This window comes from Vanellus vanellus (genome assembly GCF_965231255.1).
Source record: "Vanellus vanellus genome assembly, chromosome: 14".
Lineage (NCBI taxonomy): Eukaryota > Metazoa > Chordata > Aves > Charadriiformes > Charadriidae > Vanellus > Vanellus vanellus.
Genome location: NC_138919.1, coordinates 6,176,369 through 6,320,547, shown reverse-complemented (window position 1 = coordinate 6,320,547; position 144,179 = coordinate 6,176,369). Strand labels below are relative to the sequence as shown.

Below are 144,179 nucleotides of genomic sequence, written 5' to 3'. Positions count from 1 at the left end.
ACAGATTGCAAAAGTGTTTCTTAAGTTAACCCTGTGCTCAGAGATGGTAGTTTTAGTTTCAAGGCAGAAAGTCCCATTCCAATAGCTCTATTTTTGAGTTATCAGCTTACCTCCGTACAGCTGGTAATGTCACGTAACCCACCACTTCTGAAATGCAGAAAAGGGGTCGTAGGTAGAGCATTAGTTCACTTCACAGCCTCATTGGGTACAGTCACGAGAGCACTCGTTTTACACTGCTGGAGTTAGCTCTGAAGAGCGGGGATCCCACAATCTTTTTATACCCAATATTGTTGCACTATGAGAATAACTGTCCTCCTTTTATGTTGTAGCACACATCAATCCTAGAGCTGAGCCTGTCGCAGCCTCACTGACAGCGCTCACAACTGGACCAGATGCACATGAACAGGAGTGCGGAAGGATCTGATTCAGTTGTGCCTACAGAGCTCTGTAGGACTGTTTTTAGCAGGATTAGATGCCTGAATAAGCCATGAAAAGCAAGCTCCGTGACCAAACCTTGGAGGCTCAGCAGAACCCCCTCTGAAACTGCTGAATATTTTCCTCGCTCAAGGACAACTGAATTTGAACTTTTCTTTAAAAGAGCAAGTGGGCATATCGTGCACAGCTGTGCGTAGAGGTAAGCAGTAATACGAACAGAGGATGGGCATCAGACCTCGGATTCCAGCTTCAATAGCAATATCCTTTCAGTTCCTGACCAAATTATTTATTTCAAAAAGTACATCTCTCCCCACGCTCTTCTAATCAGTTGAGTAGAAAAAAAAATCAAACCACCTACTCCCATATTGTAAGGACTGACTGTTCGAGTTTAAAGCATTTCGAGTGCTAAATATAATATTTGCAGTTCTGCGGCTCAGCTATTGGAGGATTCAGTAGCTGTTTGAATACCAGTAATCTCTTGGGACCCTGGCCAGGGAAGACTTCATTTAGTTTGTGTGGGAGCAGGACGCACAGCACTCCCCAAAATGGGTCCGGTAGCTTCTCTGCTTAATTCTCCACCTATATAAAGGAGATAATGCACTTCTATTCCATAAGAAGTATGGAATTAGTACCTGCCCTTCAGGCATCCCGGTAGTGTCAGTTCTTTAAAATCTTCTTAACAATTTGTCCTGAGCAAACAGGACATGTAGTAAACTGGGCACGGTAGTAGAGTCATTGGGTCTCAGTGGATAATGTATGCGGTTTCTCTTCTGGAATGCCTGGTTGTCTACTTCAAGGAAAATAAGGGTGATGTCCTATCAACTCTGTAAGTTGATATACCTGAAATACCTTCTTTCACCAGGAAGTTTGCATAAGAACGGGTTTTTGACACGAAGTGTTAATAAAATATTTAAAGTGAAACATGATGAAAATGCTAAAGAATACGAGGTTTAACAGACAGGTTCTGGATTAGCAGATGTAACCTGACGTTATCGCCTCTGGCTGCCTGGCTGGCGTGTGCCCGAAGCCACAGCCACGGCAGCAGGGGTCGCAGGGCTGAGCCCCGACGTCGGCTCCCGCACTGTGGCCCAGTGACTTGGTCTAAAATCACTTTCATCAGGGCTCAGGCTGTGAACTGAGCCCCCTTCGTCATGGTGGGGGCTAGTCATAGAGCAGAGGAGGGTAATGTTGTGAAGAACACAACTCAAACTTCATCTCAGATCATTAAATCTGATACGCGCCATAAAGAGCAAGCGCCGGGCCCCAAAAGGTTGGTGTGTATTGAAGGAATTGAAAAGGCTCTTTCCCAGGTTTGACCCCATTTTTCAATAACTCTTTGCAGCATAAGAGAGATGCTACTAATGTTTCCTGTTGCTGCTGTTCGATGGAGTACAGGAGACTTCAAGTGGCACTGGAGCCGGGGCTTGGGCTTCGAGTGCTACTTCAGGACCTGAATATATCAATTTCCTTTGAGAAGCAAGGACAGGCAAAGATCGGTGTTGCAGGGAGTGGAAACGTACTCTGATGGGGCAGTTTTCTGGGTTGCTATGGTGAGAGTGTGTCCTGCTGTGCTCTGTTGTAACAGCCTTAGAAATACAATGGCTAGAGTCTATTCCAGTGCAGATTTATGAGGATGCTGGAGCACTTACTACAGAGCATATTTTTCTCCTCCCATCGCTATAGTCAGTTGTTGTCAACAAATGTTCTGTAACTCTTCCTGTATTTTACTCCTGGGAATAGAACAGAAACAGACCCTTAAATCCAATAAACAGGGAAATGGGATAAGCTTCCTTTCGTCAAAAAAACTTTTTTTTTTTCTGTATTTTCTTTGCCTTTTACTCCAGATCTGAAGTTCTGGTTCTGGCCTTGCAGCTCAAGGCAGTTTGGATCATCTCTGCTTACCTTTCCTGCTCCAGCTCAGCCCCATTTCATTTGCCAGGAGTTGAGGGCAGTGTCCACAAAAACAAGGTTTAGGCAAAATAGAGGTACTCACCAAAAGTCCCTCCACAGCCAGATTTTTCCCTTAATTTCTTTTATGTCAGCATTCATAGTTGTGTACCACATACCAAACTAGATTAGATTGAAAACATTTTTTTTAATCTTGCTGTGTGAGAAAAAATACTAGTTTTCAGTTAAATCAGTTCCCTGAGCTGGCTCATTGGCCTCATGCAATGTGGAGATGGTGAGACACATTCTGGTGACGGGGCAGACTTGAATCAATATTAAGTCATTGAGTGAAAACAGCTGAATGTTGTGGTTTAAGTCGTTCTTCTCTTCGGTAGGTGAAATATTAGCTGTCTAACTCCTTCACCTTTAAATTGTCTTTTGGGAAGGAAACAAGAGAGAAGAAGATAAGGGAAGAAGGGTTTTTTAGACATTGGCCTTCCCTAAGGAGAAAATACCTGCTCAGACGATGAGGAAAAATCATAAATAATTCCAGTACAACCTGTAGAACAAATATGGCATGCTAAAAACTCAGTTCCAATTTATTTTTAATTCCCTGTGCCCCCAGTAGGTGCACAGCTGTACTAGGCTGTCTCAGCGTGCACTCTGCCAGCCCCATGGATTATTGCCATTGCCATCCAGGCAGCATCCAATCTTTATTAAAATCCCCTTGTGCAATATGGAAAGCGAGGTGTCTGGTCAGCAGGTGGGTGCTGGATGCCTGGCAGCCTGTGGGACCTGGAGGGGCTACTCACGCTGGGAATTTCTGGGCTTTATCACAGTTTGGAGGGTTGGTTTGATTTTCTTTGCTGGCTTAGCTCCATCTCCGAGGTTTGAAGTGACTGTACTTGACCACTTCTAGCAGGACAAGTTTGGTAGCTTACTGTTTACAATGAGTAAAACCTGACCAGAAGGTACCTGTGACGTGTTTTCAGGGGCACTAGTTTGGTCTTGTTAGAGATTTTGTAAACTACTTTTAGATTTGGGGGTTTCCTATACCCTATACCTCTAGATTCATCACAGAGAGGCAGCAATGCGATCAGCTATTTGAAACGTTTCCCTGCTTCTCATGAATTCTTACTATTCTTTTTCCGAAGTCATACTTCGCTGCCGTCACCTCTATTTTTCTTTTTTTTTTTTTTCAAAACTGAATTGTTCTAGGCTACATGGCACATAATGCTTTCTACGTAATGTTTTCTTCATTTGGGGGAGAGTTATCATCATGTATCTCTTTAAAAAGGTGTGTTTGTATTTATTTCTGTCGACTAAAGATCACTGTGCCAGGTCCTTATCTGTGAATCAGCGGAAATGGGTCGTAAAAATACATACAGACTAAGAAATGTCTGAATTTCCTCGTCTGGAGCAGGCTTAGTGTCTTGGCTCATGGTGTGCCACAGCTGGCAGCTCTAGGGACGTTGGGAGTGAGGATGGCAGAGGAGAAGATATGTCTCAGTATACAGATATTGAAATACTTGGGGGAAAAAAAAGATAGTTAGTCTGTTCTAAATAACAATATGTTTCTGTAAATAGCCTAGAAGCATCACATTGAGTTAGAGTTGGGAAGGGAAGAGATATATGCTGGGGTTTGTTTTGAGGGCTTAATACTGCACATACAATTTTTTATAGCTGTTTTATTTGATTTCACGACAGTTAGATTATCCCTTGGCTTTATATTAGTGTATAATATTTTTCATAGTCAAAGGTCTGTAGTTCAGCAACTGTAATCAAATAATTAGAGATGCCATTAGCTGAGTTCTTGCACCGATCTGGGTCCATTTCAATGGATAGTAATTTAATAAAATTAGCACTTAACATCTGGAGTCCACTTCTCAGCACAGAAATGAAAATGAAATGAAAGTACTACTCTTAACTTCCTTCAAGAAACTCCAGCCTTGATTAACAAGATCTGAACACCCAAACATTTAGAACTTACTTTCCTAAATTTCTACCCCCAGTGGCATTCATGGGAGAACATCGAATTGAAAAATAGAACAGAAACTCTACGTTTACACAAACCACGTGTGGGAGGGGAGATGGGAGCAGCGCTGCCTCCGCCTCTGGCTGTGCTCCTGGAGCAGAGCACACGCTGAGCAGTCATCTGCATCAGACCTTTGGATGGCGGGCACGGCATAGGGGCAGCCAGGGCACGGGGAGACGTCTGTTTGTGAGCAGTTCCTCTCCACCCTTACAGCCTGTCTGTGAAAGAGGTTCCTCATCAGAAAGGTCAGAAAGATAATGTACCGAAATCCTTGGGAAAGAACAACAAAGGGAAAGAAGGAAATGGGAGCCAGAGTGCCTGTTAGTGTTCCCCTCCAGTGTCCCGGGCATGGACAGAAGGCTCAAGTCTAGAGATGATGATGGTTACCCTTCGCAATGACCTTTGTTCCTTACAGGTCCGTGTCTTTGCTTGACAGGGTGTAAGTCATATAGTTTACAGTAAATGACTCCTTAATGCGTAGCCACTGACAGCAGGGATTTGTGCTGCACTGTGTCTGAACCAGCTTTAAACTCGTATTTCTCAAATAGATTTGGGACCAATGATATAAACTAGACACAGCCCTGCAGCTCGGAGCAGTTGGAATCTCTTTAGGTGTTCCCTCCAGAAACTGCTGAGGCAGCCTGAGATGCTGTTTCCCACCTTACCCCGTCCCCCCATCCTCTGGGTGTTCCTATCCTCACCATAAAAAGGCAGAGTGTTGAATTTACGTGGCATCCACAGGAGACAAAAGCTTGGACGGTGAAACCTGGTGCTGGAGCGCATCAGGAGCATCCACTCCATCCATTCCTGTGAGCCTGCTGCGGGGCTGCCCTTCTCTGGCTGGAGCCTGCTTGCAGCCCTTCGGGCCCTGAGCGCTTGCATGTGAGGAAAAATGCACCATTCAAAGGAGACTGAAACAGCAGAGCATCTCATTGTAAATACAAGAGAACCAAGATAAAAGGATTAAAGAAACTAATGGATTCCTTACCAGCATTACAGTGGTCTGGACGCTTCTGACTTAGGAATTCCCCAAGCTCCCACTAGAAAGCCCGCAGGAGCAGGGCGCAGGAGGCTGACACCCATCCCAAGCAGCCAGGAAAGAACAGAGCAGCTCTTCCCCAGTGCACGCTCACAAAGCAGCAGCTTACGGACTTTCTGAGGCCAAGGTTTCACCCATTACCAATAATAATTGGCTGTTAATTAATACTGCTGATCTGTCCCTTTATAAATAAAACCAAAATTGTTGGGAGGTTATATACTATGGGATCGTTTTCAGCAAACCAGATTGTAAGTAGCTTTTTTCCTTCTGTCTGACCCAGGAGTCAGCGACACTTTGGTGACCCAGAAGAATACTGTCGTACCGAAGTCTAAGCGTGGGGACTCTGCCCTTTGGGACACTTGACACTCCCCGGTATACAACTTTGCGGCTGAAATTCTCTGCTCTGTGATAAGCAGCAATTCAGGCAAATTTTCGTAATAGTGTTTCAGGTAAACAGGGAACAAGAAATTGGAATTCTAGATCGAGCCTTTTGTTGAAGCACTACCCTATTTCTGGGTTTAAATCCCTTCTCATTCTTGGCCCCATCCTTGGATATGGTTCCTCACTTTCTATGCTGTGTATTGCTGCATGCTATTAAGGGAATGTTAAGTTCCATTTGAGAGGTGGTAAAGTGAAAATCACGTAAATACTTGGGGGAAGAGCTCTTTGAGATGCTTCAGGACTTAAAGGGCTACGAATTTGCAAGCTCTACTAGCATAATCTCCTTTTATGGCACATATTTGTATCAAAATGTGGTATTTTCACACTCGGATTTGACACATGGATTTCTTCCAACGGGAATAGAAAGATGGCATCAGTCATCTGTATTTAAAATCCACATAGAGGAAGTTGCACATAGGAACTGGCACTAGGTAATGACAGGGAAGATGCCAGTGATTCCTATAGATCCTCAAAGCGTCACCCTGAGCCAGTCCCTGAACCTTTCTGAGCCTCAGCCCGTGATGCTGAGACATGATTAGCATGTGCACTTTATCAGCAAGGATGTTGTGCAAGTTATTTAATGAATACTTACAAAATGATTTGCGGCATTTGAATGAAAGAGGCTGTGTAATTGCAAAGCAGTGCTGCATTGTATAATTGCGTGTGTTGCAGGAAGCATACGGCAAGCCGCTTGCTTGCTCCTTGCGGAGTAGCCCATGAACAAATGATCTTTCTAGTGCTGGAAGGAAAATCCTGTTACACTGAAGCACAGGCGTGGATCCTCTGCGTTTCTGGGCAGTTTATGCTGCCTTCTGTTAAACGCGGTGGTAGAAGTTCGCTGCTGTGCGCTAAGCAGATTTTCATAGTGATGTCTTCTGCCTTGAAATTATTTAAGCAGAGAAAAATCTGTCCAAGTCAGTAACTTCCATCTCAACAGCAGAGAGAAAATACCACTCTTCAAGCATGTTTCCATCAGGATTGAGACCTTGCTGATGGAGGTATACTTGTCCCGGAAAAGGAGTGCAATCCTTGCGTGTATATTGTTAGCGCCCTGTACTCCTCACATCCAGCTGCAAGGTCAAATCCACAGATGTCTCTTATCTCTCACACAGTACTGAGCCCTTCCGAACCAAAGTGTACTGTAACGAGGAAACTGCTGGCTGGATCTCACTCCAGAGCCAGCATCCCATGGCGCTAATCTCTCCCTCTGCCACCTCTGACTCCAGGGCCGATGCCTTCTCTGATTCCCTGACCCCTGAAGTACACCATGCGCAGCTCCAGCCAGCGCTTTGGCCTTCTGCCTAGGTAAAGAAAACTTTTTTGTGATGTTTGCACTAGAATTCATGAACTGCAGCAGTGCAGAGAAGAACCAGTTCAGCTGTCACTTTTTCCTCCAGTTTTTCTCCTAAGCAGGTGCCTTTATGCAGGGCGCTTCTGTTTTAAAACTTTCCTGTGTGCCTCAGGCAGCTTCAGCGTGTAACTCAAAGCACAGAAGTATTCACTGTTAACAAAAGTCTGTAGGAAGCGATCCGAGGACCAGCCCATCTTGAGGAGATGAACTCTTACTGATTTGGCCTTTTCCCCTCGTGACACACCAGTTTTAATAAAACTTCTGTTCATCTTTTGAACGCTGCTCTTGCACTTGGAGGGAAGAGGCGGTGTGTGTCTCGCCCCGTGCATGCTCGGCGGGCACAGGAGGGCCGTCACGGCAGTGTCCCCGTGGGGGCGGTGGCTCTGGGAGCCTACGGCAGGTTCACTGCCATGCTTTGTTCCCCCCGTGAATGGGAAATCCTCAGTGGGGGCTTTATGTAGCTGCTTTCCCTCTGAAAGTGCCGCAGGATCCGTGCGGGTGTGTCATGTGTCTATGCTGGAGGACGACAGTGGTGGTGTCAAGCGTGTGTCGGTCAGGCTTGGAGAAGGGCTTGAGCCTGGCAGGGACAGAAGGGAGCTGGTGCATGTGTGGAATAGGTATGGCTGCTCCTACGTGATGGGAGCCCACAAGGGCTGCGTTTGTGGGTGCACGCTGAATGAATACCTGGAGAAGGCAAGCATTTAAAATCCCTAGAGTTCCGCCACAGTTTCTGTGTATATATGTCTTGGTTTGAGTGACACAGGACTAATTTATCTTCTAATGCTTGGGGAAACTGCACTTTTAGAAGACTCTCGTGTCTGAATTTGTAAAAATACTTACTTTAGGCCAGCTATGGTATGGGGGTTTCAAGGTCTCAGTGTTTTCAAGATAACCAGGTGCAGGGATGATGAGTGAGACCTGGGCACTTGACCCAAGCTGGCCAAGAGGATTATTTCATACCATGAACATCCCATTCAATATATATTAGAAAGTTTGCTGAGAAGTTCTCTCTCTCCCTTGATGGCTGTGATCCTGAGAACTTCTTGCCCCCGTGTGGGACCCCTGAGCCCTTCCCTTCCTCCCGAAGCCATAGTGCTCACAGTGTCCGACATTTGCTGTCCACTGCTGGGAGTGCACAGCTTCATATTGATAGAATGGGCTGAGTATAATCCTTCTATATTTTATATTGGTATCAGGATCAATATTGGTTCTTTAGTGTTATTAATGTTAATTATCTAGTCTTATTCTATTAAATCTGTTTATATTCCAGCCTTCAGGTTTCCTTGTTTTTTCCCCGATTCCCCTTCCTGGGTGGGGAGGGGTCATTGGGTGATAGAATAATTGTTTAAACAACAATAAATTGTTGTGGATCCCCCAAACCATAACAATATACAACTTAGTCTGCTCTAAAAAAGTGTATTGAACTCTCTTTTGACCACTAGATAAACAATATTGTATAAGAACTGCCCCTGGATCCAGCAAAGGCTCCTGGGGCTCGGCACAGCGGTCAGTAGGTGTTGGGTGGGCAAGGTGGGAGAAGAGGATGAGCAGGTGGTGGTCTCCCAGCCCAGAGGGCAGCAGCGGGCAGGAGCCCACCGCTCCGTGATACCCGAGCGCTTGTGCTCTGGCCCCTGGATGCGGGGTCAGTGCCCACGGCCGCAGCCCCGACACGCCGCTTAGCACCTACCTATTTCAGCTCTTCTTCTTGTTAAAGAACAGCAGGAAATCTTCCCAGCAGAGACCCACAGAAATAGAAAGTGGACAGAAAGTCACTTGTTGGTGCTGGAATATTCGCTGCCACCTGAGCAGGCTCGACACAGGAAAATACAAATTTAAGGAGCTGGACCCCGAGGCTTCTTCCACAAGCATTTCTGTCTTCACACAGACATTGGTGCGCTGGAGTGTTGGGTGCGTATTTTTTTAGTTTCTTCATATTTTACTTTCCTTTCTCGCTGTAGCAGCTGAGAAATGCTATACAGCTGAATTCTGCCTTTTCAGGACAGTGACTACTATACAAACACCCCTCCACTTAGGCTTTAAAAACACTTTTAAAAATTTAGTGTGCTGTCTTGTTCCACATGGAGGTATATGTTCATTAATTCTGAATGTGAATATAAAGTCCGTGGATTCAACATAACCTGCCTCATTACTCAGTAGGGATTTCACTGGGATGGAAGGAATAAAGCTGCTGCACACCCCTGGACACGAGCTGATTTTGAAGAGGATTTGCTAACTTTTAAGCTTTAAGGTAGCGCAAAGACAAGAAGTTTGAATTGCTGTGGCTATCTTACCTAAATTTAATTTGAGTCTATTTTCTTTAAGGGACTACTCATGAGCTTAATTTGAATAAGCGGCTGTTAATAATAAGCCCAGATGTGCTTACAATTATATGTGATCTTTCTGTAATGGATGCTGAATTATTCTATATGATTTGGGAAAAAACTCCCAAAAGAGATTTTTAAACAAATAAGCCAGTTTCTTAGGCAGAGGCCAATTTAGGCAGCAATCTATAAATAATTATTCTTTGTACCACTACAGTTTAAAACAACCGTGACTCCAGCATGACATTTTAAGCTGGGCTTTAGACAGTATGTTATCAAAAATCAAGTCTTTGACATTTTCTGTGAGTAAATGTGTGCCTTGGGCGGTTTGCAATCCACATGGTGGGCTCAGGGATGGGTCCCAGGGAAGTGCTGACTTCCCACTGCTCATTCTGATGCTCGGGCGAATTTAATAGGCTTTACAGCCAGCGGAGCCAAGACGTGGAGGAAAACTTGGCAAACATGAAAAGACTCCAAACTACACAAAGCCTGGGGCTAACCTGAGCCCTGGCAGCTCAGGTTAGCGGTTCCCTGCTCGTGCTGGGTCCAGCACCCGGGTTCAAACGCGTGCTCTGAAATGACCCAGCTGAAACCCGCTCTCTGTGCTGTCAGGCATCTCCAGGAGTGTACGGGATCTGCAGGACACGAGCTCCTGTGGGTTTTATGCACATGCATGCATGACTGAGAAGCCCCAGAGCCAGGTGGGACAGCCCCGGGAACGGGACACACTGAGCGTCCCCAGTCGCACGGGCTCTAAGATCACCGTGTTGTACTGCACAAGGCAAACCCGGAGTCACTAAAGGCCAGAAAGTTAGTTAGCTGGGGAAAATCATGAACTTAACTGGGCAAAAATCGTAATTTCTTCCAAGAGGAACTAAATCTGGGAAAGCATTTCAGGTTTGTTCTTTCTGAATGTGGATCTAATTTTTTAGGCCAACTGAACAAAATGTCTGTCTAGAGAGCTCCAGAAAGAGGAACAAAAGTAAACTATAAATATTCAGCTCTTGATTTCAGGTTTTAATAAATGATGAGCTCTGGGAGAAGCGTTTTTTCTTTCAAATATCAAATGACTTGATTCATTTTATAGTTTGCTTATACAGTGCTTGTCACCTTCTATCTGGATACAATACAGCAGTCTCTGGCAATGCTTTAGGACGACACATCCCAAAGGAAATTGGATCCAAGGGTTTAATGAGAAAGAACCACTCCCCCATGAAGGCTGAAGTTTGTATCTCTGCATATGTATCTGTGTCTATGTCTATAAATAAAATCTCCTGCGCAGGAAGGTCTGATGCGAGACGCGATGTTCAAAGATTACTTGACCTATATAAAAATCATGCAGCGCTCTGGTGACAGCCCCTGGGGCAGGGTGATGGGTCGAGGCTCGCTCTGCTGCTGGTTGCCTGCAGCCCTCTCGCGTGGGCTCTGCTGGCAGCCCTGCGCTGAGCAGGGCTCTGTGGCTCCGCTGCCTGCCCACCAGCCTGGCACTGGCGGGGACCTGCCGCCTGGCTTCCAGAAGCACACCGGGATGCTCGCGGGAAGCCAGGCTTCTGGAAGGTGGGTCTCGTGGCCCACCCCATATCACTGGCTTTGAAAATCTCGAGATACAGACACTTTCTGCTCCAAGGGATGTTGTTGTGAAGCCGAAGTAGACTTAGGCCTCTGTAAGTTTTTAATGTTATACGTTACTGATGTTTACCAAGAAACACACGTGGCTACATGGTGTAGTCCATTGGCACCACCTAAGCATGCCTGATTCGATTAGTGAGAGAATAGCCGTGATGGGTGGCAGTCTCAGACCATGCTCCTGAGCACACTGATAGAATAAACAACAAAGAATTATTCCACCAGCTTAAAAACTGCTGATTGTTTTTCAATCTTCAGAGGCAGTTTTCTGGATGGATAAAAATATGCGAGAGCTGAGCTCTCTCTGGGTCCCCAAGCACTCAGGCTACTTGGTGGCAACTGAAGAAAGGAAGGAAACAATGCGAATTCCAACTGTTGCACACACAACCGATGGAAAGAATACATATTCGTATATGTGCTTGAGGCTGAATTACAGAGGACGGTGAACATGCAATGCACTGTACATTCCTTTAGCTGTTAGTGAAGTTGTGTCGCTCACAGTGTGCCAGCTGGTGGCTGTGGTGGTGGCAGGGGGTGCTGGTTGGCTCCGGAAGCTCTGTGGGGTGTTAAGTCCATTATAAACTCTGCCTTTCTTGGTACGGTCATAAAAAGTGCAATTTCCCAGGCTAGGTGTGAAATACATGATGTGGCTGGGCAAAACCCCTAGATACCAGCGCATAGTTATTATTTTAAGTGTTCTGAAATGGGAAGAGCTGTGCTTAGTGATTCACACCCGAAGCAAGACACCCTTAAGCAAAGTGACCATTCAAACAACTGCCCAAGTGCCTGAATTAAAATAGATGTGCAATATCAGGGTAGCAACGTGTCGCTCCACCTCACCAGCTGGGATCTGCAGAAGGGCAGCTGGGGCTGCTTTGGCTGAATAAACTCTGGTTTGAGTGTGAGCCGTCGGTGGGTACTGCCTCTCTGCCAGGTCCCCAAAGTCTGGAGCAAGTGGTTCCCCTGGGAAGGAGCATTAGGAATTTTTGCTAAAATTGATGATTGATACATTCTTTGCTCTGGATAATGTCTTCCCTGGTGTTTGCTAGGAACTTCACAAACTTGCTGGTAGTGTGGGGAGGGCTGCCTGTTGCCCGCTGTCTGCCAGACCCGCCTTGCAGGTGTCCCCTTCCCCAGGACAGGGCATCCTGGCTATTACGGTGGCAGGAAGAGCCCACTCACCTGGCGTGACCGACCTGGGGTTAGGTATCCAGAACAAGTGCTGGTTTGCTTTGGGCTGCTGGGCTGCGAGTGGTGACAGCTGTTCTGCAAACACCGGAGTCACCTCTGCCACCTAACAACATATATAATCACCAGATGCCTCAAATTGGTTTCAGCATAAGTAATTTGAATTAAATTGTCTATTTGTAGAATTTAAGAGGTCATGTATTTTCTGAAGTAACTATACCTTAAATCCCTTTCCAAACTTCCAGACTCAATAAAGGGATAAGACCATGGTCTTCCATTGGAGGGTCTCAAAGCGTATTTCCAGGAGTAACATGTTCATTTTACAGATGTCACCTGTGGCACGGACAGTTTACATGAGCTTCCCCTGCTCGCACAGTCGGTGCAGTCCTGGAAAGAGACACAGTGTGTTATACCATGAAGAAATGGTTTCACACAATAACCTTGGTTTAATAATGGATAACTGAGTCCAGCCTTAAAACAAACTGTCTCCCAAGTCATTTCCTGGGAAGAGCGGATCCTTTCGGAAAAAATCCACAAAGTAAAATAAAAAGATATTACTCCTGCAGCATGTCACAACGTGAGAGACCTTTCATGGGGAAGATGAAATACTGGTGGGGCGATGAACGGAGCCATAGCTGCTGCGCTTCCTCCAGAGCCACACTCACAGCTCACAGTCCTACAACTTACAGCAAGCTGCTTCTCTTACTTTGAGAAAATTGTTTCAATTCCCCATTTTCCAGAATGTTCACAATCCCAGGCTGGGAATATTTAACAGCACAAGGCACAAAGCTCTATAACCAAGTTATTTTTCCGTTTTGCTCCAAAGGCACGTGGTGGGCACACGTGTAAGCAATCAGGCTGCGTGCCCACCATTCTTCACCAGCCTGCTGCTGCGCTGCCTGCCGGCCCACCGGAGGAGAGGACACCAGCTGAACCCTTCCTGCGCCGCTCACACGCAGCTCGCTTTGCCTTTCCTCCTCCAGACAGCCACACCAGCAGAAGACTTGAGTGAGCCAATATCTTGTGACCTTTACCTTGTACTTCTGTCAGCAAATCTTCACCTCTGTAGCAAAGGTGCTTCCTGCTCGCTCAGGCATAGGTGTGCTGCCCACCTTAAGGAATCCATGTGTCACCGACCACCGTAGCTGTGACACAGCAGTTTGCTCAGCGTATCCCAAAGTGATGCGATCTCAACCTGTGCTTTGAGGAACTTTGTTTAGCGGCTGTGGAAAAGTGATCCGCAAACGCAATGAGATGGCATGAGTGGGTTCCACACTGCTGGTTCCTGATTTCAAGAAGCTGGCTTAATGCTCTGATGTTCTTCACTGACAGGGGAAATCTTGCTCCCAAGGCTGCTGTTTTCTTTGTATGTAATGTACAAAACATCTTCCTAATTCATGCATGTCATAACACATACATTTTCCTATTTTCCCCAATTATCTTTATAAAAGGTTTGAAACACTGTATTTCTTAAGTGTTGTATGTTATTAAGATTTTTCACTGCAAGACTTAAAATTTTATATTGAAAAAAACACCCAGTTGATGAACATAATTTTCATAGCCTGTGCATCTGTAAGGGTTTTGTTAAAGCCCCTGAACACAGGATCAAATATGAAATCTGTGTTGCAATAGTTTACAGGGCTTTCCCTTTTTGTTTGATTCAAAATCTTACTGGAAACTTCACAAAGATCTTCAGAGACCTGTGGCCACAGCCCTGGATAAGAAGGTGGTTCCTAAAACACAGAATTAGCTTAAGCCCAAGAATGACAAACCTAAAGATGGGATATATTTGCTGCCACTCGTGGTCACAGCTGGATTCTCTTAGCTCCATCTGGGCTTGAAGAAGCCTTTGGATGAGCGCCCCCAGGGGTTTGCAGGAGACCTGGAACTAACGATACTGCAAGGAAAAAATGTGGAACATCTAAGCTTCAGAAGAAAGTTTAGATCTGCTTGTTGTCCTTGTGGTTACTAGTGGAGCTAAACGGTGGGAAGAGATGCATTTCGACTTTATGCCAGCTACGTATATACTGTAACGCAGACAGGATTCAACTCTCAGGATCCCGGAGGGAAACCTCACCCGGGGCTCACCCAGCCCTGCGCGCCTGGGTAAGGGAAAGGAGTAGAGTACCGGGGGACCCTTGGGGCTCATACCTGGGCAGGAGCCTGCTGCCCACTCCTGCCTGTTCCTGTCCGCCCCTGCCCTCTGCTGTCCCCTGCTGCCCGCTCCTGCCTGCTCCTGCCCACTCCTGCCCTCTGCTGTCCCCTGCTGCCCGCTCCTGCCCTCTGTTGTCCCCTGCTGTCTGCTCCTGCCCACTGCTGCCCTCTGTTCTCCCCTGCTGCCTGCTTATGCCTGCTGCTGCCCAATCCTGCCTGCTGCTGGCCTCCACTGTCCCCTGCTGCCTGCTCATGCCTGCTGCTGCCCAATCCTGCCCGCTGCTGCCCTCCGCTGTCCCCTGCTGCCTGCTCATGCCTGCTGTTGCCCAATCCTGCCCGCTGCTGCCCTCCGCTGTCCCCTGCTGCCCGCTGCCGCCCGCTCCTGCCCGCTGCTGCAGCCGCCTCGGTGTCGCTGCCCGGCACCCAGTGTGGGTACCCAGGGCGGGTACCCAGGGCCTCCCCGGCTTGCATAGAATATTTGCAGGTAGCGTGTATCCCTCGAGTCAAACTGCGTTTGAAAATAGTGTTTCTCTGGTGACTTTGAAATGATTTCTTGGAACTTTAAGCTGAGACAGATTTGCTCATTTCTTTAGCTTAACACCCACCCCTAGGGAAGGAGAAGGGCGGTCACGCTTCCCTACAGGCTTCCACATATTCACCTTTCAGGGTTTTTTTTTTTAATTACTGTAAAATCGATCAAAAATATATTCAGAAATTCCAACAAATAACTTTTCCTCCAAAATAAATCCTGCCTAGCTCTGCATGGGTTATTATACCATCACCCCAGGCACTTCAAAGTAAGAAAATGTATAATTAACCATAAATGTGACTTGAGCACTAACTACACTGTACACATTGGCAAAACTTCATAGGGAATGTTTTCCTCTAGTAGAAACCATCGATTTAAATTCTACCTGCTGTTTTAAGTGGGAAATTTCAATTTACCCTTAAAGATTATTAAACACTAAAGTAACTCTGACTTTGGGAATCTGTTTAAGAGTGTGTGTTTCCATGAAGGAAAAGCCTTTTTTTGAGTTAAAGATAATATGAGTTATGTAAGGAGTGAATTAGAGAAATAGTATAGAGAGAAATCCTGAAATATGGATCAGTTTCTGCACCCTTGCTCCAGGTCCCTTGAAAGGCCACCCAGCCTCCTGCTTACTAGTTGTCAGCGAGAAAAGGTCATGGGCTTTGGTGGGGCATAAGGAAAGGGATGGTCTGCGCATTAATGCTTGATGAGCATCATTAGTACTTGTGTCCTGTGAGGCGGAGGGAAATGTCCCTTCAGGATACTGATACCGCATTTAATGCAGAAGAGCGGAGCTCACTCACTGCCTGACACTTGCAACTGTGAACAGATCCTTAGCACAAGTTGTAGCCCACGTTTATTCTGCTCCTTATTTCAAACTGCTCACGTCTTCATTTCTAATTCCGTGTTCATCCATCCTCTAACTCGTTTGGGTCCTCGCACTAAAAGATGTGCTGGCAGTGCCATTTCTACGAGATTGTGCCAAAACACAAAAGTTTTTCCAAACACCTTTCTCCAAGTGTTGCGATGCTACTGTAAGGAAATTTAAAATTACACCATCACCATCGTACTTGCTCTGAACAGGGATAAGATACAGAGGCCTCCAGCTGCCGTGCTTTCGGGAGCAGCATGTTCTGCTCAGGAGGGCTCTGCCTGGCCCCATCCTGCTTCCCAGTCCTCGTGTATGTCCCCTTCATCCCCCAGGTTCCCAGGGAGTATTTTGGGGGCTGGTGGGGCTCATCCCCAGAACAACTACCCTCTCAGTCGGTGGTGAGGAGTGCTTTCGGCCGAGCACTGCCTCTAAAGTCACAGACCTTCCCAAACCATTTCCCCGCCTCTGAAAGTGCAAGCTGCAGGTTAGAAAAATAAAATAAAAACTAAAATTTAAAAAAAATATATGTGAAATCTGGGCTGAAATTCTCACATATTGACAAGATGTGGAACTAAAAAAAAAAAAAAAAAAAAAACAGGCACACAAAACAGGCACACAAAATATTGTGAAATGTCTCAGATAGTAATTCAGAATTGGCAGCACTGCAGGAGCTTGTCCACCTGAAAGGCGTTTCTCGCCTGCCAGCCCGCTTCAGGTACAAATGGTTGGTTGTTGTTATCATCAAGATCGACAGATAAGGGGGAGCCGGGGGAGCCCAGGAATGCGGGCTGTTAAGGAGACATCTCCCACCCATTTCGGCTGCGGCGCTGGGGCAAGCAGCTGCCCTTCCCCGGCCAGCGGCCCCCTCGGGGGCACGCAAAAAGTCCCCTCTTCGTTACACGAGCTCCCCTTCGGACTCCAAGCTTTTATTTACTGCTTTAGCTCTGCAAATCCCAACACGCACTATTTTTAGCTTCTGCAAAGATGGACCACGGTTTGCTTTGCTCCTGAGACTGCTGTCCTTGTGCCTGTGCTGTGCCGTGCAGCATCCTGCTGCCTTCTGCTCTGACCGACAACACGCACTCTCTTGACACAACGCGATGTTTTTTTGGCTAGAATCCTCTTGCAGCAAAGGGGACTTGCATACAATACCTGGTGCTGGGCCCCTTGCAGGCTGACTCCTTTAATTGTCAGCAATTCTTAAGGCAAGACCGCAAAGGTTTAACCACAATCTTCTGTCCTTCCCAGTTCCTGCTGAGCACTCAGACGGGTTTAAATCCCTCTTGGTGACTCTCGAAGTATGAATGTGCTAAGATACAGAGTATTTGTCATTGTGCACACTAAATGTTTGTATCGGTGCCATCGCCTGTGGCCATAACAATGAAACTTTCCTCTCTCCAGAAGCGGGAGCAGAGATGGCCCTTACAGAGCTTGGCTCTGTTTAACATCAAAGCAGATTTTGCAAACTTAAGATGAATTCAGCAGCTCTGAGGAGGTCCCCCTTCCTGCATCACTGATCTCACCTTTGAAAAACCTTTTGCAGAGTTACAGCCTTTCGGATAGGGATCCAGCTAGGGGGGATCCGGGAAGCGCAGCCGTGGCAGCCCCTGGGCCAGGGTGAGGCTCTGGACAGTGTTTGGCAGCTCAGCACCAACAGGGCTTTGGGGGGAAGGAGGGAGCTGGTCCTATCCCAGACCCATCAAACGCAGGGGAAGAGAACAGCAGACTGGCATCAGGGACCCAACTGTGTCAGGGTGGCTGTATCCCACATGCTGGGTGCTTTAATGGTGGAGCACAGAGACTATCCATCGTTATACCCTGATGCTGCTGACTAGCATTAATTAACAGTAGGTTCAAGCAAGATACCGAGTTATTGTAACATTTTGATGAAAGCCACTCCCTCGTGGTCACCTCTTCCTGGGGTGCTACCCCAGAAAATCCCTTTACACCATCAATGCTGCGTGTCAGTGAGGTACGTCTATTGCAGAGCGCGACAAGCAGTGGAGGAGCAGGTCTGTCCCAGGGCCAGCTGCTGGGTGGGCTGCTCAGCTCCGGGTCCTGGTGAGGCTGAGCAGAGGGCTGGTTTCTTACAACAGATGGTAGGATATCCCTTTTGCTTTAAAGAAGTGTGAAAGGTCTCAGCAGTGGGCACTTCCTCACCAGAAATGTTTCTCTGCAGCGTGTTTGTCTCGACGTGCTGTGTGATCCTTGGCCCAGGGTCTTAGTGCATCAGTCCCTACACAGCGTTACATTCAAAACCCAAGTGGAGCAGCTTATGTCCTTGAATTAGGTTTGATTTTTTTTTTCGTTGTGCATCTTTACAACTATGTCTTTCTAACGAAATAAGAAAAACAAACTATGATCCTGAATGACTAATGCCATTGAAAAGGCTTCTAAATCAGTTGTTTCCAGGATAACCAGTGGATGAGTTATGCTTTCTGGGAAGAAATAATTTTCACAGACCTTAATGCTGATCTTTCACATAAAAACCCACTCTACTTACCTGTTAGAGGAAACAGAATCTTAGTTACATGTAATTCTTCTCAATCACATCCATTTCGATTACACTTAACCCCCTGACTGCCAATACCTTTACAAAGTCTTGTCACATGTTAAGATTTTGCATTGCATCTGAAAATACCCATTCAAGTTCAAATAACATCATCTAGTTTCATGGCTAAAGCTGCTTCGCAGGCTCACCTAAGACAAATATTACCGTCAGTTCCAAAACCCGAGGCAGGGAGGAGATAAGGGCTGTGTGGGGAGGGTGGTGGCAGGGCTGAGCCCAGCCCTCCCTGGGTTTGTCTTCTTGTCCTTGCAGTGACTCAGCCAAGCCTCCTCCTTAAACACCACCCGCTCCCCCGGGGCCCCTCCAGGGACGGCCTGATTAGCCGGGGGAACAAATGTAAAACGCTGCATGTGTATTTAAGGAAGAGAGAAGGTTGCAAAGGTGGGCACAATAACGCTGAGTGCTTCGACAATCACGGCCATTAGGTCAGATTGTCATTAAATCGCCGCCTGGAGCGGAGCCCGGGGTGCCCAGCCCACCCCAGTGCCTGGGCCCGGCGGCTTCAGCCAGCCCCGAGACGATGGCTCTGTGCTGGGAACCCTCAAAACTGTCCTCAGCTTCCCACTCCAGTACTAACCTCCCGTGAAATGAGTAAATAAACGTCTGTTGGCCACCCAGAGCTGAGACATGAAGCGTGGAATTAAGCAATTCGCAATGTACATTTATCTTTTGGCATTTTTAGAAAATTAAGGCTGCCGAAGGAGAGTAGTGATCTCTCATAAATTTCCTAATTCATTGAAGTCAGTGCCATGCTGAACTCTTGGGTTGTCAAGGCAAGAAGCCAGCTTACAGACGAGAATTACGTCACTGTCCCTCACGTCATGCCATCATGAGTCTTAAAATACAATATGTAAATGGCAGTAAACCAAAAGTACCCCAAGTAATTTACTCGCACCTGCTATATCTCATGGACCTATGGGGGTCCTGTACTCTAGGTTTTCAGGTATTTCAGATGTCGTATTGGATGCATTGAACTTATTGCAGAATCCTACTGCCTTGATGGGCCTGGGGGCGGCGTCAGCACAGTGTCCCCTCCCCTGGGGTGGCTGCAGGGGGGCGAGCACCCTCTCTGTGAGCTTCTCCCTGGGACGCACACCCGGTGAAAGCGGAGGGAGCTTCCCGGGAGCTGCCCTGTGCACTCCAGAAAGGGGGTGCTGCTGGGGGAGGCAGCAGGCTGTGCCCGAGCCTTTGGGGAGTGGGCTGGGAGCAGAGAGATGTATGGACCCAGCTAGCCAGCTGTGCATTTAGGGGCTCGTTTGGACCATTAAGCAAGTGTGCTTAGCCTGGGTATCAGCTCTCACACGGCCCTTTCAGAGATGCTGGATGAGGGGTCCTGGAGGGGGACTCTGCCGCTGGTCTCAGGAATCACCTAGTGCCCCTGCGCTGGCTGGGAGCAGTGGCACACAGACCATTTAGTTCCAGCTGTTTAGAAGTCAGTTCTCCAGATTCAGAGTAACTACCCTCTACAGGGAGGGAAACAGCAAAAAAAAAATTAATCTCCATGGCAAGAAAATGTTCCAATAATATTAGTCATTTAGTCAAATAACTGCCATAAAAGCAATACTTCCTGAACTTCTTGAAAGGGGTTTTGCTTTAATCACAGACCTGACTGACAATTAGGAGACCTGTGATGGATATAATGGAGACCCCAAGGGGTAACAGAGACCCCAAGGAATTCAAACTCACACAAGGACAGAAATACCAGGATCGGGTTCCCCATGAAACTGAGACAATGATATTAGACATTTTTTCAGTAAATCCATGGTAGTCCTACTACATTAACACTCTCAGTGCGGGAAGTAAGAATCTCTTAGTAGCTCCAGCCAAACTGCATGAGATTTTTTTTTTTCTGTGGGACTAGAGGATATCAGAAATCTTCAGTGTTGCCATGTGTCAAAATGTTTTTGCACTGAAACTTGAGTGGTGACCATCTGAGTCCTCTGTTCACACAGGCAGGACCAGCCGGGCTTCGTACTTCTCACATGTGATTTATACACCAAAGGCGACTGAGGGTGAGGATGGAGTGCATCTCCCTACTTCATACCGAAGGTCTATATGCTGGTACAAGTTGCAGAAAAACTTTTAACTTTATAATATAGCTGCAGTTAGAACAAGGTTTAGGACACACAAGTAGCTTGACTTTAGAAAATTGGAAAAGTGCCTCCTTGGGAATAGGGCTGTGTTAGCAGGGTATTTGGCTGCCTAAGTGAGTTTGCATGCAGATTTCGCTGCTTTAACAAAGCAAAAGAAAAGATTTTTCATCCTTTTCATCCTGTTAATTTTTCCAGAATTTGCCTGCCAGGGTAATTGTCTAGGATGGCAAGCGATTAATATCTGTTTTGCAAACAGAAGTATAATGAGGTTTTAATATCTGGCATTTCCACAGCAATACCCTAGAATCCCCATAAGATAAAATACGCAGTCAGGAAGAACAACAGACATCTCCTGGGTTGTCACCAAGGAGTCTCTGGCTTCAGTGCCTTTGTGTGGTTTTAAAAAAAAAACACATATTGAGATGTAAGATCATAATTACCCGTGATGGCAACACAATGCTCATAATGAGAAAACAATGCTCTTTGGACTTCAACCCAGGGCAGCACTTGCCTCTTCCTCTCTCCGTGCCTCTGACTATCTGAAATAAAAATAAAATACGACCCGGAAGAGGAGGCATGGTGCCCATCAGCAGAGGGAGCACTCCCGGCCCTGCCGTGCCAACCCCACGCCCCGCTCTGGCGTGAGCTGTCCAAAGGGCCCTGCGCCGTAATAAAGTGCATTTTGGGCCCATGCCAGTACCCACGCGGGACAATATTGGATTATTTTTCGCTTTGACAACAGGAAGTCTGAGACAAGGCATTTCCCATTCTTGCTCCAGCATTATATGAATGGCCTTTAAAAGTGCTGTGGAGAAGTAAACACAAAGGAATGTCCCACACAAGAATGGTTTTTAACAATGCCCCTGTTTTCTCCGCGTTCGGCTGCGCAGCTGAGCATGCTCCCTCACAAGTCAGTGTGCAGTTCTGCTTGCATCATGGCATGGTGACCTTCTTCCTCTGTCCCCTCCTCTTGATGTCACTAACCAAGAGACCACTTGCCCTTTTAAAAAGGGCCCTTCATCTGAGGCTCTAAGACTAATGATCCTCACCTGGCATTTGGGGGCACATTTCCAATAGTATGGGGGGTTTAGATCCAGACCCGGTTTTCCAGGCGCTGCCCAGATCAAATGTGTAATGCTCACTTCAGTCATGGAGGGAGCATCCCGGCCATGGTCAGGTCTCACTGCTGAGGTCTCATCACCTCCTAGGCATGGTTGAACAGGTCTCCATTGTCCTTGTCTCCCTTGATGGGAGAGCCTCTCGCAACTCTGACCCTGCTGTCTGACCCTTCCTGCCTTCTTTCCTGCAATCCCTCTTTCCCCACCTTCTCCTCTTCTGAAAATCCCCTTTTTTCCCCATATCTCTCTCCCACATGAACCCTTTCTTCCACTGCGCCTCTAAAATAATATCTTGTGTTCAGCATCACAATTTACAGCACAGTTTAGACTCATCACTATCACTGTGTGATGCCTTCACCACTGCCTATTCCCTCCTCTTCCTCATCCACCAGCTGCTGAGTGGGTGAGATGTTGGCTTTGCATCTCAGGAGAAGAGGATCTGTTGTGAGACCAGCCCAAGGAGGGGGAAGGACAGGGTTAGCTGGGGTTAGCCCTGGACTGTCTTATTGATAGAAAGCTGCCCTTGAAGCAGCTGCTGAGGCTATTTTCAGATGGAGTCCTCTCCTGAGCAGGTCTCAGGTCTCCCAAGTCCTGTCCTGAGCAGACAGGTGAGTCTCATCTTTCTGAATATTCTTAAAATAAGAACAAATGCAAGTCAGAAACAGTAAGCTGTAATTTCTTTGGGTTTTTTTTATGATGACAAATGATAAAGCCCAAAGTTTTCAGTTACTCATTCTTGATTACAGTCCTGATTATGGCTCATGGTCTATGTTAGATCCCACTGTTCACACTTGTGACTACAAACCCATTGCTGACTGACTGTGTATTAAAAACGGAATTCAAAGTGATGGATCGTGAGATGGAAAACAAGTTCTCTTTCCTACAGATATTGAGACTCCAGATTGCACGGCTCTCAGCTTAGCAGCCACTGCCAGGTTCTAAGAAGCGTAGCTCTAAAATGTTGTGTCAAAGACTGATGCAGGGGAACAGCAAGCTCTGGGATGGCTGGTGGAGCTGCTAAATGACCTCCTGATAGTTTCTTTCTTTTTATTATTTTGATTATTGTTCATGATGTTTCTGAACTTTTACACTATGAAATAGTAGACACGCCTCCTGGCTGCCTCTGTACACTGTCCAATCAATGCTTAGCTAATTCATAAATAATCCCTTTAAATTCTTTTTGTAAGTCTTCCAGCCTTTAGGCTTCTCTGTAAACTTTGCTGCAGTGCATTTTGGAAAGAACCTTTAAATGATTCAAATATTGCCCGAATTTTTCATAGGTCCTCTGCAGAGAGGTGATGTTAATCTGAACAATCATCTTTAATTTGCACCACATGGGAAATGGGACAAAGAAAAGTTAAACACTCTCCTCCAGGGTCATGGAACGGTCCAGGGAGAGAAGTAGTCTCTTGACCCTAGTCCCAGACCTGGCCTCAAACCATGTGGCAAGTAGATGTCTATCTCTTTAGAAGGATCGCCATACTGATCTCATCACTGGCATCCACTCACCACTTTTTTATCTCTAATTATGTACTGACATAATTAACCTTCATTACACAGAGTGCACACTGTGCACACACAGACAGGAATATAAGCAGAAATATAATATAGTGCAGTGGGGACATGCTTTATTCCATCTAGAGGTAAAATTTACCCACCATCATCAGTTTTTAACTATTGAGAGTAATAGAAAGCAGTTAGGGGGTTGGGTTTTCTTTTTCAGGACTGAGCTGCCCTGGTGTCATGGTTTACCATTCATCCATAAAGATACAAATTGTTTTCATTTCTTCTCACTGCTACCATTTTCTCCAACATTAAAGCAACTTATGCAATACATATGATAAAACTGCTATTGTTAAAGCTTTCTGCTTGGTTCAGGACACTTTCCCATGTCATCTACCTGTATTTATTTCTCCTTTGTGTGGCTATAAATAGACAAAATATACTGCCTGAGGCAATCTGAGTCTAGTAAACTACTCCTTAAGTCACCAGATGGAAATCAATCAGTTCTTTACTGAGTAAGAGGTGAATAAGGATAAGGATCCCTGGCCTGAAGACTACCATCCACTGGGTCACCCATGAGTGAGCTTTCGGAGAGAAGACTGCAAGTGTGACTTTGGTGTTGCAGAAGTTTAGCCACAGATCTGCCATTAAGGGCAGTAGTGACTGACAGTGCTGTTCAGACAAGCTCACCCCAACAATGTGGCAGTTGGTGGTGGCCGCATGCCAGGTCTATGTTTTACACTTACTGCCCACAGGCTGCTGCAGAGACTTCACTGCGCTATTGTATACTTCTACCCCTACCTTTCCTGATAGACTACCTGCAATTAGTGTTATTTGATGTAAATGAGCCTTACATTTGATCAGAAGAGCGCTCACCTGGTGGTCTGAAGGAGAAGGCAGCCATGGTTTATGGGTGCTCAGGGGTTTTGGGGTGGCATGCTGTGCATCCCGGTTACAAACAACTCCAATGTCCGATGCCAGCAGCCTTTCCTTGGCACACGGGCCCTCCAGAAAACAAAGCCATTTGATGGCAGGAGTTGATTTGTCCAAATCGGTCATAGGTCAGTGCTATATATATATTAACCTTTTTCATATCTTCATTCTTCCTTAACATTTTCTCCTTTCATCTTCCCTATCAGAGTCAACCTGAGAAAGAAAGAGATGGTTCCTGGTGCAGTATAAACCTCCCTTTTAAGAGCTGAGGATGTGAACCTATGTGTCTGATACCACCTAGGAAAGGAACTTCTCTGCTGTTAAGAGCTGGCTTTCCCATTTAATTCAGCCCTCCATCCTGCTGCCAAGGCAATGAGCATCAGATTCCTCTGAATTTTCTTGGATGAATAGTTAGACTATGCTGGTTTGCAAACTTACTAAAAAAAGGAGGCAGGGCTGTGTATTGTTTGTATTTGTTTGTTTGTATTGTTTTAAGTGAGTTGATATGTTCCACAAATAAAAATATTCTTTGTTTTCTGCATAACAGTAAAAGAGCCTGGGAGGCTGAGGTTCTGCAGAAAATCCATCAGGAATTCCCCAGTCCGGTCCTTAACCTGTGTCACCTCAACAGGACTGAGGTGCTTTGTGACTGATTCGTGTTTTGATAGTGGTGTAGTTTATGTGCTATATATCAGGGTTTGGTACCGTCAGAGTTCTAGTGAAACATTTTTGTGGGAGGCAGAATGGGAGGCGGACAGGAAGACGGCTCTCCCCTGTCTTGGTAAAAGGAATGAAAAATATCTCCCATAAAAAAGAGAAACTGCCAGTTCACAGGAATATAATGCAGTCTGCCTGTGGATCTGCCATGTACTGTGTTCAGAATCACTAAAAACTCTTCATTTTTTTCCTTTTAGAATCAAGACAAGCTGTATAATATTTACACCCTTCTTTAACAGATCACTGAGTGAGTCATCAGGCTTATCTCACACTGTGGTCCCTGACAGCATCATCTGAGGCATTGTGCAGTGTCACATTATTCAGAGTAGGACAGGAGATTTAGCACCAGGGCTGGCACTGGAGGACCAGGTCCACGTTTGGCTGCTGAGCAGCGGTGACACACACTTACAGAAGAAAGCCTGCCATAGTGGAGCCTGAATCTGAGTTATACTCTTTCTTTAATTGGGGCGTATTGTTAAAGATTTGGGGACTCTTGGTGCAGTTTTTGTTTTTAAAGAAGTTTTGGACAAAACCCAAACAGCTTCAATTAATGAATCAATGTTTCTTTCAAGCTTTTCACCCCACTTGTAACTTGATTGGTAGCAAATTGTACTTGAAAGACTATTTTAATCTGAAACTTTAAGCTATTCCACTGGATCAATGTAATATTAGTCACAATTCAGAGCAGAAAGAGCTGAAATACAGCACTGAAACTGCGCGTTGCTCTTGTCTGGGGTGCTCCTCAGACACAGCTCAGCACCCAGCTCTGTCAGTGCACCTTAAATTGATCTTTTGTTCCTATGCCTGCCTTCTCTGAGATAATACCCAGTGAAATTACTGTAACTTTATTTGGAGAGGTCTAATGTTGATCAAGGAACAGGATAATTTCACATACAGAACATTATGAGATAAATACCAATCTTAGAACCAGAGAGGATGTAGAACATGCCATGTCCTTTCATAATGAGCTGTGACAGGGAAATAAAATTACTCGTCTGATACTTACAAATTTGGGAGGATTGAAGAGACATTTCAGATAGGTCCTTGTGTTATTTTGCTCAACAACAATTACATTATTTTCATACAATGTTCATACTAATAGAATCTATTATATCCTTTCATATACTAATAGTGACATTTCTGTATCAAGACTCGTGACCTTTCATCTTTCCTACCAATGTACTCCAAATATCCATTTCTCCACTGAGAGCCTTCCAATGCTAAGCCACATTATCACTGTCAAAAAAACACCTTAGTATCTAAGTATTGTATCATAGCTGCCTGTAATATGAACTATAAGCTTCTTGGGACAGAGACTGCAATATACATCTAGAGAGCAATATGGCTAAAACAACGAGAGGAGATGAGAGTTGGTCTCTTTGCTATAGAGTCTTCTTGTGACCTCCTGCAAGCCCTTCAGCCCTCCTGCCCTGCTGGGCTTTGCCTCTTTGTCACTAGGGCACTGTAGATCCTTACAGTCTCTTAATAAAGCAGGGCAGGACATGTCTTATGCCTTGAGACTTAGGAGTTGAGGCAAGAGGTAAGCAAGCTGTTTTCGAAGGGCCTCACACTATGACACTATGCCAGAACTAACAGAGGTTTAAATCAAAATGAAAAGCAAATGACATTGAGCAAACCGGAGGTGAAAATGGGAGAGGGAAATTAACATTTTGGGAACTTCCAAATATTTTTTGAGCCACTGTCAACCTACAGGCTTTGCTTTCCATTGACTTATGACTTTATTGCTTTTAGTATCAGGATGACACAGATTCTCTCACACATCTAATAACCAGGGAGAATCCTTCTCTTACATGGTCTCACATGCACTGCATGCCTCACATTGGTGGTCTTGCAAGCTGCGATAATGTCCTTCCTGCAATATATCTCAAGACAGAAATAACAACTGAATGTCGCACAGAAACTTTGGCTACCTCTACATGCATTGCTTAGAAGTTTGTGACATTTAGCATGTTAGGGGCTTGCCACTGCAATACTCTGGGCTTTGCACCGGGCTCTAATTCTGGATCTATGACAAGTTCTTTTTTCCTGGGCAGCACATCTCAAAGTTTGCCTTTATATCCACCACCTTACTTGTGATCAACACCACATTTGGAGTGTAGTGCACTTAACAATGGAGACCACATGGGAGACCTTATCTTGGGAAACTTGCTGCAACAAGACACTGAGACATGCTTGTATCTTCAAAGACAAGTTAAAATCTTCAAATTCTGACATGAGAATTCCTCAATATATGCTCACCCTTGCTGCCCTGTCTGGCCTTTGCAAGCCAATCCTAAGAGTAGCCTAGAACAACTCCTGCGGGAAACATTCACCAACATCCCCTCACTTTGATATGCATCTTTAAAAAAGTACAAATTTTATTTTGGAAGCAGAATAGAGGCTGCCTTCTTAAGGAACAAGGTCATGCATTTGAGACTCTGGTTCTCAGGTTTGGTGTGTACCTGGCATCCACATTGGCTCTGGCATTCCAGAGTTTCTGAGTGTGTTCGTCTCACATGAAGGGTCATATGTTAAGAAATATGCCCCCAGAATCATTAATTAACCAAATTCAAACCATAAAATACAGCGGCTGTTCCATGAATGATCATTTATGTTTGCCCAAGGGCAGAACCATGGATGCCTGGAAGCTGGCTGTTGAGAAGGTTCTCACCCTCACTCTGGAAAGAGTTCAAGTAGGCAGTTAATATAAAATTTCCTTTTATCTCATATTTGCTTTTTGCCTATCTCTTTTCAGCCCATTAGGACGTAAGGTCAGCATCATCCCAGAGAATACCTTCCACGCTGTTTTGCTGTTCTCTATTTCTTAGTTGTGTTCACCAAAAGCAATTCTGACCTAGTCAGGTCAGGATTCAGTCCTCACACCTGGAGGGTCCATGTAGTGAGAAGGCAGGAAGACTGCATAAACTAAAAGGCACATTCATGAAACAGTAAAGGTTATTCTCCTTAAAATTCTCACTGTTATTTTCTTTTCAGTGAAGATTTGAAAATTCTCCTTGCAATAAAGACCCAGAGCTTTTCCTGGCTGTGAGTATTTTTACACATCTCGTAAGGATGCCAAGCTCTCATAGGATGCAGAGTGCTTAAGACCTTCTGCTGTAATGGCTCCGTTTTCTGGGATGCAATCAGTGAGCCTTCCAGGTATGTTATCAATTTGATACCCCCAAATTCTCATTGCTCCCTAAGCCCTACAAGCTTGGTAATAATGTCCAGTGAAAAGGCTTCTAGCCTACCGGGCCCACTCTCCAGTGGGAACTTAGTCACTCCTGCTGCCTCTCTAGTATCATGTCCAGACTTGTCAGCAAATGACTCTTCTTTCAGGAGTCCTACAGTCTGGAAAGCAGATTTAGTTTCATTATCATCTCCTATGAAAGCAGGATGACTCTCAGTCCTGGGAAGAAGTAGGTCGTATTAGGGAGACTAACAGGATTATGACCAGTTCAGTAGGACGCTGGGAAGGCCACAGATGTCTCCCCTGCTGCAGCTGACATGCAGCGTGCAGCACATCTGAGAGTGCTGAATGTCCCTGACAAAGGAAAGGCTTAAATTCTTGTTCTTCAGGTACCCACCTACTTCTACCCTGAATAAAGAAAAGAATGGACAATCTCATAATAGGGGCTAGGGAGCCATGGGAAAGATGATGCAAAATGATTCCCATTTACTATTGACTCATCTCTTTATTCATTACCCCTTGAAATTCCCACTGTCCAAGTGGGAGCTGAGTATGTGCGGGATGCACGGCTGGGCACAGACCGCTATCCCTACCCTAAAGCTCCATCAGTTGTCATAACAGCAGCAATTATATCCTCTCCACTGCCTCTAGAGGGTAGAGCAATCATGAGTAACAGGGCAGGCAGGTTGAACAGTGCCATTTCAGCCTCCTAAAAGCTTTAAAATTTCCTTTGCAGCCCTGCACAAAAATTGCCAGTCAGTGCAGCCAGCCGGCAGACCTGAGACTGGTGAGACAGCAGTTTCGCAGCAGTCTGCCAGATTCATCCCGCTCCAAACATATTCATAGCAGTCTCATGGAAGTCCCAGGACTGCTTTGGCAGCAATTGTGCAGGATAAATAAAGCTCCCATTGTTGCAGATGACTCTGCTTTCAATTGCATGGGAATCCAGGACAGCAGGGACTTCTGACTGAGAAAGGTTAGCATATTTGTACTACTTTTCTAGTAACGCGGGGCTTCAACTGCGGCACTAAATAGCACCTTTTGGAGTTTATTTTGGGGCAGCTATTTCCATTTGCAGTATTTTTCTAAGCAGCTAAACCTCCACTACAATGTTTAATTCTTGTGTCCCCAGCCTCACTCACTGTCATTTGAACAGGCATGAGTCAATATATTCTCAGCCATAGGTACTCCTGCCTCCTCACATAAATACAGAGGGAGACTTTGCCTCAAAAATCTTTGGGGGAGAGGGGGTTTATGTCATGGGAGCAGAAGAGAAGTCTATAATCAAGGGCTTGTGTTATTTCTGAAATGTTGAGTGGAAGAAATAGTGCTTTTTTTATTATATGCTTTGATAGTCTTTTTATACTTAAGTATGAACCATGCAGGTTCATTTAAAGTAGCCCTGATAACAACCTTGGAAAATATTCCTGAAAACTCTTTGGATTTCACTAGCTGTAAATATTCCTTCCATGACATAAATTAAAAAGACCTGATGCAGCTCCTTGCACACTACTTTAACATTACAATACATTTACTTGTCCCTCCAGTAATCTACAAAACTGAAGTTACTGCTCCTGAATATACACCATGTAGACAATAGAGATACAACCTCTTCAAAGACAAAAAACAGTCCATCTTCATTTGCTTAACTACATTCCTCCTAATCACTTCAGAAATGTCATGCAACTTTCCTGAACCAGAAATTTCCCACTAGTAGCCACCTGAATACTTACAAGTGTTACTGAGAATATTATTCCAGCAATCTGCTCTGCTTATACGGCACGTGTTTTTTTGAGCCTAATCAGAGCTCAGAAGGCAGTTTATATAAATCAGCCTCAGGATGGTAATATGATAGCAGCCGCACTTGTTTATAATGCAGCCTTCTACATGGTGCAAAGTCTGAGTTTGATTGTTTATAGCAGGCAATGAAAAGGCATGCCTCTACCTTGCCCTTTGATTGCTCGCCTGATCTGAACCATTGAAAGCTGCAAAAAACGTCGGCAGCCTTTTTTTTCTAGATGTTCAATTCACTATGTTGCAGCCTGTATAATAGGAAAAAAAAAAATAGATGTGTAATAAAGTTAAGGTAGACAGTTTTTCAGAAGGCTAAGCTGCCTCACACGGGCCAGAATGAGAGTGTAAAAGCATGTGTCTCTTCACAGCAGCGGAGGGACAAAATTCACAGTGGCACACTGAAGTGATGGCCCTGTACGTCCAAGCCCAGCAGTGCAACAGCTAACTGCCTGCCTACTTGCAGCCAGCATGCTTACCAAGCTGGGCTCAAAGAGGAGGCAAAAAGTGGAATTGGGACTGTGAGCGAGTTGTTTGTTTTCCCACTTCTCTGGATGCCAGACATCTCAATCTGCCTGCAATTTGGGGAGGGAGAGATCCCCAGGGGAGAAGGAGGGAAGGGAACGGAGGAGACTGCTTCCTTTGCTCTCAGCATGGCAACCCATTGAGAAGTAAGGGAAGACAGACAAGAATCTTGTTAAAATATAGTCAGTTAGGGCTAAGGACCCTACAAAAGCAAGAAATGTTGCTTATAAACAATGCTCTACAAACAGCAGAAATTATGAGACTCAGTTTCTGCACGTTCTCCCGTGCAGATTCTCTGATGTCTGATAGTACAGTTGTGCTCTTCTTGCAGCTTTTATACTTGGGGAGACATGGTGGGTTTCTCCTTTGTGCAGCACTCTATTAGAGTGACAAGTGGAGCACTCTGGATTTATTCATTTGGGAGCTGATCTCCTTTCTCCTTTTGTGAAAATGTGTAGGGCACAGCCTGACCCCGACACAGACATGCCGGGTACCAACACAGAGGGCACTTCCTCACCCTTGGAAGAGGGTTGGCACGCTTGAGCTTTGTCCCAGACAATCACAAGTAGGGCCACGTGTCTAACCTGGGGATCCTCTTTGCTTTTATAAGCTAAACAGCAATCTTTTTCCTAACAGGTTTCCCATGGCCCTTCTCCAGCCATGCCGAGCATGCGTGGTTGGCCAGAGACGGCAGACGGCTCTTCCTGGCACTCCTGGGTCATCCCAAGCACTGCACGTGCGGGGAGCCCCTGTCCTCAAATTACCAAAATAATATCCCCAGTGGCTGGGTCTCCATCAGTCCCAGCATAACCTACCCTTTTAAAGCTCTCAGTGAAGAGATCATTTGTGAGTATGTAAAATATAATGAAAACATGAGTGGCCAGTACATGCTTTGCAGTAAAGATGTCTGTATTTCTTCTGAGCACATGGCACAGGTGGGCAATGCTGGCCTGGTTTATGGCCATCATAAAGGCTATGTGGAAAGTCACCTGACGCTGCTGGCTTGACACGACCACCATGGTTTATGGCACATTGTTTTGCCTCTATTGTGCCTCTCCAGGAACACACTGTCCCCTGAGATTTGCAAGGTGCACACCCTGCGGTGCCTGATAGCCTGGACCTCCAGTGGCCTGAACTGACTGCATTGAACTGTTCAGTTTTACAGCAGTTGAGGATTTAGCTTGCAAAGCCTATAGCATGTTAACTATGTTATTTTTGTGATTTTGTTATTGGACTATCCTGTAGCTCCCTGGGGAGGCACTGCCTTCGCCCATTGCTGTCCTGTGTTCTCCCCACAGGATGAGCTGCTGCTGGCGAACAAGCTGATGTGTGCTCCTCTTTGGGGAGTTGCTCCAGACTGCTCTCTGTGAAAGACGAGGATATTCAGAGGATATGCTCAAGTAATTTTTGGTTCCCTTTATCAGTTTTCAGTATCTTCCTTTAACCTTAATTTCATATTTATACTTTTGGTGACCATAACAACTGCCTTTCCTTCTCTGTCTTAACATTGCTGTCAGTAATAGTGTAGCTATACAGATGTATTGTCCTGGTTGCTGTACAACAATGGTTTTAAATCTATAAAGAAAAATTAGACTTAGAATCGTTACCTTGGTGCCAACCTTTTCTATTAGGATGGGACACAATTGCAGAACTCTTCATTTACTTTACCTTACTGCCCAGTCCCCTCTGTTCTTGAATTAGCTGGCATTTCTTCCAGCTCATCATCAATGTGCTAAGATGGTGATAAACCTTACAGCAAATTATTCTGGGAGTGGGAGTGGGTAGTCTGAATTTGTGAATTTTGAATTCCAGATATATTGCAGAACCATTTTGCCTTTCTGTTACAAAATTCCTCTGAGACAAACTGAGATTGCCTACAGGTTACTTTTATCCTTTTGTGCTTCTTTCACTTACTTAACCTATTTTTCTGCTGCTCGGATTCAACCATTAAGGCTACGTGGTCCTTCAAGGAAAGATTCAAATTTCTTAACAGGGAAGCCATTGATATTTGAAGCCTCCTATCTCTTGGGAGCAGTTCCTACAGGACATCTGCAATAGCTAAACATATTTTTTTTCCTAGCATAAAAGTTAAGGAGTTGTCCCAAGCAGCAGAGGCAACACCAGGCTGCTGGCTGCAAAACATCACACAAATGCCTTCCGTTTCTAACATCCCTATTCAAGTGTCTTTTGCATAGTAAAAGCATTTAGCAACAATTACAGGCCACAAGGAGTTCATTTGTGTCATTGTTTGATATAAGAAATGCCATAACAGAGCATCTAGAAAAATCTACAGATTTTTTAAAAACGTCACCAAATGTATTTTTTGAAAAAGAATCTCTGCATCTGCTAACGCAAAGCAAGATAACAGATCTATATGGGAAGGCATGGTCTATACTTTTCCTGCTCTAATAGCAGGTCTTCCTCTGTCTTCCTCTGTTTCACTGAGTTGAACCTATTTCATATAATTTCTACGGTAATTTTTCTGTACACAAACTCCCAATTACTACAATATGCATGTAATTGGTTGCTGTGTTAGTTAATCATGTGGCCAAATAATCTCTCCATTAAGAAAGCAGGAAGAATCACACACTATCAATCTAGGAAAACAAACAAAAAGAAGATTTTCTACATAAAGATTTGTAAAGAGACTTAATTCCCTTACTCTCAAGAAAAGAGAGGGGACTGCTGCTGAACCTGGTGTTTCCTGCTCCCCTCCAGTGCAGGTTGGTCTTCCCAGGGCCATCCTGGGGATTGTCAGACGGGCTCTGGGAGCATTTGCTGGGCATTAGGAAACATATGATTTGTTATTTCATTGACCGACCCACTTCACGTTCTGTCTTTTGGAAATGGAAAGAGGTGGATTCAAACATACCAGGGAAAGAATGAGGAAGCTCCTCTGGGCAGGGTCTGGCAGAGAGCTGATGGAGCCAGAAGAACAGGAAGAACAACAACATGAGGACCAATATACCTTTCTCCTTCATGAAGCTTACTGCTATGTCTCTTCCTCAGATTCTCATATCCCCATAAATGATTCCTGAACCAGCTCCGTCTCCCTCTGCTTTCCTCACGTGATGTTTTCTGGTGGGAATTTTCAAAGTGCTCTGAAGAATTAAGCTTTGAACAGTTCTGGCCTCCCTGACAATTATAAAATTGCTTTTTTCCCCTTTTTTTCCCCAAAGCAGTGATTTTTTTTCCAAAATAATGGGGAAGGAAAAGTAAGGAACCTGAGTTGTGTGTGACAGAGAAAGAAGAGAGGGTGAGTGTGGGAGCGTAAGCATTGCACAAGGAGCATCTGTTTACACATGTCTCTCTGTGAAACACGTGAAGCACTTGCAGTGCTTCAGCCCACACCATCAACCGGGCAGAAACCCACCAGCTAGGTACACGCTGTCGTACTGCAAAGTGACGTACACGTCAAACAACTGTATCTCCCTTCAGAGCTGCACCCTGCCAGAGGATCCGGGTACGTGTCTGGGCTTCCCCACTCCCAGGAGCCCCTGTCTGTGCTATTTCACCCCTCCTTGCCAAGGCTTCCACCTACCCTTGGAAATTCCCTTCCCTTCAGGCAGTGGGTAAGCCCAGGCTTCCACTCCTGCCTCCTCCCACCACCACACTCAGCTGTAGCTCCCTCCACTCAGCCACCCATTCACAAAATCAGTGGCCATTCTTGCAACCCCTAAAAGTCAACTGGGTCCTTCCAGCTCTGGCTCCTCCACACATTTCCCCTGCTGTTCTACTGCTGTGTACATAACTACTTCACTTTCCTGTCTCCTCCATCGGGGCAGAGGAAGACTGAGGATGTTCCCTGAATTTCTAGATAGCCAGTCCTCAAGCTTTTGCCTGGCAGGGTTCAAAAATAGCTTATCAGTCTGGCCAAACTCTCCGCAGCCAGCAAAATCAGACCAACAATCTACTTGGCCTGTAGTACCTGTCACGTAGCCCAGCACCTCTCCAACACTGCCACGATCTGATGCTTAACCAAGCTCCAGTACACTTCGGACTGTAGATTAAAATCAGTAGTCTGATGTTACACTGCTTTCAGCCTTACTCCTCTCCACAGCAGAGACATCTGCTCCTCTGGGGGATCAGGTCCTAGATTGCCACTGTCGTCAGCCCAATATACCAAAGGAAAAATAACTCCGGTCTGGGTTGGCCTTAATACAGAACTGCAGCCGTCCCAGGGCTAATTCACAAAAACTGTTCTTGCTTTTGAGGGCAGTGACACCCGGCAAGAGGATGGGAAAGGTGACTAACAGTAGTGACATCTTTAGGCATACTGAGCTTTGCAATGTAGCATTTCTGGGACTGTGTGATATTGCTATAAATTATTGTTCACGAACATAGGAAATGAGGACATCGGACCAGAAAAAGTTTCCTACTTCCTTGAAACTAGTGCCTAGCTGTTGTATTGAGAGATGATCAGTAACAAGTTGGAATTATCCTTAAAAAACAACCTTTTTAAATATCAAGTTACCCTCATGCTTAAACAACACTCCCTCTGCTATGAGTAATTGTCAGCTCTCAAATTATAGGATATAGAGAGGAAGAAATAAATTGCATTAGATTTGCAGGTCTGCAAATGTGCATGTGTAAATCTATGTATAGGAATATCCCCACTAAAAAGCTGTGCATGAGCCTGAGGGTTTCAGACTCTTCCTCTTCCAGTTGTAGCTGTGCTGGCTAAAGCAATTACTGCTTTCATCAAGTCTGTGTAACCAGTACTTCAGTCCATCCTATCTCCTAATGCAGGATTGCTTCCTGCTATTTTAAACCGCTTAAGGGACAGGCTTCCACCTTTTCCCTTGAAAGATATGTCCATGATTTAGTAAGTTGCACTAATAAGACATTTTTCACATACTCAGCCTAAAGTTTTTGAAAAATAGTCTCTCTCCTCTCCTACCTTTACTCAAATTCCCAGAACAAATAATCACAGAATCACAGAATGAATGGCTCACAGAATAATGGCTCTTTTTTCTTTGTACCTGTGTAAATCCAAAATATTTCATAGAAGAATCCACTTCTGCATTAATGTATGCATGGTTTTGCCTAGTTATGTGCCAGCAGGTCAAAGGAGGTGATTCTGCCCCTCTGCTCCACTCTCGTGAGACCCCACCTGGAGTACTGCATCCAGCTCTGGAGTCCCCAACATAAGAAGGACATGGACCTGCTGGAGCGTGTCCAGAGTAGAGCCATGAGGATGATCCGAGGGCTAGAGCACCTCTCCTATGAGGAGAGGCTGAAAGAGGTGGGGCTGTTCAGCCTGGAGAAGAGAAGGCTCTGGGGAGATCTTATTGAGGTCTTCCAGTACTTAAAGGGGGCCTACAGGAGAGCTGGGAAAGGACTTTTTACTAGGGCATGTAGCGATAGGATGAGGGGGAATGGCTTTAAACTAGAAGAGGGCAGGTTCAGATTGAACATTAGGAAGAAGTTTTTCACTTTAAGGGTGTGGTAAGGCACTGGAACAGGTTGCCCAGGGAGGTTGTTGAGGCCCCATCCCTGGAGGTGTTCAAGGCCAGGCTGGACGTGGCCTTGGGCAACCTGGTCTAGTGGGAGGTGTCCCTGCCTGTGGCAGGGGGATTGGAACTCGATGATCTTCAAGGTCCTTTCCAACCTAAACCATTCTATGATTCTATGATAGTTGTGGTTAAGCTTTAATGCTGTGAACGCCTAATGAGATTCTATACTGTACTAGCAACATCCCAAACAGTATTGATTGTGAAATATCAACTGCCTAAAAAAAGAAAGTTACTGATCTATAATTTTTGCATTTGAAGAGAATATTCAGATTCTCATTCCAGTGAAGATTCTCAGTCCTGCATCTTGACTACTCAGAATGAGATAAATGCAAGCCTTTATAACCCTGAGAGGTTTGGGTGGCTTGGTACTAGTTCCAAACACAAACTGGTGGTCTCCACAACTGGATCAGCAGCTCCATGCAGCTCCCAGTTTGAGCAGGAGTTAATGTTTTACCAGAGAAATAAATTAGCCAAGAAGGGCAGAAAATAAAAGAGGATAGGAATGGGAAGAAAGTCTAACAGAACAATACAGAAGTTACAAAATCAGTATCTTATCAGCGACTCTCCAACAATAGGACAGAAGTGAACAGTCTCTTCAGATAACTCAGTTCTAGTGGGTGGCTGGCCCACTCCAGAGGTCTGTCTGGATCCTTACCCCTGGAGTGTCAGGAGGTGACAAAAAAGAAGCTATGACAATGAGAAAAGCCATGTAAGGATGCAATTGGTAGGAGAAAGAGATGGATATATAAGGCAAGTCATATTTAAAGCAAAAGGTAAGGCAACTTGGAGCAATCTCCAGCACAGCATTGCTTACTCTGAAAGATGCATGTGAGACTACAGCAAAAGAAACTCAGAACTAAGTAATGTTGTACTGCAACAGATTGAGTTTCTACTGGGTTCAACAGCCTAATTTCTATAATATTGGAAACAATTTCCACAGCACGGGACAACTAAAATACCATTTCTTGCTGTAGACCAAATCTAAATCATAGTAGCTTTATAAATACATGGAGAAAGTCCACATAGCTATCTTGCAGTTGTCTTTGATGGAAACATCCCTGAGACAAATAGTGGAGGTTGCTTTGCTTCAGATCAAATGCAGTTTGACATAATTTAAAACTTCAGGCCAGACAGGTTATAAAACCAAAATGTACTGGAGCAGCTTAGCTGTTAGACAAGATATCAGTAACAGAATTACCTATTGTGTTGATACCAAGTAAGACAGTAAGTTAGACCTTCTAATGGAATTAGTTTGCTCACATAGCACTTTACAACTAGTTTCTATCAAAAATTTAGAACTGGGGTTCATTATAAAATGCAGGGTGAAAATGGCAAAGTAGCTCAAGTCTCCTCTTTGCAGTGATTCTCAGATGAGTTCTCTGCAGCACTCTACCATGTAAAATCTAAGAGAAGGTATATAAGTGACTGATGCATGAAACTCACTTTATGTCACCACAAAAGTATTTAAGAAATCAGACAATGAGTGGTTCCAAGGAAGTCAGCAATGGCAGAGCCTATAAAGACCCTAGAACAGAGCTTTTTGTAGGAGGTTTCAAAAATACTCATTGCCATATGAACTTGTAACAAAGTCTTAAGAGTCTGCCTTGGAGTAATTCAGTTTAGGTAAAACTTGTCGGCAGTTTTACATCAAGGAACCTGACTGCTTGGATGTACTGCTTCCCATGTGTATTGGGGAAGGTCAGTCCTTTAAGTTTTGGGTTCTGCCGGACTAAATCTCCAAAGAATCAGCAAATAAAAGTGTCAGTTCTTCACTTGCAGCTGTAGGTCTTCCCAGATTTTAAACCCAGCTGAACATCACTCAAAATCTTCTGCCTTTTCTGATCTGAGGCCAGAGGTAAAAGATTTGCCTTTGTTAGAAAGGTCTTGACAATATCTTTAAATATTCCAACCTCCTGGGGCTTGATCTGTGTTGAAAGACGACTTTTGCTCCTTCAGCATCTGCTGTGGAGCACCTTTGGGACTGATTTCCTTGAAGCCACTCAGAAGCATGAAATCTTGTTAATAAAGAAGAATCCCTCTCCCCTGCCATGACAGAAGCATTCAGGTGAGGCCATGAGCTAACCCTTGGCAGAATCCTCCAGTTTGATGGTGATAGTTTATTGGGCCTATGGAGGGAAATACAAAAAAGTCATCCCATTGAGCATGTAGAAGCACCAAATTAACGCTTTTGTAGAAGATACTGCATCTTAAGCTATTAAAGAAAAGCTTCTTGAAAGTATCAAGGCACCCTGAGCATTGAGGCAGGAAGTATAATGAGTACCAACAACAGCAGTCTGCCAAAACACTGAAGTAGCCTCCAGAGAAGCCAGGGAAATCAAGTGTCAAAGCAGGTTGCTACATGCATCATATCACTCCAAGCAACAGCCTTCAACATTGGCAAAGCAGCGATGACTCTGCAAGGACTTCTTTTGCCAGGTACAGTCAGGAAGAAATGATGAGGGATATTAAATATACATATACATATATGCTCGGTGGAAAGGGCAAGTGATGACAACAGGAATCCTGTTTTCTCCTTAATGCAGCAACTGCAGACATCAAGGATCAAATCAAAAGTTAATGAAAATTATCTTACACTAAGGATCCCAGACCAAGAAGTGAATTCTGACCAGAGGCTGTTTTTAAAGATAATCGATTCAAGGGTTTTTCCAAGCATAGCATGTCTGAAAATTTAAACCGATGATTCTCTTTCCTCCCCATGCCCAACTGCTACTGACTGCACCATGCATCAGAAGCATTTCAAATACAATATGTCTAAAACTGCCCAATAGACCTTTCCCCCCCAATTTTCTCAAATTAATTAAATGGTTTATTCTTGCTAAAAAATAAGCTCAGCCAAAATGTACCCTGAGTGAAAGGCCACTTCCCTTCCACTACAGTGGACATCGGAGGGGTTGCCTAGAAAGCACAGCATGCTGAAATAATGACAGCCTGCTGTAAGCTGTGATGTTAGCGCCAAAGGAATATTTAAGTTTCATATTCAAATAACCAAGCAGCTTGTATTAAATATAATTAATATTCATCGCTAAATATTGAGAACAAATAATGGTAGTCAGATGCCACATTTGGCTTTGACTTCAGCCCTGTGGAAATGTTAATTCATGCTCTCATCTTGCCTCCCACACTCTATTGTCAGTTCTCCTATGTTCTTTAAAAGTCCAGCTTCCTAAACTCCTCTGAATGTAAACTACCGCTGATAATAGGAAGAAGTGCAATTATGTGATTCCACCCGCAAACAATTCTACCAGTTTCAGTTCCATTTCAGGATCCCAGTTAAATTCATCCTTCCTATTTTTAAGTCTTCAAATGCAATTGCCCCAGGGAGCCTTCCAGATGTTTATCTCTGTGCTCCCAGCCCCGCTCTTTCTATTACTCTAATTGGTATCTTCCTCCTCTCTGCAACATTCTGCACAATTCTGGCATTGCCGTGGTGAGAAACTCCTCCTCCTCAGACCCCCCATATAGGAGCAGTTTTCTAGCAATTAATTCTCAGTCTCTGCTGAAATATCTGTAGCAATCATTCCTCTGCACATATGCTTCTGTAAAGTACCTTAAAGAGGAGGAAAAAAAAACCCACATCTCATTTGTTTCTTATGGATTTTATGACAAAAGGCTAAAGATACCTTTTTTCATTCTGTCCTGGGTTTTTGGCTTGCTTGCACTTTGACCTCTCCAGCTTTGCAAGCTGGCAGATAGCATAGGAAAACCAGGAGGATGACAATGACAACAGGGCTGACAACTGAACAGTCAGAGGGCAGGGGTTTCTAATCAAACTACTTCTTCTTCCTCCCACTGAACTCAAATTCCTAATAATTCTTAGGAGACAACTTACTCTGCGAAAAATTCAGCAGTCACATCTCTATCAAAAGCCAAAGGGCTTTCACTTAGCAGCTTCTTGTAGGAACAATGAAGCTTCGTAATTCTGGTATTCTTTTCACACACATGCGTGCACACACACACAAAAGGGAGGGAAGACTTTTTTCCATTTTACTGGGAATTTTTGAACTGAAATCAAAACTCAAGACACTGAAGGTCACTGCAGTTGTTCTTGGATCTGCCTGCACAGAGCTCCCTGCAGGATCAGGGCTCTCATTTGGAACAGATAGAGCCATGTCTTCTAGGACCTAGTTTTATTAACTGCAAAGGAAAAGGTGTATCTTCCCAAGTTTATCTTTAACAAGTTTCTTTCTGTTATTAGTTTCGCCTTCTTTTAATTTATTCCCTCTCTAGGATCTTCGCTCTGCCACTTAAAACAAATGGATTAATTCAGTCAATGTTGTAACATTAATTTGAAGTAAAAATGCCAACTGCAGATCTCATTTGCCATGGTTTATTTAGTCATTTAATGACTAAAGATTTTGTAAGGTTTGCTTGTTAAACAGTTTACAAGAATAATCTCCAATACTGGAATCTGATCCATCCGTGCAGACTCCACTGAGTTCATTGGGTTTACCTGGGCTGATCAAATTGCAGGATCAGTTCCTACATTTGTACTGAACTCTGCCAGATTGTAAATAACACACTGAAAAGAAATCAAACTTACCCCTTAATATATGACAGATCATTTTGATATAATAGATAAATATTCGATTTAGCCATAGCATCACCTATGCTTATGCTGCCCCTGCACTGTTTTCAGTTAGTTAAACTATCAGGATAAAGTGAAGAGTGGGGTGAAGAAGAATCAGTGGCAGAGAGGAGGTAATCATTAATGTGGACTCTTGAAAGAAGGAAAGGATTTGTGGAGGCAGGTTTTTCTTCTGATGAAGGTAGAATAAGGAAGTAAGGAAATGGTACTGGATAGATGGCACTGCAGGTCTTGGGCTGATGTCTGTGCTGCCGTCAGCTTCACGGTACACGAAAGCTAAATTCTGCATCAGAGTGGGGATTTGGTGTGCAGGCAGTTAAGGTACCTTAACCAGAAAGTTTCTGTTCCTGTTGTCTTCAAGAGCTCTCTGGGCAGAGGGCAAAGAAATCCTTTGGTGTCCTCCAGAGTTGAATAGACAAGTGGCCAAATACCATTACAGGTGATACTTGCTTTTGATGTCAAAAGTCAAGAGACTTAAACAAGAAGAAACTTGCAGCAGAAATGCCACACCAGAAGAATTCACGTATTTTTCATCCCACTACTCTGTGCCACCTTTCCTTGGATGTGTCCAGTCCCACGACAGTGATGTCCCTATGGGATATGAGGCTGCATGTGCATTGCCTTTTGGGGCACACGCTGGCAATATCTGCACATGTAACTGCATACATGATACAGGCATGGCCATCGGGTTTTTTTTTTCTTAAAAAAAATCTTTTTTTTTTTTTTCTAAAAAAGATCACATAACTCACTTCTTTAATATATACACAACTCATGTTCTGGCACTGATAGTAAGTTAGCTGCTGTATGACCTGGGGTGCACGACAAGGCACTTCCTCTTTGTAAATACGGTGATCTTAAACACCTCAACTCCCTTACAAGAGGAGAGGGTGGAGAGATTATCCAAACACCCCATTACAAGCATTTTGAGAACCTCTGCAGGTAGAGGCACTTCAGCAGAACAATGCACACTGCACCGGAGGCAGCAGTTTTCTTACAGGCAATCCCTATCTTCCACTAAAAATACATTCACTTAAAAAAGGGCTGTTGCAACTATACCTAATTGCACAGATACTTTTCAGCTTCGCCTTGAGCCTTCTACTTAGAGTAAGGCTCCACTCTTACAGCTACCCTTTGTTGATTAATTACAGTTGTACAGAAAAAAGACATACCAGTAAAGTAACTCCATTCCTTATTTACTTTAGATGTATCTCACTGTAACACTTGACTTCATAGTTTACTGTGTCCAGTAAAATTTAATGAAAAAAATGAATCATTGGAATTTTCAAAGATGGGAAACAGAGAGTGGGTCACTACCTAATAGCTTAGATGTAAACGTACAACCTCTAGCAAAACAAGCTTGGTTTCATTATGAAAATTAAACTTAAATCATGTAAAGCTTTAAACTATGGGATGAATACAGATATAATGGATTTAACACCATTTATTATTAAGGAATAATGATTTATATCACTCCTTAAAAGATAATTAAATATAAATCATCAAACCAAAGATCTCTGAATTGAAAACATCCCTGAAAATTTTGTAGTTATGTATTTTACCCTAGTCTGAGGAAACAGAGCTTAGGTTATTGCACAGTCTGCCTGTCTGTCACTCTCAACAAAAAAATGATAAAGGGGTAGAAGACTGAACTAATAAATACCTGCAAACTTTGTGGAAATTGCTGGCTAATTAAAGAACCACAGAATTATTTCAGTTGGGAGGGACTTCCAGAGGTTATTGGGTCCAGCCCCCGCTCAGAGAGAGACTGAGGTTCTTTGGAGCTATTTGCAACTTTGTGGAAAGAAAAGACGTGGAAGTCGAGGGTTAGAAAATGTGGAAAATACATTTATAGGACGTGAAACTCCATTCATCCCTCTACTTGTGCAACAAGTTGTTACAGTTAAACATATACATTGCAGCCAAAAAAATTACCTAATTTTCCTGTCTTATTTTGTGCCTGTAACAACATCTTCTGCCTTTCGCCTGTTCCCTTCCTGTCTTGTGTGCTGCAGGAGGCTTGTGATTATTTTCTTCCCCACATTCAGCTTGAAGGTGTTCACAAGAGCAGCTGATCACCTGGTTTGACTGGAAGGTCTCTGATTTGTGATTGCATTAACCTAGAGCGCCCAGGACATTGGACTTGATTCTTTGGCTCCCTAAATAAAGTTTCCTGGGATCCAACTTTCACTCTTTAGGTACAAAGCAAGCCAGGCAGCTCTAGCAGTGGGGCAAAGCATCAGAAGGACCATGAACAAGGGAACAGAGAGCTGCTGGCAACAATGAGAATATTTTAACTATTTTTGTCACTGTAGTACCAAGTGTCTCTGATCGTGGATATGGGACGAAGGGAAAAAAAAACGTGAGAGACCAGAAGAGGTTGTCTGAGTGGGGAAGGCAGCCTGGTATAACTGCAGGTATGGTGCCACGAGTGCACACTCAATGTCTTGAGGAAGCACGGTGCTGGCACAGAGGCACGTTTGCATTAATGTATATTCATCCAGAAACATAGTAGAGTAAGCTGCACAAGTGGCAACCCCAGTTTTGCTGGTTTAGTGCATCTATATTAAGGGTGTGTGCTGGTGTAATTGCCCTTCTGTCATTACATGGCTATAAATTTCCTTAATTATAGACACAGCCACCTGCATGCATTATGGAGTATCATAAGTGGAGCTGGAAGTAATGTAGAGACTGGACAGGAGAGGACATCTCTGAAGCTGAAGCCAGGGCAGCAAATGGAGCCAAGCAGGAAGCAAGATCTCCTGAAGCTGCTGAGGAGCAGGGAGGAAATGAGCAGACTGGCAGAAACACCCCTGGTCCAGCTGATTCCACCGTGGGGCAGAGGATGGACGAAGCATCCTCCTCCTCTCCTTCAGCCCAGTTTTCTGTGGTTCCCTCCAACAGGTTTCCCTGCGGTGGCCATCAGGCCCTGCTGAAGACAGAGGGTATCCCAGCACAGAGGCTTTTGGGAGCAGCGGGGCAGCAGTAGGGCAGGGTGAGCCTCCCCGACTCTGCCACAGCCAGGATCTCTCACCCGCAGGGCAGAAATGCAGCGGAGACACGGGGCTCGCTCTGGTTCCTAAGGGCTCGGCCTGGCACACAGGGAGATGAACACTGGCTTGCGAGTGTTTTAAAAATAAACAGCCGGAGTTGGATTTATTTTTAAATTTCAGGGAGGCTTGGGAGCAGGTTGGCCTCGCAAAACCAAGCCTACTTCTTCAATGGCATTTTAAAGACGATAGCACCTCTTTAACTTCATCTCTCATTACGATGACTAATGCGGAGGGAATGCTGGGAGGCTGCAGGCAGTCGACAGCCCTATTGACCCCGAGAAGGCAGTAAGGATCTCCCTTGCCTTCTAATCTACCACTGCGACCTGGAGGATGAAATCCTTTGGTCAGGTACAGCTTCGCCAGATTCCCCAGTGCTTTGTGTGGGCACAAGGGCCAAGAGGGACTGGATTAGTGGACAGGATAGAGGCCTAAATTTAGACAAGATTCAATAAGTGGGTGTAGGAAATGAAAGGAAGGAGTGGAAAAGGAAGGACAAGAATAAAAGCGAGAGGAATGGATACACAGACTGTATTCATCGTGTTCCCGTTTGTGATCTTTATTTTAATTTTTTTTTTAATATCAGTAACCCTTGCCAGCGATTTGCCCAACTTTTCTGCACATGGAATTTGCCATCAGAACTACAGCAGCCGGGAATCACTTGCAGAGGGATGTGGCTGTCTAGGATGGGGTGTAACAGATTTATTAAGAAAACAGAAGGCATTTATGGAGCAGCTGGATAAATAAGTGATTGGATATCAGTGCTGGAGTAGAGGCTGGGTGAAATGCTGGCAGTAATGATACGGCCAGGCTGTTATACAAAAGGTGACCGTCCTTTCCTTCAAAGGACAGAGCTTTTGCGTCTTACACTGGAGAAAGGTGAAGGGCAGAAAGTTTCAGGAGCGAGTGGCAATGGGACAGAAATATTCAGCAGAAGTATTCTTCATGTAGTTGGGATAAAATGTTAGCATATGTTGAGATCCGGACTCCACCTTAGGCTTGGCAATTAATAAGATTTCTATTTCCTGTCTAGAAACAATTAAATCACAATGCTACAATCACTGGCTGATGGTATAAAATGCCTACTATTTAATTATTTCAGAAATGCATTTGAGATTATTAAATACACATACTTAAAATTTATTCCCTCTTAAATGTAAGTACCTGAATCAATTCTCAATAGATTTATTTTTTTCACTCACAGCTATTTTCACACAATATAAATGATGCATTGTCATATGTCTTTTCAAAACATTATAAGGTACTTTAGTCTTATAAACATTATAAAACATTATAAGGTACTTTAGTCTGTATTGTAGCTGGACTCAGAAAAGATAAAGTTCACTTAAATTAGGAATATACAATCAAGTACCTGATTGTGATATGATGGCTTCACAAAGTGGTGATACATTGTTCCTGCGTCCAGTTAATGACTGGAAAACTCCTGCCTCTCCCTTCCATACTGCCCTTTCCACAGCAAAGGATTTGTACAGATGTATTTAGCACAACTGCTGCTCCTCTAAAACAGTAGGAGAATTCAACAATTTTGGAGAATTAGCTATCTTAAAGCTCAGAGAAGTTTCTATACATAAAATAATGTTCTTAATGCTTATGATAACATCAGCTTACAGTTAACATCAGGGACTCGTTCTTTGCAGTAGTGAAATTGTTTTCCTCAGTTGATCCGTGCCCACAAACCCAGTGTCCATGGCTGAAGAATCAGGTAATAACCCATAGCCGTCTTCTTGTGACATACTGGTTCGTCCTGTATTGGGGATCACTTGTGGAGGGAGGACGGAAGGATGAGTTTAAACCTGCGTATGATTTAGGAGGTTGGAATGGAAGTCATTAGGAAAGAGCAATTTTTCTGGGAGGTAATTATAGGGAAGACTGGTGGTGGGGAATTCAAAGTTTAGGATGTTAAGAAATGAAAGATGTGCATCAATCTCTGTACGAATCCCCCTTTTTTGCTGAGATACTGTAAACGCAAGTTTAGCAGATTTGTCATGTTTTTGCCTGGGTCAATAGCAACAAACCTTTTTCAGGTTTGTAAAACATTTTTTCTTTAAACAGCTTTTGGGAATTGAGAGAAACAACAGGGAAAGTCAAGAATATACTTTTTGGAAGGCAAACTATCAAATTAACTGTTTTTAAACCCTGATCTTCCCATTAATATCCTCAATTTCCCTTATGTTTCCTCTTTCTAGCCCTGGAGTTTTACTACTAAGGTGGTGCTTCAGACTTAGAAACCATTTTCCCTCCTACCCACCCCTGCAGGCTCCCCGTGTTGCTGAGAAGGGGCCAGCTGGAGCCCAGACAGGCTGGACTTGTCCCCCAGATTGGTTTTGATTTGTTCGTTTTACAAACTAGAAAAATAAACTTCTAATTCACTTGTCTGCTTGCAGTCAGACCAGCACCGTCTGCTCGGGTACGTTTCCAGTCCCTCAGGAGGCCTGATTTTGCACATCCTGAGCCCTTCCCTTCAGAGACTGTCTGCTGCCTGGGCTCCCCAGGGCCGTGAAGTAAATACCGGGCTGTTTAATGCAACCCTCCACAGCCTCCCAACTCCTCTTTCACCCCTCAGTGAAGTTGCTCCCTCCATTGCTCTGACCCCAAACTGGACCAGCCAGGTGGTATTTATACATCCGCAGGGTTTCCATCAGAGGAAAACAGATAGGACTCTTCCCTGAGAGGGACCATGTCCTCTATACAAGGCACATGACGACCAGTGGCATCCAGGCAAGGAACAGTCTTGTTTACAGCAGATTTCTCTCTTTCCACGTCATACAAATACGTCCTTCACCTGCCTGCCTGTGCCCCACAAAGTGCGGCAGCCCAGGGATGCGGGTGCCCTGTCAGGAGTCACCTCAGATGTGGCCAGCGCGGGTGCCCCCCGCCTGGCCGTGCCCCGGCTCCCAAGAGGGGCCTGCCAGGCCCCGCACCACAGCCCCGCAAGGGCCTCAGCGTGTCTGCAGAGGGCCCGGAAGCCTCCCGAAGCCCGGAGGGAGCCCAGCGGGCCCTGAGGAGGCCCGCAGCCCCCCTGCAGGCCCCGGCTGAGGGGGGCGCCGCCCTCGGCCGCCAGGAGGCGCGCGGCGGCGGCGGGGCGCGGCGCGGGCGGGCCCGGGCTCCCGCAAAGGCGAGCATCAGGTGGAGACGGAGCCCCTGCGCCGCGCCGGGCCGGAGGAGGAGCGGGTCTCCGCCGCAGCGGCCGGGAGGGCTCCGGCGCCTCGGGCAGCGGTGACCGCGCGGGGACGGACCCTCGGCGGCGGCCGGGCTGCGCGCAGGTGGCGGCGGCCTGCGGGGAGGCCGCGGCGCCGCCGGCGCCCGGGCCCGGCCCCTCTGGCCCCGCCCCTCCGGCCTCCTGTGGCGGCGGCGGCGGCGGCAGCGGCTGCTGTTCCCGGGGCGGCCGCGGCGCTGCCTCCCCCTCCCCGGCTCGCTGGGCTGCCCCTCATGCGGATGTGACATTTCACGGCGTTTACCGCAGCCGCCATTTTGAGACAGAGAGCGCTGGCGGCGGCGGAGCGGCACCAGCGCGCCGGGGCACAGGCAACGGGGGCGGCCGGCGGGCCGGGAGCAGCGAGCCGGGCGTCGGCCAGCGGCTGTGCCGGGGCGCTGGGGGGGGCGGGAGGGCAGAGGAGGGGCCCCGCGGCGCCTCCCCGACTTCGCAGCGCCGGGGACACCTCGCCGGGGGAGGGGGAAGCGCCGGGCGCCGTCGCCGCCGGGCCCTGACTCCTGATCTCCCGTCCCCCCCCCCCCTCACCCCCTCCCCTCCTCCCGGTCCCCTCCCCTCCGGCCCCCGGGGAAGCCGCCACCCCCGGCCGGTCCCTCCTCCCCACCCCTTTCCCCCCAGACCGGGTGCCGCCGCCGAGATTGGGCGAATAGCGAGCAAATACGTGCGCGTCTCGCTGCCTCCGCCGGCTGCCCGCTCCCTGCCCGCCGGAGCCCAGCCGCAGCCCCCCGAGGCGGGTGCCCACTCCCGGCCGCTGCCCAGGCCCCGCCGCTCCTCCGCCCCTTCCCCTCCCGACACAGGCCTGCAGCCCCCAGCGGGAAAGGCCCAGGCCGCCGCCGCCGCCGAGCCCCAGCCGCAGCCCGACATGAACCACCATCAGCAGCAGCAGCAGCACCAGAAGCCCGGGGAGCAGCAGCTGAGCGAGCCCGAGGACATGGAGATGGAAGGTAAGGCCAGGGCCGGGCAGGGCCCCGCGCCCTCAACTCTGAGGAGAGTTTCCCCCCCCGCGCCCCCCTGCCGTGCTGCCGGGGCTCCCCCGCCGCCGCGTCCCCCTCGGCGAGCTCCCGTCCTCCCTTCGCGGTAAACACGCTCCCGGCCCTCCCTCTCCTCCGCTGCGAGCAGGGCCGGCCGCAGCTCGTCGTCCGGTGCCCGGCCGCGGCCAGCCCCGGCAAGCCGGGGTCGCCCCTCCCGGGGCGCGGGGAGCGCTGGCCGGCGGCGCTTGGGCGGGAGCGGGGCGCGGTGGGGGGGGACACGCGACACACACACGCGCCGGGGAAAGTTGCGGCGGTGCGGGGCCGGGGGAGGCGGCCCGGGGGGGCTCCGCAGGAATTTGCATGGCGGGAGGGGGAGGGTGCGGGGGAAGCGCGGCTACAAAAGGGGACCCGCTGCCCCGGGGCGAGGCGTGCGGCCGTGAGCCCGGACCTTCGGCCTGGCGGGCACCGGCAGCCTCCCGCCGGGCGGCGAGGCCGTGGGGGCGGCGGGGGCGCGCAGCCGCGCCCCGAGGGAGGTCCGTCCGGCCTTGGTGTGGGGGGAGAGGGCTCCGTCTTAAAGTAGTTGTGATGCCGGGGGAGGGTTTGGCGTTCTTGGGGGCAGGGGGGTGGCTGTCCCGAGGGCTGCCCGGCCCCCGAGCGCTGGGCAATGGGGCCTATCCCGGCCCGCCGCCGGCGTCCCCCGCTCCCGCCGCGGGGCGGGCGGTGGGCTCCAGCCCTGCCCTGCCCGGGGCCGTGCGGGGCGGCGCGGCCCGGCCGCTCATTGTATGCAGGCAGCCACGCTGCTCGCCATTTTTAATTAACCCTCCTCTGAGGGTTATTTACAGGAACGGCTGGCGGCCGGGCCTAGCGCGGGGTCGGCGGGCTGCGCTGGCCATGTGTAGCGCCTGCACAGCCCTCGGCCCGGATCCTGCACCGTCATGCAGTTGCGCTGGTTTCATAAAGGAGGCACTACATTTTCAGGCTTGTTCCCTTCTCCCGTCCGGTGTGGTCTCCAGCGGTGCCTTTAGCGTTGTTTTTTGTTGTTGTTGTTTTGGGTTTTTTTTGCATTGTGGTGTTATTTTTATACACTGTCCCCGCTCCTCCTCCTCCCCTTCCCCCTTTGAACAACATCTTCCGCCTGAATTCAACGATGTAAAATTATTTTGGGCAAACATACGGTGGGATTTTGTTCCCTAAGGAAGGGCAGCCACGCTATGCTGCTCGTAGTGATGGTATTTGACTTGGAGGTCAAACCTACCAACTACCTAAATATCGTTCAGAATGCCTCGCTGCGAAGATGCCGGTTCTGTTACGGCCGTTTTAATCAACAGCGACATAAATATTCACCAACAGAAGATATTTTGCTTGGAAACATTACAATCGACTTAGCAAATGTACCTTTCTGCTAAATAATAGCCATTGAAATCAGGAGGAGAAAAGGTGTTTTAGTGGAAGTTTGTCACAGTGACTGTGAGATTACATTTCAAGATTAGAAGGTCATTACATAAAGCCTTGTTTTCTTAAACATAAATCTCCATTTCATAAAATAATAGCTAAAACTTAGTTACTATCAGAGAAACCGTTTTTCTTTTTGTTTTAGAAAAATCTCCAAACTGGTGTTTATATACTGTGTGACAAATATGTAAAAGGAGGTGATGTAAAATATACCTCCTATTTTGTTTGTATGCATACAAATATTAGCATCTTGTGGGTTACATTTTCCAGCAGATTGTTTGATAGCCTTTAGCTGTCTGCTTTTTTCTCTATGTCCTTTTCAAGTCCTCTAGGATATTGACTGTATTTAATGTTTTTATTTTGATTTTTATGGGCTTGATGCTTTACCATGCTGGGCACACTGAAACACTGAACATCTTTATGCAGTTTAAGGTGTCCTGAACTTCTCTGGATTGCATTCCCTCTGTCAGTGGGGATAGAGGAGTCCAAAATACATGTGGAAGTCCCTTTGATAGTTGTGGAAATCTTACGCTGGTGGCCACCTCCATTGGAGGTGTGAGGAAGGAGTCTCTGCGTATATCAACATAGTGATGTTGAGAATACAGCATTATCTCAGCAATCTATTTGACATCTATTAGGCCGTACACGGCTGATTCTGGGTGATACTATGAACGTGCTAATTTGTTGGAGTTTACAGAACCGTCCATTTATGCAAAAACAAAACCAAAAAAGTTTAGCCTTTGGAGTTCTTTTTTGAATACTTGATTTTTCTTGAGAATTGTGTTAAGTTTACAATGTTGCAGAGATCAGTTTGATGCTAACTTTTAATAAAAGGTGACATCACGGGTGTATATTCCTTTAGTGTGTAAAAGAGTGTTCATCATCGTAATGTATGGGTGTTTCTGCTTTCTTGAGAGGTGATTTCAAGCAGTGAGGAAAATATTTAATAACATGTAGTTAGCTTAATTTTAACATGCACAGAACAGTGTCGGATGGCATTCTTCAGTGAGTGATCACGTTAGATTTAGGAGGTATGTGAAGAATGTGCAGTGGAAAATTGCACATCTTTATTTTGAATTATGTGGAGGTTTGCTTATTCTGTGTACAGCTGTACTAGACGAACAGTTTTTGATGAGTGAAATAACTGTTTCAGATATAGTAATAAAAGTGTGGAATTAAACTCTTTAGGATTAAGTCAGATATGGTATTTTGAGCGTCTGCTCCCACGTCCCTGTTTTTCTCCTTTCCCTTATGACTAATTTACTCTTCCTTGATGACCTTATGGACACTTTGTGTAAATGAAAGTAGTACTAGACAGGGCTATTGGACTTCAGGAGGGAGGAAGATGTTTCCTTTAGGAAGAAAAAATACTTAATCTCTGCATCATGAAGGAAAGAAGCAATGATGGCCTTGATGAGGGTCAGGTACCTGCTCAGTGGGACCAGGTGGGATGCATTGATCACCCACTTGCAATACATTAGCTAGAATGCTGTAGTGTTTCAAATCGCCTCTTTGTGTATTTAGTCATATGTTACCTGTGGATGTTGTTTGTAATCAGCTGTAGCCTTACTGAGACTTGGCAGTAGTGATGTGTGGACAGAGAAAGTTTAAATTCGTGAGAACTGTCAGAAGAGGTTGCGTCCCCTCGGCTGAAGGCAGCCGCTTCCCTAGCGGAGAGTGCAGTTGGACAAGCGCAGCATTTGCTACTACTCGTCTTCATCTCATGTGCCGCACCAGTGACTGGGTTAGTGCACCTCCCTGTGACTATAAAGTCATCAAAATTAAAAACAAAAAGTGGGGTTTTAAAATGTAGTTTAGGTTTTTAATTTGGTTCACCCTGCAGCCCTGTTTAGTGTTGTATGAATGTGGAGAAGGTTTGGCATTAAGGCAGGAAGCAACAAGAAGCCCTGCTTGAGGTGGCATGGATACTGGCAATTATCTGGCCAAATTCTGTCACTAGTTGCGGATTTTGTGTGCACCCTTCATCCATTGCTGCACAAAAGCATGTGATTCTGGCTGCTGTGGCTGCCCTTTGGGCCGAAACAAAGTGGGAGTGTGCACATGAGCTGTTGGTGCCCAAGTTTTAGATAAATGAACAGTTTAGGGTGGCGATTAGTAAATTATCTTGTAGAAATGCTGAAGAGTTTATTTGTATGCTAAATAAATTTAGTGGAAAAAAATAATAGTTTTTCTGTACTGTAAGTAGGGTGTGGGGGTTGCTTTGTCATGCAAAGAATTACGGCTGTTTAGTTGCTAGTGAGTTGCTCTAGAAAGTGTAATTGAATCCAAGTCCCGATACTTTATATATGCTTCCTCTGTAACGTCTTTTCACAAATGTGTCTGAACTTCAAAGAACTTGGCTTTATCCAAATCTACAGTTACATATTTCATGAAGTTCTTTCATGGACAGTCTCATTTGCAGCTTAATAACTATACATTACCCTTGTTTATAGTTTGAATCTGGTATTTGTAGGTTCAGCCTCTGCCCATAGTTCCTTACGTACGTGTTTCGCATTATGGAAGTTTCTCTCCCGAAGTAGCCAGCACAAGTTTATTGAGACAGTGTCACAGTCTGTGAACATGCAGTGACTGGGAGTTGAGGTTGCACACTTGTGTTCTCCTTGTGTCAGTTCTGCAGCCTCTCAGGTGATGCTGTCTTCTAAGTTTTTCCCTAGTTAAGGCAATTTAAAGTTGGGATTTGAATTCTAGGTGAAATTATGCAAGATATTTACACAGAACAATGACAACAAAAAAATTTGATGTGTCTGTGTGTGTATGTGAAAGGTTTAAAACTGCACTTTCCTGCTGTTTCCATGCAATGAAAGGTCTGTGTTACTTGCTGTTCATTCCTGCTTTGCTCAGTACTGGTAGAAGTTACTAGATTTCTGACCCACTGTGTGATACTGGTCTCAAGTGTTTTGTGTTTTGTTTGGTTTTTTTTTTTTTTTTTTTCCTGCCTTCTGAATCCTTACTTCCCTCTTGTATTTTGTCCTCATTAGTATTCTCAATTCCTGGCAATTTAATATAATTTGCATACATAACATGGTGTTCATTTCTTTTTTTGCCTGCTTCCATGCCTTTCTCCTGAAGGCTTGTATCCCTCTTTTTACCTGAGCTTCTTCACCGACTTCTGTATTGCTTCTAGCCAGGTTGTGATAAAGTGAGGCTGTATGTTTGAGAGGAGAATATGCAGACTAAATTCATCATACGACTGTGGCTTTTTTATATGTTCTTCCTGCCCCTTCCCCTCTCCAGCCTTGACATTTTTCCATGAAAGAGATGATGCTGAAGTGAGGGGAGATAAAAATGCTGATGCAGCAGACAAGCAGCAAAATTAAGTTAATCCTGAGGTTATATACCTAGGGCAAAGAACCAGGCCTGGCCTCTTATTCCCAGTAATGACAATGTTTAATTCCTCTGGAAACAGCATGCTTGGCCTTGGGTAAAGATGTGCATTGCATCGTTCTCAGATAGCCACTTCATGCCAACTGAGAGCGGCAACGATGACTTTTGAAGAGTGCTATATCTAGAGTTTCTTCCCTGCATTCTTCATGAACTGGCTGTTCAATAGGTCATCAGATTTAGTAAACTTTCTGTGAAGTGGAAATAGTGGAATAGTGGAAAATGTGTGTAAATTTCAGAGGGAAGCATAGATAGTGTGCTATTCAGGATGAACTATATGGATCAGACTTCTTTACTCCACTCCAATTGTTCCATTCTATTGACTGAATTCAGAAGAGAAGCAAAATCTGCTCCCTGTCATTACTAGGTAGCTATACTAAGAAAAGTAGCAAGTTCTGTGTGTAAAAGTAATATAAGCCCAAACTTTAAAAAAACAGATGGAGATAGTTGTTTGAGACTAGCTGAATCAGTTTCATTACTGCAGAATAATTTATCACAAGAAAATCTAAACAGTGCATCTAGCCTGTAGCAGTTAAACCAGTTTAGCCAGTACATCTTGCATGACATCATTCAATATTTGGGGTAAGGGTGAAAGTGAACTGGTTTAGAGCTTCTGAAGCATCCAATTTTTCTTAAATGATAGTAAAAATAGGGCATTGTTTGCTTTAGTTTTTCCTTTGAGGTGTCTCAGATCAGTTGCTTTAATTTAACTTTGTCTCTTGTGGCTGTAGAACGTTGATTGTGAAGGAGTGAAATATTGTGTGGCTTACAATAAAAGGCATTAGTAAGCCATAGCAAGTGTGCTTTTTCCCATCAAATACATATGTATATTAATATATATAAAATCCACTGTGTGCTAGTTTGACATTACCAGCAACAGGATTGACATTTGTTATAAAGTGTCCTGGCAAGTAGATTGGGGGCTGGAGACTGGCTGTCTTATTTGTTAAGTTATTAAATATGCAATGCTGTTTTCTGAAACTTTTTTTTATTGGTCGCTTAAGATAATGTGTTTTGCTCCAATGGTTTTCCCATTTTAATTTGATACACTAGCAAAAAGAGTAAGAATGCACCAAATCAGTGGCAACAGTTGTAGCATAATGTATCTGTGCATATTGTTGCAGGCTTAGACTTAACACATTTCAATATTTCTGCTAAACCAATTTTTTTTCAGCTTGGCTTACTGACTGTAGTAAAACAAGCTCTGTAAGTTTAGAAACATTGAATGGAGTTTGAATGACTTGCCAGTTAAATGAGGAATGGTCAGCTTGGAAATAATGCTTTATTCTGACTTGGATTTGCCTAGTTTCCCTAGAAGGCTGAGATTTTGTCAACTAGAAATAATTAAGCTTCTGGAAATTAGTAGGTGGATTTTGAAAATATTGAAACCATACTAAATATTTGCAATTTAGGAAAGACAAAGACTGTGTTAGTCTTTTACCATAGTGCCGAGGAATCTTTGGGATTCTCTTCAGAATATAAAACCACATTTGAAGACTGTTTTATATTGGATTTACTATGTATCTAGAATAACGCAGCTTGATTGTTCAGCGTAACAGCATCTGCATATCCCTTAAAAATATGGAGATTAAAACTAAGTGGTAAATTTTGATAAAACTAAAATTCTGTGATGTAATCAGTATAGCATATCTCAGTTTGTGTTTTTAATTGCTGTTTGGCAACTGTTTTAAACATTACCAAAAGAAGTCATTCCTGACCCATTTAACAGTGAAGACTTAAACAAAACCATCATGCTTTATAACATCAAACATCTTAGTAGGCTGTTCAGTGTCTGCAAACCTGGAGTCCTCCCTGACTGCAGTTGTAAAGTGAGCTCCAGAGTGATGCTGCCCAGAGAGGATGTGCCAGGAGCATCCTATTTAAATTGGGGAAAACACTAGTACCTCAGCTTATTCTTGTGTATATGCTGATATGTGGAGATAGACAGTCTTCCAGGTGTCCTGAACATCTCGGGGTTTTCCGCATCGAAACCAGTACCTTAACTTGCACAACTTGCATATTTCAAGCCAGAGGAAGACCATGTGGATAGTGAGCTGGAGTGTCCTATGAGAAGAAAGTTCAAAATAGATTTTTTTTTTTTTTTTTTTTACAATACTGCAGTGTTTTGCAGCTGAGGAGAGGTGATTTTTTTTTTTTTAATACAGTCACACCAATTTGATATGAAATGTCATAAGAGTGCTGAAAAACAGAACTTGGAGCTCTATATTTCGTATGTTAAGGGATTGAATGCACTCTGGTAGAACTTATTTTAAATGCAGAAATCTCTGAAAATTCTTAAGGTCATTTTTCATAATTTCACTTTTCCTAGTGTAAATAGGAAAAGATGTGTAGGAGTATCACTGGTGTTCACCATGGTTCTAAGCTTGATCCTATGGTGATTTTACAAGGAGCAACTGTAAGGATGTTCTTAAAAAATATGGCATCTCCAGCTGTGCGTGTGTGTTTTTGTAAAGATTTAAGGAAAATTTTGTTTTAGGGCTCTAAATGTGATATTATACTAATACAACAATTGGATTAATTTCTGTTGAGCTGTGTTTAAAAAGCTTGTGTTTGTTCACAACAGAGATTTTCCTTTCCATATGTTTTGTTGAGTTATTTTCTAACATCCCCGATACAGTTTGGCAGAACTTTGATGGAGATTCTGATAAAAGTATGAAGGTGCAAATGCCTACTAAAACTTGGCAAAGGTTTTACATTCCACATTCATCCTAGTGGGTTAATATTCTTACTGTTAGATAGATCAGGCAGGGATTAGCGGTGTAAATTTGTTTCCTAAAATGGCTGATCTGTGAATTAAAAATGTACAGACTTTACATCTGTAGTAAATAAGTTAATAAGTTGCTATATGTAAACATTATTTAAGAGAAGGGAAACTATATTTTTAAGAAAAGAAACAGACTTCCCAGTATAAGATCAACACAATATTCTGTGACTAGATAGGAAATTTTTGGTGTAAAACTTGCTGCTGAGTCATGAAAGTACTGGATAAATTGTGGACTACAGTTTTAAGTCTAGGCCATGTGATGATCTGTCTGCACTCTGGAGCATCTCAGTGTGTGGTTGCCCCATGCTGGCGGTCGCTTGGGATCCAGCAGTGGCTTGGGGATGCTCTGGAGGCTGGGGGAAAATCTGACCGTCTAGTTGGTTACAGGAAAAGAATGAAGAGATTAAAAAGTGTTTGGGAGTGATCAGTTCCTTTTTTTTTTCCTTTTTTTTTTTTTAATCTTAGTCCCCATCTGAAAATACATTTTGTTTTAGGAAGTCAAGGTGGAGTTGGCAATCCTAGTACTGGGGCATGGTGGTTTCTGCATCATCTTTGGTTCTCTTCAAGAACAGAGATCACTTCATTTGTAGGTGGGGAAGAACTTATATTCTCCCTTCCTGCTTGTAAAGCCCAGGCAGTTCTCCTCATGCAGCCGACTGCTGTTGCTATTCAGTAGTCTTGAAATGTGCCTCAGTTACGTATCACTAGAATATTTCTGGTAACTGTAATCAGGTAACAATTTTTAGACACAAGTTTGCCTTCACAGAGTGTCTTAACTATTCCATTTAGATTAATGCTTGGTTTGCTTCCACCACAGATGTTAGAGCTGACTAGACACTCTGGTGTTGGATAAGTTTAGAGGCTTCAAGTCAATGTGAAATGTACTTTTTTTTTAAAAGGAAATCTGCTTAAGCAGAGGCTGCGTGAAACCTCTTTTATTGTTCATTAAATCAAGCTAAGGATAGTTAGATTTCCTTCTTCACTGGGAGTAGCAAGGAACTGACCTCTTCTAAAGAATTTTTCACCTGGTTAAGTGTTAGTTGTTTAATATTGAAGGGTGAACCTAATTTCTGGAGAACAGTAGATACTGTTAGAAGTTTGAACACAGAGATAACTCAAATGTGTTTCTAAATTAGATGAATTAAACAGTGGGTCACAAGCCACATGCAAAACGCTCCTTGCTAGTAGCGATTACAGTAGTGGTGTTTCACAATTTTCTTCTGCTTTCCTTTCCCTCTTCTCATTCTTCCTGTGTGGGTTTTATCTCCTCTGTTTCAGTCTGACTGTTTCAGATACTTCTTGGACTTCAACCCTGTGCCAGAAAAAGTCACTTTAAAAACTAGTATAACACTTTGCAGTATTCCTGTCATGCCATGAAGGTAGTAACCATAAGCGTAAATTTTGGGGGTTTTCTTTTTTTTTTTTTTATTCTCTCCCCTTTCCTGCAGCTGAGGAATTAAAAATAAGCAGCAGTAAAATCAAATCAAAATCTGCCAGAAAGCAAAACTTACTAATTTTTTTTTTTAAGTAGTTTATTCTCTAAGTTTAACTGCAGGATTTGATAATAATTGTTTCTGTCTTCAAATGTATTGCTTCAGTTTCATATTGATTTTAATGTATTTTCTTGTTCTTAGCAGATTTGTCTTGTGTGTTTGTTTTTTTTTTTTTAACCAGTTTTGTTCATCGGGCTTGTGGTTTGGCTTACAACCTGTGCCCCGAAGTATATTGTCTAAAGTAGGAGAGGGTTGGTATGGGAGGGATAGGATCCTTGCTGGGAAGGATCTTTGGGGTTTCCCTCTGAAGGAGGGAAAGCTGTGCAGCTCCTTTGCTTACCAGTGGAGCCCTGCTGGGGAAACCCTCTCTTGATCTTGATAGCAGCACAGATTAAGGGGAAAAATAATTAGAAAGTTGCACAGAAGTGGATCTCGTTTCACCTGTGTCAGTTGCCTGTCCATAAGCAGCCTCGTGCAGCCTTTACTTTGTTCTGTCCGCTCTGCTTAGCTGGAGATACGTAGTGAAACTGGTGGGTTCTCCAGTCCCCCACAGCTGAACAAAGAGCTGAGCTGTCTGTGGGGCAGAACAGGGTGCAGAGCGGTGAATGAGCACGCTGGCATTGCCGCTGAAGAAATGCGTGTGGAACCGCAGCATCTGTCTTCAGACTTCTAAACTTGGGATAAAAACATTTCAGCTTTATTGGTCGGTGACCTCTCTTGCTGGATTAAGAAAACATTCTAACTAATTCTTTAAGACCTTTCAGCAGCCTTCAATTTAATGAACTGAGAGGTGTTAACATTAATGCAGCGAGAGACTATGCCTCAAGTGGTTCTCTTCAGTATGTTTATTTGTCGGTTGTCTTACAAATTATGCATGTCCCAGAAGCGTTTGTATAAATCCATATTGCAAACTAATAATGAAGATGAATCAGAATTTAGATACTTTGTGGCACCTTTGAAGAACAAAAACTGCAGTCAAATCCAAGAAAAGTGCTTGGTTGCTTGAAGTATAGAATGGTCAAGGTGTGAATGTGAGCCACGGGAGCCTTCCTAATGTTTGTGTGTCTAAATGTGTAAACGCATGCTTTTGCTAGTAGACTTATACTAGTAGCACTGAATTCAACACAGAGCACATCTTCAAGGCCTGTTTTATTCAAGATTATTGTTACCTAGCTTTTGCTTAAATTAGTGGATGCCTGCTTGCAGTTAACAGGTGTGCGTGCTAGACCTCTCTGGAGTCAGAGGCATCAAACTTCTCCAACATCCAAGGAGTGTTTCTTAACTGGTATGGTGTCGGGTGGCTGTGCTGTGCAGCAGTCCAGCTGAGGGTAGTGCCTGCAAGAAAGAGGACTCTAACCCAAAACTGAGCACAGGCTGCAGGGAAGGTCCTGGACTGTGGTCTGGGCACCAGATTTCCTTATATCAGATGACTTTTATATGCCACTGGGAGCCAGGAGAAGAGTTTGTATCTAGTTCACTCTGCTACAGAGAAGAGGTATCTTCTAGAGCAGGTTTTTTTGACCTCTGTGCCTCCCTTTTGCCTCCTCACTTGCACTGACACAACTGTGTGGGAGCACATGGTAAATGAGATGAATGAAGACATCTGAATTTAAAATAACTTCCTTATTTTGGGTTTATTTTTAACCTAGCTCAGTTCACTGGTCTGCTTTATTGTTTGGCCCCACAAACAAATGGGTCAGCTTGACTGAGGAGGCAGGAGGGAGGGAAAACTCTTAAGCCATTAAAAACTTCTATAAATTTTTTTTTTTTTTTTTTAAATTTCCCAAGATCCTTTATTTGACACCTGGGCCTGTCTCCCCCAAGAAATGCATTAGGGGACAGGGCAGTAACAAAGTTCCAAGGGTGAGTATCAAATCCAAGCTTAAAGAGCACTTAGTGCAGACACATGGTTTTACCATTATAAAAATTGAATGCTGTTCGGATGCAAACCACTTCTGGGGATGAAATTGTTCCCATTGCAAGTCTGCTTCTGAGTGTCTTCACTTCTGTTACTTTTTACTTTTTTTTTTTTTTGGCTTGTAGCTAAAAATAGCTTCTCCTGTTTTCAAACTTGAAGATACATCTGAAGGATCTTGAGCTTTCTTACCTATACTAAGTGATTTACTGTTTTCTGGTTGAAGTACCTATTAAAAATCTCAAACAGTTACCTCAAATAATGATCTTGAAGTAGGACAAGGGGCAACGGGCACAAGTTGGAACATAGGAAGTTCCATTCAAATACATAGGAAAAACTTCTTTACGGTGAGGGTGACAGAGCACTGGCACAGGCTGCCCAGGGAGGTTGTGGAGTCCCCTTCCCTGGAGATTTTCAAGACCCGCCTGGATGCAGTCCTGAGTAATGTGCTCTGGTCAATCCTGCTTTAGCAGGGGAGTTGGACTAGATGATCTCTAGAGGTCCCTTCCAACTCTGAAAATTCCATGATTCTGTGATTTGTGGGGGTTTTAACCTCTTGTCTAAACGAGCTTTTCCTCTGGTATTTTCAGCATGGTGATAAAAAGTTTCAGGTTGCATTCAGACCTGGAGTTGGTGCTTACTGCAGCTGTTCTATCAGCCAAGCTCTCTGGCCAGTATAATGGTCCTAATTTAAACAGGAGACACTGTTTTCTGGAATGTGGTTGGACCGTACAAGTTTTTAGCAGGTCTGTTGAAAGAAATTTCAGAGTTAAACTGCTTCCTAATCTGGAAAGTTTACAGGGGATGCTGCGTGAATTTTTGTTCGTTTTAAATTCAGCTTAAAGTATGCCTATTGCTATTAGCATTGTGTTCACAGATTAGTCTCAAGAATATAAAACTGGCTAGTTCTGACTGGCTTAATGCTAGACAGGTTCTAGTTAGTGTAGCTGGAGCTAAATATTGGCAGAGATTAACTGGGCTAATGTGAATTTTTGATCTCGTTTTTAATATACCTTGAAATGCACATTAACCACCTCAGGTGCATGCTTTATTAAATCAAAGGATAGGTGTACAGTAAAAGTATTTGAAATTTTGGCAGGGTACAACTTTGTAAATAGAGATACATTTGTGTTTTCTCAAGTAATTTTTTTTTTTTTGTTTTTAAGTGGAATTGTTGAGTAATCTATGGATGATTTCCAGCCTGAATAGGGACAGTTGCATACTATGACAAGCTAGTTAGACTCCCAATGTTATAAACCCATTCTTGGTGGCAGTGTTGCGCTCTTGATTTCTACATCGTGTTCAGAAATTTGGGGAGGGGTTGTTAATTTGGTAACTTGCTTCTCCAGTAGGGATGCATCGCACCCCCATAGCTGTGCGGTGTGCCAGGCCAGTTAATCTGGCCACCGTCCTGTTACTGGCACCACTCTTCCCTTCAGAGCGATCTCCCAGCTGGGTGACTTGTTGCGGGGATGGCAGAAGCCTGCTTTATGGCCCTGTGTTTCCTAGGTGAGGGTGCACCAAAGGTAGAGGAAGGGGTGCCTTGGGAGAACAAGCTTTGAAAATAGGTCACTAATTCCAAAAGAGTAATTTTGCCCTACCTACTGGTCCAGTTCAGAAGAGCACCTGGAGAAGTGGGCAGCTGAGAAGAGTTGCAGCCTTGTCTAGATGCTCTTTGGACCTGAGAAGAGGAGAGTCTGGAGGGGTATCTGCTCCTTTTCCCCTGCCTCCACTGAGAAGATGGTATGTTAACTGCCTGCCAGGCAAGGAGTGGCAGCAATGATCAAATGGGTAACAAAGAATTTCTGGTGGTATATGTTAACTTCAGAAGTTCAGCTTGTATTCAAAAGAGCTGTGTACTTGATTATATTGGGGTGGGCATGAATTTTCTGAGACCTGGAATGCTTTCTTCACCATACTGTATTTCTCTCCTGTGTAATAAATTCACTCACAGAGATCTGTAACTGTAAGTCATGTGTCGTGGTTGAATGCATGCAGCTGCCTCCTGGATCTGCAGAGAAATTTGGACTGTCCCCGTGATACTCATCAGCAGCAAAAGCTATTTTAAGATGATATTTTAATAGTAGTTCAGTACCTGGACATACCTGAATAATTTGGTTTATGGCTTACCCAGATTGTTTAACCACTTGCAGTGTTGTAAGATTTAGGAGAAAATACAAATTGCTGTAGCTATGCCACTTGTAATGGCGAGAAATACCTTCTTTCTACAGAGTTCTACCAGTTCTCTCAGATGTGTTTTTCCAAGCAACGATAATCAAGCAACGATAATCAAATATAAGGATTAAAGTTAAGTTATTGGAGCTCTGTTGAAGTGCATGTTACCGTTGTAAAAAGTTTAAAAAGCACCAGTGTAGATAGCAGTACACGCCACTGGCGATGACAGCTCTTCTATCTCCATGCTGTGTTTTCCACTGATCCTCTCTGTATTCTAAACAAAATTCAAAAATGCAATCTAGTCTTGAAAATCCTTAATAACCTAGAACTCATGCTTTTTGTCTACTGTTTTTCCTTTCTGTTTCCTCCTGAAGATAAAGCATGAGCAGATATTCTGAGTGCTGGGTGTTGAGAAACTGTATTGCTGGCACTTGGATTGCTGAGATCTGGCCAAACCCAGTACACTAGTATAAGAATTAAAGTGCAGGGGTCATTTATTTGATCACAGGTAAAGTATCATGTAAATCAGCTATTACAATAATACTAAATACTGTAAATAATACCAATACTGTTGTTCCTGATTTTATTCCTCACTTGTAGAACAGAAAGTGAGAAAGCTGTATCTTGTTTAATCCAATCTTTTGCCTATTTGCATACTTGTTAAAATTGATAACAAATCACATGGAAATTGTGCGTGTCCAGCAGGCTTTTTTTATACTCAAAATGCCTTTCCTCTAAAAAATACTTCATATTTGTATATTAAAAAAAAATTGAATGGGAAAACAAGGTATAAAACAGTAGTTTGTCTCGGACAGTAGTTGTAACATATACAATTAATGCAGTCCAGGCAATGCTGTCATGTAACGGGAGTTTTGTCGCTTATTGCAGGTTCTTAACATCAGCTGTAGAGGGATGCTGTAATTCTGGCAGACTGCTTTGGACACCAGTGTCCTGAGTTTTAGTTTGCGTGTGTGTAAATGGATTGGGGGTGCTTTTAGTGGTGGATCTGGAACAACCTTTCCAGTAGCTGGAGCTCAGCATTCAAGTGGATGTTCCCTCTACAGCTCTGTGGGGTGGGTTCAGAGTTGCTGTGCCTGAGAAGGAAGATTGCAGGGATTTGAAGTCTGCTCGGACTTCGAGAGTGCTGGATTGTATGAAGTGGTAGGGAATAAGCACTGTTTGCATTGAAATTCTTACGTTTCTAGCCTTTCTGTTTGCTTGTGACATTCATGGAGTTGGTTGCCGATAGCATTTGCAGAAAATAATGAAAAGAAATTATTTTTCCCTCACCCCTAGAAAATTTAAAAACAAGCTTGGCTATGAACACTGCATCTACTAGGCAGGTACCATGGCAGAAGCTATAGTGAAAGCTGAAACCAGGTGCCTGTAAGATATACTTAAAGGTGTTTCTCTTTGTTCTGGGGTCATTTATTCTGTGTCAACACTTTGAAGCAAATATTTTAATTCTCAAAGAAGAGAGGGTGGCATTTGCAGCGGTTTGTACAATGATGGAACACATTTTTGTCTTGGATTGCGCCACCCAGCAGTAGTGGGGGTGCTATTTCTCCTGTGCTTGTAGTCTGGTCCTTGCGATGGACTTCTTCTCTCCTGCCATACAGCTATGCGTGGGTTAAGTCCCAGGGCCTTGCATTGAGAAGGGGAGTGTGGGGAGATCCTACAGCTTGATAGTTGTTGTCTAATAAAATCCCCGAGATCTCTAGCATCCCACAGATTATCATCTGGATGTTTAGTGAAGTCTCTTGTTTACCTAGACTGTCCAAGCCAAAGTGAGACAGACATCTACTCACCCTATCCCTTGTCTGCATCTCTCTTTTTTTGTCTTTGTGGGGTTTCTTTGATCTTAAAAAGTGTGCTGAAAATACATCAACAGTAAAACATCCACAAGGACATTAAAATTCCTGAATTTGGCCATATGAGTTAAAGCAAATCAAAACGTGTATGTTTATTTCTTTATTTTTAAACATTTTTACAGTCAAAGGATGTAATGGGGGGAGGGAGTATATCTGCTTGGTAAAAATCTAGACAATGTATTGCATATGGGGTTTGAACAAGCTTAAACAGGTAGACTCTCCTGTTACATGTGCACATGTAAATTTCCTTTTGTGTAGTTTAGCTGTTAAAAGTATGCCAGTGTTGTGTTACCACCCTGATTAACACAACATGTTGCCACTTACTTGTAGGCACCTGTTTTTTGTAGGTGAAATAACTAAGTATTGTATCAAAGGGTTAGTTCGGTTCTTTTGCTGCTCTGAGTGCTGTGTCCCAGAGTGCAGCTTTTCCTCCCTGATAACCTCCAGAAAAATAACCATTTTCTTTTCAGTTCCAGTCTATTTTTGTTTTTGTTGTCTTTTATATCTCTTCTTACTCTTTATTTCAAAGGCATGGTGTGGCATGTCTCCTCCTTTTTTTTCTGAAATAAAGTTTTCCCTTTTGGAAAGGGAAGGATATTGTTGCATGCATAACAGTTGCAATTAAATTATTACTGTCTCTAGTAATTCTTAATTCCTGGTCTTTATTCTGACTTTGACCAGTAACATCTGGAGCTTCTTTTAGGTTTGGGTCAGACCTGACTGTAATGACACTTAAATTGGAGCTCTCCAATTCTGTCAGTTTGAGGTATTGAAAAAAAAAAAGTGACTAAAGTGACTATTAGATGAGAAATCTTCAAATAATGCACACTAGTTGCAGACACTTTTGTATGGATTTTGATTTCTTAAGCAAGATCTCATAAACTGTGTCCTCTCTGCTTCTGAAAGGAGAAACATCCTTATGGATGGGGTTTTTTTTTTTGGTGAAAAGGGTCTGGAGCTGAGGGAGTGCTGGGAATTACATACTAGGCAGCATTTGTGGGATGAAAGTTATAGCAGGAAATGTAAATGGAGAGTAAAAGCAGCATGACTGTAAGGGTTTCTGTCCTAGCTGCTGTGTGTGAGTTTGTAGTGGCTGATGATGACACAGGCCACAAATGCTACATTATTTGAGAGAGAAATAAAGGGTGGGGAGAAAACTTAAGGGACTTATGGTTTTCCTGAGACAAAGGAAGAATCATTCATCATCAATAGAATAAGGAATTTGAGATACAGCTTAATTCAGTGGTGATATTTACAACAGCTTCTAGCCAGAGGCAATGCAGGAAGGCAGTAATTAATTTTGGAAGTCCTCAAAATTTGCTTCAGATGAGTGGCACTAGCAATGGAGCAAAAATAGAATTAGTTGGGAAGATTTGCCAGAAAGAATAGAGGATTGAGATTGGGAGTGTATTTGTGGAATTAGGGTGTTCTGCAAAGCATAAGAAAGATGTAATTCAGTGGGTGACATGCAGTAGTCAGCTGTTCTAAAACACATTTTCAAGTATATTTTGTTGCATTTATGCTCTAAGAATAGTTGACCATAAAGCTGTTGTAATACTGTCTGAGGATTTGGCTCATGAAAAAAAAAAAAAAAAGAAATGTAATATGTAATAAATGAGAAACTAAATACACAACAAACGTGAGCAGTGAAGTACAACTTCCTCTTCAGAATGTATTTATGCTCAAAAATGTGCCAGTTATAACTGCTGCCACATGTGAGGTAACTGGCTTTCCAGGAGAAGAAATTTGACCAACTTGTTTTGTTGCCCTTTTCCGGGCAAAAACTAATTTGAGTGGTTATTTGGGGTCGTGACACATCAGAGCTTTAATGAGAGCACTGAAATATGCAAGAGCCCCTGCATACAAAATAAACTCCACCTGAAGCATCATCCCTCCACCCTTCATTCACTTGGTTGCACTGCAACATGAAATCTAAATTACATAGGTGCAAGGTCTTATTTCTTGAATGTGTCTGTCAAATTTCTGTTTCTAAAATAGTTGTTTGTGTGATTTGCATAAACCACGTAATTTTGAAGTTTGCAGCTGCAAATGTTACTGTACGATGTACATGGTTCAAGAAGCTCTGTCTGTGATAAAGAGTAGTTTTAAAAATGATTGCTGCTTTACAGGTGTTTCAGTGTTTATCAGTAGAATTTTTTTTTATTCGGGTTTGTATTGCAAGTAACTTGATTTTTGGAGGTCTGAATTTCGCTGTTCTCAGCTAATGTGGGTGGAGGAGTACACAGTAGTTCCTTAATTAATTTCTTGTTAATTTCAGTGCATTTGTATTAGGATTTGAAAAAGAAAGCTAGCCTCAAAATGTGTGTATGGTTGTGCCTTTTTTTTTGTATGTATATTGTTTTCTCTAGAATACAATGTATAACTTCATTTCTGATTGTGTTTTCTTAACTAATGTGTAGACTTGGCTATGTGGTCCCATGGCAGCCTTTTTGGCACCAGAAAAACTGGTTGGCTATTTAACTCAATAGTTAAACAGGAAAAGCTCTTTTTGGCACTTAAAAGTTTTCTTTTGTTTTCATTAAAAAAAAAAAGTGACTTAAAATTGCCGACACAAAAGTGATAAAATTCTCAGTGGAGTGCTTAACTGAGCATTATAAAATTGCTATTCTGCATTCTTTTAAGAATTCCTTGCTAAATAATGGAAGCTAACACCCGAAATTCTGTATGTTTTCTATATAAAAGTTTTTCAGCTGTGTTATTTGTTTGAAGAAAGTTGTTCTTCAAATAGGCAGTATTAAATAATTAACACAGTGCTAATTTTGGTGTCTGCTAACATTTGGATGTTTTCAGTACAGAAACTTACATCTTCAAAGCAGTAAAGAGAAACTGATCTTCAGAACATTTTACAACAATGATCAGCTCTTTCTCAGAGCCTAAATAATTATTTCCCTGCATTAACACTTGGGGGTAGAAAGGTGGCTGTCAGAATGGAAAGGGAAAATAAAGATTAAGTCTTATTTAAAAGTCAATGCTGAAGAAAGCCTAAACTGCTTTGGGATGGAATGTTTCTGTTGTAAAGGTTGAAGAAGACTCTTGTTTTCATCCTCTGTTAAGGCTTTTAAAATTATTTTAATGATTGCGGGTGTTCATGCTACAGTGTAGAAGGCAGAGTAGCCACCTGGGAGATGATTCAGTAAATTACGGCTGGCCCAAAACTGAATGATTGTGGTTTCTTTGCAGTGTCCAGACCCCAAAATCATAATGGAGACTGCCATCAAAATGGGGATATTTCTGATGTAGGGAAGAGGATTTCTGTGCCAAATGGGAGCGGAATGGGCTAAACCCCCATGGCCACTGCTCCTCAGGGCACCAGCCCTGAGCCTCTTGCCTGTCCAAAGCCAGGGGCATCGTCACCAACTCCACTGTCCCAGCCAGGCATTTCTCCCACCGACAATCATTCTCTGCTTGTCCTCTTTGGCTCAGTGAAGTTTTTGTAGAACAGGGAACAATGCTAACAGACGAGGCTGGAAAATTGAGCTTATTGGGTAACAACCTCAAAAACTCCTGGGAACCATGTCTTTCAGGAATTTGGGAAACTGGTGGAGAGCAGAAAACTCTTGAAATCCGTGTCTTAGAGAACAAAAAGCAGTTCCTTGTCCAGCTCATTGTAAAGCATCCCATTTGAAAAAGGAATGTTTTTTGTTTTGCCCATTCCACAGTTAATTTTAGATGAGAGCATAATTATTTCTTGTTAATTACAGTGAAAACAAATGGTAAAATTAACCCGAAGTGTAGATTATTTTTTTTGTAGTAGGAGTCCCTTAAAATCATAGTTTACCATTATGCTTTAAATGTATGTGTTAATGAACTTAAAAATAGAGAAAACTGAATTTCAGTAGAAAATAATGCTTTTGCCACCAGTGTTCCTTATACTGCTGGGAGGAAACAGTAAATGTTCCTCTGTTACCAGGATGTGCATTTGTATCAGTTCAGGATTTAACAAAAAAACCCACTGAACCTTGAATGGTTTAATTGTTGTTGTCGTTTTCCCCACGGCTAATCTAGACTTGTAAAAGCGACCCTGACATGAGGTTAGGGTTTATCAGGACCGGGCAGGCCCACGGTAATTGGTTCAGCTCTGTGCTTTACTGCTGTGGCCACTAATCAGCGATGCAGTTCCTCCTGCGGCACGCTCAAAGGAGGAGGAAACTGTCAGAAGCCCCGACGCAGGGCTGGGAGGCAAAGCCATCACCCGTGGGTGTAGGGCTGGACGGGAGCCCAGGGCTGATCCTGCACCCTGCCTCGCACCCCGGTGATGCTTCACGGCAACTGGGATTTTTTTTCTTGAAGTGGAAGAGAAGCGTGACTTGGGTGCACTCTTACTTTGGATGCAAATTGCTAAACACTTCTGCGATTGGCATTTTTTTTCTGCAGTAAAGTTTATAGACAGTGGAAAACTGTGTTCTGAGTCAGGAATCTTGGATTTTTATTTATTTTTTTTTTTTACCCCATTCATTTTACCCTGTTTTTACACAGTGTGAACTTTAGGCTGGTAACAGGTTTTTCAGTAGGAATATTCCAAAGCTTCTTACAACCCCCCTGCGTATCTGCATAAGGTTAGCCACCCTGGATTGAACAAAAATTGTGTTTTACCTGGTGTCTTGGGGGCTGTTGGTAGTAGATGCTTATGTTAAATGTTAGGGCAGGGGAGGTATGGCGAGTTCCCTTCCCTGCTGTGCTCACCCCGAGGGTATCTGAGCCTGGCCAGGCTGCCTCCCTGCCTTTTCACAGCTCCTGATGGAATCTGCTTCCATTCATTGCTTTGCCTTCGGAAGTGAACGGGGAATAATATATGCTTTGTATAAGTTCACTGTGCTTCTGCATCTTGAACATTGAGTGCAGCCTGGTTAAGAGCCTTGCTTTCCTCTTCCATCTTAAAAAGGTATCGGAGAAATAAAGAAGTTGCAATGAGGAAAATAAAGATCATAAAAGGTATCAAATGGCCACTGTAGCAGTAATGACTAAGTAGACTAGGATGCATTCGTATGGCCCTAGTGTCACGGATAACTGAGGAAAGATGTGCTAAAGGTCTGGAAAGCACAAGTGGCAGGAGAAGGTGAATCAGAAGCAATGTAAGACCCAGAGAACATCAGAGGGCAGGTTGAAAACAAAAAGAAAAAGGCTTATGTTGTGTAACATAATTAAAGTGTGCTGTAAATACTAGCAATGTCTACTGGTACTGGTTTGCAAATGCTCACAGGGCATTTTGAAATGCAGAGACACCATCCACAGGTGATGAGGCCCTGTGAGGATGTCCTTCAGCAGTGTCCCTCCCCATTCCTGTTCCCTTCAGCCTGCCAGCACTTCTTTTGTGTGACGGTGTTGAACCTGCCTACTGTGCTTTGTGGGCATCATGTTCTGCACTAGTGCCCCTGCCTTTGAGCCAGAGGGAGTTGGGAAGGGGTCTTGGCCTCCATGACGTCTTTTGACAAAATGTTTCGTAGCTTTCAGAAGTTTCATGTGTGGCATGAAAAAGGATTTTATTTGTTTCATTTAAACTCGCGTTCTGGCGGTTTCATGTAAAGCCTCTTGAATTCCAAGTAGAAAATAATTGATCTCTGGTGGGTTTGTTTGTTCCCCCTCTATTCTGTTCAGAATATTTGTCTGGCATATACCATATTCCCCCCACCTTTAGTCACCTTTTCTCTGAAGTGAATGTATCTAGTCTGTTTTCTCTGTCCTCATTCTTAACCTGTTAATGTGTTATATGAAGTCAAACCAGCACACATGGCAGGCTTTATTTGCGGTTCTCCCTTATAAACTGTCTTTCTGCTTCATATTACAATTCAGGTTGTCATAGTGTTCAGTGCACTGTGCTAATTAGAACCCATAGTCATTTTTCTACTATGAAGCACTGCTTCAAGAACAATACAGTCAGATACTGTGCTTAGGAAGGCCCAAGATCTTCCAGTTGTGATCCCAACTGAGCAGCATATGCGTCATGTGGCATGGCATAGATCACTGCTGTCTATGTACCCAAGGACATCTTTGCTTTTTTCTAGATTCGCCGTAGGACTACCAGATCAAGTTTGTAGATGATTTGGCTTGTGATTTCATGCTGCTTTGCTATAATAGCCACCTTTCAAACAGGTTTAGTAGTTGCTTAGTTAGCCTAAAAGAAGTAATTTCTTGTGAGCATATTTGTTTTAGACAATTGTATATCAGTTTTAGAAGTTATTCTCCTGATTTTGATTTGTTTGACTTTCCTTTTCTCACAAAAGCCTGGTCTGAGAACTACTAGCTACCTGTAACAACTGTCAGATTCCTGTGAACGTACTTTATGTTTCTATCCATTTCTCTGCACAGCACAAAGCATAAAGAAGAAGAGGTAAAACAAGATCAACGCTAGAACATCCAATGGTAAAGGAAGACCTTTAAAAGCATTACTGAAAATCCCAGGAAGAAATGCTGAAGGTGTTAGATTGTAGGTGTGAGGTCTCTGATGGGCACATTGCACAGTTTCTCTAGCTCAGTGTGATCTGTCCTGTTTAAAGGTAAATTAAGTTACGAGGCTAAACGTTCGTTTTCCTCCTAGTGTCTGTAAAATTAATTGCGCTGCAAAATCCATTTTATTATCCACTGTTGTTCTTTGCTAGAAAATTATTTTTGCATTTAAAAATCTAACGTGGACAGATCAACAGTGTTTCACCAGTTTAAAAAATCATGTCAGTATTAGGAAAAAAAAGATTTAATATATTCATGCTACCTTTCTGTGCTACTGCTAGTGTGAGCAGAGCTCAGCATACTGCAAGTCTGAGTTCAGGAGTGAGCAGTGCAATTAGCATTTGCTGTAAGTAGGAATCCATTCTCAAACAGAATTTCAGAATCTAAAATAATGGTGAATAGTGTTTTGACTTTGTTGCAAAGTAACTACACAGAATCAGTCTACCTTCAGAGCTAGTTTGGGCAAGTGCTATATGTAACCCATTTTTCAGAAAGCATAAGGCAACATTTGATATTACTGCTAAAGGTGCAAAACCTTTTTGCTGCTTAAGTATATAGCAAGCATTCAGTCATAGTATTTACTTTAATAGATATACCCTAAAACTTTCTCAAACTGTGGACTGTACTCATCTAAAATGTTACAGAAGTGAGTTCTGAGAATGCATGTAGAAGACTGACTGGTCCAGGTGGTGAATGTGTATGCTTTTTCTATACTTTCACAAGGAAAGAGGGAGGTGCTACTGGGAGCTTAATTACTAATCCCATAACATGCTCATATTATTATTCAAATAAACTCATTTTAATTGCTATTTAATTGTCTTTTTTAAAACACCAAGAATGTGATCAAAGCACTACAGCGTGCTGAGTATAGTGTCATGTATAACCACAAATGCTCTGTGATGCTTGGACTGCCCTGGCTCCAGCTGAGAGCATATCCTTTTCTTCCCTGTGTCAGAAGTTCATTTTCCTTTGAGTAGTTTTTCAGCCTTTCTAGTGATGATTGCCGAAGAGCTTAGCATTTGTTGTTGCAAGAGATAAATCCCTTACTCAGTAAAGCAGTAAAACATAAAGAGGGGTGTGATACTGGAAAAACACATTGTTTAGGGTGTGTTCCATAGGTTGGGACCGAGTGCGTTGTCTTCAGCAAAGATGTAATCATACTACCATCTCTGGAATGTGCAGAGACAAGACGTGACGAGTTAGGGTAGTTGTTTCTATAGCCTAGCACCTCTAGATACACCAAAGAGAAGGTAGTGCAAGTCCAGTGGCTGTTGCCATAATAGGTCATGACACTTCTGATGTTTCAGCCTTTCCGTATCATGGAAGAAAATAATTCATCTTGTCAACTGTTCCAGTTACTGGTTTTTGAGTATTACATGTGAGCCAGAAGCAGTCTTCCTTCCTTCCTGAACGGATAGTTTTCTAGAAGTGTAACCTAAGCTAACGGAGCTCATCAGACTAAGAACAGGAGCTATGAAAGATTTCTCAGTAGACCTTCTCTTGCCTTGACGACTGCCAAGGGGTTGTGGCACTGTAGGATGGGTAAAGCCAAGTTAGTGAGGCAGGTTTATCTTTCTGATAAATAACATAACTGTACAGAAGAAAAACTCATGCTAGTGCTGCTGTCTACCCCAGGTTATTAAACACCTGGAGCTTAAAAAGTATATGAAAAAATTCTTAAAATGAGAAAGCTGTCTATACAAACCCTTCAGCAAATGTATAAAGCTGTAAATATGTTGGATAATTATAGGTGTGGTGTTAGTGTCCAAACTGAACTCTGGTTCATGCAGTCTTTCATTTAACACTGAATTATTCATAAAGCAGTGAGTTAAACTGCTGAAAGCAGACAGTAATTCAGTCACTGTTTGTTTTAGTAAATTTTTCAAGGTGACTTCTTAAGTGGCAGCTTTTTGGTCCACTGAGTAATTGTATTGATAATACCCTAAATGCTTTATACATATCTATAAGAAGTTAATCACATTTTTAAGACTTAAAATTTTGTTTTGTAAAGTGCCATCAGCCTGCTGCTGTCTTCAAAGATAAGCAGGTAAAAGAGTTGCTGCAGCAAATTACCTAGTTTATAGAACAGGTTCTGTGTAGGCTGTTTGTTCTCAGCTATTTTTCTATCCACAGAGTTATATTGTACCTCCCATTTATTTTCACATAAAGATAACTTTCGCAGTAGGATGAAGTTTCAGATACTATTTATTTACCTTACAGACTGATATCTTTCATGCATGTTTAGTGTTCAGGAGATTCTTAGAGTAATAACTTCTTTGTGTTATCTAAGAATAGACTAGTCATGTAACCTATTAATATAATCTTTCTTGATTCATTAGATACATTGGTGCAATTTTAAAGCAGACTTGCCGCCCTGTGTTTTGTCAAAAATGTTCTCTTTGGACAGGCAGACATAATGATAGGAATACACAGCAACAGCAATATAATGATTGATCAGTTTAATAAGTGGTGGCTGCAGCATTACTGTCTGTCTAGTCATTGCTAAATATTTTGTAGGCATGGCAGAGATGACGAGTCTGCTTCCAGGAAGTTATCCCATCACAGTAATGTTTTCTTTTTCATTTACTGTCTCGTGTAGCATGAGCTGCTTCTGTGAGGGATTTGCGATTTACAGTCAATAATAGAGATTCAGTTCTCGAGAAACCTTTTCCCCTTAAGACTTAGTCATTGTCCTTAATAGCCTTCTTGTTTAGAGGTTTACATCGTTAGATACACCTTTTGACACCAGATCAAGTAATGAAAAAGTAATGAACCACACAGGAAGAAAAATAGTAAATGAAACAAAAGCAAATGGGAGTCTGGGAGTCCCAGACTTTGCAGGTAACAGAGAAAGTCCGGAGGAAGCAAGACTTCCCATTGGTTGATGAGGAGCAAGTTAGAGATCAGTTAGGTAAAATGGATATCCACAAGTCCATGGGGCCTGATGGGATGCACCCTTGAGTGCTGAGGGAGCTGGGGGAAGTCATTGCTGAGCTGCTCTTCATCATCTTTGAAAGGTCCTGGAGAACAGGTGAGGTGCCTGAGGACTGGAGGAAAGCCAGTGTCACTCCAGTCTTCAAAAAGGGCAAGAAGGATGACCCAGGAAACTACAGGCCAGTCAGCCTTGCCTCCATCCCTGGAAAGATGATGGAACAGCTTGTTCTGGGTATCATCTCAAAGCATCTGGAAGAAAAGAAGATTATCAGAAGTAGTCAACATAGATTCACCAAGGGGAAGGCATGTCTGACTAATCTGATAGCCTTCTATGACAGGGTGACTGGATGGGTGGATGAGGGGAGGGCAGTGGATGTTGTCTACCTTGACTTCAGCAAGGCTTTCGACACTGTCTCCCACATCACCCTCACAGGCAGGCTTAGGAAGTGTGGGTTAGATGAACGGGCAGTGTGGTGGATTGAACAGTGCCTGGCAGATAGGGCTCAGATGGTTGTGGTTAGTGGTACAGAGTCTAGTTGGATGTCAGTAATGAGTGGCCTCCCTCAGGAGTCAGTACTGGGTCCAGTCCTGTTCAATATATTCACCAATGACCTGGATGAAGGGATAGAGTGTACCATCAGCAAGTTTGCTGATGACACAAAACTGGGAGGAGTGGCTGACACGCCAGAAGGCTGTGCCGCCTTACAGCGTGACCTGGACAGGCTGGAGAGTTGGGCAGAGAGAAACCTTATGAAATTCAACAAGGGCAAGTGTAGGGTGCTGCATCTGGGGAGGAATAACCCCATGCATCTGTACAGGTTGGGGGCTGACCTCCTGGAGAGCAGCTATGTGGAAAAGGACCTGGGAGTCCTGGTGGATAACAGGATGACCGTGAGCCAGCAATGTGCCCTTGTGGCCAAGAAGGCAAATGGCATCCTGAGGGTGCATGAAGAAGAGTGTGGCCAGCAGGTGGAGGGAGGTCATCCTCCCCCTCTACTCTGCCCTGGTGAGGCCGCATCTGGAGTACTGTGTCCAGTTCTGGGCTCCCCAGTTCAAGAAGGACAGGGATCTGCTGGAGAAGGTCCAGCAAAGGATTACAAAGATGATTAGGGGATTAGAACATCTATCTTATGAGGAAAGACTGAGGCACTTGGGTCTCTTTAGTCCAGAGAAAAGAAGACTGAGGGGGGATCTTAATAATGCTTATAAATCTTTAAAGGGAGGGTGCCAGGGGGATGGGAACAGTCTTTTTTTTCAGTGGTGCCCAGTGATAGGACAAGAGGTAACGGGCACAAACTTGAATAAAGGAAGTTCCATCTTAACATGAGGAGGGACTTTTTTACTTTGAGGGTGGCAGAGCACTGGCACAGGCTGCCCAGAGAGGTTGTGGAGTCTCCCACTCTGGAGACATTCAAAACCCGCCTGGATGCCATCCTGTGCAACTTGCTGTAGGTGACCCTGCTTTGGCAGGGTGGTTGGACTGGATGATCTCCAGAGGTCCCTTCCAACCCTGACCATCTGTGATTCTGTGAAATTATCCACCATTGTGCTAATGCGAGAATTAACTTTTAGCTGTAAAGGCAAATTACATGATTTTTACAAGTCATGGAAATGTCTGTAGCAGCAGTTATCTTCACATCAGTTGGTAGGATCTTGGGGATTTATGTACTTCCATTGCCCCTCCTCCTGTTCTACTGGCCAAATTAATCTCTGTCTCTATTACTGTTTCATCCTTTAAAAAACTTTTCGGTGGATTGCTTTATTTTTGCTTGCCTTTTGAACGCAGCCACACTACAGAAATTGGTTGATACGTCTTCAGATTTTCATTATAGCAACCTAGAACTGTCTTGAAAAAATGAAATCGTGTAGAACACTTCATTTAATTCCTTTTCTCCCAAGTACCCTTGGGGAGTAAGTGGTGTTTGTATTCTAACTGTGGGTAGGGGTTAGAGACCGAATAGTTTCTCTTACTTTTGAAAGGCAGAGTTCTTCCAGAGCAAGTGAGGGGAAATTTTTGCTTTGAACACTTCTAGTTGTTTAAAGATTGACTATTGTTAGTTAATTTCATTCAGATCATAGAGTTGGGAACTTGTTTGGCAAATTTTGGTGTGTGTGGTGGGTTTGGGTTTTTCTTTTTCTTTTTCTTTTTTTTTTCCCCCAAACTCTGCTTCCTGGGAGTAATTTATATTATTAAAATATTAATCTGGCTTTTGTAGCAATGGTTTCCAGACCTTTGAAGCAAGTCACTAGAGCCCACAGTTTTTCTTGTGAGCTGTTAGTATAGTCACATAAGAAACAGTTCCACTGGTTTGATAGGCTACCTGCGGACTGCTGCGAGGCACGGTTTGGGGACTCTTTGCTGCAGAGAGTTGTGAAGTAACATGTTCACATATTTTTTTTTTTCCAGTTAAAGGCAGGTATTTTATGTTCATCTTCTTCACATTATTCTAAGTTTCCTGTTTGCTTTCAAGAACTAATATTCTTGCTTTAAGGTTTTCTGAATGAGTCTTATCAGTGTCTTCTTTGCAGACCCGTAGTTCAGTAACTGCTTCAGAAAGTGCTGCATTTACTGCTTTCTTTAGGGATTTTTCAATTATGTATTTTGATATGCTGCCCAATAATTACAGTAGCAAGGGTCATTTTGATGGTAAAAGGGGTGATATTTAATATAGCATCTGAAATCACTGAATGTGTTTTCATTATAATTTCCAGCAATGGTGATTTTTTTTTTTTTTTTTAACTTGTGTGGTATTTATCCATGTGAGAGTGGCATTCTGAATTTCAGTTTACACTGAAGAAGTAAACTTTTAGAGGTTTATTTGACATATTTAAAATATTGATGTACTCTTTTAAAGAGGTTATTGTATGTTCCGGACTGAAGAGGAGTTAGGCAGTGAGCGCTGAGGACCTGTGGCTCCGCGGGGCTGCCCCAGGGGTGTGTTACCGGTTCCTCTGCTGTCAAGTGGGCCAGCGAGTTCTGACACTGGGGTGTAAAGCTGGACCTGGGCTGTGTGTTCAGCATGCAATTGATATCCTTTGCTGATGTAATTCGACTGCTACAAGACTGACTTTGTTCGCTTTTCAGTGAGATTTACATTGCCTGATTTTATTCTTATCTTCTACCACCTTATATTTTTGCTCAGTAAGTTCCTTTTCTTGGTGTTTACTGCAGCTTCACTCATCCACAAGAATTCATATACACATACACCCCAGCTTATCATATCTGTACATACTGCTCTATTTATATTTTTTAAAAAAAATATTAAAAGGCCCTTTAAAAACTTTCATGAAGGCTTTGATTCTGGAATGTCCATTTAGTCCAGCAGCAGAGGAGAAAGCTGTGTGTTTTCAGCTTTCCCACCCTAAGGCAGAACTGTGGATATGAAGTTTGGTTTATCAAAGTCTTCAAGCTGCTGCCAGCAGTGAATGACTAACTGACCTCTCTTTGGCCTGCTAATGCTACCGTTAGTGCAACTCCCTTGTCATTTCTTGGATAGCTGTGGCAGTTCTGCATGGATGTCTATGTGAGCTGTCTGTAGTGACATGTAAAAGTCCTCAGTACTGGTGACTTTCATCATGAGACAGTTTTGCTTTACAATTATCAAGTACGTTTTTAGTATCACTATTACTCCTCCGTTGTGGTCTCTTTAACCTCAAAAGGAAACAGAAATGTTTCATAACCTGCTAGGGGGACTGCTTCAGTTTCTCCTCTGTGGCTGCCAGATCCAAAAGCCTAGTGACAAACGTTATAGATAATATTTCAAAATGTGATATGAGTCATGACTGAAACCTATGAAGTTAGTAGCTCACTGTCATCATTATTAAAATAGTAGCAGTATTCTGCCGTAATTTAATCGCTGTGATAGTGGAGTCATTCTGTAGCTTTTGTCCACATGTGACTGCGAGTACTTGTTTACTGCTGTGCAACGTATCCTATATCTTGGGAGAGAGATGAAATTCTGCAGTACTCTTGTCTTATAACAGGACTTAACAGGACAAAAGCCCCATGATACTGACAAAATCTTTTCTGCATATATAGCAAACTTTGAGATTCCTTCCCCATAGATTTGAATTACCGTGAACAGTAGAACAACAGAGCAATATATCTTTCAGTAACATTGAGTTCATCTTATTAAACCAGCTGCATCCATCTGAACAGCTTTTTTTTTGAGTACAGGCTTTTTTAATCATTGGTGCTATTTTTGTTCTGATTACTTAACAGTGCGAGCATTTGAGTATGATAATCTTGGGGTCATAGTCTATAACAAGGCGATTTTTTTTTTTTTTTTTAAAATACTTTCTGTGAGGTCCGTCATCTGATGGCAAGATTGTGGTTTCAGAGAATTTCACACACCCCACACCCCCCCCCCCCAGCATCAGTTGCAATAACCATTTTGCTTTAATCTCAACACTTCAATAACAGACTTAGTTAATGAGCGATGAGGAGTGTGTACCTGCAGAGTCATTTATGTATGATCCAATCATGTCTGTATAAGGTGACTGATGCTTCTTACTAACTTCCCAAACTGTATTGTCATGCTCCAGTTTCTTTCCAGTTGCATACATCAATTTTTAGACTTGATTTCAATTCAGCATTCATGATCTATTAGTAAACAGGTGGAAGCTCTTGTTTTGCTCAAACTTGCTAATACCTGAATTGCCTCTTGGAGGTGTCTCAACCTCCAAACTGCAGAGGCAGTTTAAACACTTCAGGCTATATTGTTTGTTTGTAATGCAGTGGCATAGGTAGATAGAAAACTGTCTATAACCATGTTAACCAATGTTAAATGTTTCAGAAGAAATTGTCAGCAGTATTCTTCATATTGCCTTGCATTCCTTTTTGTTATGAAAGAATATCTATGAAGTTATACGTGTTGCATTTTGGGGAGGTAGAAAACAACTTACACACTCTTCACCGAGCAGTCTGCAGCATCTAAAATTCTCATATTGAAAGCTATATTTATTTAATAGTTTGCAGGACTGTACTTAAAGACTTAGAAACATTCCTTATTCATAAGGTCACTTCATGCTTTGTTGTAATACTTTCTTAATTTATGTGGTTTGTGTTAACTTTTAGTTGATTAATAGACTGCATCTTTAATTTATTCCAGGGATACGATTAAAACTCGGTATTCTGGTCTAGGAATTGACAGATGACACACTGTGGTTTCAGCTGCATTAAAACCAGCAGTGTATTAAGTAGTATGTTTGGTAGGAAGGTTTTCCTGGCCACTGTGGACAAGTATTTTTCCTTAATCCTGTATTGTATAATTTGAATAAGTCTTTGGCACCGTTCTGCTTGAGGTGAAGGAAATCATGTTTCTTAATTAAATCTTGGTGTGATTTGACAGTTCTTTCCTATGAGCTCTTAAGGACAACAGAGGAAAACATAAATTACTGGTTTTCAATTGTATAGTTGAAAATAAATGTTGTCGTGCTGCTTGCTACTAAATCTGTTGAACAATGACTGTGTTTTGTTTGTGCAAAGTATTTACTGTAATAATTGAATTTTATTAGAAGTTAAAATGTTCCTTTATTCACAGAAGCCAAAAACATCCACTAGTGTTATCAGGGTTCCATATCTGAAAGCTGTGTTACAAAAATTGTTTCAATGTATGTCAGGAAGAGCAGCAGTGACATACGTCGTGATTCAATTTGTCTTATCACTAAATAGTATCTCTCAGGAGCTGCCTCTGTTTAGCTCTTAAGTTGATTGCTTTTGCTATGATCTCTTCTGCATTTTTCTCCCTCTGCTAACCATTCATACTTTTGAGGAATGTAGAGCAGTATCTTGTAGAAAGCTTTTTATTTCCTTAGTTAAGGACAGTTCTTTCCCTGTAAAATATGGTATCAACATTTAAGTCCTCTCTTAAGAGAATATTTTGGATGAGCTTTTTGTGAAGAACGGACTATTCCTCAGGTGTTTGTTTCTAGATACTGAGTTGTCTTAATGATAACTTTAAAAAAATAATAAAAAATCATGGCATTAATCTGGTGTAAGCAATTGTTGCATCGCTGTAGGCATGCTGTATGCTTCCAGATAATGAGAGTGACCCAGAGGACAGCTTTCTTCTTAAACTCTCGCCAGGCTGTTGTTAAAAGGTTAAAAAGAGAAGAAACAAACAACAAAAAAGAGGGGCAAGCTGTGGAAATAAACTTAGGGATCTTTCCTTCTTACTCTTCATTTTATCCCTTTTCCTGATCTTGAGTTGCAGCAGTTTAAACTTCTGTGTGTCCCCCCCTTAATTTTGTTGTAACTAAGTTCTGTTTATTTTAACTTGCTCTTCTGCCGTGCTGCAGCGTTGCCAGTGCTGATAGCTGCCAGCGGGGGCTTCTGCAGCTGTGCCGCTCAGGAGCCAATCTGCTGCAAAACTTTTTCTGATGAAATCAAAACTTTAAATCAGACTTGATTTTGCTTTTGTACTAATAATGAGAAATGAGAAAGGTGCACGCTTTATTGTGGGTGCTGCATACTGTGTGTTTCAGCATACGCATTTCACTCGTGCCTTAGTGAGATTTGCTGCATCCTATTAAGCTTCTGAAAGCTGTGTTTGAGCGTTAAGTTTATGATCTTTTGTAGCTCTAATCCAGAGGTGAGTCTCTAACCTGAGCTGTGTCCATGCTCAGGGCAGAGGTTATTAATTCCGTGGATTTACTAGAAGAGTAAATAATCAAAATAGGAATGCTGGTTGTGAAAGTATCATTTCTTGTGTACTGTGAATTGGAATGCGGCCACAAAAGTGTGTTTCACACACCTCAGCGTGGCTGTGAGGAGAAGGGAGGACTGTGTAGCGACTGGTGATGGATTCTACTTCACCCTTCCCGTGGCTTACCGTAGCTTTGGCCTCCATTCCGTGGCTTTTCAAAGTCTCCGGCGATCGGCATGCAGTGATTGCTGTGGCTCGTCCTACTTCTTGTCGCGTGTGTTTATTCAGGAGAGATTCAGCTGCACTCGGATAGGAAAGGAGCGTCTGGGCTACTTGTTTCCGCTCTTCTCAGCCCTTCTGGCACACAGCCGGGCACCCCTCTCCTCGGCCTTCCCGCGGGCACGGGTGGGGAGCGCGGGCACGGGTGGGGAGCGCGGGCACGGGTGGGGAGCGCGGGCACGGGTGGGGAGCGCGGGCACGGGTGGGGAGCGCGGGCACGGGTGGGGAGCGCGGGCACGGGTGGGTGAGCGCGGCTCGTCCCCGGCGCGGGCGGGCCGGCCTGGCGGCGCGGGCAGCTCTGTCCAAGGTGCTGACGGGCGTGCCGGGCCCGCGGGGAGCTCCGTACTCACAGCCCTCGCCTACCCCTCTAGCTTTGGGCTATAAAACTTTTCCTGGTTACAGAAATCTCTGACCTGTCTGGGGGGGTTGCGGTGTAGTAGAATATCCAAGTTAATAGCAGGACTGGTATATCAAAGAGAAACTTATCAGAGACTGTAACGTGTGTCTTTTAAGTAGTGTTTGTCCTTGAGAGGGTAGCAAGGGGTTATAGGGTTTACAGTTTGATGAAACCCAGTTTATTCAAGAATATATCTTCCCTATAATAGCGCTGAAACAATCAATCAGGTTTTGATGCACAAGCAATGGAAGGAGGCGTTGTTCAGTTGTTGGGTAAATCAGGAAGATGTTTGTTCAATCAAAACAATGCATCTTTAAAATAGTTGGGGTTTAGTTCATGGAATTGTTTCATCTCTCTTGTTTTAGTGGTGTTTACATTACTGTAGCAAAACATAATAGCAGTAATGGTTAGAAACTGGAAAATGTTACCTCTAAAATGTGCCTGAAATGGGAAAGGATTTCCTTTCTAATTTTTCCCAAGTAAGATTTACAAACTTACTGTTACATTTGATTAAACGTTGAGGTAGGTTTGGGTTTTGGGTTTGTTTTTTTTTTTTTTTTATTTATTTTGTTTTGTTTTTAGAAAAAACAGTAACACCAAGGAAGTCTTAAAGTAAATTGCTCATTTAGAAAGTCTGCATTAGCAACTTTTATCTGCATAAAAATGTAGAACGCCAGAAAAAGTAATTTAAAAGCTTGTTTTCATTTAATGAGACTTGGTTATGGATGCTGACTGTAACACCATTTGGAAACTTAAGAATCAATTTATGTTCTTTGTATTTGTATTCTGCATTAATGCAGACTTCTTGCTTCGTCCATAAGTATTCATCATTTATTTGAGGAATTTCACAGTGAGACACATAGCAGTACAATTGTTGTGCTATAACTTCAGTAGATACTGTTTATCAGTAAACAGGTGTGCCTGTTGTGTCTTGAAAAATTTCTCTCTGTCATAAGCACTAGCTGAGACAGAACTGTTAATATAGCTGATTAATTTTTATATTTTTTTCTGTGTTAGCTGGAGATACAGATGATCCTCCAAGAATTACTCAAAATCCTGTCATTAATGGGAACGTAGCAATGGCCGACGGGCATAACAACACTGAAGAAGACATGGAAGATGGTGAGTAAATATTTGATAAAAACATGTGGTTTGGCTTCTTTATGATTTTTGAGGACAAAATGGTCCGTATCTTACCTGTGTCCTCTGAACTGTAGCTCATTAAAAAAAATGAAGCCCTCTGTAGTTATGACTGCTGGTTTTCTGTATAGGCATCCTTTTAATGAAGCTATACAATAGGATTAGACATCTGAGGGCTTGGGATTTTTTTTCCTCTTACATTTTCTAGGTACTCATTTAAAAATTGCTGAAAGTGATACTGTCCATTATTATATTTCGTTATATGTTCCTTTAAATGTACTGCAGCTGGTTCTTTGCTGAATAATAATTTTGTCAGTTATGCAATTCCTTCAGGACATTTAGAATCCTTATCTGTCCTGCTTTTGTCAGGTGGCAGCTGTGATCAGTTTTTATCTTTGTATGATAAATCAGTGGTAACTATTCTGTTGAGGAGCATTTTTCTCCCCAAATCTGATGCCCTTTTACTTGCAAATGCAAAGGGAGAAGTATGTATTCATGTGCTGTTAATAAAGGGGGACAGTGATTGTGTTTTTGAAATGTTTTTTGTTAGTCTATTAAATAAAAATGAGTGTGTACAGGTTTTTTTTTTTTTCCTGTTACAGAAGATCATATACTTTTTAAGTAGATGTGTCTGGGCTTATTTAAAGAGAGATAACGAGTTTGTAATTTACTTATCTCTATTACATTTAGTGAAGAAAATGTACAATGATATTTCTTTTCTTAGGAGAGGATATGGGGGGGGGACTTCTTTTATTTTGAAGAACTAAATAAAATTGACAAAATATTTGGGATCTGTTCCCCTCTGATTCCTTATTTCATGCTGTTTTGTGAGAATACTTTCAGTACTAGACTTGAACATTTATTTAGATTTGTACAAAATGATGAGTGATTTTTGCCTGAGAAAAGTCAGTTCGAGGTTAAAGGTCAAAGGTCAAAAAAGTGCTTACTTTCATGTATTCAAGGAACATACAATAGTTAGAATACTGATATAAAATAGTAACGTTCCATGAAGAGAATATGGTTTAAATTCAGGACAAAAGCATCTCATGGTTGATTTGCCTCTGTATCATTGGCAAAGATGAAGTTTCCCATGACCACATTCTTGCAATAAAGTAAAAATGAGCTCTGCTTAGCCTTTGTGTGATTTCCTGATCTCATTCAGGGGCCTTTGATTTCTTGCTCAGAGTAACTAGCTGAGACTGAAATAGGGAATTCTGTTTTTATCGAAATCGGGTTACCTGTTATAAAAGATGTCTTTGTTGGGCCATGATATTTGGAAGTTAGCAAGAAAAGACTCAGTACAGCCAGTATATTACACATTGGTCAACTAGTACAAAAATTCATCCAGAAGTTGGTCTGCACAAATTGAGCAAAAGGAACTTAAGCTGCAGAAGCAGCTCATGAAACCCAGGCCACATCGAGTAATCAGATGTACACCTCTTCATTCAGAATAACACTGACTTTTTAACCAAAAAGCTGCTGTAAAATGGTTTGTGTCATTTGCCAAATATTCAACTCCTCTCAGAGAACTGGATATGCAGGTGTCACAGCAGGGAGAAGAAATATCTGAAGGTATTTGGCAAAAGGCTTGTGAAAGGTTCCGTGTTTATGGTAATACTTGTGTCTTTGTGGACTTTCAGTCTGGTCAGCAGCTTTGGCCCACTGCTGTGGGACATCTTTCAGGGTTAAAATGTGATTATTAAGCAATATTCTAATAGTTCCTCATTATCATATTTGAATAAGGAGTGTCTGGATACATCTTCTTGCTATGATAGCTCTGCATTGACACAGATAGAAAGTAGTGTTATTGCAAAATGTTGTAATTGCAAAAACATTCCTGAAGACTTGCATCATGTAAGTGGATGATGCCTCTTTTCCAGGTCTTGTAAATGAGATTAGTTGCTTGCTGTTGCATTATTTACACATCGGTGCAATTGCTCTCTTGCTGTTTGTTCTCTTGCTATCCCGGTTTGCAGCACAATGCACATGTGTAATGGACAGCTTGGAGATGCACAGGATAGGAAAAAATGGAGGGAGATATTGGCCTCTCTGATAAACATGCTCTGTTTTTCATTGCAGTTACTCATAGCAAGTGGGACCAATCTGAGCTGATAAAGAATTCATGAAGAGAATTTAGATGCCTCTTTAGTGAAAATATTAGTGAGTTTAATGGTTCCTGCGAAAGAGGTGAAGAGTAGGATAAAAGGTTGATGCTTCCAGCTGGATCATAGAAACCAGCTTTCTGGTGAATTTCTGAGTTCAAGGAACTTCTGAGGTGATTTTTGTTCTTCCTGCTTAGCACAAAAAGAAATGACTGATAAGACTGGAAAAAAGTGCAGCTCTCGTCCCCTTTGCTAGGCAACTAACCGCAGGCATTGTGAAGAACACATAATGCGGGCAGCAGTGGACCACCAAGACTTTCAGATAAGACTGTATTCTCCCAAGCAGTTTGACTAGAACCTGTTGTTGCTACGTATGATGCCTTAGCAATTAAAATGAACCAGCTGAAGGAGCATGCTCTGCTTTGTACACAGAATGACTCAATGAAGCAGGCTTTGTGAGCTGGAATAGCAGCTTCTGCAAATAAAACAAAAATAATAAAAACAAGGTTCTGATCAAATTCTGTTTGCAAGTGCATCAGTATTCGAAACAGCACATAGAATAAATTCCCTCAGAAGTTAAAAGTTCAAACAGAAGGTCCCTGGCTAAACATAAACTCACAGCTTTGCAATTACCTACTGAAGTCTCATTTCTGTGAAGAATTGCAAGGCTAGGAGGCTTTCAGAAGCATCAGTCTTAGCCATATGCTAGTATTGCATGCTGTATTTGGATCATTAAAATATTCATAGAATATTCAGCCAGTTTCTCTATTAATAATTCAGGTTCAGAATATTTTAATAACCCCAATGTACTTTAAAGGTAGCAGCATTTACTAAGAGAATAAAGAAATCTGCTTTTCTCAAAGGTATAAACATTTAAATATGTACTTCAGGCTTAAAATGGATCACGTTCTGTATTTGGATCTCTGATTTGAAGGATCTTTGTCGTATCAAGGTGCTAAATGTGACATTCGTCTCATCACTGAAAAAATCTTTTCTACGTAGCAAATATAATTCCTTGCATGTAAATTCACCAAGCATTGTCAGCTGGGTCTTTTCTTTTTACCTTGTGTTCAGGATCAGGTGTCATATTTGTAGTTCAGGGATTTATAGTCTTGCTTGCCAGTCACTACTAAATTACCCTGCTGCCAATTGCAGTCTTTTATTGGAAACTGGCGGACACGTTAGTGATGATGGAAGAAAAGGTTTTATTTATTTATGTGCTCAGAATACTCATCACACTTACTATTTAAACTCTGTTTTTTAATATAATCCATGTTTTAATCGATTACACTTGCTAAAAATATGGGCTTTCTGGAAGGAAAGAAAGGTTGTTATTTGGGGGGGGTTGTGTTCTGTGTTTTTGAAGAAACTTCTATTTCAGGGTTGACCTTTGTTATAAGGCTGCATTTTTGTGGAGTAGTTACTAATGATTGCTCAAATATTTTACTGAGAAGAGTACCCTTCCCTGGTGAGCTTTCATGCATAGGCTTTCCTGAAAAATCAAGAAATACAGGCAAACTTTCTCTGAAGCATCTGCAGATGCTGCGTGGGCTGCCGTTTTTAGCTGACACCGTAGCAGTGCTGCTGCATCCTCGTACTGAAGTGCTCTGAAAGCTGCATCAAAGGAGGCAGAAAGCAAACTTCATCGGCTCATTTTTCAGAAGCTTAGACAAAGCCCAGAAGTGCTCATCTTGATCGTGAATAGGGAGGCGTTCTCGAGCTGGTTTGAGATACACGTGATGCAGGACTGATTTCTAAATTGTTAACTGTTAAGGATTTTTTTGATCCTGCCTGCAAATCAAATTTGAGGCTCCTTGGTCTGCACCCTGGCGGGCTCTTGGTTGTAGAAGACCAGGTCTCTACTCTGTCAACAGGCAGTGAGTAGGGAAAATGGGTAGGGAAGAGTTTTTAGGTAGGTAGTAGACTACTGGTTAGCTACACTTAATGTAGGGAAAAAGAGGAGAAAATAATCCTTTGAACTCTTCCGTTACTGAGGTGGCTGGCAGCACAGGGGAAGGTCATGGCAGGTGTCGAGGAGAGAGGAAGCTGGTTTCTGCTGTAGTACTATTCCTTTCCAAAGGTAATTGGGAATGCTTGGGGCTGTCAGGCCGTACACAAACAACATCAACTGTGCTGTGAAGATCAAGATCAGAATTACAACTGCTTGAAAAGAAAACCGTTTTGCATGGGAGAAGAACAAAATCTGTCAAAGCTCCCCAGCAGTTGTGGACAAAACCTGTTAATTTCCTGTATTGAAGCATATAATCTTTACATTGTTGCATGTTTTAATCAAGACAGTTTTGCTTTTTAAGTAAGGTGGCAATCAGGGCTCACCTGTTGGTTTTTTTGTTTGGTTTGTTTTGTTTTTTTAAATCATTCGACGCTGACCCTGGTGCCATGCAAAGCTTTCTGAGTAAGCGGCTGCTTTGCACATACAGAAATAATACATTTATTGTATCCTGTGCGCCTTGTCACATAATTTCACGATCTGCCCCTTAACCCTGCTCGAACCTCCTTATGCCCAGCAGCAAATCTTTCCATCTTAAACAGGTGTTATGTTGGGACCACAGGAAAGGAGGGGTGTGTCTTGTGCATGCTCCGTACTTCCTCACTGCTCTGTAAAAAACTGTTGGGATAAGTTGCAGGTTTTTCCTCCCTGTATGCAACATGAGGCACGTCACGACAGAGAGCCCAGCCTTGTGCCTTCCTGAAGCTGTCGCAGGCTCCAGCACCCTCTTATAGCTGTGTACAACAGATGCAGAACAGATTGTGGTATATGAAGGGCTGGGGATGTGGGAAGAAGGCAAAACTAGTTTTTGTGTGTCAAAATAAGCTATTAAAAAAACCCCCAAACATAACGCACACCACACACCCCCCTCCCCCCAAACAACAGTGTCTTATTTAACTTTGGTTTAGACCACTAAAATCTCTAAAATTGCCACGTACCGCAAAGAATACAGGATCCTACTCTTGAGATATTCTTCAGCAAACTGGTATGAGATTTAAAAAATACCAACCCAACAGCCAACCATGAGGTGCATCTCTTTTGAATAGATACTGTTGCAAGCAGAAAACAACTAAATGGTGACTTGGTATCAATAGGGCTGTTGAACAGATTGTGAAAATCCTTTGCACATCTTGGTTCATGCAGGCAGCTAACTGGGCTGTGAAGATACTACGCAACAAGAAGAGTTAGAGTGGGCTGTGATTTATGTTGTAAAGCATTTGATGTGTCTGTCTTGCTGTACCCACTGATTTAGAAGAAACTTGAGGGGAGCAAATTCTAGTGCTAAAGAATTATTTAAGAAAATAGTGTAAAAGGGAATGCATCTTTCAGTGCTGTGTTTTTCTGAATGGTGTTGCGGTGTTTTTCAAAATAAAAAAATTGTTCAGTTGCTAAGGAGTTGAGTGCCTCTCGGGGTTTGGGTGTGTTTTTTTTTTTTTTTTTTTTGTTGCTTCCTATATCCAACTACATAAAACGTGTTCACGTTGCATGATTTTTTAAAATGATGTTTTGGAGTGAAGAACATCAGTTTTTTCAAATAATTTTTTGTGTGTGTGTTTCAGATACAAGTTGGCGATCAGAAGCAACATTTCAGTTTACAGTCGAACGCTTCAACAGATTGAGCGAGTCAGTTCTCAGTCCTCCCTGCTTTGTACGGAATTTGCCATGGAAGATCATGGTTATGCCACGACTCTACCCAGACAGACCACACCAAAAAAGTGTAGGATTCTTCCTTCAATGCAATGCTGAATCTGATTCCACGTAAGACCCTTTTAATTATTTTACAAGTCCTCGTTTGATACTAGTTAATCTGTATTGCAAGAAATAAAAACATCTACAAAAATTATTTTTCCTAGCTTTCTGCAAGAGGAAATAATTCTTGCAAGGGTTTGAGTCCTCTTTTTCTCCCACCTCTCTAAACCCCAAAGCATAAGAGCAATCCTCTCTTTAGTTGGAGCTAAAAGCAGCTTGTGTAGCTACAAGTTTGTGGTAGACTTTAGATGTATTTCTGTTTGATTGCTGGGGAGAAATCTTTGACTAACAGTTTTCTTGGCACGGGAAAAGTTTTGGGTTTATTTCAAATTGAAGTGCTACTGGAGCTTCTCTAACCCCGCTGAGCTATAAATCCTGCCCTGTAAAACGTGTGAGCAGGTAACTGCTGGCAACTGAGGCAGTGGGGTATGAGTTAGTCATGTCCTTAAATGGAGTTCACTCATCCAGCAAGATACGAACACGTGCATGTTCTTTGAGTCCTGTGAGCAAATCAAAATTGGCTATCTTTGACCACTTCTGTAAATAGTAGGGAAATTTCTGGGGCATTACTGCAGTTTATCCAGCTACAGTGCAGAGCCCTCGTAGGTACTCTTTCCAGCTGGGTAACTCCATTCTTGCACCAAATTTCACACAACTTATAGTTCACTCTGAATAATAAGTTGATCTTTTCTGTCATTTTTGTAATCTCAAAGGTGAGCGCTCAGTGCAAGAGGTAAAGAAGAAAGTTATAAGTGAGTTAACTAGTCACAGGAGAAGTGGTTCACACACCTGTAATCACAGAAAAAGGATAATGTGTTTTTCAACAGTATCAACCCAGGTGCAGCTGGTGGAGCAAAGCAAGCAGTAATGTCACTGCATCAGGCAGTGACAAGACCTTGTCTGAACTGATACTCAGCCTGATTGTCTTGCACAAGTGGGATGAATTTGAATAGGAACGGTCACAAAGAAATGCTGCTGAGAAAATTAGAATTTATCCTGTGGGAGGGAGGGTAGAACTGCTTCCTGCTTTCCTTAGCCAAAAGCTGAGCTATCGCACTCTGGAGACACCAAGACTGCTTTGAGTTGACCGACCCATCTGCACTGAAATAGCTCACTGGAGAGAGCAGTTACCTGCAATTGCCCCACAGTACATTCTTAACACTATTACCCAAAGAAAATCTCCATTCCAGCTTCGCGTTTATAATCTAGCTTCAGAAAGCCCCAGGGATTCATGCCCTCAGTAACAATTAACCAAATCTTAACATCTAATAAGGAAAAGAAAACTAAAATCCACGTGAAAGGAATGTACAAAACATCCTTAACAAAAAAAATATTTTAATGACTATAAAAAGCTTGGTTTTGAATGAGTTTCAAACATTTCTTCTGTATTTATAGGTCATGGTCTTGTCATGCACAAGCAGTTCTCAAGATAATAAACTACAAAGATGATGAAAAATCATTCAGTCGCCGTATTAGTCACTTGTTCTTTCATAAGGAAAATGACTGGGGCTTTTCCAACTTCATGGCCTGGAGCGTAAGTAGGAACAGTTTTGAACTTGCACTCCTGAATACTGAGATGTCTGTAGAAATGTATTGGGTTTTTTTCCCCAATATTTTTTTTCTGTTATTGCTGAAGATTCTTTTTCAATTTGTTGTAAATTCCTGTAATTATTGTAGATGGCTTTTGCTTATGTTGTGATTTAAATATTCCTTCATGATTATTTTCCTGCATACCTGAATGCTTGTTTTTTGTTTTCACTATGTGATAGTCAATGTAATTCTGAAGCAACATAGATTTTCTTGCATTTCCATGTGTTCTTTGTTTGTGTGTGTACAGATATTTAATGCCCTAATAATACTACTACAGCTTATCTTGAATTGAGACAGCTTTTTAAGCGTTTTCAAAGGTTGGGCCCTTAATTTTTCATCTGGCTGTAATATTGTCCAGAAGAAGCAGAACCTTTGATTACCAACTCTTATTATCCACAGAAAATTAGAATAGTATTGCAAAATCTTAAACGCCAGGAACAAGTTTCCTGTATTGGGATATTGAAAAAGAATTAAAGTGTATTAAGCTGAAAAACAGCTTTGTTGGTGTCCTTCAATTTTTCTTCTTCAGTTTATTATTACTGATAGCTCAGGCTTGGAAATTAAGTGATGTCTAACTGGGTACAGTCATGTTGCAAGATCCAGTGTTCATGTTCATGTGTCGTTCCTGTTTTACAGGAAGTTACTGATCCTGAAAAAGGCTTTATAGAAGAGGACAAAGTTACTTTTGAAGTTTATGTTCAAGCAGATGCTCCACATGGAGTGGCGTAAGTATCTTTGTTTAAAAATAAAATTCTTAATTCTAATATTTTTACATTGCTTGAGATTGGTCAGGTATTTTGTGTTATTTGTAGCTGTCATTAGAGATTCTCACTTTGTCACCTTCACATAGAGATTTTTGTATAAGTTACATTCCCATTTGCATTAGTCAGCATAATGTGGAACTTTAACTTCTGTATGAATTGATTTGTGATTTAGCACCTCTGCAAATCTAGCATCAGCATTTCTGATCTTACAGCTAGTAAGGGTTTCAGACACAGGTGGCACTGCTTTCTAACTTGCCTTGGTTTACAGTTGTTTTAAAACAAAACTGCCTTATCTGAATTGTTCTACTTCATGTCACTTTTAAACAAATTGATTGTACTGAAATGCAGTCTTGGCCTTAAAAGTAAAAAAAAAAAGTACACTTCTGCATTCCAGTACACTTTCATAGTAAAAAATCTTTTCTGCCTTATAGAATATCTTAAAAAAAAAAAAACAACCAACCAAAAAAAAAAACCCAACATCAAAACCAAACACAGCCCCCAAACTAACAAAATGACAAAGCATTTAATTGCAAAAGCTGTTGTTGATGGCAGGCAGTGGTGAAACATAGCCTGTTATTTGAACCTTAATAACAGAGTAGCTGATCCCTACCAGCAGTACTACCTTAGAACAAATCCTCTTTATTATAGTTAATACATAACTATCCTGTTTTTAACTACTAACCCTTTTCTAGGTGGGATTCGAAGAAGCACACAGGATATGTTGGCTTAAAGAACCAGGGAGCAACTTGTTACATGAACAGTTTGTTACAGACTTTATTTTTCACAAATCAACTACGAAAGGTAATTAATATGTGAAAGAAAATGAGATTGATAATTGAAATATCCAATGCGTTATATTATAAATGCTTCAAAACAGAGCTATCTGTTCCTTTTTCCTCCTTTGTCCTCTTAGAGAAGCCATCACTTACGTGGTGATGCACATCTTACTTGAGGCAGAGTGCAGAAAGCTTTCTTTTGTGGTTTGTTGAACGTAGGCGCTTGCGTTTTGTGAAAGCTCACAGAGTACCTGGTGAAGATCAGAGCCTGAGGGGTGTTTCATAGACTGTGTTATGTGTTAATGTGGCTATGAATTGTTGGAATTAAAAAAAAGGAAGAAAAAAAGACACTACATCTTGCAGATGAGAGACAAATAATTTTCTTTTCTTGAAATGTTAAAATAGAGAAGTCAATTATGACTTCTCAGCCTGTAAACAGTGTACAAAGGTAAACATGTATGACCTTTGTAGTTCATTTATTGTCTTTTAATTTATATTACACAGTTGAATTTTCTGTTATTGTGGTTAGTATCTTTGTAGTAATGGAAAGTGTTATAATTTCATTAAACAACTTAATTTTATATTTGCTTCATTCGTTTGCTTTTTTTTATTTACTGTAGCTGTTACTTCTTTGCTGGAAGGTTGAACTGCTTTAAATATCAGCTTAGTAAATACCTAGTATAAACCCAGGATGAAATATACTGGATATGTATGGTTTTAAAACAGTGCAGTAGTCTTAATGGGATAGAACCATAAATGCTGACTTGATATCGGAGGTGGCTATCTGGAAGAGGGGATGTACTTGGGAAAAAATGTAACTTGGCATCACTTAATTTATTGGAGTGTCCTATTGATCCTAATTCATCCTTCTGCGCATTCATGTGCTTATTGTGTATCTCTTAGTGAAAATGAACTGTTCTGACTTCAACTTTCTCTTGTCCATGCTAGTTTTTACATTTCCATTAAGCTTTCTTTTTTCACAAAATTTCCCTTTTAATGTACCTGCTTTCCACTGTTGACTTCTTCCACCATCTTATCATTATTTATATCACTGTGGCCAGTAAGTGTCCCAGTTGAGATTTCTTTTTTCCCATTTGCAATATGCTGCTTACTCTGAAGCATTGCAAAAAATAGCACATCGAACCCTAGTAGACTGTAAGTGAGATCTTACCAATGCCCTGTACAAGAAATTAATACTTGACTTGTTTTACGTGATGCACCTGTTTCTTTTTTGCAAGAGGTATAATTTACTCATTCAGTTTATCATTCATTATAGTGCCTGTTCTTTTTGCTCAGCCCTCATAATGTTTGTGCATTTTAATTTCTTTTGGACAACTTCACGTTGCTTTTGAAAGGAAAATGTGTTTTTATAATAGCTACATCTAATCCAATTGAGTAGTTCCTTTCAAGACTGTCTTGTAGTCAGGAAATCAATATGTACCATGAGGTAATCTTGTTCTGTGAAGAAGAAATTCTTTTTGTGATACAGAGTTTTTTCAGTTGAAATAATCTTTTCGGGTGTTCCCCTGCACTTCTCCCCCGGCCCCAAATAAATATCAGCTTTTAGGGAGTGTTAGTATCTGGAGAGTGACCATATAAGAAAGTTTGATTTACTAGCTGGTAACTGCAGCTTCCTTTGTGGAAATGTTACAGGACATCAGCTGAAATGCCCAATTCTCTGCTCATTCTTCAGGTTTTCAGGGCCCCTATAAACAGAACAGTTCTTGACAGTTTTGATACTCGCTTGCCATTATTACAGATAAGGAAGAATCAGTAGTTGTCTCATCTGAAGAAATTACTTTCTACAACATTTTCACTTTGAGCAAACTTGTTCCTCTTCAAACCTAGTGGGGAAAAAAAAAAGTGTAGTATCACCAATTGCATTATTTCTGTTAATCCTCCTTGCTTAGAAGAAACGATGATTTCTATTGCTGTTATTTAGAGCTTTGTTTACAGAGAAGTTGCTGTCAGGAGTAGAGCTGGGAAAGGAATGAACAACAGTAAAGGCAAGCTCATACCTATGGAAACTCAGAGTCTGGTGAAGTGTGGGTGAGGATTGGTGGAGAGATCCTTTCTTCTTTGCTGTTTCCAGACAAGAGATGGGAGGTTCTTGGGTATTGGAAACAAGACCTCACTTTATGAGTAACCAGGTGGCTTCAGTGCTAGGGAATAAAGCAAAGGAACTTTCTCTTCAGAGTGTATCTTACTTGTCTGTTTGTGCGAAATGCATGTTTAAATATAGTCCACCCAGGCAAGGGATGGTGATAACTTCCCAGATAGCTCCAGGTTTGATCTCGGACCACATCACATGAGTCTCCCTGTGTCTATCATCAGTGCCTCCAGCCAGTCAGTACTTGAGGCTGCATCCAGTCCATTTAAAAACTCTTTGCTGCTTCCCTTGAAAAATTCCCTACAATTCATGAAAATACTGCAGAATGTTTATATAACTATCCTAAAATCATAAATACTAGTCCAATACATTTCTCCCTGATGCGGCTGTCCTCAATTTATCTAATATATTTTACCTTACGTTGGAATTTCATGCATAGTGTTTTCTTCCCTTCTTCAAGTAATAGTCTTGACTTGAAGCACTGTGTTCAAGCTTTTCTGTAGCATTCTTTTACGATGTAAACATCTAAAATTTTTCTCATATCTCTGTGTCTGTTGCTTATAGCCATTGCCTATACATGTCCCTGTCATTCTTTTGTGTTTGTTTCCTGAGGGAACTTCTCAGGTGTTAAATTAGAGATTCTCCGTTTTTCAGATGGATCAAAATGCCTTACTGCTTGATTTTGAGGTCAAGCTTTCAGAATTTGGGAGGGTAAGGCATAAAAATAAAGGTTTGTAGAGGGTCGTATTTGAAAAGTGGTTTGGTTTAGCTTGGAGAAACACTTAAGCTTTGAGAAATGGGCTTCGACGCTACTTATACACACGAACAGAAGGAAGAAGTAAAGAAAGGCTGTATGTTAAGTGTTTAACTCGTAGTAACACACTTAGAATTTCAGAAGAAATAAAAGTGGTGGGTTTTTTCAGTGGCAGCTGGAATGCAGCAATTATAAATAAATTGTAAATTATTACTTTAATATTAATTGAGAGATACAGGAAAGGAATTAATTGTCCAGACGGTATATGAGGAAAACAAATAGGAACTAAATGGAAAGGGTCTTGAGTTTGATTAATTATCAAGGTATTCTGAACTCCCTTTTATACCTTTTGGATGGAAGAGTCAACCACTAGGTTGACTTTTAGCCTGCTGTAGTATCATGTTGGTTTGCTGTGAAGAATAGGTAGCATTTTAATATTTATTTTATGAAAATGTGTCAGCACTGGCTGTATTTGACTTTTTTCATTACTTGATTTTCGTGTCTTGTTTCTATTTGTTTAAATATAGCAAGTAACTTACTATATATTTGTTTTTTTAAAAAGCATTTATAAGATGTTAAAACCAGTAAATAGGGGCTGGTTATAGATATTTGAAAGATTTGAGACTTGGTCATTTAACTATTTCGTGTTTCTACCTTTAGCCAGTGAAGACCAGTTTATAAAAGGGTTCATAAACCAGGGGCAGAGAGGGGTCAACTCTGCAAGATGCTGACTTGTTTTGATGTTCATATTTTAAAGCAAAAAACTTTTGCTTGTAAAATCACAGGTATAATTTTAGCTACTCATATTTGAATTGGTGTTTGCTCAGATCAGCACGGTTAACTATAATTCCGCATTTGGGTAATGAAAATAGAGAAGCAATTGAAAAGGATTTTCTTTATTACCTTACTGGAATTCTTTTGAAATTGAGTGTTCTGATCTTGGGAAAGAAATTTTCATAACCAGGGTTGTCCAGTAAGATGTGCGGAGAGGTGGTGGGGTGTCCGTTCCTGGAGGTGCTCAACTGGGTATGACCCTGAGCAACTGGACCCAACTTTGAACTTGACACCTCTGTGAGCAGGACCAGAGTTCAGAACCCACAGAGTTCTCTTCCAGACTAAATCACTATAAACTCTAAACTGTTAAAGCAGTGCACAGCTCACTAGAAAAGTTGCAACTACATGAGAAAATGCTATTCTTTCTTCTCTTAATTTTTCCAGGCTAGCCAGATAGTTAGCCTAATGGATTGGCAAAAATAATGGCATAAAGGATTTTTGAGTTTGAACAGTTAAAACTTGTTGCTGATGATGAAATTGAAGATGCTATTTTCTTCAATTTCTGAAATTTAAAAAAGCAGTTTAGGCAAATTTCAAAATTAAAGTAGAGCAAAGGAAGACTTTTTTTGTTGCCATTAAGGTGAGGCTGGGGTGTTGTTCTTAGAATTACCCTAATGAAACATGAGTTCTGTTGGCTGCCCTTCAACAAAAATTTGGTGATAAATTTCAGCTAATTTCTATTCTGTTCATGTTTTCCCTTTTATGTGTGTAAGTACTACTATTAAGGATGTAGCTCACAACTAAGTAGAAACATAAAATTCGGAGGCTACTAGTGTCAGTCATAATTCTGCTTTAGATCATCTCTGTTTACTGTTAAATTTTGGAAATTAAAAGATGAAGTCATGAACTATCGTATTGCTTTACAGTTGCATAATTAACGGATGTTTTTCTGTCTGAATATAAGGGATTTGCTTTCTTTATGAAACAGTTTGATATTTCAGTAAACTGTTTCTTTTCTTTTATTACTGTAAGCTGTTTTGCTGATAGTTTCTTATTATATTATTCTTCTAAGTATTTATGTTGCTGTGATTTGAAAAACTTTGTGGATATACAGAATTGGAATAGGAAACTGACCTGCCAGCTTCCTAACAACTTTTTTTGCCTTTTTTCTTTCTACGTTTCTCTTTTTGTCATTCCCTTTTGTTCTTTTTGTATCAGCTTTGTCTTTGTTTAATGTCTGTCTCATCTGGTTCCCATCGCTTCTGTGCTGCTTTCATATAACAATGAATGTGTTTCACCAACTGTTCAGCTGCGTACTGGAAGTACTAACCTTGTCCTGTGTGTAAGGAACTGAAGTGTAGGACAAGTTAGAGATGCTGGAAACCTGAAATCTAGGCTGGTGCAGAAAGCAAGTGAGAACTACAGAGATCCAGTTCAGCGCTTCACTTGCATAAATGTCATTCTCTGTTGTTTCACAGGCAAAAACTCAGGTGGCAATTTTTCTGTTTCTTAACAGGTTATTTTCTCAGTATTTCCAATACTTAATATTGGAGTCTTTATTTTCTCCTTCCAGAGTTGTCTATGTTTTCTTTTTACATTCATGCTTTCTAAATGAGCATCTCTCTGTTAATACCTTTCTTTGCTGTTACTTTTCCCTTGATATATTGATGGACACTTTTTAAAAAGTAAATCTCACTTCAGTCCCTATTGAACTCTCCTAATCCCTGTTTGGTCTATTTGTGTAATTTCTTTGTTCTCAATCCTTCCCACATCAGTGTAATCAGTGAATTGAATCGTTAAGCTGTTTATTTGCTGGACAGCAATGACATTAAGTAGGAATGAATGTGTCGGAGAATCTCAAAGCTTCCTCTGACATCCGTCTCCATGTGGACCGTTTCTGTTTTCGTTCACTTGTTGCCCTTTACGGTTTCATGTGGTTGTGTGTTTCGTTTTTTTTTTGGTTTTGTTCCCCACTGTAAGTGTCAACATTCACAGATAGCCAAGCTACAGCACAAACGTCAAGTTATTTTCAAAAGCCTGTAGTATTGATCAGGATATCTGGTCCTACTGTGATCATTGTGTAGACATAGCAGGTGTGATAAGTTGTTTGGAAGTGTTGAATGCTTTAGTGCATTCAGTTTTCTAGGGTGCAATAAGGGAACTATTTAGAAAAAAAGAACTGTGAGTGGAATCTGGTTTTCACATCTTTCTGTCCACTGTGTTCTAAGAAGAGTCGTTCCAGACAATTAGTGTTTTTACACTACAGTACAAGATTCTTTTCAGACTTTTTTGGAGTGATGATTAAATGGAGTTATATGAGGGAAGACACTGAAGAGGAAAGAATGCATTAAACAATATGAGCAATAAACTTTTCCTTAGATACTAATTGAACTAAACGCTTTTTCAGGCTGTGTACATGATGCCCACAGAAGGAGATGATTCATCCAAAAGTGTTCCTTTAGCATTGCAAAGAGTATTTTATGAGCTGCAACATAGTGACAAACCAGTTGGAACGAAAAAATTAACAAAATCTTTCGGGTAAGTTTCAGAAACTTGGACTACTTATTGGGTCATTATAGGCTTCGTAAAGCTTTCCTTTAAAGAGGTTTTATTTAAATCGGGCTATTTTTATTTTATTTATTATTTATTTTACTTTACTTGGATAGGTTTTTATTTATAGTCAGTACTTAAGATGGCTGATCCAAAAGTCAGATTTTTTGGGGGGGAGAGGAGCGGTACGCAGTCAAACATAGCTGTTATTAGCAGGGTTATAATTCACCTGTTAACTGAAAATAGTGTAGTACATTTGACTTAAGTAGAATTCAGGACGAAATACGTTGTTGAAACACTGCAGTTCATGTATTGGTAATGTCTTTTTTAAAATTTAAATCTGTTTTAAATTTAAAGAAATAGCAGTAATTTACAATTCCGTATTGTTAGTTCTGCATTGATGACTGTTGTAACATTTTCTTATGACGTATCAAAGATGCATGTATTTTTGCCTATCCACAATTTAGAAGCGTCTAATGCTTTATTCTGTTTCATGATTTAAAGTTTAAGAGGAGTATCTGTTGCATGAAGTAAAGGTGTCCGAGCACACACACAAAGTAATTCTTTGCATTTTCCTCATTCTAGCACCCTCTTTTCCTTCATAAAACATCTACAACGAGGCTTGCTTTTTATTTTCATTTTTGCCCAGTGTCCATTCTGGTGGTGCTTCTTGTGCGAAGGTGTTACAGGATGTAATTTTAAATCTCAAGTATCTAGACATAGAATTATATGATATAGCTGCGTTCACGGTGTTGATTTTATTCAGTTGAGCACAAGTTAGGACAGAAGATTAAGATCAGCATAGCCTTTACAAGACTTCTCTTTGCATGTTATGTAAGCATGGAGTAGGGTTTTATCAGAAACTTTCCTAAAAGATCATATTTCATATTACTTTTTTGCACTGTATTTGTAGACTAGTCTTTTGTAGTAGTATTGACAAGCATTTTTTATTTAAAAACAGGTTAGGAAGTTCGTATAATTTTTTTCACATAGCTGTGCTAGCGTCCATCCCGCATCTTCTGCTAAAGCTTGTAGTAGTGCTCTGTCCTGATAAGACCCTTTGTAACCCTTTTCACCTTTTGGAGGAATTTTAACATTAAATCAGTAACCTCCATGTTGTATGTTTATCTGGTCATACCCTCTTCCTACTAGCACACTGTATATTTAGTTTATCAGCATTCCTGCTGTCCTCTGAACACTGGGAAGACTTGCTGATATTGTAAATATTTCATCCTGAGTTACGATCCTAACTGTGTCATCTCTAGTAGCATGAAAAGGTCTTTCCTGAGGGTGTTGCAGATGCCTAATTTTGTATCCGAGAGCAAGGTTTTAAAAATATGTTAATGCCTGCCTTCATTCTTGGAAAGGAATTTTTGAACGTGTTTGAAGATTTGGTCTTTCTCCCCCATTAAATCAGAGGGGGGGTTCTGACCTTGTGAGACTTACCTATGTGCTGCGTGGAGTATAACTTCTTACTGGGTATTGTGAGTTTCTGACTAAGTTTGGCTTCTTTCAGTAGAAAGTGATGCCATTGTCTGAAGGAGCCCTTTTTTATCCTATTACTAGTATGTAACTTTTTCTTTGATTTTGTCCTTTAAGCAGGCTAGCGTTGAAACCCTAGGGAGTCAGGAGGTTATTTTCCGTTCTTAATTATCCAACAGGTCACTTCACTCAGCTTGTTTAAGTGTGGGACCCCCACACAATTGTTCTGGCACACTTTTGGGACTAGTATGCTGCCGTGTGACAGTGGCGGTGAGTCACTGAGAAGAGAGCGGGAGGGGAAGATAAAGTTAGTGTTGCTCCTGATCACCCCTGTGCTTGTGGCTTCCAGGGCCAGGGTTGAACCTCATGCTGAAGCTGGAGCCTACAGGAAACAGAACTGATTTCATATGGTTGGGAGTGATGACTGATGCAGAAAGAGTTGTTGGAGTTTTAAAATTTAGAAAGGATTCTTGAGTTAGAGTTTATAGGAGAAAGTATTTCATGCTGAAATAAAACCACTTCATGCTTCTTTTTTATTTAAGGCGGGAGTGCTGAACACTCTCGTTGCAGTGTGCCACCTTGGCTGTGTGGTGTTCAGACACTGTTGCTCTCACCCTCTTTTCACAGGAGTGTGTTTGCATGTGGACAGTTTAGGAAGCTGAGTCCTTCCTTGCATCCTTGGAGTTTCTGTGCATCCAGGATTAACTGTTTAGATGAGCACAAAGGAGACAGGATTTCCTATAAGTCCATTTTCTTCCTTTCAAGCGCCGAAATAATCCCAGAATGCTACTTGACTGCACCTGAAGGGCTCTCAAAAGAGAGGCAGCTGGAAGCGTGCTGTGGAAACTATTCTGACAGCGCTGAATTGCTCACAGGCTTTTTCTTAAGAGTTTTTTTGATGTGAACTGAGGCTAGGTTGTAGACTGGAAGAAGAATTCTGCTAGCAGTGGCCTGGCCCTGGCTTCTTCAGCTGGCTCCGGCAGTCTTCCCCATCCCTGTCCCCAGACCCACAGAGAGAGAAGGCAGTTGGGCACAGAACGGCTGCCAAAACGTCCCACAAGTTCACTTGCTTCCTGCCAAGTAAATGCTACCGAACTAAAAAAACCTGTGTATCAGCCAGTACTAAAGCTCAGTCTTTACATCTTGCTGTATATTAAATTCTTGGTCTGCAAAGAAATCACAAAAATGTCTTTTGAACTGTAAGTTCTCTTCACAGTAGAGTAACTTTGTATTAATTTGCCTTACAAAGGTGGGAAACTTTAGACAGCTTCATGCAACATGATGTCCAGGAATTATGTCGAGTGGTATGTTTTTACTATTTTTTACTGATCTGTGATGCATAATGTTGTCCCTTGATATTTTGTACGTATATTATAATTTAGTAGCACTGACTAATTTAAATTAGGTCTCTAAGATGTAGAGGTTTTGCCTTGGTTTATTTCTTCTTAAGAGTGGGATTGATTGTGACCTTTTGTGGGCCACATTTTGTGGGACAAATTCATAAAGGATAAGGGAGGGTTGAAAATAAATGGAACGTACGCTAGTGGTCCCTGTATAGCCATGGAGAGAAATGCAGTTTTGAAGATGCAAATGCATTGTTACATTGGTGAGGTTTTCCAAACTCAAAGGAATGTAGCTGGGGTAGTTCTCAGTAAAGTTTTTAGGGGGAAGAGGAGGATTTAAAGGATTGGAAAGGAGATGCCAGTACCAATAGACTAACATTTCCTTTTTATACAATTGACTTAGAGTTTAATCAGTGAAATTAGTCATCTGTGATGAATAAATTCAAAACCTGCAAGTTTATCCTATGTAAAAACTAATTTTTCTTTCAGCTGCTTGATAATGTGGAAAATAAAATGAAAGGCACATGTGTAGAAGGCACTATTCCTAAATTGTTCAGAGGGAAGATGGTGGTATGTACTTTTATATATATATATATATATATATATATATATTATTTAAATAACTGTTACTTGTATACATTGGAATTCTGTGGGTTTTTTTGTTTTTTGTTTACAGTCTTATATCCAATGCAAACACGTAGACTATCGATCTGAACGAATAGAAGATTATTATGACATCCAGCTAAGCATAAAGGGAAAGAAAAATAGTAAGTGATACATTGTGATTTGTGACAATCAAATACTTCAACATGTTGGACATCTTCAGTGCCTGTTGATTTCAGATGGGTTTGTGGGTGCTCAGTACTTTGAAACATCCTTGCTTTAATTTCAGATGAAAGAGTCTGTGACATCACATTGAAGACATTTTCTGCAGAAAATGTTTTTGCTTATGTTGCCTTTCTTCCCTTCTCCCATTTCCCTTCCCTACTCCTTCCTTCCTAATTCTCTCACTGATATCTTTTCATGAAACTATGAATTTTAGGAGTTTTCTGAGTGTCATAAAAGTGCATACTGTGCCATGGTGGTAACAGTCGTGTTCTCACAGTAGATTATAATGTATATACGAGGATGAACTTGGAGAAAATAGATTCTTATTTAGACCTAACCGTAATACAAAGAATAAGCTAATTAAAGGACTACTGTTAATGCTGCTCTGTCATCACTTTACCAAGTGCTTCACATGGAAAAGATGAAAAAGGGCATGTAAGACTTGAGCAAACAAAATCATCTGGCCTGATAACAGTTGCAAACTGAAAATAGGAGATTTGGCAGACAGTTGTAAGTGTGATTTTAAAATCTGCTGATATTCTTATGTATGCACCTAGGTTTGGTGGCGTTTCTTGACATTCTTAAGCAATATAAAACTTACTTTTTTTTTTTTTTATAAAGACAAATATTCAAACATAAGATCTGATGTCTTAATATGTTATTTGATGCAGACACTGTTAAGCTTCCAGGCCAGAGTAAACTTACGCTTTTCTTCCTTCTCCCCTACAATTCCACAATCTTTTTTTCCACTTAGTTTTTGAGTCCTTCATTGACTACGTTGCGGTGGAACAGTTGGATGGTGATAACAAGTATGATGCAGGCGAACATGGCTTGCAGGTATTTTTCTTTTTTTTTTATTTGGTTTTAAATTTTATTTCTGTGTCCTTGATAAGAATAATTTAACAAAGCTATAGTAGCCAAAAAAAATTGTTGCAAGATCCATTCTAAGTTGTATCGACTGATTTTGCTGATTTTTCTCCTTAGGCAAACTTTTACGTAGCTCCTTTTAATTGCTGCTAGGTTTCTTAAAATGGGGATTTTAAAACAGTCTAATCAGCTGTGAGTTTTGCTTTTATACCTGTGTCTTAGCAACTAGAATGATTGATGTCTCTACTGACTTCAAAACTGAGAAGTCACTGAAATGCTTCCTCTGAGAGTAGTCTGTTCTTCTGTGTCTAGTAAAAAAAGCAGCATATCTCTAAAAGTAGCTTTAGAGAGGTCATTTTTGTGTTATCAACAAAAACGCCAAATGAACCCATGGAGTTTTAAACATTTATGTGTGCGCGTGTTTCTGAGCTTTTCAGTTGCACTCTGCTCTACTGACTGTAGGAAGCTGCAGTTCTTCTTTAAAAAACTTTTTACTAAAGCTTATTTCTGCAGCTTCCATATACCAGGGTCTGTCAGTAATGTTCTATATACTCTTTAGCTGTTCTTAGGAAGGTAAAGCATGGTAGCCAAACATTATTTGGCAGGATGCAATGAACGTGAAATTCTTAATTGATTAAAAATGAGGTTTTGCCTCTGTATTCTCCTTTAATTTTATTTTTGTAGGCAACTTGCTGTTAATGCAGCGAGATGTTCATATGTGCTTGTATGAATGGCCTAAATTTAAATGAACTGAGTTCTTGTAAGGGATACTGGATTAGCTCATGGGAAGGTGCAGCATTAAGATAGCTCACGTCCACCCAAGTTTTGAACCTTTCTTTGGTGCACAATGTGTTTGTCAAGCCTATAAAATAAGACCACATAAAAAGCATCTTCAGCAAACATTTATTTTGAGTTGCTAAAAATATTGCAATTTCAACCCTCTATTTCTTTAAAATGTCTAGGAGGCAGAGAAAGGTGTGAAGTTCCTAACATTGCCGCCAGTATTACACCTACAGCTCATGAGATTTATGTACGATCCTCAGACTGACCAAAATATCAAGATAAATGATAGGTGAGTTGCTGGATTGTTTTTGTTTGTTTGTTTTAATTGTAGAATCTGGACCAGTGAATGTATTTTACCAAAAAAGTAATTTGCCAGAATGCTATTTTTGATTCAACTGCAAGAGGAAGGTGTGTGCAGTCGGATATGGTGGAGGTCCCCAAAAGGTGCACTGATTGAATCTCAAGGTTCTTGAATAACAAATTGAAAACTTAAATAGTAATTTGTAGCTGTTGTTTTGAATACGAAACAAGCGAGTGCATCTTTTAATGCTTTGTGGAATGTTCTTTGTGTGGTGTGGGGAAAGTTGTTACACTCCCATAGGCTGCTACAGGAGTAAGTAGGATAGGTAGTCCTCTGCTTTCCCTCTGTCTGTTTCCATGCCCACTCACTGTAAGTAAAAGCTGACAATTTCTCAAAGACATACATTGTTGGTTGTAAGTTAAATCAGTATTGCAGCAATTTCAGTCTCACCAAGAAGGTGAAATTGCAGCAACTGAAAGAAGTTTCAAAATAATGTTCCAGTCCAGTGGTACCTGTGCTAGAAAAGCTGTGTTTGTGCACTAGAAAATAACAGGTTTTGAGCTCTTCCCTTGACATAGTGAATGCAAACCAGCACTATTTCAATTAAAGTGCTCTTGCCCTTGTTACTGGGGGCATACTTTTTCAGAGGTGCATATGAAGATTATTTTTATTCCATATTAAAACATTATAAAAATCTGCCACTGTATGCAGTATATCCTGGGTAGAAATGGTGTTGTAACAGTAGCTTGTTCGATTTCAGTAACTTGCTTTAGGAGTAAGTTCTGGTATCCTGCATAATAGCATGTGTGTGTCTTAACTACAAATACAACTGTCTTAATTCTTTTCAAAACTAGGTTTGAGTTTCCTGAACAGTTGCCACTAGATGAATTTTTGCAAAAGACAGATCCTAAAGATCCTGCAAATTACATTCTTCATGCAGTTCTAGTACACAGTGGAGATAACCATGGTGGACATTATGTTGTTTACTTAAATCCAAAGGGGGATGGCAAAGTGAGTATTGAATAGCACCTAAACATATTTGTTTTGCAAGTATATATTTGAAGTTTTCATAATGGGCAAATCTTTGGAAATTTTGTTCCCTAACAGAAGAGCGTGCCGGCGCACTGGCTTCATCGCAGGGGGATTTGACTTCTCCATGTAGTTCTTAGCTTGATACTCTTTCATTTGGTGCCTTTTCTAACCTATTTGGGAAACTTTGTATCTACAAAACGAAAAAGGAGCAGCCCTTGTGCCTAGTTTTTGCTCTTTAGGGAGTCTGCATTTGGAGGCATTAAGGAATGACTTGCCTTCTGAAGCGGAGCAGCTTCATCTTTGCTATTGGCTTTTGGCAAAAGACTTTTAACTAAGGGAATCCCTTAATTTATGTGTGTGTATAAGTGTTGAAGTTCTTCTGCAATCAAATTTTATCCAGCATTTTTTTTCCCCGCTGACTTTATACTGAAGCAAATATGAACGTTTCAAATGTTTCTGTGACTCAGAAGTTCAATATATTTGTATGTCCCGCTGTTACAGGTTTAGCTGACTTGATTGGATCAGACAGTTATAGGTCAGGTGCCACTTCCCTTGAATTGTCTGGTTTTGTGTGTACATGACTGTTCGCAGTTAAAAGTAGAAGTCAGATTTCGCTGTGAATTTGTTGTTATTTGTCTGTCTTATTTGTCTTTATTGTTTTAGTTTAAAATTTCCTGTAAATTACTTTAAATGTACAAATAATTACTAGATATCTTGTGCATTGCTGCTTTTTATTTTATTTTACAACAAATAAGGTTTATTTTCTGAAATTCATAGACAAAAGTTAGATATTTGAATAACAGTCTTAATGATTTAAAGAACATTTTCATATTGGGCTTTTGATACTCAGTGCAAAATGTTCAAATATTTCAGCAAAGGTTTGATATTTTTGGCCTTCCTTACGCCAAGCACAAGTAGCAGGTAGCACAAATTGTACTGAACTAGACTTTTTTTTTTTTTTTTAAACTCATGCTGCTTGAAGAGTGATTTTAGGTACTTCAAAGAGCTGAAAGACTTGCCAGAAATAAGATTTATTTATCATTTAATAACATGCTTTTGTGTGTAAAATTATATTTATATAACATTTTCTCTCTAGTGGTGTAAATTTGATGACGATGTTGTATCAAGATGTACAAAGGAAGAAGCGATTGAACACAACTATGGAGGTCATGACGATGACTTATCTGTACGGCACTGTACGAATGCTTACATGTTGGTTTACATCAGGGAATCAAAATTAAGTATGTATACTCTGCATGTGTTCCAAGTTAGATTTACACAGAGGGATGTAGGGCTATATCTTACTTCTGAATTGTTGACGGTCGTCCTGTGCAAAGGGGCTTCGTTATTTATAGCTGGAAGGTATAGATTCCGTGGGATCAACCAGCCTTTCTCTCACTTCTGGAAAGTATGTGCTGATCCAGTGTCGTCTTGTCTTAGCACAGTAAGGCAGGACTGTGGATCTGCCAAGTGCTTCAGCCTGGATTGTTTTATAGGATGGAAAAATCAGCAAACTAACTTCAGGGTTGGAAATTAAATCCAATTGATTATAAATATGTAGATATATGTATACTAAGAAAATTGCATGGCAGTAATTTTTTTTTAATCCTGAAATGAATATTTAATTCATAAGTCTATGATACATATTTCATGGAAATAGTGCATTTTGGCTTGGGATACAAAATGCTTCTTTTGCCAAAACATGATGATATCAAACCATGTTTTTAATTAAAAGATGAAAAAAAGCCAGTTTTGACTTCATATCAGAGGAAAGTCAAGTATATATGAAGAAAACCGTTTGATGTAAATCTTGAAATGACATCACAAAATCTGCTTTACAGGTGAAGTTTTGCAGCCTGTCACGGACCATGATATTCCTCAACAACTTGTGGAAAGGCTACAAGAAGAGAAAAGGATAGAAGCTCAGAAGAGGAAGGAGAGGCAGGAAGCTCACCTCTATATGCAAGTGCAGGTCAGCTTTTGAAACAGATCAAGTTGCAACTACCTTATCTGAATAAATTCAGAATATTGAGCCACCCAAGACAAACCTTGATTTTAATTTTTTTAAAAATTGTGTTTGGAAGTAGTCTTTGCTGTGAAATTACGATTTCAGTGCTTGTACATATATTTACATATGCAATAAATTGTAACGAAACAAACAGTACTGTATGTTATAGACATTGCCATTTTCTCTACAAGTTATGTGCTTGCAAGTAAAAATAGTAAGTTCAGGTGAAAGGAAAAGGATCGGGTTATTTTAAACGGCTGCCCTGCCACCACACTTGTATCTCCTTCAGGAATTATTTTCTCAAATTAGAATGTATCAAGCCATAGGCTGCAAGCCTGGACTACTGCCAAACTGAACTCATCAAGTAGAAGCAGAAGGGGAGAATGCTTATATTTGCAATTATCTTTTTGGAAAAGCCAGATGGACTAGATTGTTATGAATTGCCTTAAGGAACCCTGTTTATGGCTCTTTCCAGAGCCCATCTGGCAGAAGAAAATAGAACCCATTTTCTATTTGCCTCCATGTTTCCTTGCATCTTCTTTCTGGTGCTCATAAGTAGAGATATTGGGGAAGTTTGGCTTGTTCTACAGTGCGTTTACACTAGAGCTGTTTTCAGTGGAGAGACTGGCAGAGTTGCACCATTTGTCTTTCAGTTAACAAAGAATATATGGGAGCTGTGGGAGTTACAGGAAACATTTTAGGCCAGCCTCTTTGCATTACACCAGTAAAATAATTATGTAGCCTTTTTTTGAGTGCCAAGGTTGTCAGAGAACATGTTTCCAAGATTGGGATCTAAGCACAACAGGTTTTTAATTGTTAGGGTTTTGTAAGAATTAGTGTGTTTTAATTACTTACACTGATTTGACTATCAATCATGATTTTTTAATTTCAGTATAATCTGTGTACTTGCAAATTTTCTTCATGAGAACACAAATAGTGTTAGCAATATGCCAGTATGCAGAGAGCCAGTGATGTTGAATAGTAAAGCATCGTAAGAAGGTATTACATTGCACAGCTGAGTTAATATGTATAGTAACCTTTAAATGTAATTTTTCAGATAGTGGCAGAGGATCAGTTCTGTGGTCACCAAGGCAATGATATGTATGATGAGGAAAAAGTGAAATACACTGTTTTCAAAGTATTAAAAAACTCCACGCTTACAGAATTTGTTCAAAATCTCTCTCAAACGATGGTAAGTTTTGTGTAGCTGGATATCTGTATCTATTTATTTTATTACATTATGGTTGCTTCATAGTCTTTATCTTTTCCAGGTATGGGCAGCAGTCATAATTTAGACCTTTTAAAATACAAGGTCTGTTTGGGTTTAATAGAAGTATCTTAGCATTCTTTCTTTTTGTTTCCTATCACAATTTTTATTTATTTTAGGGATTTCCCCAGGATCAAATCAGATTATGGCCAATGCAAGCTAGAAGTAATGGAACAAAAAGACCCGCAATGTTAGATAATGAAGCAGATGGCAATAAAACGGTAAATATTCATTGATAGAGGGCACTATTTCAGTACATCACCCATGATGTTTAGTTCTCTTTAAGAATCTGTAAGTTTGGAACGTCAGATTTTTCAGGGTTTTAATTTAACCTGTATCTGGTGAAGTTTGGTACTTAAGGAGACTTGATGTAGTGGATTGATTTGGATAGGAGGGAGGAGTGTGGTGAATGATTTTTCCATGAAAAAAAGCACGATCATGATTTTTATGTTAGATTTCAAGCAGAAATGTCTCTTTGAGTCCTCCATTATTTGGGCAAAACCTCTGGATTTAAGGAAGCGTGAACTGGAAAACATTGTGTCTAAATACCATAAAAAACAGTGATTGGAATCAATGTCCTGTTACTTCTAAAATTAAGTAATTTTCTTGCCATAATAAAGACAGCTGTAGGTATATTTTTTTAAATGAAAAAGCAATAGTTTCATTTTAAATAAAACCTATCATTTGGGCTTCATTAAAACTTTTTGATGTTTTTGTATCTGTCATAGTTTTTCTTAATAAACTTCATAAACTTTCTGTCATTAACGCAACTAAAAAAAACAACTTCTCCCATTCATAGAATGTCATAAAGTTCTTGTATCTGATGAAAATGCAGATATCGCGTTATATTATATTCTCCAGAGACTTTTTTTCTTCTTCCATGTCTTTCTACGTAGATGATTGAGCTCAGTGACAATGAAAATCCATGGACAATATTTTTGGAAACAGTAGATCCAGAGATGGCTGCTACTGGAGCAACATTACCCAAGTTTGATAAAGATCGTAAGCATATATGCTGAAACTTGAGTAAATAGAAATTACTTTTACTTTGAGTAAAACATTGTGCGCTCCTTTTTTCAATAGTGACGTTGAGGTACCCATCAAACTACAGTGCTGAAATTAGTTTTTCTCATGCAGTTTTTCCCTCGTTTATCTTCAAGTGTAAGGCACGTTTCACATGTTTTTAGAATCATTGAATAAATTTTTTGTGTGTGTGTATATATACACACGTGTGTGTATATATATATATATATATGTGCTTTTGCCAAGAAGGGTTGGACCAGATGATCCTTGATGTCCCTTCCAACCTGGTATTCTATGATATAAAATTAATTTATAAAAATTCAGTGTTTAAGAATATTTTAAGGGCATTAATCAAATTAATAAAACATCTTTGCTACTGGTTAAAGAGAAATATTTAGGTGATTTTTTTTTTCCCTCCAGACATACTCAAATAAGCCTTACTTAAAATTAAATCTTGTTTTTTAATTTGTAGATGATGTAATGTTGTTTCTGAAGATGTATGATCCGAAGACTCGGAGTTTGAATTATTGTGGGCATATCTACACACCTATATCCTGTAAAATACGTGAGTTTTAAAATTCAATTTCATTGTTATATTTTTTTAAATACAATAGATTGCATAACTCTTTCCTTTTAATAGTAGTTTTATCACTGAAATCAAAGGTAGGCCACAGAAAGAAATTCTCATTTCTCCTAACACCGGTGGTTGGTCCTCTGATAGTTTTCTTCCCATGTTGTCTCAGTGAAAGTTTCTGCAACGCTGAGAGTGTTGCCCTTGATACACCATTAGCTATCAGTTAATTTTTGTTACAGGTTTGCTGTATTTGCTAGATGTTGCTGAAAATAAGCAGCTGTTTCAAATTTGCTGTAAAGCTTTGTGATTTGATAGTGCTCCCCACTTTGTGTTTTTCTTTCTATTTCAAGTTTTTTGTGTGGAATGTACTTCTGCAATAGCTTTTAAAATAACTCTTGGACAACTTTTCACTATGGTTCCCTGAGAGCAGCTACGCAGACTGAATTGGGCGTGAGCCTTGGTTTTCATATGGGTCCATTTAAAGAATTCAGCAAATGTCCACGAAGTAAAAATACTTCGATTTGTCATTTTGAATGTCTCATTTTGTTGACTTGTACATGCTTTCTAATTTTGTATTTTAGCTGCCTTTTTTAAGAGAATTAAAATTTTTCTCTGGGGAAGGAACAGTGTTGTTTCATCTCTTTGGTCTTGGATGGCCTTGCATATATTTCTGTTGTTGTTCAGGTGAAGTGGAAGGAAACCTTAAAAGTCTCTTGGTTGAATGTCAATAAAAGAAGCTTTAACCTGGAAGACGCTCTTTCATAGGCATATAAAACCTATTTATCCAGGGTAGAAAAATAGTTTCTCTTCTTGCAGGAGGTCTCACTAGCAGTTAAAGTGCAACGCATTTCACATTCTTTTTCTTTTCCAATAGGTGACTTGCTTCCAGTTATGTGCGAGAGGGCAGGATTTCCACAAGAAACTAACCTTATCCTCTATGAGGTTTGGATTGATAGACTTTTAGTAACATTTTTGTCTTTTACATGCTATAACTAGAGAAAAAGGAGCTTCATTGGTTAAAAAAGGTTGCTTGTAACAATGGTATTTTATAAATCTTAAGCACTTGCAACTTGTAGATTTGAAGTCTGTAGGGCTGCAAGAGAGTATTGGCAGATAGTTAACTTCAAAACAGATTTAAAAGTAAACAACTAGAGGTATGATGCTTTAAAAACAAAAAGTCTCTACATTAAGTCATACATGAGTGGCCTTGCTGTGCTAAATCTGTGCATATCCTCGGGGTTGCAGCGTTAGAGGAGCTAATCCTGCTAACGTTATTGGCCGTTGTATTTTCAATGCCCCCTTAAACAGAGGCGTTGAGAAAATGTTGCAGCTACTCCTCCTTCCCTAAGTTAGAACTCAGCAAACAAAATACTTAGTCTGACACGCTTCTGCCCAAATACAGAAGTAAGTCTTTATAGCTGCTGTATTTATTGAGTGCTGAAGATGCAGGTCTTGCCAAGGCAAAATTCTTGCTATAGGAAGAACAAGGAGTTGGGTTTCTTACTGCGATTTTTGTTAGCAGTCATGCTGCTCTCTCTGGTGGTTCCAGGGGAGCATGCACACTCCTACCCTAGAAAGCAAAACTGTCAGGTATTGCTACTGTGCAGGTCAGGGTTGCAGTTTGATTCTGGTTTGTTTAGACAGATGCTTTTATTCCAAGAGGTCAACTTACAAGTATAAATATGTAATATGCATATAGATATATTATAATATACACATTTTTAATATGGCTTTGTTTTTTTGTTTTTGTTTTTTAAAAGACAAGTGAATTGCTGTACAAAAGTTCTGCACTATTAAAATAAGCGAGCATAATCAGTGTTCTCCAAGCTTCCTGGAAGCTGCATCAGTAGAAAATTAATCTGTGAATTTTGGAAAATTTTCAGTGCTAACAAGATCATGCTGAATGATAAAATACTTTTGAAAATTAAGATAACTTGAGTGAGACTCCAAAGGTAAAAATGAGCAGCCAGCTCTACCAATAACAGTTAGATGTATCTGGGCGTTAGCTGAGATGACATTTAATTTACACATATATATCTATCCATTTGTTTCAGTTGAAAGATGATACAAATTACCATATCTGATGACTTCTTTACTATTGTGACCTTTATTTTTGTCTTTTGTTTATTCTATGTGATCAACAATTTTTGTTCTTTATTGCAGGAAGTTAAACCCAACTTAACAGAAAGGATTCAAGACTATGATGTATCTCTTGATAAAGCTCTTGATGAACTCATGGATGGCGACATCATAGTGTTTCAGAAGTATGTATTTTAAGGGGGCAGCTTATCATTGTGATTAAATCACCCGCTTTACTTTGAAAGCAGAACTTCCTTTAACTTAGTGTTTTTAATAAGAACAAAGTAGACATGTTTCCATTAGATACAGACATTTTCAGCAGTAGACATGTTCTCATTTGTTTGTTCAAAGAGAAAATGAAAAAATATCGGTAGTATTTTAATTATCACGTGCCACATTACTTAAGGAAAAGGAGGTTTCATGCTAGTTTAGAAAACTAGTAACCTAAACCAGGTCTTAATGTTACCAAAGAGTGTGGTTCAGCAACGCGTCTGAGTTTTGCAGTTTTTACTTGGAGCCACTGTAACTCAGACACTGAAGAGCCTACCAGCATTTCAGATCGCAAGCTCTGTATCATTACCACCGCACAAGGCTCTTGGCTTGGAGCTCCTTTCAGCCTAGAACTAAACTAAACTGCTTTCCCTTTTTTTTCCTTTTACTCATGCTCACATTAAGTTTCATATCAGTCTACGGTGATGAGATGCTCGCGATTTGCCCGAGCATATGCGACTGATGGGTGTACTGGCGCTTCAACTGGAGTTTTCTCCAAGGCAAAAGGAGAACTCCTGCATCTTGTATCCATTTAAGGGACCTTTCATAAGCTTGTCAGGGCTATAAATCAGCATTTCTATGCTCTCACTCCTGATGGTCACACCCAACTGTGTTGCTCTGTTTCTCTCCATGGGCTGACAGTGGGTGGAAGCCAGCTAGTCTATCTTCAGCACTCTTACCCCAGATTATGTGAGATGAATGTATTTCTCATGTCATGCCTTGGAACTCGCATTCCCTGTTGACCCAGTTGGTGTTATGCACCTTTGGCTGGCTGCTGACTCCTGGGTAAGTGCACAGCTTGTACCCTGGTGCTATTTCTCCGCTGAGAAGATAGGGGTACCAGTCAGTAGTGACCCAAACCAGCATCTGTACTGACTGTTCTGCTTCTGTGGTTCAAGGAGTGCTATTATACGTCTGGCCTCTGTACAAAGCAATTAATACAGGAGGATATGGAAAGCTGTGGCAGCATTTATACAGACATGCAGTAATGTGCTGGGGTGGGAGGGAGGGACAACTACTGCTGGAATGCCACTGTGAAAGACTGGAATCGGTGTTGCCAGATTGCCAAATGAGTGAGCACAGCGTGCGAGTGCGCTTGCCCTTGCACCGCACAGAAATACTCAGGGGTATGGGTCACTACTGACTGTATTAGTTCTACTGTGTACGAGTGGTGGCTCTTTAAAAAGGTTTCTAAACTTTATTTCTGTATCTCTCAACTGTCGCTGACTTACTGTAGAACATGTTTTTAAAAGCCCTAACTGCTTGTATGTGTAACAATGCGATATGTAATGGTATTATCATTTGTTTGCTCTTGTAGGGATGACCCAGAAAATGATAGCAGTGAGCTACCAACAGCTAAAGAATACTTCCGAGACCTCTATCATCGTGTGGATGTCATTTTCTGTGATAAAACCATCCCAAATGACCCAGGCTTTGTTGTTACTTTATCCAATAGGATGAATTACTTTCAGGCATGTGTCCTATTTGTTTCTCTGCTTTTTTTTTTCTTGTTCTGAAAGGAACTTTAGCATTAAATCTCAAGTGCGTTATACATATTTTTAGAAAAGAGTAGATCTGTTCTTGTACACTTTTTGCATTGTGGTAATGCAAAAAAACTTAGGGAAGGCATTAGTGCTTGTGAGAAGAAAATACTCTGACACACACCAGTTTCATAAATAATGAGTTATTTGACAAAATGATTCTTTCTTCATATGGCATACTACTCTGCCAAGGAAGTGATATTCTAATGAAGGTATGTGTTTGCTTTCTAAGTGACAAGTTGCTCAACTTATTTAGCTATTAAAAGAAAAATACCTTGGGAATCTAGCGATAACTATTTTCTGCTTCTAATATCATCAACGATATTTATTTTGTAGACCAAACTGTATTGCTTGCTTCACACGGTGCTGTTCAATGTTCAGTGGCACTAATGGGTCAAACCTGTTGTGTTCCTAAAGGGTGACTGGGGGTGTTCAGAAGAGGAAAACTGGACAATGAAACTTTAAAACAAACAAACAAACAAAGTTGGTCTGATCTTTTAAAAGCCTGGGTAGATCTGGCTCCCTACAGTTCTCCTGCAGTTGCTTATGTGAGCGGCAAAAAGATCAGACAGTTTATTTTCTGTCACCAAAGGCAGGAACTTTGAGCACCTGCACACAGGGGAAGTCAGGATGACTTCTGCTATCCTATTCTCATCATCTGCTTTTTGGCAACTCACTTTTTCTTATTTCATTTTTACTTGAAGTGTAAGTTCTTTATAGTTTATTTTGGTAAGGGAAAAATAGAGAATGCCCATGTTTTTTGTGAGGCATTGATGTGAAATATACTGGCGGGAATAACGTGGTGATATTACCCAGCAAGCTAACTTCCTTGGAGCGAATTAAAGAACAGTGGGAATTTTTAAAGAGTAAGTCTTGACTTATTTCCCCAATAATACTATAATTAAAAAAAACCCACAACACAAACACAACAAAAACAAACAAAACCAAAAGAGGAGTAGAGCTATTGTGGACTTTGTTGCCTTTTGGTGATAAAACAGAGGTTCCTCACGTTTTTTTTTTTCCTAGTATATCTCGCTCTGTGTCAATTGTTCAGAAGCTAAAGACAGTAGTTAATTTTGCCTTGGGGGAGCAGACATAGTGGGGGTCTTCCAGAATTTCAGTAGCGTAACATTCTTGACTTGTAATGAATGACTGTGTGATTGTAGAACAATGTCATAACTGTCTGAAATAATTCAAAACTTACCAAAAAAATGTATTTGCAGGTTGCAAAGACAGTTGCGCAAAGACTTAATACGGATCCAATGCTATTACAGTTTTTCAAGTCCCAGGGGTAAGATGAATTTCCTTAGTGTTCTGTGTATAAACTCTTCTTTAAAATACTTAGCCCAAATATAGACAGGTAGAAGTTACTTTGTAGCTTTTTTCCAGGTTGTAAACTAATTCTTTACCAGTAAAATATTAGCATTCTGGCATGCACAGCAAGTTGCATAGACAGTTTTAAGTATTGCAAAGGCTGACTCTAGAGCCTCAAAGAGTTGCACACTTCAATGACACTAGAACTCTTCTAAAAAAAGATGCATTTTAAAACATCACTGTTTAAATGTCTGAAATCATTAATTACTTCAAAGCCTTACTTTACGGGACAAATTATTAAGCTAATGCAAGTGCTGTTTCAGTGAACACAGATTTCTAGAATGGGGGAGAGCAGAAACAAGTGCACATAAAAGCAGGATTTTTGCTGATTTTACAGGTTTAAATGCAGGAAGTTGCTTCACTGATTTCTCCTCCCCCTCCTCCCCCAAGTCTGCAAATGAGGTTTTATGGAGATGATGATGATCTAACAAGTTCACAGCTGCTAAAAGGGACATTTCTGGTTAAAGTGGTGTTCTCGGGCACAGTTGTGTAAAACTGGATTTGAATCTGTGTAAACTATAGCAGAAAACAGCATATTGGTAGTTATACGTATATGCTGCAGGAATAATGCACGTGCAAAAATTACATCATCTTTTTGTATTCATGTATATGCTCTTTATTAACCTGTAGGTATTCCCAGTCATCATCAGTGAGACTGTCGTAATTTTAGCTCTTTATAGTTTCCAGTGCTGTGGTCACTCTGGAATTCGCTGTGTCATATTGCTCCGCAAATTAACCTTTCACAATCTAAAGCATGTGCTGCTAGACTAGTAGGTTCAGAGGAATGTAGGTATGCAGTAGGTATGCAGTATTAAAGGTGAGCTTATAAACATCCAAGAGAGTTAACACTCACAGCGAATGGTATTCCTGTTCCCATATGCTCACCTGTGTTTAAAAATCACAAAAGCACCGAATATAATGCCACTTAGGCTGTGCTAGCAATTATGTGAAACTGGAAGCCAGGAATAAAAATGCACTTGGTACTTTGATTTACTGAGCAGTGATGGATTGTAAAGAGATGTTTTATGTTTTCCTTTTTCCTCCTGTAGTTACAGGGATGGCCCTGGTAATCCTCTTAGACATAATTATGAAGGTACTTTAAGAGATCTTCTGCAGTTCTTCAAGCCTAGGCAACCTAAAAAACTTTACTATCAACAGGTAAGAGTCTTTTGTTTTTATTGGTGTGAATTAAAGAAACGTAATTCTGCCCTATATAAAGTATGCCTAAAGTGTTTTTCTTTTCTTCCTTAAGCTCAAAATGAAAATAACTGATTTTGAAAACAGAAGAAGTTTTAAATGCATATGGCTAAATAGCCAGTTTAGGGAAGAGGTGAGTGAGGCTGGGTGTTACATGCTTGGTGTCGTTTCTGTGTCAAAACTGATATGGCTGTGATTATGGTTCACACTGTTGTCCCTGAATAACACTGAATTAGAACAAAGTTGTATGTGATGTTAAAAAAAAAAAAAAAAACAAACTACAAAAAAACCACACCAAACCACCAAAGCAACATAAACAATAAATTAAAGAGAATTGTGTCAGTTCTTAACGAAAACTTTGAAGATAACATAGGTGTTCACTTTAGTAATTGTTATCTTTTAAAGATGAATTTTTGATGAAGAGAAGAATCCAGTGTATTGTGCGCTTTAATATGGTTGTTTACATTTTCAGATTTTTCTAACTATTTTTCTGTTTCAAATTCCGTAGGAAATAACAGTATATCCAGATAAGCATGGGTGTGTGCGGGACCTGTTAGAAGAATGTAAAAAAGTTGTAGAACTCTCTGAAAAAGGTTCAGGGAAATTAAGGTAAAACTCAAAGAATGTGATTTCTTTTATGGGATCATGTGGATTTTATGCAGAAAAGTATCCATAGAATTTAAAATACTGTGGAAACCGTTATTATCAAATGAAGTCTGATACTCTGTTAAAAATAAAAAGCCTCCAGATTTATGTCATTAAGAGAGCTCTTATTAACTACAAATATAAATTTCATGTAATTATTTATTTCATATTTCAAAAGTTATATCCTGGAGATGCATAAGTTTCAACAATTTCATTTGTTAACTCCATGATTTAATATTGTTTCCAATTCAAGCATCTCATGCTGTTCACTTCTTAGGAGTTAAAAGTGAGATCATTTAAAGAGAGTGTAAAAAAAAAAAAAAAAAACCCACAAAAAATTAAAAAACCTTTGTCTTGTAACTGCACGTACTGGCCTTTTTTGCCATCAGCCAGAAGTAATTTAACCTTTTGTAACTTTACAGCTTAATTTTTACTGAAGACTGAATTCAAAGTTTTACAAATACAGTAGTAGCATCTGTTTATATCCTGACTACACTAATCCATCTCAAGGTTTGAGAAAGAAATGTTGCATTGATTGTTTTTTAATATTTTTTATTTATTTTTTTAATGCTTTCCCTGTTTGTTTATTTTATAAGGCTGCTAGAAATTGTAAGTTACAAAATAATTGGTGTCCATCAGGAGGATGAGCTGTTAGAGTGTTTGTCACCTGCAACAAGTCGAACATTTCGAATAGAGGTAAGTATTACTTTCTTAAAGAAACTTTAAAACTTTACTTTGAGAGAAGAAACTCTTGCAAGTGGTAATTCTCTTTTACTGGATTCGGATTTTCAAATTATCTGAAAGATAATACTTCTAAAATTTTTCCTTTGTTCCGTCTGCTTCCTTATGATGATTTCATTCTTTAATTTTTTATGTATGTTTATTATAAGAATGCATGAAGTCTTGGCAAGGGCTTATCCGTAGGACATTTGCTGCCTTAGCAATAATTCCAAGATTTGTTTGGGTGCTCATGATATAAATGTTTGTGCTTAGAACCTGCTTTCAGACTCTAAACTTAAGTACTCTAGAAGACTTGGTTTCCTTTTCTGTTAAGTTTGAGCCAAATTTGGATACTTATGTTATTTTTCTAAATATTTCATCATTCAAATCTGTTACCTTGCCTCAAAGATCAAAAATTAAAAAAAAAAAACAAACCAACGTTTCCAGTGTAAACTGTAAAGAGGAGATGACGAGATCTGTGATATTGCTGTCAGCTACTACTACAGCTGATAGAAGATTTCATGTCAAAAAAGCCATTCATGGAAGCAAGGAGAGTATTTACTGAGCAGGGGAAGCTAAAATGCTGTCATGCCAGCGATGAATGAGTCTTGTAAAAAAGACTCTGGCAAACAGCATGGTTCTTCTAATTGTTTTTAAATAGACTTGTTTTACATCAGTAACAGTACATCAGTTATGCTTTTAGTTACTTAGTAAGTTACTTTTTGAGGAAAATTTTAGCTAATCCCATTCATAATTTTATGTCTGGATGTAGGAAATTCCTCTGGACCAGGTAGATATAGATAAAGAAAATGAGATGCTAATCACAGTGGCACATTTCCACAAAGAGGTTTTTGGGACATTTGGAATTCCGTTCTTGCTGAGGATACACCAGGTACAGTATGCCTCCCTTTTTCTCCCCAAGAGATTGTATTGATGATGTTTTCTTAAAGTACTGTCCAAGAAATTGATTAGTATAAAAAGAGTACAGGAAAATACTGCTCCTGTATAAAAGGTTCTGCCCCACATATGACTCTCTACTGCTAAATCACTTACCATCACAGTTCTCTTTTGCATATACAGATTGTTTGGTGTTTCTGTGAGCCTGTGCAATATCTAGAAAGTAGGCATTCAGCATCAGCCAGGGACTTGAAATACTATCAAAAGCAATACCACTCCCCTAACCACGTGCAGAACACACACCACACCACACACACACACCCCCCCCCCCCCCAACAGACCTAGAATCCTATTTCTGATACCACCTTAGTAACTGCAATGCAAACTTGTTGGCTAAAGTGGCTAGACCGTGGTTTCTTGGCTTCTTACTGAGACCCTTGAATATGAAAAATGAGTTTGCTTTCCTCAACACTTTCTAAGTTCGCTGTGCATTTCATAACTTCTGTAATTTGATGTGCTTTATCTTCTAGGGCTGGAAGTTAATACAGGAGTGAAAGCTAATTTTAAAACCTTAATTTAAATTCTTAAGTTTTTATGTGGTGCTGCTCCAGCTGAATGTCACATTAATTCTTTTAATATCAAAGTATATTTCTGAGGGCAGTTAGCAGTTTGCTTCTAAACTTTTTCTGGTTCGTGTGTGTTAGTTTGTATGAAAATTACCTCATTTTCTAAAAGTTTTGGAATGAGAAACACATCCACATTTCTGCATCCCATAGAATTTTACTATATTTCCTTATTTTTGATCAATGTAGAGTAAAACGTGTGTTGAGATTTCTATTGAAAACCATTTGTACTGCCTTTCCCTGTCTATGACAGTTGATATGTATATTATTGATCTTTAAGTTGATGGTATCCATCACTTTTTTTGGCAGTTTACATACACAGCATGCAGAAACATACTACAAAAAGTTACTAATTGAGGGGGAGTGTCACAGGTGTACAGGTTTTAAGAAATAATATGCTTAGAAAGGATAAATAATTTTTTTCCCAAATTCCTATTTTGCATCTAATTTTCTAACATTTCTTAACTTTAACCTGACTTGCACATGTCACTAGCAGTGCTTGGTCAATTTAGTGGACAGTTTGCATAATGATGAATCAATCAGACTTACGACTTGCTATAAATTCAGCAACTTTATGTTGTTATTCCGTATTGTAGTGGATAATGTTGACAATTGTGTAATTTTGTAAATAACTGAGAGATTAAGGCAATGTATTTCAATGAAGCTTGAAGCAGGAAATATTAACAGCATCCCTTTTTGTCCTAGATTTTTTTCACATTAAAAATCTTGTTGTAATTTTTAGGGTGAACACTTCAGAGAGGTTATGAAGCGGATTCAGACAATGCTGGACATACAAGAAAAAGAATTTGAAAAGGTAATGGCAAATTGGGAGAGTTTTTATTGCTGATTGTAGACCTTAACTGGGTTTATTTTAAGAAGTTGGAACACCACAGGTTTGGCATAAGTGTAGATTTTGATCAATATAACAGTTGCTTGACATAACGCTTTTCTCTGAGAATAATTAGGTAGGATGTGTAGGAGTAGAATTTCTGTCCGGCATCAAAAGAGATACTCAGCAAAACACTAAAGCAACCTAGAAAAATTTAGATGGTGCAGGACCTCTAGAGGCCACCAACTTCAGATTCATGCTCAGAGCAGAACTAGTTTGAAGTTTCGTCAGGTTGCTCAGGTTTTTACCTAGTTGCAATTTGAAAACTCCCAAGGATGGGAATTCTGCCATGTTCTGGACACTGTATTTTAGAGCATCACCACTATCATTGTGAAGACGCTTGTTTTCCTTACATGTAATCAGAATTACTCATTTTGCAACTGATGATGGTTGCCTCTTGTCCACTTGCTGTGCAGCTCTGGAGAAGAGTCTGCTTCTGTGTAACAGTCTTTGGTCGGTGGAAGACTGGATTCCCCCGTTAGCCTTTTCTTCTCTGGGCTAAACAAACCCATTTTCCCTAGCTTCTGGTATGCTATGGGCTCCAGCCCCCTAACTCTCTTACTGGACTATTGCTGGACTTCCTGCAGTTTGTAGCCGTCTCTTTCTCCCTGGAGGACCTGAACCTGCACACAGTATTCCAGATGCAGTCTCATGATTTCCTGAGTGTTCATTTTATCCCAGTGTCGAGGTTGTTGGTGAAGATTTTAAACAGAATTGGCTTTTATCAACCCCTGAAGAATACGACTTATAACCAGCTATGAGATAGACAATGAAATAGACTTGAAAGCTTTATTTTAATGCGGTATCTTATGAGGTTTTGTTTTGGGTTTTTGTCTTATCGTAGTTTAAATTTGCAATTGTAATGATGGGCCGACACCAATATCTCAATGAAGATGAGTATGAAGTGAACTTGAAAGATTTTGAGCCCCAACCTGGTGAGTTGTTAGACAACCCGACTATTCTTTTGACCTGCTGAAGTAGCTCTGCCAGTTGTTCTAATGTGTTTACCCTTAACTCAGGATGCAGAGATTGTTCTTTGTACATGAAATACATTACATGTAGTAAGTAAGCATTTATATACACTTGTGTGCACACTTAAGTGTTAAGTTTATATGTTAGTCTGAGAATATGTATTTTATAGGTATATAAATAACTAAATAATTTGTTTCCTTATGAGTTAAAAGTTTGCATTTGAGTGACCAAATGGGTCAAATATCAGTATAACATACTTTAAAGAAGAGAGTCACAACACAGTTGCACCTTATCTGTATGGACCATCTGCTCCCTGTACGTTTGATTCTCACATTGTTATTGGATTGTGTGCTTGTGTTATTCCTAAAAAAAACCAAGGTGCATTCACATAAGATTCTTAATTTAAATTTGCTGCAAAGAGGTATTTAAATTCTCATATTCATTGAAGATGCTTCTTGCTCATTATTGGTATCTTCAATGAATCTGAAGAATCTAACAAGAGTATTACCTATGTGAATAGGATGCTGTTTAGATTTTCTTTCCTAAGAGGTGATTCACCAAGCTACAAATGCAGCTCTGTTCTGAATTTGTCTGTGGATGGTCTACTCAACTGATATTTAAAGCTCTGAAGAATTATACATAGGAGAAACCAGGTTAATCCTCCAGGAGTTCCAGACAGTCATCTTTTGAGGATTTCAGTTGGGAATGGCACCTTTGAATCTGCAGTCAGAATTCTGTTGAAAGCCTTGAATTCATCAGGAGTTTTTTCCCCTAGTTTAGCTAAGTGTTCCTTTTTCTGAGCTGCTCTATCTGGTAGAAACGAGATTGAGGACAAGTTGCTCCCTGCAGTTCTATTTTTCTGACAATTATGAGCTCTGTTTTTTGTTGGCACGTTGTGCAAGAGCCAAACTTTCTCTGATTTTTTTTCAAGCGGTGTTCTGGATTTATGTAACAGTCATAAAGAAATTCTGTAACTGTCTGTTTATTTGAAAACCCACAGAGAGTTATACCTATACTTTGCAGGAACCTAGCAAAAAGTCCTCTCGTCGTGGTATGTTACACAGCCAGGTTTATGGCTCATGGCTGTGAATTTGAGGGGCCCTGCCAAAACTTTGAATGCCTGCATCTGCACAAGTCATCAATGAGCAGAGAAATGTGTCACTGGAGGGAACTCTTTTTCTGCAGTAGTTGTGGGGGGGTCTCTGGATGGCGAACTCAGAGGTGGATGTTTCTCCATGGACAGATAAACTCTGTGTTGTGTGCTTAGAGCAGGCAGAGTCCTGATTTTATTCTGTGAGTCATCTTTCTGGGCATGGGAAGGGGAAGGCAATAGTCTGAAATGACCTGTCAGACTTCCTGAGCAAAACAGAGCCAGTTTTGCCAAAACAGCGCGAAAGACTAACCAGGTAACTAGGTCATAAGTACAGAACACGGTCGAAATTAGAAAAGGAAGAACTTGAACTGTTTGTAGGAGTTGTAGGGAATGTGAGATTAAAGGGTTTTAATTTGAGAGTTCATGGGAAGGTGTCCCTTTGATATAATACACTGATAGAATTCACTCCCCCCTTGAAATTCTCCTAGAGGGTAATAATATGATGCTCTACTGCCTTCTTACCTAAGTAATGTTTCAAGGTGTGGGGCTTGTGTTTCGACAAATACCAAATTTTAACACGCACTGGGCTGATTGAACCAAAGCTTTGGCATTCTGTAATTTGATTGACGTAGCTGATGTCAGTAGTGTCTCTCTGCTTTTACAAAGATGCGCTTTAGCAGTGATTGTGCTGGCGCTAACGGTGTAGGACTTCATTTCTTTCTATAAAAGGCATTAAAGTGATCTCAGCAAGATTGGCAGTTCTCTTTTATATTTGACATTGACCATTATGTCAAACAAAAAGACAAATAATTCTGACTGAAGAAAATATATCCAGAAATGCAGATGCAGGCAACCAAAAAGGTCAAGTGTTTTATGCTTTAGTGCTTGCAGTTGATGGCTTTGAATGTAGGAGTGTGCTTTTCTTGCTGGGGGGCTATTCGGTTTCTGCCTTTCTCATTTCACTTCAAAGAACATTTGATGCTCTGCATCAAGGACATCTTAAAAGAGAATTTCTTCTATTTTCAAGAAGTATGTGGACTGTGGTTTTTAATGAAAACTAGCGGTAGATAAAACCATATTGGGTCGAACAAGTGAAAAAATCTGTATGTTTTCTTTACAGGCTAAATATGACTAATTTTTTTCTCAGAAAATAAATGAGGTCCGTTATGTGATTTCTTAATTAACTGACTGTTTGCATTTTACATGAATTTAAAAAGTATTCCCACTTAAAGCAGGTGATAATAATAACTTAATACAGCAGAGATAACTTAAACTATGGCAAATACTATAGGTTGTTGTATTTAGATGATGTATGCCTTCCTGTTTCAAACAGGCTTAGCACTTTGAAAGCTGGTACTTTGATGTGCTTATTGCCATAAATTAGAACAGTAGTACTCTTGCTTTAGCATACACTTCACTGCTGTGCACTCCTATAAGTGACTGAAGAGGAGAAAAACCAGCTACCTGCTCCAGAAACAGCTGTAAAATGTATTACTGGAAAGAGAACAGCGGTCGGGAGAGCAGACCTGTTGGCTGTGGACTGTAGGACTGTTCTGCAGTCCTCTTCCATGCCCTGTGGTTCTTAGCAAACTGTGAACAAGGCACACAGGAGTAGTTTGTGTAAAGGAAACTTTCCAATTTAGTCTTAGAAGTTCATTATTTTTTTTCTCTTTTCTTTTCTAGGCAACATGTCTCATCCAAGGCCATGGCTAGGGCTTGACCATTTCAATAAAGCCCCAAAGAGAAGTCGCTACACTTACCTTGAAAAAGCTATTAAAATCCATAACTGACTTACTTAACCAGATTGTCAAGGCAAGGGACAAAAATAAGTGTGTGTGTGCACCTTTTTAACAACTGTAGAACTTTGGTACACGTGCACTATATCTGAAGTCTTCAGCAAGAGGATTTGCTGCTGATGTTAATTTTATTTTGTTGAGGCTGTTCAGTTTGGCTTCTCTGTATCTATTGACTGCCCTTTTTGAGCAAAATGAAGGTGTTTTTATAAAGCTTGGATGCCAATGAGAGTTATTTTATGGTAAACGTAATGCAAGGCAATTGTCAGCATAATGAGGGAAGAGTTTAGTAGAACAGTTGACATTGGCAAAATATTTGTCTGTAGTACGTTTATAGATGGCATAAGCTGGCTGGCTGCTCTTCCTGGTATGGTGTTCACCATCACTGCAGCTAGTAAGTCTTATGTTTAGACTCACATCAGATTTATTTCCTTCAGTTATACTTTAAATGACATTTTTGTGCATTTGTAAATGCAAAAAACTCACATCATCAATAAATAGCAATCTCTACTTCATTGTGTACATTGTTGGCACTTATTCGGGATTTTTGTCTTCTCCAGCTGCATAGAATCTTTTTTAATAAACTAGTTTTCGTTTAATTTAGTCCCTACTTTGCATCCCGTTTTGCCAAGTGGATGCCCTGAGTCCTAAAAAGAGAAATTTGGGTATTTTTATTAAATTTTCAACCATTGATAAATACCATTGTGATTTATTATGCCATCTCCTGGCAAACAGAATGACACTCAAAAGTTGGCAAAAGCAAGTGAGAGGATTATAAATATCATTAATTTAGTTAACATGGGAAGAGATGGGGAAAACACAAGAAATAGCCTTTTAGCACAGAGGGCATGCTCACTAGTGTTTAGTAAGCTGTTGACTTTGTATAAAAAAAGGAGGAAAAAAAAAGAAAAAAGAAGAAAAAAAGAAAAAATGAAATTGTATATTTAATGAATGAACATGTACAATTTAACACTTGGAGGTTAATTTTGTTGGGTGAGTCTGCAAGTGAATTTCACTGATGTTGATATTCATTGTGTGTAGTTTTATTTCAGTCCCCAGACTGCTTCCTTTTATTTTGGAGCTAATGCCAGCCGCGTGTCTAGTTTTGAGTGCAGTAAAGATAGATCAGCAATTCACACTTAATTTTACATTCTTTTCCAGTATTTTATTTTGTTTCTGTAGCCGCAGTGTACAACAACTCTTCCTGTATATTGCCTTTTTTTGCTGGAAAATGTTGTATGTTGAATAAAATTTTCTATAAAATTTTTCTTCGGTGAGTGATGACGTGGACGTTGAAGAAGATTTCTCCTCTCCTTGGAAATAGAGTCTTGGGAAATGTTTTAATTTGTGAGGTTTTGCTAAAGGTGTGGGTTTTTTTTTTTTAAATGTTGACAATTGTATAATCCGCATATTGGTTGTTTTGGGGAAAAATTGTGGGTTTTTCTGTTAAAATTCCTTTGGGGTTTGGAGGTTTTTTGTGTTTTGTTTTTTCACCTCCTAACTAGTCACACTTGAGCTTAATAAATAAAAGGTTTTCCAGGAAGGAGCCATGTACAATTAAGACAAACAGGAAAATTATTTTACTAGTTTGTTTGTAAAGCTTGTCCTAGAGTCTGTGTGGTAGACTTGACTCTTCCTGCCTGTACAAAATTTTGTGGTCCAGATTCTCAAGTCTAATATTATAAATGGTGTAAAGTGAAATCTGGAGTCTCTAAAGGTAAGCTCTCTTAATAGACTAATAGATTCCCACTGTAATGTGTTCCCTGTATTCATAACCAAAACAGAAAGTGCTTAGAAGCTTTCCTTTTTCAGACCTATCAATAAACATTTAGTAGGGGTTGTGTACATGTGATGGCCTCTATACTTTTCTCTGAGATGGATTCTGGTGATTACTGAAAACACCAGCAAGTATTTTTAAATTAAATTTTAAGATCTATTTCATTCTTGTAGCTTTAAAATTAATTAATCAATCGCTCAAGTTTTAGGTATGTTTGGTTTTCTTTTTAATTTATATCTTGCAGTGCTTATAACTGTCTTTTATTTCCAGTCAAACTAGTTGTTTACTGTTGGGTTTTGGTTTTGTTTTGTTTTTTTGGTCATCTGAGTGCATAAGTTACAGGTAGAAGTGCTTAAATGACATGCCTTAAGTGGACAAAATTGTTCCTTTGATTTGTATTTGCATTGAACTGGTGAGAATTACAACACCCTTCAAGTAGTGTTTTTGCTAGTACTTGGACTTGTCTCCACAGGCTTTCAGTAAATGTCAGGATTTGTTTTCAAAATATTTCTGTAAAATCAGTGACTCTGGTCAGCAGTAGTAAGCCCTAATTATATTTTGTGAATTTAATGGTACACTGATATTGAATAGAGCTTGTATCTGAATGTCACTAAGTTTTTAATTTATTGGAGGTTGGCAGCTTTTAGGGAATATCTTAAGAAATCACAGTATTTCAGAAGAAAATATCACTAAGTAAATTTTGGGTGCCTTTTGATTTTGAGATGAGTCGGTTTTACGTGCTTCAATATTTGTGCTATTCCTACACTAGTTTTGAAAAGACAGTATTTTAAGGCATTCCATATGCAGTTTTCAATAACTGAAGTTTTTTTATGAAATTCTTTTTGTTGGAGCACAAGTAACTTGTTTTTCAAATATGGAAATACACAGACATATGAAGAGAAGAGGAGACAGGAAGTTTTCTCAGGTGCAGTATGTTTGCTTAGTTCACTCTAAAAAAAAATTTACAAGAATAGTCTTCAAAATCACTGTGCTTTCCATTTCTTACTCAGATTTTGGAATTATCTGGATAATAGACAGTGAATGCATTAAATTAAGTTAATGATAATGTAAGTGTTAAGCAATAAGGATGTAATTTCATGGTACACAGCATCAGAGCAACATGATGTTAATGGCCCACCTGAATTCTCCCTATGAAAATAGCAAGCGTTGTTCCTGTAGATTTACATAGTGCCTTTTATCCTAAAGGAGTCCAAAGCATTCTGTGAAATCTAAGCAAATCACACCAGTGACATAGTTGCTGACTAGAGAGTGACAGCCAACAAAAACACCCTTTATACAAGAAGGCTTGCTTAGCAACACCAGGACGAATCTGTGCTGCCGCAAGACGCGTCGGAGGGATCGGGCCGATGCCGTACCGCAGGACGTGCAGAGCATGCAGTGCCTCCCGCGTACTGGATCTACCTCAGCTGCTGCCCCTCCGGAGCTGGCGTGCCAGCATCCCGCCCCAGCATCCCACTGGAGCTTGGACCAGCCTCTCCTGCGGGCTCTGTGCTGGCTGCAGGCGTCACTGCCCAGATCTAAGCTACGCTGTGGTTTTGCTATTTAATATCCTTTGTGAGAAATCGTTTTCTGTAGGAACTGTATATAGTGTAAATAAAATAGACTAGGATAAACGCTGGATTGGTGTCTTGTGCATTCATTTTAGAAAAGATTGGGAGGGAAAGCTAATGGGTTGCTCAGAAGTCAGGGTGATTTTGGTTAGATCAAAGAGATAAATTTTGCAAAATGTAGCCAAATTATATATCAAGAATGACATTCATAATGTAGGGAAGAGCTGGCCAGAAGGTAAATCCTGACTTCTGTGGCAATTTCCAGTTTTTTTAACTCTTGTTTTTCTCAGAGGGACTAAACAAGCATTTGGATTTTGAGGCGGGGAGTGTAAGTGTTCGGTGCATGAGCAGTGTGGTGTCATTTGTTGTTGGCATTTAAACCAGTCTGGTCTTCTGGGTTAGAAAGCGGAAAACGTTCACGTTTGATATGCGTGAATCTGCCTTCAAATCTGTGCTCAACTTAATTTCTGCCCAGGTGATGTTGAAATTAGCTGTGTACCAAGCAGGGCAGGAAATGAAATTTGTGAATTACTGGGCTGTCGCTGGAAACCTTTATTTTTATTTTTTTTTATGAAATACTTGTGTAAACTATTGTGCCTCCAAATATTGGTGTAAAAATGTTCTAACTACTTCACATCGTAAATCGAATATAATTTCTTTGTTAGGTATATATTCAGTTTTTTGCTTGTGCACCTTTCCTCCTAAATGTTATGCATCTTGATGCGTTATTCACCAGTACTTCAGAGCAAAGCTTGCTGTTTCACAGTCAGATTTTAAAATGAAGAATAATCACAACATTTTAAAAGGGATGTGTGAAACGGTACAAAACGCGTTGGGCTGACATCTGCTTGGCTGCTTGTGGATTCAGTCGTTGTGGTGTTATTTCCCGTTGGGTCCGAGGAGGTCGGGTCGGCAGGAGGGGAGTTAGTGACCCCGCCGGCGTGTGGGAGCCGGGCGGGTGCTGCGGGAACGGCCGCCCGGGCTGGGCCGGGCCGGGCCGGGCCGGGCGGTGTTGGCCCTGGGCCTCACGCAGGGCTGTGTGCGGAGTCAGCGTAAAAGCTCCTTCAGAGAAATACCTCTGGAGAAACCGCACTACCCAGCCTGTAGTCCTCTTAGAGGTTGTGTCTGAATATATAAAATATAAAAATAGTCCAAACACAGATAATGGGCAGTGGGTTTCCAAGTGGTTTACTTTGCCGGCCTGCTGTGCCTGCGCCCTGCGGACGGCCAGCGGAAGGCCGTGTGACACGGGGTCCCTCCGGCACTGAACCCCAGTTTGGGCTTGGCCGCGCTGATCAGCGTCACTGGGTGTCGGAGCTGCAGGTCGGTGGAGGGCTGGATCCCAAAATCTGTCTGCTTTGCTGCCGCCGGCAGCAGCTTTCCTCAGCGGCGTCTCGTGGGTTTGCCGCTCTTGTGCGGCAGCGCCGTGCGTCTGTTGGGGTTGTGCTGCCCTGGCACGGCCGTCGTCCGGCTCTCTGCACCGGCTGCATTTCCCTGGAAAATCGGCTCTTGGCCGTTTTTAGTTACGCTGAGGTAAGTGCGCGGCCTTCGGTCCCCCTTCCCCGCCCGGGGCCGCCGTCCCGCTGCAGCAGTGCCGCCCGCCGGAGAGCCGCCGCCACTGCAGCCGCCGCCGGGCGCCGTGAGGGGAGTGGCGGGAAAGGCGGCGGGCGGCCCGTGCCCCTCAGCCGCCAGGGCCCGCCGCGCCCGGCAGCGGTTTGGGCTGTGCCACCGCTGAAAGTCTGTCATGGTTTTGTGTGAAAACGATAGGAAAGGGCGCAGGTGAACGATATGTGAGTGAAAAAGAATGACTTGTAAGGGCGCTGGGCCACTGGCTGCAGCGGGACGTTTCCCCGGCGGGGCCCGGGCCGGGGCCGGCAGCGCGGTGGGGCCCTGCCGGCGGCGGCGGCTCTGGCGGGACAGCCCCTTCGGTTGTCGCGGGTCTCCGTGTGGCAGTTGCCGAGGGAGCCCTTTGTGCGTAGCGGCGGCGGCAGCTGCGGGGTGCACAAGGCCGGCAGACCTGTGCTGCGGCGGGCCCTGGCCTGAGGCGATCTCCAGGGCTCTGGAGTCACTATTGCCAATAGCTGTTAAGGGACACGGTAGGCTTTTTGTGGCTTGAATTGACCAAACAGCTAAAGCAAAGAGTTTGAGCAAGCTTAATGTCGGGCTAAGTGGGAAGTTTTAAAAGTTTTTAAGTTCTTTTGACTGTGTGTTACCCAGAGACCCCTCACAGCGCGGGCCGGTGGCCGTGGCGGTGCCCCGTGGTGGAGCAGCGGCCCGAGCACTCCTGCCACGCAACCTGCAATAGCTCTGGTACTAACGTGAAAATATTGATGATGATAAAACATTGAAATACAGGGTTTTCTTCTATTCTGCTTATCTTTGCAGCCAGCAATAAGCAGCTGCTGCTGTCAGTGTTGAGCAGGGTCTAGGCACCTTCAGGCACAGAGATTTGATTTTACAAGATAAGCGGCTTTGGATGAGACCTGTAAAAATTCTCTGTAAAGTGTAAAGCCAAGTAAGTCTTTGTTTGTGAGATGATGCACGGCAGTGGGAAAGCAGAGAGGTTAAATGAGGGCCTTGTGTTGTGATGTCGGTGACTTTTTTTCAAGCTTGTGCTTGCTGATTTTTCTTCTTTACATTTTGGCTTTTGGTTCTTGGTTTGTTAATGTAAATGGGGTGCCCCAGTCTGACCTGCGTCTCCACTCTGAATGCAAAGGGTCATGGAAGCAATGCAGACAGGAGATGTTTTGCCAGTATTGCTAACAATAACAGGTTTATTTTTGTACCGCAAGGTATAACACATTAAAGATAGTCTCATAACTTAGTGTTTTGTTAATAAATAATCAGCTACGCTGTACCATCTGCAGCCCTGCAGGGGTAGGTCCCATTCAAAGAAGAGCAGAGAGAAATGAAATCCCGACCAGTCAGTTCCAGTGCATAGAAGGTAAGTGCTTCTCTAAAATGTGCATGTCCAAACCTCTTGGTTACTGGTGGGTTGAAAAGGCCAGAAGAGTCTGTGTCCCAGCCGGGCTGGAGACTTGAAAGTAGTAGTAGTAACGCTGCAGTACTCTCTAGCTGGTCACTTCACAGCTTGGGGCAGTGATTCAAACAAGCATAAATTCAAGTGATGCTGTAAATTAGTCTTCACGGCTTTTTGTTTTAAAGTCAGTCCAGCCATGTGATGGTAAACTCCAGATGAATTCACCAGCAAGGGAGCTGCAGAACCTAAGCCTACTCCTATATGTTTCCTAGTGGTAGTTTTATGTGTAGAATCTTACGCCATTAGGAAACAGAGACTTGACATCATCCGGTTGCATAAACTTTGTTTCTATAGTCTTTTGTATCTATAAATATGAAAGTGGCAGCATGGGCAGTAATGGTCTGCGTCCTTGAAGATCCTTACGAAAAAAGGTACGAAACAGCATCCAAAACAGCACCTACAGCCAAAGAGATGGACATGGAATGGTTTACTAACTTTCTGCTGGTTACATATGTGCTTTTTCTCTGCCTTATTCCATCTGTCTTTTCGCTGCATGAATTCATTTCATTCCCAAGTCTCTTAATGTTGAAAGTATCTTCCAAAAAATTAACCGTCTTCACTGCTAGCATGTTATGCATTAGTCTGATTCTGAGCCTGATTCTAAGTTACAGTAAGGAATTAGACAATGTTGTACTAACTTTTGCCTGTCTTATGAAAAGTAATAATGTACTTGGTTAAATTTGACAAGTTTGCATCCCCAGTAGCCATGATGATCGTATCTAGAATGGACAGAATGACTTCTTTTCAAGTAGACTAGAAGGACAAACTGTCTATATAAGCACTAGCTAGAACTTTTATTTTTTAATTACCCTTTTTTAACCTTCTGCTATGAAGAATCTTCAAAGTATACATGAAAGCTTACCCAACCATACACAAGCTGGTGCACAGAAGGTAAGACAGTCTGCCCAGTCTGTAGGTGACCTGTGTGGTGATGTGCTGGCGGCAGGAAGGACATATTGTGGATGTTGGTTTGCTTGAGAAGATTCCGGCTACAATGATCGGAGGTTGAGACACCAAGTAAACTGAGTTTGAGAGGAAATGAGAAATTAGAAGCACGGGAAATCTTTTGCAAGTTATAAAGTTTTAATTGGAGAATGTATGTTCTTAACACAGCTATTCTAGGGGTGCCTATGTTACTATTATTGATTTCAAGTATATTCGTGAGAACCACTGTACTGCTTGTTTGGTGTATCCCAATATGTTGCTTCTATGAGCAGCCAGTATTTACTCGGATAAGGACGTAAACAGAGAATTGCCTATGGGATAATCCCCATAGTCAGGCAGTCTCCACCACCCACTGGCGGATGGGCTCTGACATTGAGAATTTATCTTCTGATATTTAAAATAATATGAAAATGCATGTTCTCCCTGAAGAGATTTGAAGGATATAGTGGAGTTCTCTGGGTCAACTTTTCAGTAGTTAAAAGAAATCCATCAAAGTAGTTACTCTGTCATACAAATGTCATCAGCCCGATGCTGGTGCTCTCCCCAGTAAGTAAAGTCTGTAGCTTCCCTTGTGTTTTTTCAGTCTGGACCTGACTCTCTCATACTCCTTGAGGGGCACGCCCCTTGTAGCTAGATAAAGGGTATTTTTTCAGAAATGTTTTCAGTGAGAAGTGCCATTTTAAGCATCCTAAAACGAGTTTAGAGTACATTGACGCTGTAGCCTGAAGCAAAACTTCGGGAGTGGGAAGATATCGTCTGTTAGATAGGTGGGATATAGCATATCTGAGTTTAATTGCCTTCTGGTCTTAGGGATTTTTAAAAATGTATGTCTCCTTCCCTTCTGTAAGAGATGTTATTTGACTGTTCTTTGAAGCCTTTCCCCAGTGTCTCCTGTGAGCTTCTCCACTTCCATAAAGGTGACTAGAACAGGAACAATGAATACACTGGATTTACAGTGATTTGTTCTGAAAGTCCTAGCTCCTAGTTAGTTTAAAAAAAAAAAAAAAAAAGGTGTTTTTATAGATTGGCTAATGCTGGAAAAATTAGTCTAAGTCTTTCATCTTAGTTTATCTTCCAACATTTCTAGGGAAACTTTCCAGCCTCTTGGATTGTGATTGGATCAGAAAACTCCATCTTCTCTGTTGATTTTAAAAATAAAACCATTTCACTTTTGTTAGCATGTAGAACCCATGACCATTGTCAGAAATGCAGTCCCCTGGCACTTACCTGGTTGCTCAAGGGTGGCTGTTTCTCGATAGGAGTAAGGTGGTGGAGAAGGATACTCATAACCCCCTATGCAAAGAAAAACAGGGCAAAAAGTAAAAATGCATATACTTATTATGTCTCTTGAAAGCCGCATTTGGAGTCTGATGAGAAGCTGCATGGGGAGGTGCCTCGCAGGGGGGGCCTGACATGGGTCAGTGAAGTACAGGACAGGGAAAAAATGCTACTGAATTGTTTCATGGATTTTCTTTTAAAGCCAAAAGAGCCTGCAGTGACTAGCTAGTCTCACTTTCTATATTACATAAGCTGAGAAACCAAATCATTTTTTCAACACAAAGGCAGTAATCGCATTTATTCCAGCATAACATTGGACTGATACTTGGTTTTAATTTAAGGACTCCATTGATAAAGGATCTGCGGTACCTCTAACTAGTTTCAATGCTTACGACCCTTACTATTAGTATTTAGAGCCTTTTTTCTAATTTGAATTTTATCTGCCCTCAGCTTCCAGCCAAGTAACATCATCATACCCTTTGTTCTAGAAAAAAGTTAAAGATTTTTTCCTTTTGTTGTGGATAAGGGAAAAAGGAAGCTGGTGACTAAGATACCTCGTGCTTTTTTAGTTCTTTTACTATCTTACAGATGAAAATGCAGTCAGCCTACCTGACTGTGAAATGAATGTCTTAAATACATTTGTGAACACATTCAAATAAAACTTTACAGCCAGCTGGCATGGATGTGGTATCAAACTACCAGACTGGTCTGAAGCAGGAGGACAGTCCCTATGAAAAGTCTTGTTTGGTCAAGCCCGCACAGCGTCAGAGAAGCCTTCACCCGCAAGCAGAGCAGCCCTGGCATGGGAGTCCAGCCTGCACTGTTGAGCCTTTCAGAAACACTGTGAGTCCAACTAGGGAATAAGCCCACAGGGATACAAAATGGGATACAAAACTGGAATTTTCCAGAGTGGGACAATGATAAAGTTGAAAAAATGTTACTCATTTCCTTGAACGGCTTGCGAGAAGTGGTAGAGATTTGCAATGGCATTTTTGGGTTTAATGGTGGTGCTGGTGTGTTTAGTTTTGGGGTGGTGTTTGGGGTTTTGGTTTTGGGGTTTTTGTTTGTTTGTTTGTTTTTTGTTGGAGGTGGGCTTATTTGTAGAAACCCAAATTTGTAAAAAAAATAAAAGTAAAGAATTTCCTGATCTAGAAGAGGAATGTGCTTAGTACAAGCGAGTGGTCACTTGACGTGTTTTTGTGAAGGACCTGCTTCCTGTGCAAGGACAAGACACTGCAACTCAGTGTTAGGTGTGTTGAGTGCCTGTCCCTTGGTTGAGTAGCTCACAAGTGAGACTTTTTCTCCGCAACCTCTTGCAAAATCTTCTGAGTTTAGAAAGAGGCTAAAGAGGTCTTTGAAGACAAACATTTTTACAGAGAGTGCTGATCAGAGTAAAATGCTCTGAAAATGAGTCCAGTTTAGAGGCCCAGTACTGACAGGTCTAGCCTTGCCAGTCACCTTCTGACTTCCCGTTCTGGTTTCGGCTGCAGTTCTGCCTGGTGAACAGCAATTTCCTCAATAGCAGGAAGGTAACAAAGGTAAAATCACTGATATCTCAGTGTGTCTTTCAATGAGTGTAGGCTCAAACAGGCAGAAGACAGTGTGTTGATAGATACTTGTGTAGGTGTGAGAGCAATGCCTGGTTTCAGAGCGAAAAGCCAACCCCAGCAGAGCAGCAGTTGTCGATGCTGCTTGCAGTCATTGAGCTGAATTGCCAACACTTCAGTCATGCTGTGTCTCCATGAGACAGCAATTGGGGGTGTTGGTATAGAACCTGGCTGCAGGACTAGGTCATCTATGGGCGGGCAGCTCTGGGCAGCAGGAGCATTTGGGAAAGGGCCAGTCCTCTGGAAAACTAGATTACAGTTTAAGCAAGACATAACCTGTCCATGTACGAAGTTTGCTGTCTGAACATTTGCTCATTAGGAATCTGAAATTATTGTAGAGATAGAACTGCGATTCCTTTTCCAATAAAGCATGTGTTGTTAGAAAAAATAATAACTACACCAACAAAAATTGTTTTTGACATTTTAAGTGATGTCCCTGTTAGGAGATCCTGCCAGCTTGCCTACCCCAACCCTGGGTTTTCTATGCTGGCACAGGCACTTTCTAAACCCATTGTGTCCTGGCAAAGCTGGGCCCCTTATGAGCTGGTTCAGTTACACTCTGGAAACCGACTATCAATGTTTGCCACACAACTGCCAAGAGGATTCTCTTTCCAAAACCCTCCCGGCGAAGCCTGCTTACCCTCTTGGCTGCAGTACTCTGGTGCGGAGGGTTCTTGCGTGTAGGATTCATGGTGTGGTTCATACATAATCATAGGAATTTCCACACGTCCCTTCTCACTAGGCATCTCTGCAGTTCACCTGCCAAAAGTAGCACAAAATAAAATCTTCTGTAAGTGACTTTCAGTGCCCTGTATTTGTCAGTTTCTGCTTCTGTAATTCCTAGTTCTCACACTCAGATTTTACTTAGAGGAAAATTAGCAGTTCTCATATTCTGGCTTTTTTTATAGACCAAAGTGCAGTCAGTTCCTGTTGCACTTCGTGATGAGGAAGATGGGAAGGGAGAGCAGAAAAATACTACCTTTATATATTTCTTTGTGCTGGAAAGCTAAAAATGTTCCTCCAGAAAACACGCTATTCAAAGTGTGTGAACTTGTGACCGAAAGTGTTACCTTTGCAGAAAAGTTAACCTAATTTTTTTCTATGGATTGTCAAAATAATCAGGGAGGGTAAGAGCACACTTTGGAGCACCTGTGGAAAACCTTCATGTGTCATTAAGTTAGAGCCTGCAACAGTGCAACCAGTGGCAATTCAGATCTGTCTTCCGTCGGATTATTGTGCAACCTTATCATCATTACCATGACCAGTTTTGTACTGTGAAACTATTGTCTCATCAGTAGTGTGACAGGCTTTTGTTGGGCAAGATCATTATTAAATATGACTGCGCTGCCTGAGGCTCTGAACAAGATCAGACCACAAAATATGTGTGTTTTGCAGGTGTTAGCAGGAACAGTTCTTCTCAATAAATGAGAGTGGGAGGAGGAGGACACAGCTGGAGACATGTGTTTGTATTGCTGTAAGTGGAATGGTGTTAATACTGATTCAAGGGACAGCTAGGAATAATTAACTGGTTCATTTCCTACTAATGTTAGCCATAGGAGTCCTTTGCAGAAAAAAGTTACAGCCTTTTGCACAGGTCAGTAAGGAAGGGCAGTTAGGGGGGAAACAGGAGCAAAGATGTTTGTGAAGAGCTGCTGAATGAGTCTGGTGCAGGTTTACTGGCTGCTCAGGTCCTTGCAGTCCAGCTAAATGTCCTGTGTCACTGTGCAGACGCCTTCTGGTTTGGATCAGGATTGTGCCTGTCTCACCTGCTCACTGGTGTTGCAAAAGTGAGGGGTTATATTGTTAAGACTCACTTGGATAAACAAATAGAGACTGAGAAATGTAACATTTGGCAAGTCAGCACAAGCTGCCTGAGTATGTGAGGTCAAACTGCAGTAGGATAGAAATTGCTGAACAAGGCAAGGTGGTCTCAACAGATCTGTTTACAAGGTGTGTTGGAGGACAATATGTATGGGGGAGGCTACAAGAGTGGGGATTAGCTGAGATAAAGCATCAGTTCTGTTACGGAGGAAGAGAAGGAGGAATTTGAAAATATCACTAGGGAAGAAGTGATGTAATTTTCACAAATTTGGATGAATGGGAAGTGATATGGAAAACAATAGTAGAATGAATAATAAAGGGAATAGGTGGGATGGTGTGGAGAAAAATTCAGAAATATGGCATTGGCCACGTTAAGGCCAAAGATGCTGGAGCAAATTACTAATATATGGATTGGAGAGGAGGGATGGGGAAAAGTGCATCTCGGCATACTTGTTATAAAGAAGCTAAAATAGGTGATTTGGAGTGTCAGCGGTGTTAATAGGCCATTGTTGAGGTTTCGTGAGGATCCCACTGAGAAGAAAAACGAAAAGCGGAGAATCAAGAGAACTTGGGTAAGGTGAAGCTATGAGAGCCAAAGGAGAGTAATAATCTACAGAGAAGAAAGACAGTGTGTCAGTAGTAACTGTGGATTCAGGAGTGTGCTGATGGACAGTATTGCATTAGCCAGTGTTGGCCAAGGGCTGCTTCCTTGGGACAAGGATCGGTGGGCAAAATTATAGGGAGTCTCTTCAATTTTTTGGCTTATTGCTATCTTGGTACTTAAACACCATACACTAAGTACTGGGTGGGTTCATGTGACATTTCTGCTGAATTCATCTCACTGTGAAACAGGAAAAGAGGAAAGGGTTTTTGAATTTCATCCTGTGACTGTAGGCCCAGGCAAAAGGCCTGTCATGAGGCACAGAGTAGGAGGGAATAATAATGGTTAACACAGTGAGAGAGTTGCAAGTTAACAGCTGAATGCAAGCAAACACTGACTAATCCTTGCTCCACCCAGTGAGGTGTTAGTGTAATACTGCCAGTTAAATGTATAGGACAAGAGATGCAGAAGTGAATCAGCAGCAGAGCCAGGAATAGTGTGGGAGTCCCACTGAATGCCAGGTTTGTGTTTGATCCAGAGTCATCAATGACAGAAGCTGTGGGCCTTAGGCTGTTGATGAAGTTGGTGCCCTGAATTTGCTTGCTTTCGTTATGTCGGTTTTGTGGTATGTGCTTCTCATAGTGCTGCCACTAGCTCTGTGTGTTGTGATGGAGGACCTGCCCCAGAGCACATGAGCTGGGAGAACTGGATGGGCAGCTGGGCCTCAGCTTCTGCAGAAGCTTCTTCAGCCTGCCTGGGAGAAAGTACCAGGGGGTTAGATACCCTCTGCGCCTGAATGCTGCAAGTCCAGAGGTCCAGGAAAGGCATTCTCTAGGGTGTTTCATGCAGGTCAGTAGACCCTTTTATTTGGCATGTAAGTGGTTACTGTCAGTTCTTGGCTGCAACCATGCCTGTGATGTCTGAGAGCTCTTTGGGGCTGTGACCCCTGAACCTGTAAGTGTTATTGCCACAAATTAGAGCTAGAGACTTTCCTCTCCTCTCTCAGATGCAATCTTCTGCTGGAGAGGAAGTATGGGAGAGAACAAACAGTGTTAGTAGCCCTGTAGGAAAAAGTCAAAAGGAGAAATATTGGGCAGCAGTTCCTGAGGAGCAGAAGATGTCCTATAAACTCCCCTCCAGAAACCAGTAACATATAGAAGGCCCCTGCTTAATAGCTGGGGAGGTGGTGTAAGTTGTCTTCTCTGCAGTCGCACTGAGTAAATGGAGCTCTCTGCAAGGGCAGAGCAGACCCTTGTGCACTCCTGAAGTGGGGGCTTGGTTTATGTGAAACAGTCATGATTGAGTCAAGCAACTATAAGCTGTTTGATTTGCAGGCAGAAGTGTATAGTCCCAGGGACACAGAAACAAGTCTGTGTCTTCTCTTCTCTGCAGTCTCCGTCTGTTCTCCATATGGGTATAATCGGTTTGCACTGGAAAAAAAAGCTAACTTTAAGTCCTGTGGAAATGGGTATTAAAAAAAAAGGCAAATCACACCCTGAGGCGTATGCACAAAGAGCCAATTCAGGGAAAGGAAGGTGGAAGTGACAAAGACTTTATGTTCCAGGAAGGGCATATCCTAGGGGAGAATGGGCAACGACAGTTTCCATCATCTTCCTCTGGATTTGCTCCAGGCACTTGTGTTCTGGTGTGAAGAGCAGTCCTCATGCAGCCAAGCAAAGCTGCTGAATGGTGAAATTCCAAGGCAGGGCCCCACTCTCCAGCTCTCACCCACACCTCTGCATGTTCCCTTCCAAACATACCTGATGGCTAAATAATCCCACAGATGAGAGTAGTTCAACCTGTGCCTGCAAAGAAGCACAGGCACTGTCATTTGGTGCTTTGTGAAGGGGAAACTGAGACACATGGAGGACAATCTTTTCAGGACACCTGTCAGAGTTGTCATTTGGCCTCCTATGTATGGTTCAAATAGTTGAAAAGAGTACGATGACTTCCCTCCCCTCTTTATGGTATTTTTTAGAAAGGTTTTTTGGGTGCTGCATGTTCGCAGTGGTGTGCAGAGAGACAGTCCTATCCGTGCAAATCATTTTTCACCTTTCAGAAAAACTTTTTCCAGTTTGGTTTCAAGTTCACTGGAAATATGCTTTTCCCACAAACACTTCTTCAAAGGCGACATTGTGGTATTTGAAATGGAAGCATTCATGAGCCTGAAGAGTCTCGTGGGATTTGTGTCCGTTTTGACCTAGGTATAGCTCAGCTCAGCAGAAGACAAACTGGGAGCTACTCGACAGTCATTTCAGAAATCTCATTATTTGAGTGCTAATGCATCTTTGTTTTAGTCTTATGAGCCTGTGCCAATGAAGTATTTACAGTTTCATTTGAAAATTGAAGTTCATTGCAGTACTAATTCTTCTCCATTCAGATTCAGAAATTATGGTCTGAAAAGGAGAGTAGGCAGATGGGATTTGGCAGGTGCATGTTTGTCAGAGTCCAGGTAACATATCTTGGTGTTCTGTTCTGTTGCAGTTCTTCCTCAGAAGTAGATTGACCTAGTTAAAAAAATGATGTGGTACTTCTGTGAAAGCTGATCAAGATTTACTAATCTTTTTATTATTATTATTATTATTAAACTGAGGCTTATTTTAGCAAGAAGGTTAATTGTTGGTCTCATACTGCAGACTCCAAATGAAGTTTCTAAAAAGTTTTCAAAAGTGCTTGGCACTGGCCTATGTCTATTCCAGCTGAAGCAGTGGAGCTGCTGCCAAGACCCAGACGTGGATGTAACAGCACAAAATACCTTCTGGGAGCAGAGGAGAAAATGTAGGGACAACTTGGATATGTGAGAGAGGGACTAAAGTTGCAAAGGGCTTTTTCTGTGCCCCGTCTGTACTACAGCTGGCAATAAGGGCTGGATCAGTATCATATCATCTGGCAGGAGGTTATCATATTTGGCTATCACATCATGTACCAGGATGGCATCCAGAATCCTAGGCAGGACAGGAAGCAGTGACTTTATAAGAAAAGTGTTTAATCTCCATTCCAGCTCCAGCTGATGTCAGTGTGGGATTTGCCATTGACTTCAGTAAGAGTGGGTTCAGAGACAGAAAAAAGGGAACATGGCATTTGGGAGGAAACATTGATTTGGGTATTTGAAGAAGATAGGGTAATACATTCAAAAGTTTTGTATTTTGGAAGATTAACCTTAAAACATTATAGTAAGCGATCTTCAAATTTCATGGGCATGTGGAAGTACAGCAGTTTTCACCAGTGATCTGCTGGCTTGTAGGATACTAACCCAAAGGCTTTCAGTTTCCTGTAATGTGTTCTTGTTCTCCTCTCAACACTAGTTCAATGTTTTCTTGGGCATTTAGCCCTTCCAGCTCCATTTATGAGACTTTCAATTTCTGCTATTTTAGAGAGTGACCATAAAATACCATTGCTGACATGCAATTGCATCTGTGGCTTGAACAATATCGAGTGCCTCTGTTTTACTTTATTGAAGCAGTTAATTGTAGTTTTCAGCTAGCGATGAATTCCTCAATGGAGAGATCTTTTCCCTTTAGTCCTGAGTTGGTCGTTTATGGTAACATTCACAATATGCTGAGGCTTTTCAGATAGTTCCAACTCTAATACAGATAAACGAAGAGTTGGGGAGCAACATGCAGGTATTTGTTTATTCTTGTTCTTAAAATAGAAGCAGATGACTGCTGGCAGCAAATTAAAAGTTGGACATCAAAAAGTATTCAGGATGTCCGAAATAGACAATCTTTTCAATGACATGAAGGTTGCTCTGCCAATTCCCCATTCTTACTCCCAAATTTCATTTTTAGTCCTACGGTTATTCTGGCTTTTAAGGCTGTGTCAGGCTACCAGCTTCCTTTCTCAAATGGAGAGGATGTAGCTAGGGGGGATTCAACTGAATATGAAACGTATTTCTTGTTGCAAACTCTTCACCTGGTTCCATTGGCTTGTCAGTTGACTGCATTGACTCACTAGCCAATATGTAAAGTCACTGCTTGAAGTGGTCGTGGAAGAAGTTGGTTGTTCATCTGTTGAAGTCATCAGGATGTTTTTGTCATTGAGCCAAGGAGTTGGGCAGAACTCAGAAAGTCACTGTGTAGATACTGCTCCTTTTGTGTGGAAAGGGAGATATTTATGTGTAATCCAAGTCCCCATGGGTTACATGGAAGTTTAGAGTAAAATGAGCATAACCGTTGCTCACAAAATCAGGAGGAAGCATATACTGAAGAGTGAAATGTTGGTGAACTGAGCTCTGCTGAGAAAGAAAGAGCTCTTTGCTTTTGCCATTTTGCAGAAAGAGATTTGGAAGGATTTGGGTTTGTCTTGTTGTTTTGTTTTGTTTTCTAAAGTGCAACCTAATGTTTGTTTTCTGTGATGTGCACCGGAGGGCTGGTTGCCCGGTTATTGGGCTTGCGCAGGCAGCTGCAGCGTTTGCGCGTGCCGATAGGCAGCCTGGCCCTGCCTACGTGGACTCACAAGGCTGCAGGATAGACAGGGACTCCCTGGATTTTCCAGTCCTGTCCCAAGTCAGACATTTATGTTAGGTTATTCCTTCGTGAAGGGAGCTCCAGTCTATAATTTAGTATATTTACTGCTCCTGTTGCTCTCACCTCTAAAGGAGTTGAAAATACTGTAAACTTTCACAAACCTTCTAGCCTAAAATTATTCATGGTAGTTTATTCCTGTTTGTTATTATGCCAGCATCATGCTTTTATAGGAAAACCTTCTCCCCTCGACACAGCCCAGAGAACATTCCTGTCTCTCTGCAGCCTTTCCTTCACAGGTCTAAGCAAGCTTGCTGAGTCCTTCTCAGTTCTGTACAGTGAATTCATCCTTCTTGGCCATGAGTGGCCAATGAGCTCTGTCCTCAGCCTATATTATGGAATGAATGTCATATTTAATGGAAATGCTGTCTTTAGAATAATCCAGTAGCACTTTTTCCTTTTCCACAGCCACATAGTGCTGATGGTTTGTATTTATGCTGTCATTAACCAGTGGTAGGTCTTTCTCCTCCAATGTCACTTTGTACTAATGAACTCCCAGCCTGTAGCTGAAATTCCTGATGTAATTTTCTAAATGCACTGCTTTGTAGCATTATAATACATATGAATTCTGTCACAGCAGTTCTCTAGGTTTGATGATTCTGTGTAATAGATTTTTTGTTTCCACAATTTATTTCTTCATTCATACATTTTATTAGCCACTCCTATATTTCTGTCAAGGTTATTAATTAAAATACTGAATAAGCTCCATCACTGATTTCTGCGTTAACCTTTGATGCAAACCAGATACATCTCTTAAATCTTGTTCCTTAATTTATTGTTTGAAGTATAATCCCTTGCTTCCTTCAGATGACCAACTTCACTCATATTTAAAGGACCCTTATTTAAAGGACAAGCGCAGCTGGGCCCTGGGACTGCGTTAGAACTTGTCCCTCCCTAATTACCATTCCAAAAATAGAGTACTAACCGCTAAAAGGAAGCATTGTCCAGTGGTTTATGCATTAACCTGGACTGGGGGGGGGGGGGGGGGGGGGGGGGGGAAGATGGGTTCGGTTCCTGTTCTGCAACAGTGATGATGAGCAAATTAATTGGTCTTGGTTTTGCTCAGCTCTGTTGTATACGGAAGTGCTGTATCTGGGAGGCACTGCGACCTTCTGCAGTGACATGGTCCACATTTCATTATGCCTTGTCTTAAAACTTAAGCAAACAGCAGAAGACGGGAAATGCGAAGTTTAGATGCAGCCTTGCTAATGACACTGTTCTGTCTTTCATGCTCCCTTCTAGCTGTCAGAATTGAGGGCAGTCTTACACAATTGTTTCCAGCACTTCATCATTACCTTAAAATTTGATGTTTTCCATCTTTTCATTTAATTCTTTTAGGATTAACATTCCCTTACCAACAGCATTGGATCACAGGCAGTCAGCATTTCATTTATACCCATGTAAAAATAATGTCCATAACTTGTCCTTCAGTTGAAAACTGATAGAACAGATTAAGTAACATGTCATGTAGCATCTGGACCTGGTTTAGCAACTCTTAAAAAGTTGTTATGAACAAACATTCATTTGAAGAAAGCAGGTGTGTCCCTGCTAAGCCCTTTCCTATGGTGCATTAGTTTGACTTTCCATTCTTCTTACTGTTCTCATCTTTACCTTATCAGAAAGCTAGTGTTCCTATTTTCTATCTCTGGTCTGTTCTAGGAGAAAGTGAGAAAAATCTTTCCCTCCAGATTTTAGGAGCATGAGAGAGAGCTTACAGATTTTGAAAGTTTGACAATTTAATTATAAAGAGTTAACATTTACAACCGAGAGCCATGGGTGTCCTACTCTTCAAGCTCACTCTCTGGTTTAGTTCTTGCCACCTCCTTTTCCTTATTTCCTAAGGAGTAAACGTAGTATCGATCCTAAGTAATTTGAAAGCTCTTACCTTTAGGTAGCTCTGGCAGATCTGGAGCGCAAAACCTCTTCAAAGGCTGACCGCTTCATCCATGTCTTTGCAATGGGGCTGTGTCTAGGAAAGAAAGCAGCACACATGACCAGTGACATGACCTGCCGTCATGCCCCAGTAGCGTATCCAGTTGCAGACGTGAGCGAGTTGGATTGGTAGACAGTGTATAATTACCCCAGTTCACCACAGTCCCAGCCTACTGCTCACACCTGCTCTGCAGCAAAAGGAATGTTGTGTGACAGGCTTGTACCAGAGTTTTTTCATGAAGTTTTCTAATATCCTAGAAATTTTACTTCATGCTAACCTGAAAGCTAGATGAAGACAATTAGAAGCAGCATGGGTAAAACATGAGGACAGCAGAGACAAAAGTGTGTATCCTAACCCATTGTGCTTCTATACAAATCATCACAGAGAATTGATGGAAAGCCATAGGCACAGTTGTATGTGGGCTCTGATATTTTCTTATCAAAGTAAATTATCACTTTAACTTCCTGATGGATTAAGCGTTTGTGCTTAGATCAGCAAAGATATCTGTGCAGGGTGGTTACCATTGACATTATAGCTAGGGTATCCTTGGTAACTAGGTTTGTAGCTCAACTGGACTTTTTGTTAAATAGATGCTTTGTCTCTGTGGTGGGTTGACCTTGGCCGGCTGCCAGAAGCCCACCCAGACACTCTCACTGTCCTCCTCCACAGTACAGGGGATGAAAATAAGGTGGAAGTGTTGTTTGGTCAAGATTTTGCCCCATCATGGGCAAAACAGACTCGATTTAGGGAAAATTAACTTAATTTATTGTCAATTAAAATATATTTGGACAGTGAGAAACAAAGACAAAAACCTGAACACCTTCCCCAGACGCCACAGATTTGGCACCTCCAAGTATAATGGTGGCCACATGAACTTCTTAGTAAGGTTTGTTCTCGCTTCATCCAAACCCACTGCGAAACTGTTTCATGCAGACTGTTCTCCACAACAGGAGCTCATCCACAGTGCTCCTGACAAGGAGAGAGCATGATGCGTCGGGTTTGCCTTCGGAACTCATGTCGCCAGTCCAAAACACGCTGTTCACTCAGCTCCTGGGCCAACAAAGTCTTATTCAAAAAAGGGCTGCAGCAGTGCCAGAAACCCCTGACCTTGAGAGGTCAGGATTGCAAAATAGTTAGTAAAATAGTAAGGTACAGCTGAGAAACTGCCAATGGGAAAAGGAAGAAGATTGAACAGTTGAGTTTTCATGGCCCTTTTGTCACCATAACTTGGAAACTCTTTGAAACAGAGTTTTCTGTTAATGGATGGTGTTAATGATGAAAGCACATCGCCTGCCTCTAATCCAGACTTGAAGGACCAGGTCAGAGCACTTGCTCAGATTTGCTTCACTGGCAAAACTGGGGGCTCAGCACTTTGTACACTACACTACACTACACTACACTACACTACACTACACTACACTACACTACACTACACTACACTACACACATGCCATGATTTGCAGTCCACCACCATCAAAGTAGTTGTGGACTCCGCTGGCAAGAGCCACATCTCCAGGCTAAGCTAAAAATACAAAGGATGGCTGACAGTAACCGTGGCTGATCCTATTTTTGTGTTTCAAATTTTTGTGCTTTCACAGGTTTCCTATGTGATATTGGGCAAGTTGTTCACTCCTCTGCATTCTCTCTGTGTGAAAGGGATAAGAGACTGATCATAGTATTATTACACAACTTAATTTTAATAGAGATGATAAAATGCTGCTTTATTGAAACTGAAATAGTTTGCAGAGATGTATTATTTTGACATTTTCTCAGGAAAGGTTTTATTTCTCAGGGTTCACTGGTCGTTTCTGATGAGAGAGAAAGAAGATCACTCCTGTGCATATGGCTAAATATGGTATTGACTATATTTGATGAGGTTAAAAGTCAAGAGGTGTAGCTATAATGTATAAATACAACAGGTACTAAAGGGTGTTGAAGAGGCTGAAATATGGGATAAGTAAAAGGAGTGTGAGGAGGAAGGAGTGGGAGAGAGGAGCTGCTGTGGACTGACCACAACCCCCCAGTTCCCCTGTGCCACTCATGGTAGGGAGAGGAGTCAGGAGTGAAGCAGAGCCTGGGAGAGGGGGGAGCGAGGTTGTTGTGTTAATGTTGGTATTTGTGTTTCCCACTACCTGAAATTATTTATTTTAACTGGGAATGAATTATTTTTCCCCATGTTGAGTCTGTTTTGCCCGTGATGGTAATCAGTAAGTGATCCCTCTGTCTTTACCTTGACCTATGAGCTTTCTCATTCCTGTTACTCCTATTTTCTCTCCCTATCCCGCAGCGAGTGAGTGGCTGGGTGGGAGTCTGGCTTTTAGCAAAGATTAACTCATCACAAACTCTGATGCTATGTCTGTCTTTACTCATTCCGTTCCTTACAGATGCAGTCATTAACAACTCATGGTTCCCGTGAGATACAAACATCGTCATAAGTTTTTCAGTCTACAATTGCCTCAAATTCTTTAACAGCAAACCCATCTGTAAAAATCTGACCCTCTGCTAACACATTAGAGACGTTTGTAAGTTTTTCTTGGAAACATCTTATTGGTGTTCATTCATGACATGGTTTGCACTGGTGAAAATCAAGAATAAAGGAATGATGTTCATGAACAGAATAATAAAATGAATGAAAATGGAAAGGGTAGTGAGCCTTCTGAGTCTTGACATATTGTGAATGAACCTGGAAGTCAGAGGAAACCACAGAACATACCAGAATATAGAGAATATATGTCAGACTACATCTCTAGGTGTTCTTATCTGTGCTGGTGAATGTCCTGCTGGCACTAGAGAAGGACATAATGTGCTCTTAACTTTTTCAGGGTTCCATAGTAGAACTTACCTGTCAGTATAGACAGAGGCCGGATCAGGTTTAGTTATTGCATGTTCATACTGCAACGTACCATTCCTTGACAAGGTGTTTTAGGGTCTAGTGAAAACACTGTGTATTAAAGAAAGAGAGAAGTGTCAAAACAATAATACCTGTAGAACAAAATGGGGTTAAGGATAGTCTCTTTATATTTCTATTATTTATTTATATATATATATATATGTGATAGCTAAATATCTGTGAAACGATACTTGTGAGATGGCCCCCTGTGATCTGAACCTCAGCAATAGGTTTGTCAGCACGTATGTGTGTAAGGGGAAAAAAGACATGGATACCAAAAAGTGCGTGTGTTTCTCTCTGTTTTCAAGTTAAGTGCCCATAGCGTGTGAGACTGCGGAAGACGAATTGCTACCAAGGTGTGTGCTGCAGGGGCTGTCTGCGCCAGACTGCCTCCCTCCTCTTCTTGCTCCTGTCCAGCTCCGTGGGGAACCAGGTGGATACTTGGCACAGACTGGATTTTCTTTTGCTCATGGAAACCCTTTGTAAGGTAGATTAAAGATAGATTTTAGGATGGCCGTGGTTGCATAACAGATTAATGTTTCTTTGTGGTAGGATATTTTGAGACTATATATTTTTTATGAAATATTTTTTCTCTGAACATATACTGGGTGTTCTGGGGGGCACAGAGTTTAGACTCAGCCACAGTTCCCTTCTTCCATGTTGACATATAAAATTCTTAATTTAGTAATTATGTATATTCTTCTTCTTTATGTTGTGAAGATGGTAATCACTAGCCCTGAAATGTTTCACTCCTTGCTTTTCAGTGACTGTA

General features: G+C 41.5%; 2 protein-coding genes across 2 annotated transcripts; one reads left to right on the top strand and one right to left on the bottom strand.

Moving 5' to 3' along the window:
* Nucleotides 1-47,035: 47,035 nt before the first annotated feature.
* On the top strand, nt 47,036-124,837 carry USP7 (ubiquitin specific peptidase 7). Its single transcript, XM_082490595.1, has 31 exons — nt 47,036-47,661; nt 80,521-80,625; nt 86,313-86,511; nt 87,898-88,036; nt 88,729-88,817; nt 89,549-89,657; nt 95,678-95,808; nt 98,552-98,606; nt 99,135-99,215; nt 99,322-99,412; nt 100,228-100,310; nt 101,303-101,412; nt 102,279-102,435; nt 103,553-103,697; nt 104,298-104,428; nt 105,522-105,656; nt 105,851-105,952; nt 106,628-106,733; nt 107,227-107,319; nt 108,203-108,270; nt 109,492-109,592; nt 110,996-111,149; nt 112,442-112,509; nt 113,642-113,750; nt 113,845-113,922; nt 114,298-114,398; nt 115,031-115,130; nt 115,927-116,046; nt 117,417-117,488; nt 118,408-118,498; nt 121,312-124,837. Exons 1-31 carry the CDS (start codon nt 47,580-47,582, stop codon nt 121,416-121,418), a joined length of 3,312 nt encoding a protein of 1,103 aa, XP_082346721.1. The 5' UTR covers nt 47,036-47,579; the 3' UTR covers nt 121,419-124,837.
* A 3,260-nt stretch (nt 124,838-128,097) lies between these two features.
* Nucleotides 128,098-132,385, bottom strand: LITAFD (LITAF domain containing; the record flags this gene model as incomplete). Its single annotated transcript, XM_082490723.1, has 4 exons — nt 128,098-128,206; nt 128,672-128,831; nt 129,982-130,047; nt 132,280-132,385. The coding sequence occupies 4 exons, from the start codon at nt 132,383-132,385 to the stop codon at nt 128,098-128,100; spliced, it is 441 nt and encodes a 146-aa protein (XP_082346849.1).
* Nucleotides 132,386-144,179: the final 11,794 nt, after the last annotated feature.

Excerpts from the sequence above, each read along its gene's own strand:
- USP7 (XM_082490595.1), top strand. The coding sequence starts at position 47,580 with ATGAACCACCATCAGCAGCAGCAGCAGCACCAGAAGCCCGGGGAGCAG. Across the intron at positions 99,413-100,227 it reads CATAAAGGGAAAGAAAAATA|TTTTTGAGTCCTTCATTGAC; the intron begins GTAAGTGATACA and ends TTTTCCACTTAG. Across the intron at positions 118,499-121,311 it reads AGATTTTGAGCCCCAACCTG|GCAACATGTCTCATCCAAGG; the intron begins GTGAGTTGTTAG and ends TTTCTTTTCTAG.